This window comes from Netta rufina (assembly GCF_964035555.1).
Source record: "Netta rufina genome assembly, chromosome: 15".
Taxonomy (NCBI): domain Eukaryota; kingdom Metazoa; phylum Chordata; class Aves; order Anseriformes; family Anatidae; genus Netta; species Netta rufina.
The window spans coordinates 12254460-12360538 of NC_140138.1; the positions used below are offsets into that span (position 1 = coordinate 12254460).

Below are 106079 nucleotides of genomic sequence, written 5' to 3' on the forward strand. Positions count from 1 at the left end.
ATGCAGCAGCCTGGGGAGCTGGAGCAGTGCCCAGTGATATGTGCTTTGTTCTGCTAGAGCAGAGTGCACCCTGCCCTGGCAGGGCTCCAGTGGAACGGGTGGAGAAGATCCTGAGAAGACCTGGCCTTGTACCGCCAAAGACTTTGAGAGATTTAAGCTCAGTGATTTTTGTTCTGTCTTGTGCATTTTCTGCTCTAAAGACACAAAAATGGTTGCAAAGTACAGAAAGAGAAGGTGTAGTCAGCAGAGGGAGGTATCTCACCTTTCTGCAAACTATTGAGCCATCTACTGAGAGGTTGTGACTGGCTGAGTGTCTTACCAAATTATGTGCTAGATTTCAGGTGTTGGGATCAGCTCAACTTTGGCTACAGCATGTTAAAATTTTCACATAACTGAAGCATAGATCTTTTAAAATAAACAATCATTGCCTAAAGTCAGTGCTACATTGATGTTAGCTGATGACTTATTTGAATGTCCTGATGTTACTTTTCATTCTTCTAACTTCTCACCAATTTTGCATCCAAACAAGTACAAAGAGCCTCTTTATTTAATAGTAACATATTTATGACCCAGTGTTTCCTAGCAGGCTGAGTCATTTCTCTTGAACATGAGTAAATAAATGTTTTTGGGCTGGTTACACATTAAGTTACCCATACCCTGTTCTTCCACTTGAGCAGTTGCTGACTGCAGTATATCACAGCACCAAGCCCATTGTAGGGCTGGGGGGACCAAAGATTTAGAAAAAGTAACTGAGCCACAGATTTCACATTGACTGTATTTGCATAGGCTCCCTAAATATTTGAGCGGAAGGGCTTGTTTCAAGCCTCGACTTCTTTGCTGAAAACAGGTCCGTGACCTGTTTTTTTTTGTTTTAGCACAGTAGTCCAGTGGTTACTGGGGGCTGATGCTCTTTTGTGCGGAGAACAGGCTCAAAAGCACTTCAGACTGCCAGAGCTTTGGGCGGGGTGTGCTGTGCGAGGGCCTGGAAATCCCACCAGAAAGCGGCAAGCGAAAGGAAGACCAACCCCGAGCTGCTCGGCTGCCCGGTTAGCGGGTATTCTCCACTCGCAGCTGCCCAAGGCCTCACGTTGCTGAGGGGGACGCCGAGGCCTGGGGCCGCCCGGCGGGCAGAGCCCGGGGCAGGAGCAGCGACAGAGCCACCTCATGGGCCGCGGCGAGTGAGGGACAGGGAATCCGTGAGGCGGCGGCGGGCCGGAGCCGTTGTCCCGGTCCAAGGGCGGGCCCCTGCCGGCGGCACAGCGCGGGCGGGGCGGGCGGGGGCTCCCGGCGGCCTCGGTAAAGCGGGCGGGGCGAGGCCAATCTCTGCCGCTGCCGCGGGCTCTGCCTTTCCTTCGCTCCACCGGCACCAGGTAACGACCGGCCCCTGCCCGCGCCCCTTCGGCCGCTCCTCAGCCGCCTACCGTGGGCCTTTCGGCCGGCAGGCGGAGCCTCCCCGCGGGAAGGGAAGGGGCCTTGGGCGGGCGGGTGTCTCCCCTTCCCCTCACGGCTCTGGCCGCCTTTCCTGGGAGCAGGCGGGCTGGCGAGGAGCTCTCCGCGCCGGCGGCCGCGCTTTCCTTCCCCTCGCCCGCTGACAGGCGGTGGCAGCAACCGCCTCGGCCCGCCCTGGGCAGCCGCCCTCTGGGGAGCCCTCGGCTCGCCCTGTCGCCGCTCGCTCCCTTCCCATCGTTTTCTCCCTGGGCTCTGAGGGTGCCTGCCCCGGCCCAGCCGCTGTGGTCCCCCGGAGGCAGGTGATAGGGCGCGGGGAGGCGCAGGAAGGCGCCAGGAAGGGAGGCTGCACTCGCTGGGTCGGGTGTTGGCCTCGTCTTGGCGCCTAAAGCTGTTTGAATCAGCACTGCTGGAGCGGGAGCAGGAAATCTGCCGTAGCTAGCTGCTGCTTGGGTTCCTCTTGGCCTGGCTCTTGGTGTGTTGCTTTTTTTTTTAGAGGTAACTATAACCAAGATCTTCACACACTGATTTTTGGGAGAGTCACTATGTGTGCTGTAGCACTTGGTGTTATACAGTCACTTGGCTTTAGTGCGGAGCTGACAGGCTGTAATCAAAGCTTTGGTCCTGCCCAGGCTGTGCCCCCTCGGGCTGGTACCTCAGGCTGGCTCCTGTCTGTGTGCTGCTCCTGTAGGGAGCGCATTGTTAAAAGGTATCAGCCCTGTCTGTGGCTTTCTTACAGAATAACATCACATAGGTCAGTATTGGGTTCACTTCGAGATTGTAGAGGTGTGTTTGGCACGTGATAGCCGGGTTTGGTTACTCCCCCGTAATGATGGGGGGCTGGTGGAACATGGAACTGTTTAGATGCAGCGCCTGTTTTGTGGTGGTCTCACAAAGTTTTATGTTGGCTGAAAAGAAAGCGTTTGATTTGCCCTACTTTGTCTCCACTTATTAAAAACAAATCTACAAGTCTATCATCTGTTACAGAAAAGGACAATCTTAGATAGCAAACTCCAGGATCAGTGTTTCTGCAGTGCTTGCAATCCCTGTATCTCACTCTCTCTGTTTTTCTGATTATCATTTCACAAAACTGAACTGAAAATCTCACTTTGGCAAACTTTAAAAAATAAACAAATCTTAGTGCTTTGGAGTTGGCTGTTAGGGGTTCATGCTTCTGTTGAATTTACAAGCCAATGACTAATTTCGTTGCTCATCTGAAGGGCTTTATTCATATTGATTTTAATAACAGGAAAGTGAGCCGTGGGGCTTGTACGTTGTAAGTGATCATTTTATTGTTGAGTTTTGTCATCAAGGCTTCTTCTACTGTGATACGTCACCTACTATGGCTGCGCTGTTCCACTGACTTGCGGTTTGGTGAGTGCAAGTTGAAGATTTTTTGGGGTATGCAGGTAAAGAGTTGGGAGCCGGACACCGAGTGGGATGCTGGGTTGTATTTTTGCTATTAGACAGTTAATATTGAAGCTATTTTATTAGGTAAGCAGGGAGTGCGAGATGCTGACCACGCCGCGCTTTTCGCTGTCTGTCAGCGCGCTTCCCCTCAGCGCACGAGCACACCGCGCAACTCCGCGCTCCCGAAGAGCGCATCCCTCCTGCCCTGCTGCTCGCAGCAGCTCAGGGGTTAAGAGCAGCGAGGGCTGGCCCCAGCGGCCTCGTCCAGTGGCTTCCAAGCGCGGCTCTGAGTGGCACGGGAGGCTCGGAGCGGCCGCCCCCGACCGCCGCGGCCTGCGGGCTTTGTGGGCCCGGGCGGCCATTTTGCGACGGCGCCCGGCGCCCGCTGCCCACAGCGCTCGGCGGGGCCGGCCCGCGGGATCCCGGCACCCGGGCGGCAGAGCCCGGCTCTCCTCCGGGCTGGTACCGGGCCCTTCTCGGGTCTCTGCACCGCCTCCGTTCGCTGGGGGCAGCGGCCGGGAGAGCTGCGTGAGCGAGCGAGCGAGCTCGAGCTTCTGGAGCGGCTCTTGGAACCCGATGGAGGCAGGTCCGCGGCGGGGAGCCGAGCCGCTTCGCTAGCGGCGTCCGGCCTCGCCTTTCGGCTCTTTGTAACCGGCTGGGGGATAACGTGGAGGTCCCTGCTTTATAAAATCACCCGGTGCCTGTCTGTGAGACAGCGCGGAGGTTCCCTCCTTTGTAAAGTGACTCAGTGCCTTGCCATGCAGCGCTCCGGGTGCTGCGTGTGTGTAAACAATGAGCAGCCGTGTTTATTGCCTCGCTGTTGCTGCATGTGTGGCTGGCTTATATCAGCCTTCCCTTCAAAAGCCATTTAAAGGGGGCTTACTGTGAATATTCGCTTTTACCGCTTTGTGGAAAACCTCTTCGTTACTAGCGTTTCAGCTTGACAGCTGTGTTTGGGGATCTCTCTGATAGCACTCAACGGTAACGTGTAGTTTAAAACGTGAATTTGATTACTGTCTTGTTCGTTTGCTTCTGTTTTAAGAGTGCTGATCTTTTAAGAATGTGTATTTTTAATAAAATGTTGATTTAGCATGGAGCTCTTTGCTCTTCAGCCTGTTTAAACTTGTAGTTATTTGGATATATGGAAACATACTTCATGGGGTATAATTACTTTGCCTTTTATACAAAGAAGAAATTTCTTTGGTTATTCTGAATACTACTATAAAATTTGAAATTACAAGTAAAAATAGGTTGCTCTCAGGAACTGCTAAGGTTACATATTAGATTTCCATTGCTGTTAACAATTTTTGCCCAAAAGTCGGAGTAGTTTTTGTGGTCATAGTTGCTTAAATGAGTTATTTGCTTTAAAAGATAGGGGTAGAATAGGTTCTACTTGTAGTACTGCTGACATCTTTCTAAGGCTTTAAATACATCATTTATTACTAACCTTATAATCTATAATATAAGCTATACTTTGCAAACTTTATCATTCCTGATTTGTGACATAACTCTGTCAGTTTGCTGTAGACAGCTGATTTATTTTACTGATAAGTACTTGTGATCCCCCCCAAAAAGCTAAAGTATTGCACAAGTCCTGGCTTGCTTCCTTTGTGTCCTCTGTCACAGGGTGGTCCAGCAATTACAAAAGTTTTCTGGGCCTTGGGAAATTTGGTTTCGGTTTTCTTCTGTTTAGCAGACTTCCTGGTGGGTGTTTCTGCTCTGCCAGGGTCCCACTTGTGAAATGCCCATCTACTGCTTCCTTTGTTGCAAGGGGCGTTCGTTAGAAAGTGCCTAGAAAGTATTTTTGTCTCTGTAGCCCAAAAAAAGAGTAAGTGGAGGCTATCCTTTCCCTGGTACATATTTGTAGCGTATAATACAACATATATCTGGTGCTGCCTTCCCTCTTGTGACACTTCTGTGCTCCAAGGCCCCTGTCAAAGCATCCTATCAACAACAATAAAACCAAGGAAGCTTCCAGCAGTGCTGTTAGGGTTTTATTGAGGCAGTTTGATTCTGAAAGTGATGATCAAGCGTATAGTTCTGTTAGGTAAACAGGCTTACAAGCTGGTGTCGCTCGGACACTTCATAGTCAGCTCCTCTGGAGACAGCCAGGGAGCTTTGTTCAAAGCTCAGTTCTGCACTGATCAGAGGAATCCCAGGGCTTCCTTGTGTTCTGCCCAGCTCAGAACTTGTTTTCTCCTGCACTTCTATTCTGCTGATTTACTCGAACACTGATTCAGTTGGATAGCAAGAGAGAGAGATGATGCTTGAGATGACTTTTTGTCTGCTTCCCCTAAAAGCAGATAATCCAGCTGTCTCTGTAGGAGAGAAGCTGGTTTGTAGTGCTATGACAGGGCTATCTAGGCGCTGCTTCTGTTTCAGATTAAACGTGTGCTTCTCTTCAGTTGTGTTTAAGTTGTCTTAACATATCTAACTGCTTAAAAAAAATAGTAATAAAAATGTTTTATGGTCTTTCTAAAGAAAAAAAAAATGGTGTGGTTAAAATCTAGGCCTACTAATGCTTGCACCAAACTGGTACTCAAAACCTGCATTAATCTTGGTCCAGACAGATCTATGGTAGCCAAGTCAGAAGGCTGGTGAGCCCCTGAAAATGATGAAACTAGAAATAAGTACTGAGACTACCTCTCAGGTTCCCTGCCAGGTCTTGTAGTTTTGAAATTCCAAACTATTCTGTTAGCGTGCCTTTTTTTCTGCTCCAGTTGTATATGGAAGTTTCATAAACAGGAGGAATTACTGGGATGGGTGAACGCTGGAGTGCTGTCAAAGAAGAGTGACCAAATTAGAGGGAGTTATTGTCTTCCACCCACCACACCTGGTCTGTACTGTAGTTTAAAGTTCTGCTGTAATAAGTATGTAGAATATTTCAGAATAAAATGGGTTGATTATTTGTTTTGAGGAGGGGGCGTGGGGGGTTGTCCTAAAGAAGTGATTACCTAAAATTGGACTATTGAACTAGTAGCAAGGTTTTTTAAAAAAATAAATAAATAAATCCAGCTTCGTAATAGATTTTAGGTGCCTATTTTTGAAAGTTTTGGTTATATCTATTAAAATTTAAGTTCTGCTTAAGTCAGTTAAGGCAGTTTTGTTACTTCAAAAAATTGAGTAAATGGTTTTCCCTTTGATTCTGAATTAATTTTAGAGTATCAGACCAACAGTGAGTCAAACAAAGTCCCTAAGTTTTAAGTGCAATTTCTAGCTGTGGGATGTTTAGATGGTGAACTCCTTGTCCCTACTGGAAATCTTGGTGCTATGAAAGCCAACTATTAATAGACCTAGGCATTAATGCATGCAAGGCTTTTTAGTTAGCAATGCCATTGTCAAATACTCATTTTATGTAGCTAAATGGTATGTTTCAAACTTTATCAAATAAAATGATGGCAATTCTAGCATTTGATTTCTTCAGAAATCAACTAAAGAGAACTGGTGGGGAAGGAGAAAAGAACGGGGGAAAAAAAGCTGAGCCAAGCCAGCATGTTATTTTCTGGTCTGCCTTCGCCTTGCCTACGTGAGTAGCAGACAGGGGAGGGCTGGTAGCTATGGAAAGCTAGGCTATGCGAGCAAGTTCCCTATGTGGGAAAATATTGCTGGATGTCAGGAGCATGACATCAGTTGTTGAATTGCCAGTGTTTCATCCTAAGTCCAGTCTTCAATGTCAACATCCCTCAACTCAAAATTCACTGTGTTTCCACTTTCATTATCAGGGGGCTCGTTGCTGTCTGGTCTCAGTTTCCTAAGCTCTAAAATGAGCTCTCTTTGTTGAAGTATGGCAGTGGTTGCTGTTCATTTCAGCAGTATGTGCTGCTTATTCTAGCACAGAATTAGGCTGCTTTGCTAATGCTTCTGCACTACTGAGCCAAACTTCCTCTAAGCAAGAACAAACGTGATGCACAAGCCAGTGAAAGCATTATGGCTCTGGGACAAGTGAAGCAAATTTAGAGAAAGATGACTTAATGGAAATGCCTTTTTCTCCTAATCTTCAGGAGCTAGTGCGTAAAGAGCAGAAGCCAGAGATATTATTCCTCGTTAACACTACAAATTCATGGGAGGTGCTAGCATTGAGAAAGCTACAGTGTTTAGGCCTGTAACTTTCAATGTAAAAACAAGAGAGAAGCACTTGCCAGTAGCAGTGGAAGTACCCTCCTACCCTATTGACATAGAATTGTAGGATGGGTTGGGTTGGAAGGGATCTTAAAGATCACCTACTTCCAACGCCCTGCCATGGGCAGGGACACTTCCCACCAGACCAGGCTGCTCAAAGCCCCATCCAGCCTGCTACTAGGATTTGGGGGCTGCAGGTGGAGTGGCAAAGAGCAGTGTTTTAGTGTTACATGCAGAGATTTCCTTTTGAACTGGCATTAGTTGTACCTGTGACTCTGTTTTTTGTCCTTATTTCTTATGTGTAGGCCGCTATACAACTGAAAACTCGGTTCGGCATAGTAAACAACCCCAAAATGAGAGATTTGTTGATGTTTTGATTACAGTGTAGCTAAGGATATTTTCATTTTAGTTTAGGCATGTCAATACAGTTGTGTAGAATATCTCTTACTGCTGCTGAAACAGGAGCCATAGATAATCTGAAAATAGCCAGGATTCCACATTACTAACCATGTGATTCCAGAATAGCCTGGTCCCTACTTGTTAACTATCAGTAACCTACTATCAAAGACTATTTTCTAGAAAAGCAAAACAGCTTTCTTGTAACTAATTGAGTAGAGGTAGGATTAAGGTTTTTTGCAGATATTTTAAAAGTTCAAGTTTACATAGCACTACAAATAGTCACACAAGTTTCTTGATACATCATTTTTTTTTTCCTTCCTAAAACTGTAATATCTTTTTGAAGACCCTGTGAAAAGTTTTTGTAAGTTTTTGGGTTTGTTTTTGTTCAGTGTGTGTGTTTTCTTTAGTGGCTGGCACTCTGGAAAATTCTAGCCACGTGAGTCATTCTGCACTTGGCTCTTCAGTTAGGGCGTGTTAGTATTTCTATGACACAGGTACACAATTTAGCTGAAAATAAATACAATAATAAATACAATTTAATTTGAAACACAGGGAACCTTGCTGCTTACTGAATCATGTTCAAAGGTTACAGAATAAAATGATTTGAATATATGTAAAAACTTTCTCACGTTTCATGTACTACACTTTGTTAGTGCACGAAACAGCCCATGCTTTGCTCAATGGGCTTTTGGAGCAAAACTCGTTATGAAGAGACCTCTGAAAGCAAGGCAAAATGTTAAAATCTATGTTGTTTAGCTTTTGGGGCTGGCAGCATCACTCAGTTCATATGGAAGTGGTGTAGTTCAGTGCTGATAAAGGCTTGGCTCACGCTACAGTAATGTGCCAGAGAACTCGGAAATTGCCAAAAATAGAGTATCATAAAAAAAAAAACAAAAAACACCCAACTGCAGTCAGAAGTACACTGAGCTTCATGCAGTAATGATAAGGGCTATCTAGCACTAGCAGCAATACTGCTGAAATACTGAGAGCTCCATATTTTTGGTAACAGCTTTTATTATTTCAATACTTCATAACACAGGCTGAACAATGCAAGGGCTCTTACATTGACTATACATAGTTTTAAGTCATTGCATTGCTTTATTTTCACCTTTTACAGTATGATTTGAAACAGTCAACATGGATTTTTCACGACTTCACATGTATACTCCTCCCCAATGTGTGCCAGAGAACACTGGCTATACATATTCACTCAGGTGAGAACTCTTTTCTTCTTGTAGAGGAACTGTCTGTGCTCTGACTGTTGTTAATTCTGGAGAGTATAGCTTTCACGGTAAGTAGACAGCCTCTCTAAAGAAGCATGTTTTAACCTGTCTGTTTTGAAAATAACTGGTGTCCTAAATGGAGGAAAGGATACATGCTGAACTGATGGGACAGTGGCTGTGATATGACTCAGTGTTTATTAGTTACTATGAATAAACTAGTCTCCACCTAGTTACGATTTCTGTTCTCTCTCTAAAAGTCACCAAATTCTTAGATGTTTCTATTGCAAGTTCTGTGTGTTTGCTTTTGTGACAGCATTATTTTCCACTCTAAAATACTGATTAGTATGTCCTGATTGCTGCTAGTGTGGAATTTGTCTGGAAGTTGCGCATTGGTCACTCTTTATAATCAAAATTGCTTGTTGTGCAAATACAAAAAGCTGTATTCTAATGAACTTATTTTTTGCCTGTGTTTTTATTAATTTGACCATTAGACACTTCAGTTTTCAGAAAACAACTCTGTAGTGTGTCTACTATTTTCAGTGTTACGCTACTCAAAATAGATGCAATACCCATTTGAGTTTTTTGAATGTTAATAGAGGAGATAGTCTGCTAATTAAATCCATCTAGTTTTTCCTGTTGAATTAGTAAAGGCATTTTGAAGCAAGTATGCATGAATGGGTCTGAGTTACTGGTTTGGCTATTTTAGGATTAAAAAAAAATCATTAAGATTCTTTTTCTATTCTGTGCTTGTAAATCACTATTATGTATTTAACATGTGTTAATCTAGTATTTAGCTTTCAGGATACTTGGCTTCTTGCCATTAAACCAGGAATTGACAAAATTGTAGAATTTAATACTTTTAGAATTTAATTGTTTTTGTATACTCTAAAACCGTGTAGCTGGGGGAGTGTCGTTTTCTTAACTATAGACTGTCAGAAGCTCTTGCAAAATGGAATGTGTTGTACCAATTAAAACAAATTGCAGCTCTTCCTGGAGCTCTAGAAAACGACTGGTTAAATGTTGATTAAATACAAGTGGACGTGCTGGACAATAGAAGCTGACTTTGATTCCTTAGGTTGTTTAGATGATGATTTGATGTCTGTGTGAGCATATCTTTCTTAAACTGAGCTGTGCAATTGTCATCTAATTGGATTTCTTTTCCTGTGTTGTTACATTTGCCTGAAACAATACTACTATGTTCAACGCTACAATCTTCTCCACAGCAACTAATCTTTCTTGCAGAGGAGAGAATAAGAAGATCCTAGTACTAACTTCAGTTATCAAGATTTATTTTTTTTTTATTTACATTGTAATACTCTTTTTGAAAAGTACTAGAAATGTAGACTTCAATGGCATGCTTGTTCTAACCCCATGTTAATTTCAGTCTGAGCTAGGTTTGTCTCCTTGCTTACTATTTTGTCAGCTCTGAGTTGGTTTCTCACTGAAGCAGACAAGAATACCATACAAGCAAGATTAGCCTGCCAGGAAGGGAGGATGCAGAATGATAAGCCCTATTGTGAATTTGGAGTATAGTTCATTTTAACTTTAGTAGCTTTTGTGTGGAAAGTATGTAGAAAGTGTTTGACTTCCTATGTAAACAAAGACTGTTACATTGCAAAGCTGATAAATTGTGAAGATTCTTCATAGAAGGGGAGGGTTACACTTCTCAAAGCTTTTTGGAATCCTGTTTTTCTGTGTTAAAACAGAGCTTGCTAAGCTGAAATTTTAAAATGGCCTTAATGAAGGCAGGTATAGTTAAACTAGGTCAACATTTTCTCATTGTAACTCTTCCTTGGATCGGAAGAAAGGATTAGACAGCACTCTAAAATTTCCTCTTGAAAAAATGATATGAAGCCCAAAATCCTAAAATAATGGGGGAAAATTGCTTGGTGCAGTGCCTGCTTTCAGGGTGTTAAGAGTAAACTGCTGTCTGCATGCTGAATCTGCAGAAAGCCATGTATTACTTGTGTAATTTTTTCAGCGTTGTGACAATTAATATTGGAATAACCTGAAGAAAGGGTGAGTTAGGGGAGTTGCTCATCGGAAGTGTTTTCATGCTGAAATTAATTCCCTCCATCCCTGCCTGTGTTTGCTTTGCTTACATCTTGATAAATCTTGTTCTGCCTTTGACAATTCCATCTTTACAAAATCTGTTTGTGGGCTTCTTTAAAGAAATCTGCTTGTGTGTATAGCACTGGAAAAAAGTTTAATGAATCCAGATGCCATAAAGCTATTAATACATGTAGAGTTGGTTATAAACTATTAATAGAATTTCTATTAATACTTACAGGGATTACTGTGTATTCATAGCTGTTTGTAGTGCTTGTACTTTGTGCTTGTACTCTTTCAGCCCAGATCAGAAAAACATTAAACTGATACAGCTAAATAACCTTTTATCCTCCTCAAAATGCGAGTCAAACTTGTGAATCGCACTCACTTGTCAACATGTAATTTACGCCCCCTCTTCAGGCTGATCTCTCCTCTTGAGATCTTTTGAAACAACATCTTTTGAGATGTTTTTGTCAATTCAGGTACCTCTAACGCTTTTTCTTCCAAGCCTGAATTAAAATGATAAAATTTCAGTTTAATTTTTGTCCCAAAGCATTAAATCAGGATTCATCTTTCAGTGAAGTAATTAGGTAAATGACTATTTGTATGTGTTCTGGGACTAATCAAAGCGTAGCGCCCTTGGTCAGTTGCTGTAAGTGATGCCTTGGAGGTGTTCAGGGCCAGGTTGGACAGCACCCTGACCTAGCAGGTGGCATCCCTGCCGTGGCACGGGGTGGGCTGGGTGGTCTTTAAAGCTGCTTCAAACCCAGGCCATTCTGTGGGTGTGTGATGCCCTGGTCAGAAGGCATGTAAATGGTTGTATGCTGTTTGTATGCCTGTGTCCATGTTTTATGATGTCTCTTTACACCTAAGAGAAATGTAGCTGTAGCACTTTTCTACTGTGCTCTTAACTAATCAAGAGCATTAATGCCCGCTTTGTGCTGAGGAATGCTCACAAAATACATGATGCTGTCCTCTAGACAAAGGTACATGTGTGCTAAAATTGGCAGATGTCATTCTCATTCCGCTTGTAAAGGTACAACTTGAGAATAATCCCTCTGAATTCTAGGGCATTCTTACTCTGCAGATCTCGTGTGAAGGAGGTATCAAGGTAATAGCTAAGAAGCTGGAAATAGATGTAAGATTGGATAAGTCAGCAGGTCTGCCCGCAGCCGGGGGAGCTGCTTGTCAGGGGAAGGAACCCATCTGCACTGTCTCCTAGGTAACCTAGCAGTGTAGGCTAACTGCATCCTGCCTTTAGTGTTTTTTGGCTAGCCGTGCATACTAGGTAGAAATACCATCCATGTACAGGTTCACTTCTGTCTCCTGAAAGGAAGGACTGGTTTTTGTTTGCTGTAATGCCTCTTTTGTGGAAGGAAAAGATCTTTTTCTCAAAACGTGGGGAGTGAAATGGCAAGTTAGATCTGTAGACACCGTCCTGCCTTTGGAGACTTTATTTCAGTATGAAAAGAATCATTTTCCTGTGTAAGCAAGATAAGCTCTTTTTTGTTTAGAATAAAAGGTACAGTGACTTTTTTTTTTTTTTTTTTTTTAGGTAGTAGAGCCCACCTCCAGGCTGTGTATTGAACCCAAATTGATATAAATGCTCATTGACATCCCTAATAGCAGCAAGTGTTTGCAAACAGAAACAAATTGAGGCTGCTTACAGCTGTCGGCTTGTCCTGTGTACTTTGTGTTCTTGTGAATTGAGTGTCTGTAAGAAACGTTGGGCAAAGATGAGGCAAAGCAAATGATAGTGGCAAGTGTAAATAGCAAAACTGAGTTCTGAAACAACTGTTTAGGGAGGGACTCAACAGTTAACTATTGAGGCTGGTCACTTCAGGATGAACAACAGGAAGAGCTGTATTTAACCTGTATTCTCGCTTCACATCTGTCACAGTGCAAACTGCTTAAATGTACCATTTTTGAAAAAACTCTGTTACAGCCGTCTGTGCCTATCCAGATGAAAACTAAGTCTGTTCTCACATGAGGCCACTCCTGTCTGTTTCCTTTTCCCCTCACCCCAAACATTGGGAAGGATTAATCAGCATAATGTATAAAGTATGCCAGATTGATCTTAAGCCGTGCTTAAGACTCCTGCCTTGCCCAAGGTTGCACTGTGCATGGCAGCATTAGCAGGCAGATCAGTACAATCAGGCAGGTGGTGCCAAACACCTGCTGTCAGATCTGCCTACCTCTGGGCGATAGAAGAAGCCATTCCAGACAAACTCTGGTCTGGTTCTGTGAGCTGATTGCCTGTCTGCTGCTGGAGCACCAAACTCAGCACATTGCAGGAAAGAAACTACTTTTTTTTAGGCAAAAGAAATTCAGTTGACGTGCTCTAACTCAGTTGCACCTTGTATGCTTTATTTCACATTGTGCAGCAATCAAGAAACTTGCTTCAGAAGCACCCCCTCATCAGAATTAAGTCACTGCTGTAAGTGTAGCTAGGAGGACTCGTGATGTTAACTTATTTGTATGCCAGAGTAATGCACCACTTCCATACGATTACTTTGTAATGTTCTGTGATTTTTATTGTTTGCATCAGAAAGGTTGCTTTTGCAAAATTCCATTTTACAGCAGCTGTTTGGATGCCTTCTTAACAGGAAAGAATCCATTTTAAATTCTTACTGCACAGGAGAATATTCGCTCAGCTCTAACTTGTTTGTTCGTTCTAGGGATTTTGGTGAGGAAGCTGCTTCAATACTTCATACATTTCTCAGTTGTGTTTTTTTCCCCTCAAAAAAGAAAAACCAACCCCAGGAGTATTAAAGCACCTTCTGTTACAGCTCTGCATATTCCTGCGGCCCAGCAGGGGACAGACTCCATTGGTGCGCTGACCTAGAGCGTTTTGAGTTTAGACCCTTTGGTTCACAGTGCTGAGTGGTTCTAGGAGCTGGCCTGCTGCAGGATGCCCTGCGATGACAAGCTCTGCTCAGTTACATAACTGAATGTTTCTGTTCATTGTGAGTGCAAGTTTAGCTCAAGGCTAAGCTTCTGTTTTAGGAAACGTGTGTCTTACTGATCCTTCTGCTTAATCTATTTGTATTTGCCTTGTGTTGCTGCTTTGCTTTCATTGTGAGTTTTTAGGAGGATTCTGAGAGAATTAAAAGTGTGTATAGTGTTCCTGGGATATTGGTGTGAAGCTTGTCTGTGTGTAAATTTGCCCTTTGTGTGATGAAACACGAAACAAAAATGAAAATGAAACTACCTTGTGACTTAGTGTACTGTGATTTTTAATTTGTTGCTAGACACGATAAAGAAACTTTGTCACAAATGGCTTTGTCTCTTCAGTTGATCTCAAAAGTTCTGTGTGTGGGGGGCTGCGCTATGAATGTTTACTCTGGGTCAACTGCAAACGTGTTTTCCATGGCAGTTGTTTCTTTCTAACTGTGATTTGCTTTCCATTGTTAAACTTGTAATGGGAATTGCTTGGGAGAACCTTGAATACCTACATACTCCTAAGCTGTTTGAGTAATACAGCGTATCATGTTGGGTTTGCTCCACAGCCCTGGATAAACTACTTTTAATGGAAACAGTCTAACTTGAATGGCATGTTTGTTTCTAGGGGAATTTTCTCTTCAACTCTGGTAACTTTGCCGTTCTTATTTTGCTTTAGTTCAAGTTATTCTTCGGATGCTTTGGATTTTGAAATTGAACACAAAATAGATCCAGTATTTGATTCACCAAGAATGTCACGGCGTAGTTTACGGTTAGCTGCTGCAGGATATAATAAAACAGATGATGCCCGAAGTGATACCCTTCATGACAGCTCTTACTCTGGAAACGTGACTTTCAGAGAACAGTCTAAGTAAGCATTTTTATAATCACAATTTATTGGAGTCTTGAGACTCGCTGTTTGAACGTGATAGTACAAAAATAGTTTATTTTTATTCCTTGTTCTCAATGTTTACTATCATAATTTTGAAAAGGATATTCATTATGTGGTTTATAATGAAGTCTTTGCAGAACTGTAGATGCTTTAAAGTGATAATTTTCTTTGAAACCTGATTTGTCTAGTCACATCTGTATTGAAAAAGCTGTTTTTTTTGTTTGTTTGTTTGTTTTTTAAAAAAGAACACAACACTTTAGTGCTATGTCTCTTATCTTTGCTTTGTTCTCTAGGGTGGTAAGGCAGCGCAAAAGTACAAATAAACAATCTGGCAGTGTGAGAGACACACCAAGGAAAACCCTATTCAGCTCTCCCATTTATAGCCAAAGCAGTTTCAATAGCCATACCACTGATGCATCCATGGTGTCCACAGTATTGGATGAATCTTCGATTCGAGAGCAAACAGAAGTTGATCATTTCTGGGGTAGGTAATGATTGCTATTGGTCATCAAACTGTGAAAAACACTTATAGACATATGTTTATACACACCAAACCATGTCTTCCCCACTTGTTTTTCCACACCGCCCCGAATACCTGCACATACTTCTACTTGTGCTGTAGGTGTCTCATTGCTAAGATGTCTGCTGGAAATTTGCACTCTAGTAAAGCTGGTTGTGCTGACATATTCAACATCAGGACATACTGCACAGTGTAGCCGATATATAAACCAAAAGTATACGATTATGTGACACAACATTATAGGTGGTATAGGTTTACAGATAAGAATTTTAAGTTATATTTTTATCTCTATCACTTCAAAACGTGCATAGAGTAAACACGTAACTTGAAGTTTCTCTTGAAAAAACAAAGGACAAGAATTTTTTTGTTTGTTATAGGCAGTAGTGTGTTTGAATTTAAAATACCTTAGTCTGAAAGTTTTAACTTAGCAGTACTTTAGGATTTCCCAAGAGGTTTCTTGTTTGTGTCATTGGTTGGTTTGTTTTAGCAAGTATGTACAGGTATGCTTTTCTGGAGTCTTTTTTCATTGTAGAGGAAAATATGGGAGTTAACTATATAAAGTATTGTGCAGGAGATCAGTGTCTAATTATATCTCCCAGTTCAGATTACTTTGTTTTTAGTCAGTATGCTTGTGACCTCTCAAGAGTACTAATGTGAAAAATTGTTTCAAACTTAGTAGAATGCATGCTAAACTTTAGATTACTTGTCTCTTGAAACAGAATCTTAAAACATGGTAGTACCAAAGTGTAATTACTAAGCAACGAAAACAGCGTAAGCTTGTAATTAACAGATTTGAAGTCAAATGGGAGTTAAGGAAAAGTGTAGCTTTGTCATTCATATTTTGCTGCTTTTGTGATAGAATGCTTTTTATTAACTGTTGCCATACTACATTAATATCTGAATAAAAGACTTTGCTAATCTGAGGGACTGAAAAAAAAGTTAAATACCAATTATTTAAGACCGCAAAGAAAAGTCATTTTTAAGAATCCTAATTTAAGTTCATGTCAGATATAATAGTTGTTTGTGGGGCTTCCTGATATTTGGGAATGAACTCGTCTTTTTTTTTTTTTTCTTCTTTGAAGGTCTTGATGATGATGGCGAACCTAAGGGTAACTAAGCTTTCCTTCTGCTTTTCCATGCGTTCTATTTAATGGTAATTAGTGAAGTCAGTAATTTTTGCACTGAATTTTCTACTCTTGGTTTGCTAGGTAGTGGTACTATGCTAACACAGGGAAATGGAGATATGGCAACAGCAGAAACACAGACCACAATGATAAATGGCTACACCTGCAGTGATTGCAGCATGCTTTCTGAACGGAAGGAGGCTCTTACAGCAAAATCAGCTTCTTATGTGCCATCTTCCAGAATTTACTCTAGGGACAGGAGCCAGAAACATCCATCTAGTAAGTAACTTTCTACTGTGCTTTGTTTACATAGCAGAATGTTATATGGTTTAATTGATGCATTTTCCTCGTAGTGCTATTTAAGTACTCTTCCTCCCCTGTTTAATTATTGGTTAATATAATTCTAGAGATTGGATTGTATGAAATATTTTTGTTTCTGTATCAACTGAAACTCATGGTATCTTAAGTTATATGTCCAAAATGATATGAAACACAATGTGCTGCTGCAACCAGCATTGATATTTAAGTGTCTCTTGATTTGTTACCAGACCACATGTTTGTCAATGGATTTTCAAATTGGAACTTTTCTAATATGGTCCAATTATTTTTTTCTTAAGTGACTTGAACTTTCAAGACTGAGTAGAATTGTTACTTAGCAGTGTTTCTGTTACCCCAGAAAACCTGGAGATACATGTCTACTTCTTTGTAGTTTTTTTTTTATTTAACCTTTTAGGCTATTAGAGTTGTTTTTTAAGAGGTGAACCGCAACCACTCGAAAGATTGAACTCCAAAGGAGAAAAAACTCTTTCTAAATAGACTGTATAGCGACTATATTCTTGAAACTTGAAAACACTTGAATCTGCTGGGGGAGGGGAAGAAGAAAGGAAGACTTCTGCCTTCCCAAGGCAATCTCCATTCTCTGGATAGTGGATAGTTGGCATCAGTGTCTTGGCTTTATCTATGTATCTGTTGCATAGCATCCTGAGCTTCTTTATTGTTGGAAGTCCTCAATGATCACTAATGTGATATTTCTTCAATGGCCTTGAATTAGAAAGGAACCTCTTTTGGGATTCTGTAAATGTGTTATTCTTGAATGATGCACGTTTTCAGTAGCAATAAACCTGTTTTGGAGTGCAAGGTATGACTTCGAACACTTTTGAGACAAGTATTTCTTTTCTGAAACTGTATAGCACAGGTAGGAATTCTGTTATCTTGGCAAAATGAGCTAGTTTTTGACACTGTATGGAAGCTGTTGTGTTCCAGAGTTCGTATTCACAGAGGATAATCTTAGAAATGAATCCATCTTTATATACTCTTTTGAACTCTAACCCAGCAATTGAAGTTGTGTCGGGGGTGGGACAGCACAGAATCATGGCAGGTTTTTGGAATGTGGCTGATACTAGGAAAGCAGCACTATGGAGGACTGATTTTGTTCCTGCTGCTCGAAGGAAAGCTCTCTTCAGCACTTGAGGCAGACCTCTACAGTAACTCTCTTCCCTTAGTGTAAATGCAAGAAGAAGGTAAAAAGTCCTTTCCCTTGTAAATCCAAATTGTTTGGAGTTGTGGCTCATAAAATCATGATCGACAGCTCAAATCACTGAGAAATCGTTAGTTCTGTAAGCAAGGAATTCATCACTATTCACTGGAGTTCTTAATTCCTCGCTAAGGAAAAGTACTTGTGCTGAAGCCATCGTCTTGAAGTCGTAGTTCTTGCAAAAACATTCACCTGTAATACCAAATGCATCTAGACTTCTCAAACCATGCTTTCTTGAGTGTCATGCTCCTGGCTAAACAAAGGCTTTTGATGCTTCATCCTCACTTTTCTGCAAGTTAATGGTCATCAGAGAATAGAGGTACATCTTTATGTGAGTGAATAACTTATATTCACACTTCTTTTTTTTAATAGGGGGCACGTATTTCTTCATGAGTAAGATTCTGCGATTGGTCAAACATACTGCAACATCTTTTGCATCCCTGTTAGTGCAACTATTTCAAATGGTTTTGCTGAAGCTGAGTTATGAATTTAAAGGTACCTTTTCAGTTGTCTTCCTTGGTCTCCACAGAAAACCAGTGTGTCTTTCTTTGTGTTTTTTTCTTACAGACTTCATGTATGGCACTATGGTGTTCTTTTTTTTTATAGTCTTGGCTGGCTCTTGTCTTTCTCTCTTATTTTTTAATTCTCTCACTTGTGCTGCCCTTTTCATATTTTGCCTCTGTTCTGGAAGTATCAGGATCCAGGTATGTGAGAGACATCTGTGTTTTAGTTATGATTCCCATGTTGATTTTCTACTAGAAGATTGTAGAAGATAGAAGCTTAAGTTGTTTTTCAAAACTGTTTTGTGTGATAGTGTGGAATCTTAACTGCTCAGTGACTGCTAAGGTTTGGACTACTTTTTTGAATCTTTCAGGCCATTTTGCACTTAAACCTTAATTCAATTTGTCTTGTAAATCTAAAACTCCAGTTGTTGCTCTGTATTACAATAATACACATCTTGTTTTCCTTGAATAAGTTCAATTCTTGTTTTCCTTGAATAAGTTCAATTCTTCTTTGCCTTTTTCGTCTGTAACATATGCTCTATGAGTGAAGTTAAATCACTCTATATAGAAGGTAACTGATTTTTATGTGTGTATAAAAATTTCTTGTGTATTTTCCTGTCTTCTCTGCCTCAGTGCTCTATAGCCTGTCTTAGTGCTCTTTTCTCAGTTGCTTAAGATTTCTGATAAAACCAATATAAAGACGTGGCTCACTTGACAGATGGGAATAGTTACTCAGGATTTGATGAGTTGTAACTTGTTTTTTAAATTAACTTTGCTATCTGAAAAGAAGCAGGAAGATATTTTTTTTTTTCAACCCAGAAACCCCTTCTTATTTAAGGAAGACAAAATAGGATTGCAAAGGGTATACTTCTTCCATGATCATTTTTCAGGTTTCCTATGGGTAACGTGGCTTTTAATAGTGAACCAAGCAAATTTAGTTAAAATCAAGATATATGAAAGGCTTTGAGCTTGAGAATTGCATTCCATTTATCCTTTCTGGATATATTGCAGCTCACTCAGATTACTGTGGAAGCATGAATGTAAAGGAGTTTTACAGAGAGGATAGCCATCATGATGTGAATGAGGAATCAATATGTAAGTACAAGAATTTATTACCATTAGCCTTGGGCTGTATGCTAGGGTGTTGCTCTAATGATGGTATGGAAGCTACACAGTAAATGCTTGTTTTCTAATTTAGGTGTAGAGGGGAGAACAGTGATTACCTAGTATACTGTACCCCAGACAAGTTTTAGTATGTTGGAGTTTGCTTAATAGTTCTTGGCTTGCTAACTGATGTCATGAAGTAGACTTGTTCAAATTATCTTGTAACAATCTTGATTTGATCCTGATTTTGTCCCATTAATCACCACAACCAACAGGTGATGACTGTAAGGGGAAGAAACTTCTTGAAACATACACCACAGAGCACATGCAATCTTCAAGGGCTAAAAGGGTAGCAAGGACCATTTCGCACACCTTTTCTTATGCAGGTTGACTTGAACATTTTTTTTATTTTGCTTTTATTTTGCATCACAATGTCTCAATATTAATCATTCGTACTGTTCTGTGATTATTTTTTCTAAAATCTTCATCTATCAATGTAGACTAAAATGTAAAGTGTCTAGGAAATCAAATTGCTTAACATCTTTCAGCATCTTTCTTTTCTGATTTCTTGTGCTGATAATGGCTTTTGTACAAGCTTGGTAGCTGGCTTACCTATTTAAAAACAAGGTGTGGTGACAGCATACATCTTGTGTGTTAGACAGAAAAGTCGGATTGTTAATTTATTGCGCTTTGGGGAAGCCTGTACTCTTGATAGGGTAGAAAGCCGCTGTTAAAGCAATATGAGGTATGGGTATGCAATAATTTAAATAAAGGGTTTTTAACATTTTATTTTTTTTCTAATGATAGTCAGTTTTTACAGGAATCCTATACAGTGATAGACTCTTCCCTGTGAGATGAGTGTTCCCTAGTTTGAATGGCACAGGCATCAAGAATCGGTTGAGTGTTCTTTATTCAGCAAAGGAAAATGATTTGAGACCCTTCATTCACTTAAATGCTTTGCAGAATATTGGGTTGGTATATCTATAATCCCTCAGATTAACCTGGACATATCTGCTAATCTAAAAATGTAGGATTACTTTCTAAATGTCTCTTATGTAGTCTGTTCTGTGGAATGAACAGTCCTAGTCCTAGATACAGTAGCTGTTGGCTTCAGTAAGATTGAAGTTACAGCATTTTGTTGTAGCCTGCTGCTTTTGGCTTTTGTTTTAAGAGACTTGAAATTGACATTCTGAAGATCCCTGGGAGCATTCAATTAAATGAGAATTAATTGCTTGTAACTTTCATTAGTGTTTTTTTTTCTGTTTATCAGTATATTTGAGATGACATTAACTCTTTCACTGGGTTTTTAAATTTTGTTTCCTTTTTTTACATATGAACCTAGATAACAAACTCAATGCGTAATTCAGAACAAATACAACACTTTTAAAATGATGTGCTTAAAACATTTTACAGTATTACTTTTTTGATATTATCCATTATATTTGGCATGTTGTTCTGATAATGCCGTGATACAAAATATAAACTTTGTCTATTGAGAAGTGGTGTTCTAACTACATAGAGGTTGTTGATTGTTGTCTATTACTATACCTGAGAATTCTGCTTCTAAATTGTCTTGATTTTGCTTGGATTCATATTTATGAATGATTCACTTTGCTTTTAAATACTGAAAAGACAAGTCTGTAGGTTACTGGAAGGTGTGGTTTAAAATTAAGCAGAACAAGTAATGATCGGGGTAATTGAGTTTATTCTAGTGCATGTACTGCAAGATAACCTTAAGCTTATTACCATATAGTTAATTTGTTATAACCTAGGTTACTTTATGCTTCACGTGTTGCGAACAGTGGGAGCAACCGGATGGCTTGTGTCTCAGAAGGTGTTGTCTCTACTTTGGCTGGCCATTCTTTCTCCAGGTTACTATCCTAATTTGTGTGTGTATGTCTGTACGTTGCCTGTTTCTTCTTGGCAAAGTAGGAATCTGCAGTAGTTGGCTTACACTAATTCTGCTGTGCTTATGCTGTAACTTTGATATCTTGAAATGCACATGCTACTGTGCTTTATTGACCAAAATATGGTTAATGAGAACATGCTTCTGTTCGCAGGCATAATGGGAGACTAACCAGACTGTTTGATGAGGGACTATGTGTGTGAATAACCCAGATAAGGGGTGTCAAGAAAAATGGGGTGTGTTTTGGTTTGCTAGTCACTTCCTGTCATGGTATTCCTCTTAGCAAAAACTCGTTCTGCTAATCTGTGCGTTTCTTGAAACATACTGAGGTCCTCGGTGTGTAATAACTTGGACTCAAACTTCGCTGTTGAATTTCTGGCAAGATAGCATTGTTACAAGAGATTTGTTTCTTCTTTTTGCATGGCTATTGCTTTTGTTGAGTACCTGTTGTTATAATGCTGTCATACTGTGATACAAACCTAGATGTTAATCTGCGTGTGTTGCCTGTGCTCGTGCCTTTCTCTGCCCTGCAAAGTACTCTTGGCCACAGTTGCATGTCCCTCTCCTTGGTTTCCGTGAACATGTGCCGCAATAACTATTTTGTGTCACTGCTTTTGTCTTCTAGGGAGAGCAGCTTCTGGCGTGTTCAGGTTGCTTAGAACTGGCTGGTATCAACTTGTTACTTTGCTGTCTTTGCTCAAGGTGTTTCTTCTTAGAAGGTATGTATTCTTTCCAAATAACTTCTTGTGAGCAAATTCTTTACCCAGATATTACATAATAAATGCATTGTTTCTTTCCTGTCCTTCTCTAGATGCCTTCCAAAGATTTTCAAGCTATTACTGTTTGTCATCCCACTGCTGTTTCTATTAGGTACGTGAATTGTTTAGTTATCATACTGATTGCTTCCTACTGCTGTACCAAAATAGTACTTTTAGTTGAACGTTAGGCTTAAGGAGATAATTCAGAAGCAAAAAGACCAAGTTTCAGTTTGTGAAGCGTTTGTGAATGCTTTCAAAGTACCATAGGCTCTTTTCCTATGAAAGGAATAACTTTGGTTTAATTTCATAGAGCTCTTCAAACAGAGTAAGTATAAATGCGCTGAAGACTCTTTTCCTTACTTCCCTTTATAGGAACAGCATTGAGATCATAAAGAGTAGGCTATGTACTGATTGCTTTTGATTGCTGTCAATCTCCATAAAACTGTGTTTAAATTCTCTTAACGGTGCACGCTAAATCATTCTTTTTCTTTAAACCATACCTTAACTGCTTGAAATACTGCTACTTTAGACAGGTTAGCTGGCAATGTTCCAAGCTGGTTGTCTCTTTTGAAATAGAAGGTGTTGAGATATTTTTGAAAAGCAACTTCATGTCTTTGCATGCCCTAAAAAGCTTATATCCACTTCAGGGAGAAGATAACTTCTAAGAGACTTACAGTGGGGAGCTTTAGGGAGAATAAGAAAGGAAGAAGATACCCTGTGTAGGAAACACTATTTCTTCTCACTAAGATATTGCAGAAATAAATGTAGTCTTTGTCAATTGCTGTTTCCATGGAAGCATAAGTTTCTTCCAACTTCTGTTAGATATTATGCAATGCAGTATGAAGTAAATAGGGTGTAAGGCAAGATATTTTCCCTTAAGTTAATAGGGTGTAAAGGAAAATATTTTGCCATAAGATAAAAAGCAATATTTATACTCACCTTCAGTGAGTATGGCCTGTCCTACTCAATAAATGGGATCTATGTTCCGGGGAAGTAGTAATACAAAAGTAAGGATATATCAGGATATATAAGCAGAAGTCACCTGCCTCATAGTTGTGTAAGTGGTACTGATGGATGTTCCCTAATGCTCTTGAGTGGTTGACTTTAAAAAAACATTAAGTTGGCTCATGTAGCTAACTCCTATTCAGACTGGGGTAGTGTCTACTCTGTGTTAAAATGAAAGGTAGTTTGTGTCCTTAAATAAGAAGACAATCTGTAGATTGAACACCCTTTCTGCTTTTGCTTCTGCTCACTAAAGGTATATGGTTCTGGGGGTTTGATGGCTTCGTTTCATTATTGCCTTTGTTGAACTGGACAAGAATTGATAAAGTACAGAGGATAGATGACTCTATTTATGTTCCTGAGCCCCAGCCTGGTTCTTCTCATACTGTACAGCCTACAAAGGTAAGGCAAAACAGTCTAGGCGAGTACTTTAGTCTCTTAAGACCTCTTAACTCCCCTGTCCTCAGTATTTTGCAATAACTGCTTGACATCCAAGAGTAATGAAAATAACTTTTATATATTAAAAAAAAAATCTTTACACCTTAGGATACCATAAATATCTTTGATTCCGGTCGTATAAGTGAGCTGGAAAAGCAAATGGCCTTCGTGTCTGATAGATGCCATCACCACGATGAAGAGTACAGTAAAGTGATGCTTCTACTCCATAATCTTCAAGATCAGGTTGCCCAGATGGGTGACAGAAGTGAAATATTGAAGCTAATAGAAAATGTAATGGGTCAACATCTTAAAGAGATGAAACTGGAGGAAAAGGTAAAGATAAGTCAGTTACTGACACTTTCTGAGACTGATAATAGTATTATTTTATTAATGTGGTTTATTAGTGATCTGTCTTTACGATTCTCTTCTTGGTATGAATTAACTCTTAAGCAGTAAATATGAGGAAGTGCTCAGTAGTATTCTGTTATTGCTGACAACGAAATAATTCCGGATAGATGGTCTAAAGTAGAATCTTATGTTGCTGAGAAGCAGCTGAATTTACCTGTTTTCATACAGAAAGGAAACACTAGGAAAGACTAGTGATGAAGGGATTTTATGGTAAACTTACCTGCATATAACTCCTCCTACCGTGGAATCAAATCTTTTTATTTTCTATTACAGACTTTAATTTATTATGCTACCTGCAGGATAAATCACTTAAGCACTCTTGATATTCTTTGATCACAGAATGAAAGAAACATTGTACTTTTTATAAAGTGTCAGTTATGCTATTTGTACTCAAAGTACACGCCTTTTCCTTCCCTGTTTTTCAGACTGACTTCCTGGCTTTACATCGAGAACATGAGCTGCGCATTGTGATGCTGGAAGATCTTCTTAAAAAGCTGTCTGCTGAATCTAAGGTATTGAAAGTCAGCTTTGATAAGTAGCTATAGTGGTAACTAATAAAATAGGATAAAAGCTTTAAGTTGTGTGTTAACTATCCCAAAATCCAGTTTGCTTCATTTTAGCTTTTAATGCTTGTTTAAGTCTCAAAACTTGTGCTCTTTCTCTTCCTTCTCCATTCTTAAAGGTATTTTCAGTTTAAAGGTTAAAAATTACTCTGCCAGGGAGGTAGATGCTATTTGGAATAAAATATTATGATACAGAGGCACAAATATAAATAACGTAGGAACATACTCCTGTATAGGTGGGGCTAGAAAGTGTCACTTTTTCATTTGTGTTTATTCTTTCTGTATGTTAAACTTAACGCTTTTTGTATTTTTTTTAGGATATTCAGAAGGAGTTTGACACAGCCAAAGCAAAAACAGTAAGGTATGAGCAATTTTTAAATATTTTTTCCAGTCCTAGAGCTAACTGATGGCAATAGACATTCTTTGAAATACAATTATAATTTCCCTTGTGTCAGTTAACTGACCTTAAGAGTGTATGTCAGCAAGCACAAACTTGATTTTCTAATGCCGAACATCAGCACAAGGCCCACTTCTGATGTGAGTGATCTGCAGCTACATGTTTTACTAGAGAAATCTGCTTATGTAGCAGAGTAGAATGACTTACGTATTTATGGAAGCTTGAGAGTTTTTCCTTAAACTGCTTAGTGAAGAATACAGTAGATGACTTTGATACACTTTACATTTAACTTTTTTTTTTTTTTTGAATTTTACGATTTATAAACTTAATTTGTGTTTTTGGTTTGTCATCTATACTCACTACTAATGTACTGTGTGTAATACTAGAAAAAAAAAAACTGCAGAACTTCGTTAAGTAGTTTCCCCTTTGGGAGGAGAAAAACACTTAGTGAATTTTAATTTAAATTAGATGTAAATAGCTTCTAAATGCTGACTAATACTGTCTTTTCCAATACTGCATACCGAACACTGATCTGTAGTGGTCATGTAACCTGCTACCTATAGACACAACCAAAACCAGAATAACTTTGTAGGCAGGCAAGCGTTAACTAAGGTAACCTGAAATTCACTCTAATCAGTGGCAAACTCAGGCAAATAAAGCTCAACTGGTCTGTCCAGCCTTAAGCTACCAGAAATCTGTGTCTGAGTTACTAATTTGTCAATGTGATGATGTTCTGAAAGTCATCGCTTCTGGATTTGTTCACAAGTTTGAAATGTTTTGCTTTGAATAAATTCATTCGAAGTATGCCTTAGCACCTTCAAGGAGCTGTAAGCTCCCAATGTCCATTTCTGAATAACTGAACTACGAAAGCACTTTGTGGTAGACGAATATATTCTCATGCCTTTGGAATTTGATGGAATGATTGAAACTGCCCTTTCCTAATTATTGACTCCTTGTTTTTATCAGAGAGGATGAACATAATCAACTTTTATCCAGAGTTAAAAAGCTAGAACTAGAGTTGTCTCAGGTGAAATCGGAGCTGTTAACTGGGGAAAGTGCAAAGACGAGTTGTGAGAAAATGGATGTCATTCATGAAAAAGTAAGTTCTGTCATCATTCTTGTAAAACTTAGTAATACTAGATTTCATTCACAAACTTATTTGAAAGGCACTGCAAAAGTAACATGGTGATAGTATTCATTTTAAAGAACAGTAGTGTTTTTGGTAGTGGTACTGTGACATTTTTTTCCATTACTATGTGGCGTCTTATCAGATGAGTTTGTGGTTTGTTTTCCACAATGGCAGTTTTATTTGCATTTGAGATGATGCAATAGCAGTTGTGTGTATTGTACATTGCTGTTACAGCTGGTGCTACAGCTGGTGTATCATGTAAATATGGAAAGGAGGTCATGTAAAAGCTAGTGAGGTTTTTGATCTGAGACTTATTTAAAAAAATAAAAAAAAATCATTCTCTATTTTTTTGATGCCTTCTGTAAGGTTCAGTTTGAATATAGACAATAAAATATAGGTCTAGATTCAGGATTATCCACTTTGACTAAAATACCATATCTGAGTGTCATCACAAGATAGTCTAGCTACATGTATGTCTACAAATCAAAGTATGCCATAAGCAAGTGACTTAGTGATGTGCTTAACTAGGCCTAACAGGTACACTGCTCCCCTTAAGAGTTGAATGTTGCAATCAACTTATTTTTGTTCTGAAACAGACCCCCTAATGTAAACTGCTAGATTGTAGGGCTTTGTTAGTTGTGCGCTGTTCACCAAACCAGGTAAACATCCATTTTGTCCATGTCTTCTGCATACCTACCTTATCTGTTGTTCCACTGTAAGTCAGTTTAGTTAAAAGACATGTGAAATCTAGACCTAGCGGTACTACTGGAAATATATATGTTGATTTTTCACATGTGCCTATTATATACAGATGGTATTACTTATTGGTTTATAAAGACTAATCAGTTCTCTTGTTAATGGCTTCTACTAGGTAGATGCCCAGGTTAAAGAATCTGTCAGGATGATGTTTTTTGGTGATCAACACAAGGACTTTTCTGAATCACTTCTCCAATGGCTTACATCCAATTTTGTGACCAAAAGTGACCTGCAGACTTTGCTGCAGGATCTGGAGCTGCAGATCCTGAAGAATATTACCCAACATATGGCTATTACAAACCAAAGAGTAACATCTGAAGTAGTAACAAATGTTGTGAACAATGCAGGGATCTCTGGAATCACGGAAGCGGTGAGTAAAATTAAGTGATAAGTTCAGACAAATTGTCCTTTATAGGCATTTTGTGGAGCATGACTGTCAGTATAAATGGTAGTGATTTTTAAGAGATTCAAGAAAGAAACTGAAATGGGGAGAGCTACAGAAAATGGTTTCAGTGAATTCTTACAGCACTTACAGCCACTGTGAATGTGCTTTTTTCCCTGCAAAAGTATGTTATCTCCAAACTGGAAAAATTCCCAAAGTACAAAAAAAAAAAAAAAAGCTCAATGATTTCAGAAGGTGGGGAATGAATGCAAATTCTGAAGAAAAACATCAGTCAAGACGCAGTATCTATTTGTTTTAAGCCAATAACGAAGCATTTAAAAATAGCTTCTATGTTGACAGAGGCTTTCAAAGACTTGTGATGAAGTATAACATCTCAAACTTAAGTTTGTGACTTCACAGGTGTGTGTATATATCAATTTTTATCATTTGATATTAAAACATTTCTTTCCATTCTATTCTATGTGTCCATCTGTAGCAAGCACAGATTATTGTAAACAATGCACTGAAACTCTACTCTCAAGACAAGACCGGTATGGTGGATTTTGCCTTAGAATCTGGAGGTAAATAGTAGAGGAAATAATATAAATAACCTGAGTAGTAAAAATAGTGTTTGCTACAAATCTTAAAATGAGGGCTAAAGGGTAGAGAGCATCCTTGTGTATCACCAAATGGTCAGAGTACTGCAGTCTGTGCATATTGTTTACAGGGTCATATACCAGCCACCTACTTTATCACAGCTGAAAACAGGTGACTCCCAGTGTACGCATGGACTGGGATAGAATAACTTCTAAACATGTGTAACTGGATAATTGAGAACCATGGATCTGTATGTGTGGGATGTACACATCACTGAATTCACTATAGAAAATACATGCTCTTTCAGCCCTATAAAACTAAAAACCTCTCACATTTTCTTTAACTAACATTGTATTTGATAGAAGCACTGCACTGGAAAATGAGAAAATTGGAAAATTATTAGACCAACAATACCTTTACTAGTTTAGTTTTTTTTTTTTTTGGGGGGGGGGGAGGTGGGGGGGAAATGGTATATTCATTAAGCTACACAGACATCTCTGCCTTTACAAAATAATTCTTTACTCCTTCCTAAAGACTTATTTCTGCTAACTTGATTTTCTTTTTTGAGGTGGCAGCATTCTGAGTACTCGCTGCTCTGAAACCTATGAGACCAAAACAGCGTTAATTAGCCTCTTTGGAATTCCTTTATGGTACTTCTCTCAATCTCCCAGAGTGGTGATTCAGGTAATTAAAGGCCAAGTAAACAAATTCAGTAACATTATCTTGCATTGAGTGGTCTGAGTTGTTTTTGGATGCTGGATCTTTGTCTGTAATACACTGTGGGCAGTGGGAGACAGGGATATTTTGAACTTATTTCTTGAAGTTCAGTGGCATTGCCCATGCTCTGCTTTAGAAAAACTAAGGTTCTCATAGCAGGCTTGAGTGGTGTATCGGACTTCTGTGAAGTGTAAGCACTGGGAGGATTCCTGTAAAATAAATGAATAAATAAAAAATAAAATAATAAGCTGGCTCTTTGGTATGTTGGCAGTGGTTCAGGCAGGTATGCTGTCTTCCTAAAGAGTGCAACTAAAATTGTGCAGTCTATATCTTCCATTTTCTGTAGCGTGAAATTACACAGTCCTGCTAACACAATTAAGTGTCATCTGATGTTGTTTGTCCTTCAGAGGCAGGAGTGAATTTGTAATTAAAATCAAAGTTGTGAATATGACTTTAATTTCTACCAAATAGCAAGTGGCAGGACATAGTCTATCTTTTTAAGATTTCTCATGATTCAGAATTCATTACAAAAAATAACAAAATTCTTGTAATTGTTCTTGTCTTGTCATGTTCTGTCCCCACCCTCCTGCCTCCTTGCCTTGAAATCTGTTGTCTAGCCGGACATGTATCCAGGTAACTGCTGGGCTTTCAAGGGATCGGAGGGGTATCTTGTCATTAGACTTTCCATGAAGATCTATCCAACTGCCTTTACGATGGAACACATACCAAAAACACTTTCACCATCAGGAAATATCACCAGTGCTCCTAGGAACTTCTCAGTATATGTAAGTCTTCCTAAACTTAAGTGAAGTTTGTAAACGTAAAGAATATTTGTGATGCATGTCTTGAAAAATAAACAGCTTGAAAGAGAACAGCTAAGAAGAGAAACGGATGTTTGTCATTGCTCTTAGAATTGCTTATGTTCTTGATGAGCTTTGAGACCTAGAAGTAAGCGCTAAAACTAATTTGGGGGGAGTTGTATTTGCTTTGTCTTGCTTGTGTAACAAGTTCCTTTGGAGGGAGATGATGATTTAAATTATGTATTTAGTTGTTTCATACACCTTCATCTGTCCTCCCCTCCCCAATTTTAGCTCTTCACTTTATTTATAATGCATCTTAATTTTTTTTAAATAGATCTTTCTTAGGCTATACAACTGCAGTAATAAGAGTCATCTGCAAACATCTGATTCTTGGCTTCTGTCTTGTTTATAACCATGATGTTCTCTCATTCTTGTTTGTCCTGAACACTTTATATTTTACACTACAATAGTGGTTCTGCTGTAGAAATTAAGGGGGGTGACTAAAAACTTGAAAACATAGCACAGGTATTTGCAATGTAGGAAACTCCAATGTGCAGCCATGCCTGAACTAGCATTAAGTTGCGCAGGAAACACTCTGATCCTGGTTTGATAGACTTCTGGGTGCAGCTTGTTGATACTCAGTAATGTAGATACACTTTTAGCTTTTTTTTCCTTTAAAATCGACATTAAAACAAAATCTTCATCTTATTGTTACAGGGTTTAGATGATGAATATCAAGAAGAAGGCGTACTCCTAGGGCAGTACGTCTACGATCAAGAAGGAGAGCCACTGCAGATGTTTCCAGTGATGGTGAGTCTGGGTGATGGGATTTGAATTGTCAGGTACAGTAGTGCCAGTGAAGAAAAGGGCCTTGTTCTCTGTTGTGCATTGTAAAAACAGAGGTAGAAAGTATCTGCCTGTCTACATCAATCTGTGATCTGAGTAGATGAGAAGGGAGGAAAAGTTTGTGCCATCTGGACACAAATGGTGTGAAGATAATAAACTTACGAAGAGAAAAAAAGAAAAGATAAACTTACTTCACACTTCTAACTCGATTAATAAACAAGCAGTTGCAAGGCAAAGGAAGTTGTTTTTTAAAGTGGTATAAATTTTCCAAGGCATAATTTAATTATTAATAGAAGTTTGTAGTTGCAGGAAGCAGCTTCAGTTGTACGTGTTCATCGTAGAAACCTAACTCTGTTTTGTGTGTTTGCTTTTTCCTTCTCTAGGATAACAGTAACAATGTATTCCAAATAGTGGAACTGAGAATTCTCTCTAATTGGGGACATGCTGAATATACGTGTCTTTATCGGTTCAGAGTGCATGGGAAACCTGCCGAATAATCTACACTACAGCTTGGGCTGCTTTGTTGTACATTTTGTTCTCAATTTGTATATACCGGAAAGCCTAGAACACTGGAATCTTTAAAGGACAAGGATGCAAGATATATACTACGGAATTACCAATCCTCTGATAAAGGCAGAAGACTGTCAGCAGAAATGTATAAAATAAAATTTATTTGCTCATGCTCAGCTTGTAATAGCCAGTTAGCTTCATATTTTTGTGTCCATGCTGAGAGAAATAATGCATGCAAACTACTCTGGTTCTTAAAGCGCAGTTAGCAAACAGGTGATATACCTATTTTATTACAAATGAATGTATAGGGTTTTTAAAAAGAATAAAAACCACACTTTTCTGCAACTAGGATCTTTTTTTTTTTTTTTTTTTTTTTAATTCAGGACTCAACTGCATCTTTGTTAGCTTGGCACCATAAGACAAATAATGTAGTACACTTTGAACACCACCTGCGGCTAAAGGTGTCCTTCAGTTGACCTTTTTTGTCCTTCTGCAGGATCCAAAAGGGCTTATTCAATAAATGTTGACTACATAATAAATATTACTATCAGGGAAAGTTAACACAACCAAAACTAGTTTAAACACCAGCGACTGAGAATGCTTTACTGCAACTTGTGGCCATGAATTGTTCTAAAAGTCAGGGATAACTTAAAATTACTTTAAGGGTTTTTACCATGGCAACTTGATTAGTTTAACTGCTGTATACTGTTTACTAAGCAATTTAGGAGGCTTATCAGCTCTTGTACGAGCAGTACATCCAACAAGGCTGATTTGGAACTAAGCCTAGAGAAGAAAAATCTTAATTTGTCAAAAAATGTCTTTATAATAATTCCTTAATCTGGTTTATTTTATAGTCAGTAAATGTTGTGCTGTGATAATGCAGGATGTGGGAAATACAACTGAAGTAGAGCTCGTTATTTAACATGCACAAGACAGAGTTATGCTCAGTGCTGCTGTATTGGGATATATGGGTATTCTTGAGATCCTCCCCTGAAATTTGAAGATGAGATTGGTGTCTCAGTCTTGTGCCATTTCCATGTAGAATGTGCTGAGACTGCTTTAGGGCCGGCCTCCTTTAGGATTGCTACTTTGGAAGATCCTTTTCAGAAAAGACTCCTAAAATGCACTTGTGTGCAGAATTTTTATCTTGCTATTACAACGCATTTTATAGTTACCTGCGAACTGTTAACACACTGAACTGCTGACTGGTTTTCTGAATAGAGCTATATGTATGTTGCACAACAGTCCTCGAATGTTTAAAGTCTCTGCGTGAAGAACTTTTTTTTCACTTGAGCTAGAGACAGAACCTATGGCCTATGCAGAGGAGTTAGATTACACATGTACAGGTGTTTTCATATTCTATGTTACATATTTAAAATTAGAATTATCCTGTATAAATTGAAATTAGGTAGCTAGGGTGGGAATATTTTGGATAACACTAACTTATTTTTTAAAAAGCAAGATAGGACTTTGTGCAATGTATTTTTGTAAATGCTTTTCAAATTGTCTGTTACTTTGCTGCCTCCAAAACTGACAAGATGCTATTGAAATGTTTAAATAAAGAGTTTTAATTTTTGAAAGTGCATGTAATATTTGAAATAAGAAATAAAGATTCTTTTTCTGTATTTTCCATGACCCGTTTAAATAGCTAAGGAGGACAGATGAGACTGAGCCTTACCAGGAGGCTGAGAGACCTTTTGCCCTTCGCTGTGCGAGGCAGGGGGATACCCGGATGGCTTTAGTTTTATAATTACAATTAATGTAGGAGGGCTGTGTGATGTCAGGCAGCACGGGCACCTTAGGCTGAAGGTGTAGTTATCACTGCGGCATTCCTGGTGGGCAAGACTGGAGCGGGGAGGTTCTGGCAGCTGAAAAAAAAAGACTGAAAATGCTTTTTAGCAGGCCTGTCCCGCAGTAAATCACCTTCCCTATGCCCCCTGCCCTTCCCTCCCCGGGAGCCCAGAGTCAGCTCGTCCCCGCCCCGCCCTCTGGCGCCGCTCCGCGCAGCCGCGCCTTTTGCCCCTCGCCGGCCGCCGTCGCAGTGGGCGGAAGCCGGGCAGCGGAGTCGCGACGCCACTCCGGGCGTGCGTGCGCATGCGCCCTCCCTTCCCTTCACCCCCCCGCCTCCTCCGCGTCGATGGCGGCGGCGATTATGGCGGCGGAGCAGGAAGCCGCGAAAGGCGGCGGCAGGAACCGCGGCGGCGTGCAGCGCGTGGAGGGCAAGCTGCGCGCCAGCGTCGAGAAGGGCGACTACTACGAGGCGCACCAGATGTACCGCACGCTCTTCTTCAGGTACGGCCCGGCCCGCCCTGCCCCTCCCCCGCCCGGCCTTCCAGAGCCTTCCCACGCACCCTACCCTGCTGCCGCCCGCCGCGCCCACGCCGCCTCCGCATTGGTCGGAGCCGCTGCCTGTCTCCGCTTCCCGCCCTCTCATTGGTCCGCGGGAGGGGCGGGGCGGGGCGGGCAGCCGTGTGGCAGGTTAGGCTGAGAGGCCTGAGGGGGCCCGGCCCGCGCTGAGGGGCAGCGGCGCCGCCGGGCCGGGGGGCGCTGAGGGGGCGCTGAGGGCCTGGCCCCGGCCCCGGCCCCGGCCACGGCCACCGGGGGTGCCCCAAAACAGCCGCGGGGCACCGCCGGTCACCTCCGACAGAGCCCCGTTACAGCTCTCCCCGTCAGCGCGGTGCTCGTGCTCACGGCCGTGACGAGGGGAGCAGGCCCGGGCGCTCATCCCGCAGCCCCCCGGTGTCACGGCCCCTCACAGCGAGACGGGGACGGGCCCGTGGGTGTCCTCACAGCAGGAGCCAGCCCCTGGGGACAGAGTCCTCGGTGTGTCATCAGCAGGGCCAGAGTCCTGGCGCCCTGTCCTTGCTGCGTTGGCCACTTACGCTGCCAGCATGGGGGGGCTGCCCTGCTGCCCGCACTCAGCACCGTTAAATGAAGGCAGTCGTGTGCTGCGGCACCCTTCTGGTGGGGTCAGCGAGGGCACCGTCACAGTCTTAAGACTTAAATTGCGTTGGAGAATAAATCCGAGACAAAGCGTGGCCTGTTTCATAGGAGGGATTATGCGATGCGGTGGCTGCAGTGGGGGAGATGGCTTGGCTCAGCAGGTCACTTCTCATCCAGTGTTCTCAGTGTATTAGCTCACATGCTTTGCTTAAGCCTCACTGAATTAATTTGGAATCAAAGTTCCAGTCTTTTCCATTTTAAATGCAGGAGAAAGAAGGTGCCCAGTTAAATGGAAAGGTGGTATTTGCGTAGCTAGGAAGGCATTTCCTTCCAGGCAAAAAGATGTAATGGGACTGTGGAACTTGTTGGGAAAGTCACTGAGGCCAGGAAAGAGTCCAGATAGCCTTGTCTGGCCTCTGTAAAACGTGTTACATGTAAAGTTTTCTCGAAAGATTAGCACAGAGTGAGGCGACTGCAGCTGCGGAATTGGACTGGGGATACCCTGTGCTTGTTCACCGTAAACAAAACCAGCCGGTAAAATACCAGTCTGCTCTGTCATGAAGTGCAAGTTAAACTTGAAATCCTGACTCGGTTCCAAACGTCATAAGCCAAAATGTGTTTGAGGCTGGCAGGGTGTTACTGCTTGGTTCTAAATGACATTTAGATCAACGTAATTAATATTTATTAAAAATTCTTTGTAGTAAAAGTTCTTTCCAAAAATCCCAGCACTTTTAATAATTATATATATTTTAAAAGTTAACGTATTTTATATAGTAAAACTGTTGACAGTTTCTTTTGGTGTTGGCTGTAATAAGTCCCAGATTAGGAGCTCCTAAATTACTCTGGGAATCTAATGAAAATGAATTTGTGGAAGTGGAATCCAGTGTGAGATTTGGAGTTAAAATGTAGGAGCAAACGTGGATGTGAGGCCAGCTGTAAAGGTGCTGGAGCCGCCGAGCTGCTTGCCTGATGTGGGAAGCACTCACTGTGGTGATCACAAATCTGAACTGCTGAGGGTGCTCGCTCTGACAGCCCCACTGCCACGCCATCCGTGCTGACCGCATTGCTCACCCGTTTGGACAGACCTGGGTGGTGTGCGAGGTGGTGAGCGGGGCAGGAGGACTCTGCCTCCTCCCTCGTTCACTGTCAGATCCGATTTTACCAGTAGGACTTGTTCCCAGGAATGTCACCCTGTGACAGGAACCTCACGTGCAGCACCAGGACACTGGGGAGCTACCAAGCGCTCCGTTTCCCTGCAGGCAGTGCCCCCCTTGCCTGGCGCTGCCCTGGCCCTCGGGAGCAGGAGGGTGGAAGCAGGGGCCCAGCACAACCAGCTGTTGGCACAGAGCAAGAGCTGCAGGTGCTGAAGCCGTGCGGTAGAATCAGTGCCTTATCTTTGACCTGAGCACACTGCCCGCTGTTACTGACTAGTCAGGAAATGTGTGTTTTGAGAAGCAGCTGAGAGAAATGGGAATTGGGAGCTACGTCTGCTGCCACTCCTCAACCACTTTTATAGGAAATGCCAAATTTCTGATCTAGAGATGTGACTGTCCAAGACCTTCAGTTGCCTGTAGTGGTGACGTGCAGCATGCTGTAATCACCGTGCCGTGTTAACAGGTTCCTGTTCTTGATGTGACTGTTGGGACCAAATTCTGTCCTGCTTCATTTCTTGGTTAACTCCCAGCTGAGGAAGGCAGAAGCTGCAGCAGGTGCATCCCAAAGCATTGCATTTAAGAGAACACTGTCACATGTTGCATGGTAAATCTTGCTGGCCACTCGTCTCTTTCTAGAGACCACCAGAGGAACCGGCTTCCTTGGTTCAGCAAAGGGCCTGCGTGTGGCTGCTGTCCCCTTGCCGGCAGCAGAAGTGGCGGTCAGAGGCGTAGAAGGGCAGGAAGCAGAGCTCGGGGAGGAGGCTGGAGTCACTTTGTATTCCTTACGCTGTCACTGTGCCTGCTTTCCGTGTAGTAAAAGCTGTGCGACAGTCTGAGCTGCGCTTAACAGCTGGGGTTAATGCCTTGACATCTTTTGCTTAGGTGAACTTCTGGGATCATTTGTGCCTTGCTTCAGCCCAGATCAGTTTGGGAGCTCGGTTTTCATCCTTACGCTATTTGCTCGTATTCCATCCAGTCACAGGCAGAAACCAAATCACAGCAGCAACTAAAGGAACGTCATTATTGAAACTAATCTGATTTAAAAATGAATGTCTTGCTGCCTTTGTTTTAAATGTCACTGCTCTTTAATCCTTTAAATGCAGTTCATTTAAGCATACACCACTTTGGTGTTGTTTTCAGGTATATGTCACAAGGAAAACACCCAGAAGCGAGAGAGTTAATGTATTCAGGGGCTCTGCTGTTCTTCAGCCACAACCAGGTATGTCAGTGCTCTTGCATGGGGGTCAGGAGGGGTTATTGAAAGATTTTATAGGGTGAGCACTGAATCCTCAGTGGCAAATGTTTGGGCTAATTGCTTGGTGATCTTTTGCTTTGTCTCTTTGTTGAGCTGTTCTCCACAAAGAAGGATTATTCCAAGCTGGGACACAAAGTAGAAGTGTTTGTGAGCATCCAAACATGATCTTAACCAAGTGTTTGTTTTGCTTTCCTGAAGGCTTCTCTCAGATGCCATTGAGTTACTGTAGACTTTTGTAAGGGAGGATTGAAATTTGATATCTGCCTTAGCTGTAGCTGCTGATAACAACATTAATATGCCTCTGACAAAATTCTGTTGGAGGAACAAAACTTTTCTTGATGTTTTCTCTACTGCTATGTTCATTACTACCGGTATGCATCTATTTTGTAGCAAAACAGTGCTGCTGATCTGTCCATGCTGGTTTTGGAGTCTTTGGAGAAATCGGATGCAAAAGTAACAGACGACCTTTTAGGTAAGGTGACCTTTGATCTTGCTTTGGTGGTGTTTAGGTATGTTTTCACCTCACAGGGGCTGTTAAGTCTTGAAACCTGCAATCCTTTCTGTTTGTCGTCCCACATGGCTAAGGCATGGAGATAAACTGAGGGAAAATTTTATTAGAGGATAATGGGTTCCTGGTAACTGACAATGCCATGAGCAAGGGGACATGCTTAGAATAAACATCACTGTCTTACGGCATCCTCCGTTCTGCAATGCAAGGGTAATGTTTTGTCTGCCCAGTCACTCGTGTCTCCAGGGCTTTGGTGGATGGTACTTGCCCACCCTGGCAGTGTGGTGGTGTGCGCAGTGAATCAGCCCTTCACAAAGAAATCTTTCTGCTCTGACTCTGAGATTAGGTAAGCAGGGAGTTCAGGAAGACCCTAAAAGCTGCGTGGCCAGACAATTGCTGCTGCATGGGCAAACTGCTCCTCTTAACAACTGCGGCTGGAGACAGAAGGGACAGAGGCTGCTCTTTGCTCCCTTAGACAAACTCTAACATTTTTGTATCCCACCTTGGACTTCTGATGGTCCTTTTCCAACCTACAGACTGTCCCTCGCAGCTGCCCCATCAATGGCAAGCGCTCCTGTAACCTGAAATCCGTCGTCCCCTTTGGGACTGTGCAACACTCTGGGATCCCTGCACCAAACTGTGAAGGAGGGGAGCTGTCACCAGCTCTCTGCAAGGCCCAGCCTTTGGCAGTGGAGGGATCATTGCTGGCTAGTGGATGTGGGATTGACATGATGTATGCAATGTATTTGCTCAAGTTCAGTGTCATGGTTTTAGGTTTAACATGTTTCACAGAGACTGAGAAGGGAGCTTACAGACAAAACAGCACTGTATCTTAAGTGTTGTACATTAGGGATGCTCTAGAAGCAGCAGATCATCCATCCTATTTCTCTTAATGCTAAATATTTGTGAATGTTATTGCTTCTAGAAAACTTGGCTAAATTGTTTAGTTTAATGGATCCAAACTCTCCTGAAAGAGTGGCTTTTGTATCCAGAGCACTGAAGTGGTCTAGCGGAGGATCAGGAAAACTCGGCCATCCCAAATTACACCAGTTACTAGCAATTACCCTCTGGAAAGGTAAGCAAAATTAAACTGTTTTTTGTTTTTTTTTTTCCTGTGTTTTGTTTTGAAAACATTGAAAGTATGATATTATAGGAGACCTACTTTGGAAATAATCTACAGAAGCTGAGATGACAGTGTTCTGCTCTTACCTGATTTTTGGAATAACTTCAGTTTAATGTTACTAACAGAAAAATTAGGCCTGTGGCTCTATGTTAGTGCAGAGTCCCAAACAGCTGCTGGTAAAGCTCTCTGCCAGAGGAAGGCTGATCCTTTGGACACTGAGGTAGTTTGATTAAGAGTCATTAGAAGGAAAATTGTTGGGGAGCAAGGCTGTTGTGTTGTTTTGTTTTGAAATCCTGGATAAACCCGAGAAAGATAAAAATACAGCACACAACACAGTCCTTGGATCTGCAGTTAGGTACTTTGGAGATGTTGAACAGCAGGCATTTCAGAATGAATGCTGTTGTATTAGATTTATTTGGGATTGTGAAATGGGATGTCAAATAAGCTAACATGCACTAAATAATTATTTTAATTGTAGTTGATAGTCAGTTTTTAAAATCTTTTGTTCAATACATACAAAGGTGAATGAGAACAGTTCTATAAATGCCAGCTCTCCTCTGGTTTCCTGTGAACTAAAACCAGTGCAGGCTTACTTAATGAACTTAGTAAGTGAACTTAGTTCACTTACTTTAAATTTTCCTGTAGCTGTAATTGATGATCATGGCTTTGTGTAATAGTCCAATGGTCACCATTCCAGCTTATTGCCTTTTGGTGTGCCATATGAAACCCTGTAGCTGTTCTGGTGGGACTGATGTTGGTTTCTGATGGCTGCTGCCAGCCAGAAAGGGAAGATTTTCCTCAGTGTTAAAAGTTAAAAGCTGAGATGTGATTAGGATAAGAAACGGTTGCATCCTGAAAGTAAAAAATCCGCATTTCGTAGGTGTCTGCTTGCCATTCTTTTGAAGATCAAAGTGCACATTTTCTTAGTCTCTAGTTTTTGTGATCCATTAGAAATGCTGAGATCTTTCAAGCAAAGCTTTACATTCCAAAAAGAGAAGCTTTCCCGTTTTGATTTGTCATCACATTAGTTTTGCATGATACTTAGCTTCAAGTTAAGTTCTAACAAACCATTTCCATTTTTTGCACCTTTTTTTCTGCATAATTGCTGTTCTCTTCAGCACATGGAAGCAGTTTTAATTTTGGTAGCAAGAGTGGGCTAAGCTAAAAATAGGAGATGCCTTCTTTCTGTGCACTTCAAATGAAAGATGCTGAAGGTGCAGTCGGGCTCCGTGGTACACATGCTGTGATACAGAGTTGCTGGATTTCTTTCCTAAGTGCTGCTGACAGCACGTGAAATGTCTGCGTGCTGTTAGACAAAAGGCTGTGACCACAGCTCAAGCTGCTTGTCCCAGCGGTAGCCGTGCTTTGTGGTGGCATTGCATGAATTATACTTTAATAGCACTTACCCCAATGCATTTAGGATGGCGTATTTATTACCCCTTTTATAAGTTGTCTGTAATTTACATAGGAAAATGCTGTCTCTTTGCTAGTTGTCTTGTTTACATACCTTGTGTGTATCTCTCTTTCTAGCTGTCGTGTGCAAGCTTAACAAATGTGTTTTTGTGTTCAGCTGTGATGAACTGATTTCTTAAAAGCCATTTTCTTTTTCCTTTTGTAGAGCAAAACTATAGTGAATCTCGGTATCACTTCTTGCACTCCACAGATGGCGAAGGCTGTGCAAATATGCTAGTAGAATACTCCTCATCCAGAGGCTATCGCAGTGAGGTGGACATGTTTGTAGCACAGGCAGTCCTACAGTAGGTGTTACAATTTTTTAACTGTTTTGCTGAGATGACGCTGTGTTTGAGGCCAATCTGATTAATCACAAGAACTGTAGGATAACCATGCATCTTTTCTAAAGCAGCTGTAAAACTGGCCAGAGGTTCCAAAACTCACTTTGTGTGGTAACAATAGAAAAGCATCTTAACACTGGTGTGTTGAAGGGGTGAGAGTGGGGTAAAATGTACGAAGGTCCAAGCTTTCAGTGTAATCTGTTTGACCTTGGAAGCACAAGTCTTTCTTCTTGTTTACACTGCTTTATGCCGAGTTAGGACTTATCCTAGATGGTCTTACCAAGGCTGGCACTAAGCAGGCTCTGTATTTACATTTGGCACAGTACTTGCTCTCGGCCTCGTTGTCCTGAGATAATTAACATTGGTTAACCCTGGTTTATGAGCAGCATAAACCGATGGTTTAACAGAGTTGCTGGTGGCTTTCATTTACTTTAAGCATTTATTTTGTAGGAGGTGGGAATGCAAGCTATTACATGCCTTCGCAGAGCTCATGCACAATGAAGGCTGACAAAGCCAATTTTACCGAGTTTAATCAGTTGATGGCTTTCTTCAGTCAGGGAAAGCAGCTCACGGAGGAGTCTGAGGAGGAGGTGGGGACAGGACTGTGCAGCAGGGAGTCAGGAGAGAGTAGGTGTCGGGGGAGAGGGAGGAGGTGAGAGCAAGTCTGTCTCATTTGGCAGCCTTCAGCTGTCATGCAGATCTGTCCTGCTTTCCATAGCTGGTTGCTATAGATTGCAGCGATGTTGAGTGGCAGAAAATCCTTTATATAGGTCCACCGTATGCAGAGCTCAAACAGTTATATGGGTCTTTGTTTGGGGGGGAAGAAATTCTGGGGAGAGGTTACGGGTAAGGGATTATTTTTCCAGTGTTTAGACAGAAGCACTACTACATCCTTTACTGGTCTATATCTCAAATACCATACTAAATCCTCTTAAGTAGCAGTTTGTAGTCTAATACAAATAATTGCAGTTCCTTGCTCAGCACTAAGGCACAAGAGCCCTATGCCCTGCACATCCGAGGGTACAGATGTGGAGCCTGTGACCAAGACTGAGACTGCTCGTGGCAGCCTTCCAAGTGCTTGCTGACAACGTTTGTCCCAGATAAAGTCTCTGAGGCCTCTGGGACTTGCAGAGATTGCCAGTTAAATTAACGGACCTGAGGAAAGATCTGATCAGTCTGGGAAATCAATCTAACTCATGACAAATGGCTGAGGGAGCCAAAGTGCAGCTTTAGTATGAGACTTAGAGATGTGTATTAAACCCATCAGCATTCCTGATGCCATGTTAGTTTGAGTTGGCACTAAGGGAATGACTGAGTTATCGGACACTGACAGATAGGTAATGAAAGGAGATGTGTTTGGGAGGGGATGGGGCCAGAGGGAGGTCTTTAACTAGGTTTTTACCTCAGCATCATAAACTCTGGAACAATAAATGTGATGTCATGTTTAATTAGAATCATGCATTAGCCAGTCTTTCTCTGTTTTGATTTAATTGATGCTGTCTTTGAGACACCTGTGCTGTATAAAATCTGCTTAGATCTTGGTTAAACTCGTTCTATTAATATTTAATGTCAGTTCCCCTTGAAACCCACTTACTCCATAGTGTAATTTAGTAGAAATTTTCCCCTTACTCGGTTGATTTCCAAACAGTTGCCAAAGTTGTGCATTTGTACCAGCTGCAGTAGTTGCCATCAGTGTGAGCCTGAGAGGGCTTCAGTGCACAATTAAAGTAGAAGTTGTCGAATGCTTGGCTTTCCTTTTCTTTCTGCAGGTGAAATTTCTTTGCCTTTTATTTTTAACTTTCCCTGTTCTGTTTTCCTTTTGCAGATTTCTCTGCTTAAAAAATAAGACCAGCGCATCAGTTGTTTTTACAACATACACACAGAAACACCCTTCAATAGAAAAGGGTCCTCCCTTTGTTCAACCACTGCTAAACTTCATCTGGTTCCTGTTACTGGCCGTCGATGGGTACAGTCTGATTTTTCTCACTTTCTTCTTACTTTCCTTTTCAGTGGTTACAAAGATCACATTTTTGGTTGTTTCCTTTCTAGGGGAAAACTAACAGTATTTACAGTATTGTGTGAACAGTATCAACCGTCACTGAAAAGAGATCCCATGTATAATGAGGTGAGTTACCAGTGACTACAAGCAGGATTTAACCTACAGCATTAAGGAGCAGCTGACTGTCGCCTGCTCCGTGACTTTGCAAACCACGCAGGTCACAGCTTGCGTAATCTGAGACAGCCACCAAAGGGCACTGGCTTTAAGCATTTCCTCTAAGCAGTGAGATGCTGGTAGAAATTCATACAGTGCTTGTTTTATATTTGACAAGTGTGTTTTAGGAGTGCAAATGGAAAGCCATAAATGTGTAATGCAGGGCATTTTAATTTTCCTTGATGCCTTATTTCAGAAGTAGGGGTTTTGAATATAGCTTGTAGATAGAAGTCAGTGAGCTAGCTCATGTGGTATGCGTGCTGCCTGTGGCGTTTCCACCTGTAAATGAGGTAGCTGACTGTTCTCCACCTTGTGTCGTTTCAGTACCTAGATAGAATAGGACAGCTTTTCTTCGGTGTGCCGCCCAAGCAGACATCGTCCTACGGAGGATTACTAGGTAAGGTGTATGTCAGCAGCTGTTTATACAGACAGCCCGGCTTTTCAGAGCTGCGCCTTACATAAAACAGGTGTGCTGGAAGCAGATCATCTATTCTGATAAATTGTTTTTTTTCATAGCCTGTAGAAGCAATCACTACTATAGAATACATGATTAATTGTTGCATGTGAAATTAATTTGGTGATGCTGGTAGACTTTTCCTCTTTGAGACAGGGAGAAGCCTGCAAATGATCTTACAGTTAGTGTCTGATGCTCTGGTATAACTTCCGAATGTAAAGGAACATCTTATTTGTGTTCAAGCTTTATTTCCTCAGACTTCAGTAGCTGATTTTCCTAAAGTACAGTCTGTGGTTTTGGTAGAGCTCTAATCAGTGCTGATGTAAAACAGATGCTTCCAGAGCATTCGTTTATGAAATGCTGACACTGGTACTGGCTTTCTACAAGGAATTATAAGGAACAGAGAAAGCATACAACCTTGGGTGTTTTTTTACCAGTGTACTCTCCAAGAAGGAATACTATCAAAATACAGCTTCCCAGATCAACTAATTACTAATGGGAACTGGGTTACAATTGAAGTTTTTGAGATGAGAATATAAAACTGGCAAGGTTGAATGTCCTGTATTTTATTCTAGGAAATCTTTTAAACAGTCTGATGGGAACTGGAGAAGATGATGACACGGAAGATGGTCAGGAAGATAGCAGTCCTATCGAACTCGACTGAATATTTTTGTCATTGGGTGCCGTGTAAATCTGATGATTCGATGACTCCAAAGACAGTTTTGGAATTGAATCCTGCAGTTGTTTCTTGGTGCCTAAAAGGGCTCCTCCGGTCTTTTAGAAATGGTTGCTGAAATGTTTATAATGTTCGGTCTATATTATTTATGTAAAAAAAAAAAAAAAGAAACCAACAAAGAGTAGCCAAGAGAACCAATCGGAGCAATTGTTAGCAGGTTTCCGATACAGCAGCTGGTGACTTTGATTAAACTATAGTCTTCTACGGTTTCTGATGCAGTATTCCCTTTTGCACAATAACTCAATAAAGCAAAACTATGGGTCTTCTACTTCACGGCCTGCCCAATACCATCTCTGTTACAGGAAAGCCTCCTTGACCTCTGCCACCTCTGAGGACCATCTCGAGAGGCAGGGTGAGTTACTGAATAATTTACTTGCGAGGCTGGTGCCAAAAGTACTGCGCGATGAGCCAAGCAGTATGATACGAGCTGCACATCCAAGAGACACTGATCCCAGGAACTCGCTTCCACTGCAGCGAGTAGCAGACACGCCAGTCGTGCTGCCTTCCAGGCTGCCTAGGAGCTGGCACTGGCTGAGCCCACGCCTGGGTTTAGCTGATACTTTCTGAAAAGCACAAGATTGAATTGCTCTTGAGTAAAAGCTGATCAGTGGAAACCAGGTAGTTGGCTTCCACATGGATCTCTTGCCTAGGTATTAAAATTTGGCATCCAAAATACCTCCTCTGACTCCTGGCTCTACTCCTTTGGAACAGATTCTTTTTCAGTGTAAGTTCACCACCAAACGTAAAAGTGAATTGCCACAAACAGCGTATGCATTTAACCTGCAGCTACATGTAAAGAAAAGGGATACTGCAGAACTTTTGGTTCTTTATGATATATTTATTTTTCTTGGGTGATTGATTCATTTAACACTTCATGTAAAAAGAATAAATCAATAAATAATGGAGTAACTTCAACCCCAATGGTAGGCATAGCAATTCTACATCTCCTCCTCTTTGATGCAGCACAGCGGATGTCAGTGGTACAGCGAATGGATGAAATGGGGAAACGCTTTATTTTTTCATGATGAAAATAAGAAGGCTTAGATTAATAAACAGCAATCATGCATGGGGGAGGGAGGGATTAATACAAATTTATTGACTGTAAGGAAAAAAAAAAGGCATTGAAAGGCAGACTTTGTGTTAATTGTGAAGTCTCAAATAAACACTTTATACCAGGATCTGCGGTAGTGCTGCTTTCTGAGGGTTTTACAAGCAGAGATCTTACTTTCCTTGCTGTTTCCTCTCCCGCCCTGCATTTGACTGTGGGTCCTGTAAAGGCATAATTTTGGCAGGAACTGTCTGTGACAGGCGCAGATTGCTTTGGTTTGCAACCTTTGCTCCTGCTCAGCAGTGTCTGCACAGTCACTCTTTTGCCCTAAGCCTGGACCAAGTGTGGTGATGCCCCTGCCCTGACTGGGGAGTACTTGCCCCACACTAGGGCTGCTGCTATGGGAATGTAATAAATGCTCTCAGACAGAGCAGGCAAGAGCCCAGCAAAGCCAGGTTATTTCATTGCCGGTGTCTGGGTGCGGCTCAAGGTGTCCATGGGTGTCCAGCAGCAGTGGCCACATATGTGGCTCTAAGTGACTTTTATATATACATGTATTTTATATATATATATATATGTACATGTACATAATACACAATTTAGACAGCCTTCTGCATATGTAATTTATCATTAAATAATTGTCATAGTAATTATAATACCCAGTATATGAGTCAATTTTACACACACACACCCTTACTTATTTGTCACGCACACATGATCTTTCTAGCTCCCTAAAACCACAAACAAACAGCCTGGCCTGGCTTTTCCCTATTACTAACGTGCCTTACTTTTTACGAGAAAAAAAATTATAAATACTGTACTTTTTTGTAAACCATATATACATATACACACACAGAGTGCTATGTATGTGTGTGTACATATGTTTCTATGCATGTGTGTACATACGTTTCTATGCACTATACTTAGTTTCAATTACATAGAACAATGCATGTTTATAACTTTATAAATTTTATATATAATTATAAAACAAACACCCAGGTGCATGCTTTTCATTAAAAATTAATAAATTTAGTTATAAAAAGGCTATAGCACCAGCTATAGATGAACAGGCAATGTATGTATGTACACGTGTGAGATAGATATATATCTATTTGTAAATTAAATTAGATTTCTATAAACATATATTTTAATAGATGCATAAAGCCATGCATGCATATGTTCTTACAAACTATAATATATACACATACACACAAAAAATCTGTTTTGCACACAGCATCCTATAACATGAAATGGGGTTTATATCTGTGTGCCTGGGTAGGCTCAGTAAAATATATTTTCTGTGTGTATGCATACATCAAATAAAAATGTATCATGGCTCACTATACAGTACAGCTCTGTACGCACACAGACGCTGTGTTAGATGTGTGTTATATAACACAGTTATTTCACACATCCGCCCACCCCAGCCCACCCCCTCGGGCAGCCCCAGTGGGCCACGTGGTGCTGTGGGTGCCCAGCGCTCTACCAGCACCTTTCACACCTCGCCTCGTGGTTGGAGGCTCAGGGTTTGGTTTGAAGCCCCCATCTTACCTCTCCCGCAGAGCCAGCACGACACTGCCACCCATCTGACATCATAATTTATTGGTGCGAATGACATTTAGTACCACAGTTGTCTTACCAGTGACATAACAAACGTACACAGCCCATGAGATGGGTTCGGTTACAAACACCAACGTAAGGAACGCGTCGGACAGATCAGTGTCTCGGTCTGTTACTCAATGGATGCAGAAAAACATTTTTTCAGGTAAAAATTCAGCACGTTGTGTGCAGGTCCCAGCCCAATCGCCACGAACGCGTCGCCCCCCCACCCGCAGCAGTTACAGTGCTCAAAACATTGCTGAAATGTCACTTCAAGCAGCTTTTTTATCTTCAGGAAAAAATTAACCAAAAAAAAATAATTAAGGGATGAATTGGGGGAAAAAAAGTGCAACAACCAGTTTGCAGAAGCACCGTGTCAGCAGCCAGCAGGGCTGAAGGGAGGCGCCTGCACCCAGGCTGGGCACAACCCAGCCTAAAGCTCAACCCCAACCAACCTGGCCCCAAAAAGACAACGACAGCCCAGCTAGGGGGTGAGAAGCCTCTGTTGGAAACTAGCCCAGAGACAGCATCACCACCACTTAGGAGGCGTGACGCCCACCTACACCTGATTTATTTATAGTTTACCTCTACAGCAGCGGGAGGATCAGTCATCTAGCAACATTTACACGCCATGAGACCACGCAAGCCAAACTTGGGCTCCATTTCCACCCAAGCTGCCCAGGAGGCGCATGCCCAAGGTCCCCACGGTGCCTCCAGCCCAGACCATGTGCAGGCACGGCCCCCGCTGCCTCCCCACCGGGGCCTCCGCCCGCACGGGCACTGAGGAAGCGGCCATGGTGACAGCGGTGGTGGCTTCCAGAGGACGGGTGGGCTCAGCTGGGAAGGGCGGTGCTCCCCTGTCCCTTTCGGGGAAGCAGGAGGAGTTTCACCTTGGCACAAACTGGGATGGAAGGGTGGAAGCGGCTGGGGCACTGCATGGGAAGTACTGTCCATGGGGAGGAACACGGGGACAAACTTACTACCAGGAGTTGATTTAAGCTGCTCTGAGCTCTGGCACTTCTTCGTGTTTTAAGGGTCCGGAGGATGTGGGTGAGCAGGACACACGTCGTTGCCTTCTCACACGGTTTGGTCACCTCCAAACTCCCCTGCCAGGCAATGGCTGCAGCTTCCTACATTTAAAGACAATGTTTTCTCTCCTTCATTAGGGTCACGCTTCACATCCCGTTAGGATGTCAGCATCTCAGAGACTCACGGTGTCCCCTAGGAAATGGCTGGCTGGGAGCCAGGGCAGCAGGAGGAGCAGGCGGATGCCCCCAGCAGCAGCGGGGCCAAGGCTGACCCAGCCGAAGCCCTCTGGTGAGCCTGGGCCTTGGCTGAGCTCTGCCACCAGAGCAGGTGGCTCGGCCCTGGGGCTGCATCTCCTGCAGAACTGAAGCAGCACTGAGCCACAGGGGAAGAAAAGCAGCTTACCACCAACCCCACCACCCAGCAGCACCTCAGAGAGGGCGTTTGAGTGGGCAGGAGGGATGGAGCACATCCTCTTGTCCCCCAAAACAGTCACCACTTGCCACAGGGAACCATTTTGGGTTTTTGCACTGGCCACGGACCAAATTGTCCAGAAAAAGCCCCGTACCCATGAGATGTGCCACCAAAACTCCTCGTCACCCCATGGTGGGGCACCCCTTCCAGCCAGCACAGTCCTCGAGGCAGGTACCTACTGCAGGAGGCACCCAAATCAGCTGCACGTGGACACGAGGTGAAAGGGGGAGCCATGGAAACAAATTTCGGGTTGGATCAGCATCTGTCACATTTTGCTGCTGCCCTTCTTGGCTTCCAACGTGATCAAGTGAATGATGAAGGGAAAGGGAAGTATTATTATTATTATTACTGTTATTATTATTAATAATTATTTTTAACATTTCAAATAAAACCATGTTGTGTTGTAAACAGAAGCTCATTCCTCAGGTCTGACCAGCCAGTCCCATCTAAGGTTTATGCTTGAAATGGGCTTCCACTGAAACAAACAAAAAAAACAACAGAGAAAACAAAGTTAAAGCCAGGAGCATCAGGAGCACAACAAGCCCAGCTCTGCGGGCAGACCTCGTGCTGCTGATGCTCTTTGGGTCTGATTATCCTCATAACTGGGCGACCGATTGTGCTTACAGTACTGCGGACATCACCACAGGGTGAGGAGGAGGGAAGCAGCAGCACACCACCCTCCTCCTCCAGAGGTGAGCCTCACAGAGGCTGCTCACACCGCATGCAAGGGAGCAGCCACAGGCATCACATCCCTGACCCTTCTCCATCCATCCCTCCCTCTAACAAGTGAGAAATAAATGGGAGGAGGCTGTTCTCTAGACCTCGTGAGCACACACCTGCGTATTCCTGAGGCAGCATGGGCCTGCTTATAACCTTCTGGAAGGTGGTGATCCACTCCAGCTGGTCGTCCTCTGTCTCACAGGCAAAGAGGAATTTCCTGTCCGGGGTGACGATGGTGATGCCGTGCTGCCAGTGATTTCCCTGCGTGGATGGCGGGAGCCCTTCCAGGACTTTGTAGCTGTTTTCCTTGCTCCCAATGAACACCTCCCCTCTTGCAAAGGCATCCTAGAAGATGGGAGCAGTGAGGCAGGATACAGAAGAGCCATCTCATGGCTTGCTGTGCACGTGGCCAGAAGTGCAAAGTGCAGCAGCCAAGCACCAAAAACACCAGTGGTCCCATGGAGACCCCACCAGCAGCACCCAGGACTCAGGACCTGTCGCCGTCAGCCCAACCCCCCCAAGGAATGCATAATCCAGATGCAGAAAAATCTGCACTTGGTGAGGGTTGCTCAAGCATTCTGTTGAGGGTCAGCCTGGGCTTTACTGCAGATGATGCCCTGCAGACAGCCCAGGCTCCTTTGTCTTACCAGAGGATCTTTGAAATACATCAGCCTTCGGTCATCCATGGTGAACCACCGCTTCTTGAATCCTTCTGTTTGCTGGAGAGTCAAGAAGTGTCGGATTACACACCAAAATAAGCAGCACCTTTCTCACTGGGCACCACCCAGGGCTTTGGGGTTGTTTTGAGCAGCTTGGAGGACCCAGGCAGGCCAGGGCAATTTGGGAAAGGCAGTTTCTGGGACCAGCTGCACCCGGTGGGCTTGTAGAAATGGCCAGCAATCAGAGAAATGGGGTCGGCTGGTCTGTGATACTTTTGGATTTTTTAACCTTTGCTTCCAAACCCAAAGCTCAGGGGTGAAATGCTCATTAATGTGATTACAGCGTTACGGCTTCACCTCTCCAGTGAGGGTGACTCTGTTCCACTAGCAGACCTTTCTCCACCCAGTACAGAGAAAGCCTTGGTGTTGGGGGTATTGCAGAAACATTTATACCCTACCTTTGGCCCCGTTTTCTCCATGTATCCTTCTTTCAGGTAGTTTCTAGAAAGCTTTGGCACCAGCTGGAACAACCCAAACAGGAGAGAAAAAAAGAGCGTGGCATCAGCTGGAGGGGGTAGGGGGGAACTGGGCAGCTGTGAGGGTCCCTGGACAGGGGAAAGCCCCAGCTGAGCCCACCCAAGTGCTTTGTCACGATCTCATGGGCACCCAAACCTTCTCACTGACCACTGGACAAAGCAGTAACTCTATTAAAGCTTCTGAAGAAGGAGATGGGTTTATTTGTTGGGTTTTGTTGGCGATTCTATGCAGATGAGCCAGCCACCTGTACCACAGCAGACCAGTAAGGCTCTCTCCTTTTGGTTTTTATGATTTTCCCTGTAGAACTTTTTGTCTGAAAATGGTCCGAAGCCCCTTACACCAAAATAATGGTAATTGCACAGCACACACTGAAGGATGGAGCACTACTCCCAAGCTTTCCTCTTTTTTAACAAGATGATAAAAATGAGTAAGAAAAAAAAAACATGCAGGAAAACTCACGTCAGCGTCGCTGGCTCCAGGGAACGCCACTTGTAAGTAATGAAAACGTGCTGCCCGGATGGCATTGAACCAATCCACAATTTCCTAATAACAAGAAAGAAAAAGAACAGCGAGTCATAGTCTGCACATAACAAAATGATATGATCCTGCTGCATTTCAGCTCTCCCAGCACTTTGTCCCAAGTGACAAGAGTGCAGTTTAGTGGCAGCCCTCAAAAAAAAACCAAAAAAACCGCATAGGCTCGTGCTCTCTGCCCCATGGACAGCACGGTGAGGTTCCCAGGTTGTACACAGGATGAGGATTACGAGCCATCACCTCTGAACAAACAAACTCCAACAATGGGTATGACCCTTCACGTGCCATAGCCACTGCCCAAGCATCATTTTTCTGTAAACGATGCTTGCAGGGCTCAGAAAACTGGTAGCACTTCTCATCCCAGCTCCCCGTCTGCTTAAGTAGCGCTTGTGGGAGGGGGAAGGTCAGCAGAGGAAAACCCAGCTGGCGGCTTGAAATGATATTTCAGGTGACTCAGGAGCCATCGCTTAGGATTAGTGGAGCCCAAAGCAGTGGGGAGCTCCAGGACGAGGAGCAGCAGGACATGCAGGGGGTGCTCTATGGCCCAAACCCCTCCTCCTGGTGCACAAAGAGTTGGTGAAGCCCACCACGGATATGCTGAGCCCAGCAGCAAGCCTGATCCTGGGAACATGTTTTTTTTTTGTTTGTTTTTTTTTTTTTTTTTACCCCCATTGCACCCCTTTTGCTTGCAGGTCCAAAGCCAGCCTGACACCACCACAGCCTGTTCCCCATCACCAGTCCCATCCTTCTGAATGAGGAGCGTGTGAGGAAACTTTCAATGCCTGAATCCTCCCCAGATTCGGAGGCCATAGCAATATAGTTCTGTATTTTGCTAAAAGAGTGACCAAATATCTCTATCCTTGTATTGCAGACCACCAGCCATATCCTTGAGTCCTCTGTGGAAAAGCACAATGATGCTGAAGTCTCAGTTCAATTCCCAGATGCTGTGGCACTTCTTCCTTTCCAGGGAAAAAACCTCCTTCCATTCATTTCCCCTCCAAAATAGCTGTGGTTATGCAGGAGATGGATGCATAGGATGTTATTAACATGCATGAAGCATTCTGTGAGCCAGACATGATCCTAAGATAACCGACCTTCCAGGTGAGGTTGCTGTACTGTAGGAAATACCGTAACCAAGTAGAAGTCTGCCTTCAGTAAGATTTAAATTTTTACATACTTAAAAATGATTGAGGGAAAAAAAAAAAGGCCCTTCTTTGTAATTTTGGAGATCTCAGTTTTAGGGAACTTGAGGTATCTTAAAAATGATCTAATGTAGCAAATAGACATCCTCTAAAAGTTCTGATGTTCTGCTTTGGCTTGTTATCTATTTCAAGTTGAAAGGGGAAAAAACATAACAGGACATAAGCAAACAACGTTTTGGAAAACTTTGACCTGCTTGTCTAAGGTTCCACTTACTTATCACTTGCTTTTCTACCTTAAGCAGCTAAGCAGACCCCAGATAGCAGCACAAAGAGGATCAGCAGGAGGAACTGGCTCCTCAAGCTAATGATGACCATAACAGGTTAGAGATAATGAAAAATAAGCTGTAACGTTAACATGGTGATATTTCATACAGTCACCAGCTGGAAGGTTACTGGATGTCCTGCCTGAGGGTCACCTCCTTGACTGGGATGTGAGGCAGGGCTTCTCCCTGCAGAAAAGCAGAGGACGAAACTCTCATGGACAGCAGACAATCGATTGTTTCTTAGAGAATGAATCACCCATCGCCTCAGCACCTTTCTTTACACAGAACTGTACCTGTCTGCAAAGCCAGGAGGCTCCCTTGCTAAAGGTTTTATGCATTTATAATCATGAACACCACCACAGATTTGGTGAGGATATATCTGATCTGCAAGAACAACTTTAAACTGCTTGGTGGTTTTGGACAGGAAAGTGTTGTCTCATGAGCTCATTAGTAGAGATTTCTTTAACTGATTTATGTCTCCGAGCAAGCAGAGAAAACGAACTCCTGGCAGTACCTTTGCAGATGGCTCTTGCAGGCTCTCAGCTTCTTCCTGATTTGCTGGCAGTGCCACCACAGACCCAACTTCACATGCCTGATAGTGCCTCTAGCCTCTGTCCTGAACCTGAGCTACCTGCACTGCCAATGCGATCTCAGACTGGATAAAAATACAAATTCTTCTCATCATTCCTCCTGCTCATCAATCTCTGGAGCTCAAGCAACAAACTCCTGCTGTTGCTGAGTGATCCCTCATGCCACCTCTGCCCGTCCTGAAGGCTCCTGGTGCGGCTCTTTGGCATTGGGGAAGAGCACTCAGCTAATTTGTCCAGCAAAGATTCAAAGATAATGGTTTTTACCCCGAAGGGTGGCCTTTCCTGGAGATCCAGCCCACCTCTAAGGATGCTAAGGATGACGATAACGTCAGGGATGGCTGCAGCACACGGCAGCTTTGAGCTGTTCCTGTGTTGGCTTCCAGGTGTCCTGCAGAGGGAGCTTCAGCCCCAGCCAGGAGCTCAGTGCGGTGGGAAATCAGCTTCTGCAGCTTTTCTACGAGCCACGGCGCGCCTGGAGCCCTGCCAGCCTGCCTGCCTTCAACCATCAGAGCAGGTCCTGATGGTACAGTGTATGAGACCTGTAATGCAAACCCCGCTGCTCTCCTCTCCTGCACCTCCCTGCCTCCAGCTCAGGCCATCAAAAGGTCTAGTGGCCTTTAACAAACTAACCCTTCTCCTGGCAAAACAGGCAGAGCTCTGCTAAGGCCTTGTTTGCACTGGAAAATGGTGCCAGGTAGAACCCCTGGACCATTTTTAGTTTAACGGACATGGGGTGTGATGCACACAGCCTTCAGCTGTGCTGCTCTGGCCTAAAGCTTCAGCTGTTGTTGTGGCCTAAAGTGAAAGAGCGAGCTCCTCTGCTCCTCCCGCTCACACGCAGGGTGTGCTGCTCTTCATTTCATTTCCAGCACAGCCACTGTCCATCCCTAGCAGGTGCCTCAGGCTCACCTCAGCTGGCTTGGTCCATGTGGTGGTGGGTAGGTGCTAAGGAAGCCCCCAGCTGCATGGAGCTGCCCCAGCCCCCGGAGCTTTGGGGCAGCAGCAGGGTGACACAGGCTGGCCCTCCGGCCTTGATGCTCTTGGGTGCCTCACTCCAGTGAGTTTTTGAGGTTATTACCACAGGGTGTTTGACCTTCTTGCACTCCTCAACCAGCCAAAAGGACAAAGAAATTTCAAGGAAGTCGAGAGAAATTCAGCTTAGGCGTTATCAGATGGCACCAGTGAGCTTCCTGCCCACACACCCCAACGGAGGCAGGAGCAACCGCGTTCAACCCGTGGGAGCAGAAATTCAGACCAGGCAGTCCTGGCTCCAGCAGTGGCCTCAACGTCACAAAACACTCCTTCGAAGAGGGGCCTCGGCTGAAAAATCGTCTTTTTCAATCCAAGATAATTAACAGCAAAATCCCAGCTCTACTGAGCAGACTGCCAGCACCACAGACAGGGGCACAATGGTGGGATTCAGCTTTCACAGAAAAGAGCTCCTTCCTTTCCTTTTATTTCTTGTGCTCGTTCTCAAATCAGGAGCACCTTGGTTTTTGGTGGCACAGCTGGACTGTGGTCTGGAGACAAGTGGCTCTGCTGTGAGCACGGACTGCTTATTGCTAGCAAAGCCAGCTGGCTCCCCCCACCTGGGTGAATGGAGAAGGGGCTGTGCATCCAGACAATTCCACGAATCCTGGGGGACCTGCCGTGCTGGTCCACATGGGATTGCCACCAGAACAGGGTTGTAAACGCCGCATGAACATGATAGCTTTAGGTTTGGGTTTATTGGCCACTCCAGGGCTGCTATTTTTTGGGGAACCCCAAATATTTGGTGGAGGAAAGAGATGAAGATATGCCTGCCAGATGGCATCACAGCAAACTCACCTGGTTCTGCTCTCGGAATGCACACCAGTGCGTGGAGACAAAACCCCAGCCTGCACTGCTGAGTCCAATGGGGCAGTGTGGTGACTCTCAGGTTCTTCTTGGTTGCCCCATGGACAGGTCCCCTCCGACACTCTCCAGGAGGGCTGTGATCCTCCTCTCACTGCCCTGACCTCTGTGTCCCACTGTCCTCCTTGTGCAAAGAAATGCCCCAGGCCCCTGAGCCCTCTTCTCCACAGATTTCCATTTTAGAAAGCCCCAAATGCCTCCCACATCCCCCAGCAACTCCCAGCTGGGTTAGAGGCAGGTGTGACCCAGGCTGGCTCTGCACAGCACCAATCCCTCAGGACCTCGAACAAGCCCCCGTTACCTCCATGCTCTCACCTTGCCATCTTCGTGATAAACAAAGATGTTCCTTGTGCTATTGTCCTTCAAGTAAGTGATCTGCAGTCCGTGTGGGTTCCCGATTTTTGCAGGCTGGAAAGTTGCATTTAAATGTTCAATCTTCATAATTGCTTTGGGTTCTTTTGCCTGAAAAACACAGCTGAGTGAGCAAACACCTGAAAATTGGCTTTCAAACCAGAAAGCAGTTCACTGTGTCAGAAACAAACTCCTGATTGAGGCCATTAGCTACAACACAACGCCCAGCACACAAAACTGCCTGGCGATAATACATCCAAGGCTTTGCTCAGGCAGCGACGAGTGCTTTCTGCCAGCATGGGAAAATGCTCTGCTGTTCTGTGAAATTCCTTAAAGTTCAAGGGGAGAAAGATTTCAGCCCAGAAGCAAAATACACAGGTCAGGTCTCAAGATAGGATGTTGTGCTATGAAAGACAAGCAACTTCATGCCTCTTCTCCCTGCTTCTAATTCCATTGTCTCCTGACTCATAGATTTCCTCCAGCCTCTTTACATGATGATAAATGACCAGCATTTACACCTGGATGAGCACTATTAAAGAAGAAAGAAAACCACTCAGCCAGACAAAAAAAAAAAAAAAAAAAAAAAAAAAAAAAGCACAGACTGCTAACTACCAGGCCAGAATGCTTTCTGCATCTCAAGCACCCCCAGCCAGTTCATCCTTGCCCAAGAGGGACGGAGGATTATCCCCTTGCAAACATCAGACCTGACTGCCAGGGTCACCATGCTCACATCCTCACTGGTCCCATCCTTCCACATGAGCCACTGGCTTCTGACTCTGCTCCTCCATTTGACCTCTAAACTGGGTATTTTCTTTCCAGAGGATCAAATGCATATTTCACAACCACCTCTGGGATGGATTAGCCCAGCAATGACTCTGCATCAGGCCCTTCCCAAGCACCAACCCCATCCTCCCCCCCTGTGGCAGGTCACCTGTATTCTGTAGCAGTGTCTTCTTACAAACCAGCGCTAGAAGTGTACCACCCTTTTAGAACTAAATGAATACAATAAAGAAATGAAACATTCTGAGAAATAAAGATTATGCTCTTTGTAACACCAGCTTTAGGCCGTGCTAAGTCTCTTGAGTTACAGCTGCAATTAGCTAAAGGAGAAACCCCCCAGAGCCAATTCCCACTCCATGGGATGTGACGCAACCCATGCATGAAGACGTGAGTGCCTCCAGACAGCAGCACTGGGACACACGGATGAGAGAGGCTCCATCTCCCTGGAAGCTAGATGGCACTTGGCCAAGCTGGTATCGCTTTATTCTGCTGCAATGGGGACAAAACCAGAAGGATTTTTCAGAAGGAGATGAACAGCTTTGTGGGTGGTGACTAATTTCAACCCAATGCTCCCACTGCCTGAAGCATCACGGTGTGACAGGACTTGAAACCTCAAGAAGCTGAAGAAAACTCCTTGGTGGCATTTTGCTGCTCATTTCTGCACCCCAGGACAAGGATGGGGGCAGAGAGAGGTGGCTGACACAGCCTGGGACACATCCAGGGGACAGAAGGCCACGCAGTGGAGCCATGGTCCCCCCTCCAGTGCCACAGGGAAGTCCCTGCATGGGAGGAGATGCCAGCACTGCTTCGGGAACTTGGGGACTTGCCGTGGAAGCCAACCTGCTGTGGGTGACCACAGGAGGGAAATCCCAGCAGAGAGGATGCGCCGAGGCAGTGCCGTTCCCACCATGGCTATATGGTCACCAGTGAATTGAAAAAAAAGCCTTAAACCACCATAGCAGTTAATAGCAACTGAATCGGGGCCGGATTTGGGACTTTCACTTCTCCCTCACTTATGACTGGCCGTCTCCTGTCAGGATGCATAATTGCACCACCCCACGCAAAGCTGAAAAAGAAGACAGCGCTATCTAAGCTGCCCCCTGGGCATGGAGAAGCATGGCTGGATGGTCCCCCCCTCTGCACGAATGGCCAACAATGTCCCCATCACAACGCAGCACTTGCACCAGATATTTTTAGAGTCTTGCTGATGGCTCTGGATGGCTGTTGGTGTTTTACTGGAGCTTGATGCACGGCTGTGATGGAAGCATTACCCTCTCTGAAGGTGATCAAGACACATTGAAGGTTTCAGGGGAGACTAAGAGATCAGAGGAAAACACCTCAGCTCCCTCCATTATGTGGTACAGAGTAGTAGAGTGCCTGTCCATTCATCACCCATCCAATTTTCATGGTAATAGCTCTGTATCTCACTTACAATAAATGAAATCTGCTCTGGGGGAAAAGACAAATGCTTCTACCGCTTGACACTGCAAGAGAAAAACCCGAGGACTTTCCCTCAGGATTGCTTGCCATGTCACTTAAAGGAGGTTTCAGACCCCAGTGACCCCTGTCAGGTGGCGTTACCTTTGCCACTAGCTAGCCACAGACAGAAAATCCATCTCAGCTGGATCATACACAGCCAGAGCTGAGAAAAACTCCTTCATTAGTGGTTTAAGGAAAATCTTACAGACTTTAAAACACAGCAGGAGGATGTAAAATGGTCAGTTAGGGTGTCTCACCGTGACTGTGGTGGTGGACTAAGAGCATACCCTACAATGAGGCTGGCAAGCTGGTGCCCTTGTCCTGTGCTGATCGGTGACCAACAACGCTATGAAAACTCTGTAACCCTATAAATTAAACAGTGGCCTGGAAATTATTTGTTCACAGATGCTCTTACTGTTGTGCTCCCCCATCAACAAAGAGCAGCCCCAGAAACTCACGTCATTTTTGTTGAAGTACTTCAGTGCACCTTCCCTCTCCGATAACACAAATTTTCGGCTTAGGAATTGCCCGTTGTCACGTCCTCTCTTCCACAGAAATCCTTCTCGGTACCCTGCAGCAGAAAGCAATTGCTGAGAACCAGGAATAAAACATATTGCTGAAAAAAGAGATAGGATAAAGAATAGGAGAAGAACTTTGACATCAAAACCAAGTAGATCAAATGTGTGGCTGGATTACACAAGACAGAAGAAACTGGTTTTTCATTCGGATTTGCCTTTCTCACTCTGATGCTCTTTCCCAACCTCCCATACTTCAGAGATCCCCATGCTCTGATACAGCGACGTGCCAGGTAAAGGGGGATTTGCACCGTGCATCACACGCTGCGGTATGGGCAAAGACTTCAGCCCTTGTTCCCAAGGGACAACCCCGCCACAGCTCCTGGTACCTCCTCTCACAGCTTATGGAAATAGCACTTCTGGAGCAAGAGGAAGGCAGGCAAGACAGGGCCTCCTGCCCTGATAAAAAAAAAAAAAAAAAAAAAAAAAAAAAAAAAAAAACAGGAACCCCCAAGAACTGTCCAATAAAAGCTTTATGATATAAATTTAAGATATAATTATTTAAAAGTCCCACTGAAAAAAGTGTTCCCCTTTCACTTAATTTCAATCCTTTCAGATTTCCAGTTTTGGCTCTCAGAAGGTAGGATTTTAAAGTTAAAAACTGCACATTTTATAACAACTTGCAACTATTTTTTGTTTTAGTAAGTGGAAGTGGCTATGGAATCATTAAGCAGCCTGTCCTTCATCTGAGTGCTATGAATGGTGGTGTAGAGAAAACCCTTATTCAACCTGCTTTTCAGACAGTTGTTCATGTCACCCAGTGTCATGTAGGATTTATTTAACACACAGATGAAAAGATGCACAAAAACCACTCATCCGACTCCTCAACACTCGCTCTACAGGTACAAATGATATAAAATGGTTCCATGCCATAAGAAACCTAGAAGGAAAAAAAAGTCCACACACATACACATACATTTAACAATCAGAAATGACAGAAAGAAAAGAGTAACACAGACAAGGGCTAAAGATGCTAACTGAAGAGAAATTGCCCATCTAGCTAAACGTGCCTTTGCTGCTAAGTCAAGATACCAATTTATTCTGCCTGGACTGATGAAACCCCAAGCCAAATACTTTTTCCAGCTCCTCAGAGAGACCTTTGCTGACTGTGAGGCAAAGCTGTCAACATCTGGCGTAAATAAGTGCAATGGCAAAGGCCGTGCCGTCGGTAATGCTGAATGCTAACTACAGTGTCATAAATCCGAGCTCACATCAGCTGCTGGCATGCAGGACTGCAAGTGGGCTGATAACGTGCTGCAGATGTAAGGGGTGGAAATACTTACAGCTGTCTGCGGCCTCTCCTTTGTTTCTGTATTTTATTCGGGTCATGTGTTGCAGCAGGGCTTTCTTTTAAAACGTGATGTCACGCTGCTGCCCTCCCATCCCTCCAGCCCAGGACAAATGCTCCGCATGGGCACAGCACCGAGACCCACTCGCAGCAGCACACGTACACCAGCCCGGGAACCAAAGCACCGACACCAGAGACATCAGGAGAATTACAGGGGCAAAGCTCTTACTGTGCTCCAGCCGTCTGTCCTTCGGGCTTGGGGTGCATCCTCCCCAAAGGCTGGCGGATTCAGTCTAACAATTCGATCCCATCCCAACTCCAGCTGGGACTTTTCTACCAAAAAGCCATGCCCAATCCCTCGGAGGGCACTTGCAGCGTTAGAAAGAAGCACCCACTGACAGCTAAGACCCAATGTCTAAGCAAGGGGAAGCCAGCCAAGAAAGCCACCAGAAGAGCCCAGGGCAGCAACATCCACGCGAGGCACAGGCTGAGCTGCTCTCATCACCGCTGCAGCACAAATTAATTCCCAGCTTTGCAGGGAAGGCCACTACCTGCCAGGGTTGTATCAGCAAAACCGCTACGTGCCCGATAGCGCCTGAACGAGACGGAGTTGGACAGGGATCCCAGCCCTCACAACGCGGGGCTGACAGGAGACAGACAGGCAGCAGGTTCTGCCCGGCTGATAAGTCGTAAAAACGTGAGATTTGCTTCACACGAGGCAGAGATGCTGCCGGGGCTCTGACGGCAGGCAGCTGCCCTCTGGAACGGCAAGTGGCTAAGTGGTGGGGATGGTTTCAGAGCCTCGCTGACACGGGGGAAACACCGCCAGCTCATCGGGGGCTGGAGAGCTGGGTCTGGAGGAAAGGACCCCGGTGTCAAAGAAGAGAGAGAGAAGATGGCACATGGAAGATGGTGACAAATGCAAAATACAAGGTGATGCAGGAGGAAACATAATCTTGTAGTTCAGAAACACCCACCTGGGTTTGCCCAGCTCAGCAGAGCGCGCTGGGCATGGAGCTCAGCCCTCAGCAGCACAACCTCAGAGCAGCTCCACACGTTTTGGCTGCAGGTTGCATTCCCTCACTGCTCTGGAGTATTTTGTTACAAACATCCGAATGGCACAGGGTGGAAGGGTGCTGCAGGCATTCCCTGTTAAACTTGCTCTCCTCCACAATTTTTTTTTTTGGTGTAATTTCTCTTAACACTTCAGGAACAGGGAATAAAAACTCTCTGCATTTCCCCAAAGAGGATCTCAAATTCAAATAATTGGAAATTTGTAATGCCCACATAACACTTGCCCCAGCACAGGCATCCTAACGGTTTTATACAAAGAGGTGGAAGCACACAGAGGTTTGGTGAGCTGCCCAGGACAATACTGTGAGCCAGTGCCAAGGCCAGGCTGGAAGCCTAGGTTTTCATGCCCTCATGTGTATGGACATTTTCATCATTTTGATTTCCCTTTTTCCAGCCCTTTGTGGCAAAACACAGTTATCTGAATTCCACTCCAAGGGAGAAAAAAATAAATAAATTTAAAAAATAACAATAATCAAACAAACAAAAAAAACATAATAGCAAATGCAATCCCTTTCCATAGTTCATATGCCAGCTCTTTCCAGAACCATTGCCTCTGCAAAAGAGCTCCTGGCTGCTCTGACAAAGCCAGCTGCTAATTTTGCTGTACTTTGGCACAGATTTTCTTAAATCCTTTGCTTGCTTCTTTTCTTTCTTTCTTCCTCCAGGGCTGTGTCCTCGGGAGCTGTTCCTCTGCTCTGTCCAAACGTGCTGCCTGCACCCCTGTCAGCGCTGATTAAATGCAAAACACAAGGAACTGGACGTGAACTGAACATGAACTCATCCAGCTTCCCTGGGCAAACAGTATGTCAGCAAGACGTGTCCTCAGCAGCCCGATCTAAAAGACTGCAAAAACAGCTGGAGAAAGAGCTGCAGGAGGCTGGAGAGGGGAGCAGATCTCAGAGCTGAGGTACCAGAGTCCCTCCTCGCCTCCACACTACCTTACCAACAGCTTCCAGAGTAAAGGTACCTGGTCACATTCAGACCTTCGTGAAGGTTGTTCTGCTTGTTCTGAAGCAAAACAACCCCCAGCCCTGCCACACTTGCCAATTCCTAGCACTAGGGCACGTTTGTATCCTCTCCCAAAGGACGTGGCCACCTGTCGACGCAGTGCTTGATCACCAGCACCCAGCCATAGCTGCAGAAAGAACTACCTGACGGAGACCTGCTGGCCAGCACCCTTTAGAAATAACACTCTCTCACTTCAACCACCTGCCAAAATGAAAAACCAAACTGTCAGCTCTGCCACAAAACGGGGGCACTTGTAAAAAAGCCGCCAAACGGTTGTGACAAAGTTGGCCAACAAACAGCACGCACGTTACCTGAAATGGCACGGCCCTTGGGGTGCTCCAGCCCAACCCAGCTTTCTCACCATCCAAGGGGCTACAGAGGAAGCACGGGAGAGGATTTGCTCTCAAGACAGTCTAACACAGATACCATCTTTCCATCTGACTTCCTCCAGCAATTTGTCCAAGTTCCCTATTTTTAAGAAGAGGGATATTGCTACTTCCCCAGCTCAGAGCGCCGTTATGGTGTGTGCTTATTGATGGGGCTTTTGGCATGTCTGAGCATGCGGATTATAGGAAGTACCCAAAATGACTCTTTCAGTTTCAGCCTTTGTTCTCAGAAAACAAAGAAATTCATCCCAAGAGAAGGACAATCACATGCACTGCATTGGGAAAAAAAAAAACAAAAAACACCAGGCATGGATTTTGCTTTCTCTCACCCTATGTAAAACACGATAAACTTGTACTTGAACCACATCTGCTCTTCAGTTTCTTTGGTGCTCTACTTTGCAATTTCAGCTGGGAACGGAACTTTTTGTTTCCAGGACATTTCTAGGCCAGTGGTAAAACCAGAAACATGCTTCTATATCCAAACCAAGCACACTGATAAAGCCAATACTGTGCCCAAGAACAAGTGCATTACTGTGTTGTTTTTTTTCCTGGTCTCACTGCAAGACAAAGCATGGAAGGCTGAAAAAGAGGAAAAAATTTACTCGTGTGCGCAATCCAAGAACAATTGCATTTTCCTAGAGATTGGGCAGGGCCCCTCCACCTACTGAAGTCGGTTTTTGTTTCTCTAGGCAGTCAGACAAGGTGCTCTGACCCGGATTCAGAGCTTTGCAGATGAAGAGGAAGATATAAACACAACTACATCACTTTGCTGCTAAAATTACCAGGTACATATCACCGCTTCTGTATGTCAGAAGCTGAGTAGCCTGCTACACTCCCGCTGTAAGATGTTAATTAAACCAGAATGGTGGATGGGTACTCACTGGAGATGATGTGCCTGCTTTTTCTGCGAGGTTAAGGAATTGCATAATTACTTGGAGCAGCTGAGTGGAGAATCCCTACCATCCTTTACCACCACTGACACTGATGTCACAGCCTCCTTTTAGCACGAAGAGTCTGAAGGATATTTCCTCAAAAATAAACCATAATCAGAGAGCTGGATTTAGAAGGTGGCGTATCCTAAGGTTTCCCAAGGGACTGGACTTCAAATAGTGTTGCAAAAAGAACTGCACACCTCCTCTTTGGCTGCATCAGTGTAAATCGTCTGATTCGATTGCTGTAAGTTGTAATATTTCTTTGTTGTGGTTCATTGACTTCAATGTGAATTTTTTAAGCATTCCAATAAAAATTATTTTTAAAAAAGCCAAATTTTCTTGTGGAGTGAAAACACTGCTCTTTGTTTGGAGACAAATTTGTCCTCCCCACACAGAAAGCGTCCCCTCTAAGCGTTGTCAAGGGCAGTCAGCCAACTGAGAGCTTGCAGCCAAGGCTTCGACTGCTCCTCTGGTCCACCGCACGGCACCAGCAGCTTTTTTTCCCTGTCTGCAGCTGTGCTGAGTAGCTTATAACTTCCCTGAAAATAATTCTGCAGTCATCTCCAGATAAATACACTTCCTGCTGGTTACATGTTCAGCAGTGCAGACAGAGGTGTACTGGAGCTGTCGGCATCCACACGTGCAGGAGGCAGACGGGGCCCCGGAGGCTGGGGGATGCGGTGGGATCCTCTCCTTTCCCCCAGGCATTGCTGGCATGGGCCATGTGCGGAGCCACCAGGAGCTGTTCCCGTTCAGGCACAGTTCAGTGCTTTGGAAATGAGAGGCTCAGCAAGGAGTGAATATGTGTTGAGTGGTCCTGCAGACCAAATAGTTTCCTTGCCCCTGGAAGGACACCTGGGAGGTAAGCTCTAGGTGCACCTCGTGTGGGGATGGGTGTCTGGAGCATCTTGTGTCATACCGAGTGGGATTTCGTGGTGCTGGCTGTGATCTCCTTCATCCCACCATCAAGACAACATCTCCTCAACCCACCCCCAGGACAACACACCTTTACCACGCCACGCTCAGACAAGCAAATGAGCCCAGGATCTACCATCCACAACACCAGCCATTTTCTCATGCACACGCATTTTAGAGGGGAGAATTTCCCAGCTCTTAATCAATCAGGCCTCTCCTAATGAACACTTAGCATGCAAATTACCTTTCCTAAAGGCCATTTTGCAGAGAAAGGTTTCTTGTTGCCATCCAGTCTGCCTCTGCTGCCTTCCAGGAGCTCATAAAACAATTATTGTCCTGCTGCATTGTAGCGCCTCAGCTATGGATGCAAGCAGCTGATTAGATCGATTGCTTCCACAATACCCAATTAACCCACTCACTCTGCAAATGATTGACTTAATCAAAGGCAATTAGTACTTGAATGGCTGCATCACACACAAAGCTAGGATTCAGTAGATGATTGAGAAAGTGCTACAGACATCTCCTTGGTCTTCTAGGGGAAAACATCATTATTAATGTTCAACTCTGCTCTAGAAGCACCCGAAACCTTAGGTTGGTGGTTCTAGGTGGCACAAAAACCCACAAGGAGCAGGAACACATGTATTTCCCTTTACTGATAAGGGAAACAATGCCACATGCTACTCCTGAGGAGAACTTGACAAATGTCTATGTTCCCCTTTTCCCCCTCTTCTTGTTCATGCCAGACTAAGAGCACCAACCAGCTGAAGAGACCTCAGTGACCACCGGTCTTGAACTGGGGACTTCTGTCCCTGACAGCTTTACACAGATTTGATCCACAAATGCCTGACGCACAAGGTTGCCTCCTGTTACCATTTCTCCCAGCAAAGTCAAAAGAGTTTTACAAAACCCTCTTCGATGTTGAGATCTTGCAGGGCGTCTTCTCCCATGATGTACAAAAGCCACCCAGAGAAACTGGATTTGGAGGCAGTGACTGCTTTCCCTCCAGCCAAGTCACCCAAAACTGGCACAGCTAACCCACTCCCCCCAAAACAAAGGATAGAGACCAGTTTAGATCATGCCTACAAGAAGTTTGAGGTTGAAGCCAAGGATGGAAAACAAACTCTAGAGATCACTGCACAAAGAAATCGTCATCTTGCTTCATCGTGAGCAACAAAGCCTTTGAAATGGAAAAAGTTGCTTGTTCAGCTACCCATCTGCTGGAGATCAGCACGTGAAATGGAGCCAAACACATCGCCCCTATGGAAACAACATGGGGCTGGGCTTAACAGAGCATCGAGGTCTTGACCATGATGGAAAGAAGATGAGGTCTGTCCCCATGCATAGGCACATGGCATTTAAATGCCAGGTCAGTCCCTGGGTTTCCAGTCCCTTTTAATGTCACCCTGAGTACACGTACACTGCTGGCTCACAGCTGAAAATCCAAATTGCTTCTAAGCAAAGCCCCAGTAATAAAGCTGAAATCCATTAAGCTTGTGATGTTTGCCACCATTTAGAAACGATTAAAATTGTTCATGACACCACTAAGCCCAGCACTCAGAGAACGCTCTTGTTGATTCCGATGTCTCCCAGTGTAATCCAGACACCTTTCTTTCACTGGGCTGTCAGATAAAAGGAACCATAGTAAGAGATCAGGTACCTAATCCAGCTTCCTAAACTGTTTCTAACTGGCTTCTTTAATCACATATTATCATGCCCCACAGAGTAGCTCTCAGGTGACAAAGACATTAATACAGACATTAATACTCCCAGAAGGTATCTCGGATGGGATCTTATTGCCCCTTGTGCTGGCTGAATGCAGCAGAACCAAGGCATGGGAGGTGCCTCCACGGAGCCATCCATGGGATGAAAGGTGGGGACACAAGGCAGCAGGATGTGGCAATCTCTGGGTGAGTACAAGGTAAGGTGGTGCAAAGGACATTCACCAGAGAAAAACTTCAATTTTGAATAGATTCATTCCTGGAAAAGCTGATCTCCCAGAGAGCACTCACCTCCCCTGAAAAAGCTATGCAAGCATGAATATCGGGAGAATATATTGAAACACAACATTCCCAAGTCTTTACCTGACCATTATAGGCATATCAGATTTGGTGTGCTCTGTAGAAAACACAGCCGCAGCCCCCTTTTTATCAGTTTATCTTATAATTGGCCATCGATACAGTACTACTTCCATGGTAACTTAATTACCGAGCAAGTGTTTACATATTGAAGATAAGGCAATAGTTAGCTGCTGCAGTGCAATTAGATTGTATCTGCTGGGAGAGGTTAAAACCCTCTTCTACAGAAAACATCTTTACTGGAAGTCTTGTGCTTGTGTTACTGAGAATTGAATGTGGAATCTAATTTTACTTGGAAATCAAATGCTTCCTCCTTGAGTGGCATCCCTGCATGGCCACCTGGGAGCTGCTGGCTGCTCGGAGAAAAATTCCAGTTACAGGTAAATAACCTTCAGGTTTTGATCTTGTGAATCCGGTCTTTCATTATAAAAAGGCAGATGAAAGCTGAGAGGTTCGCAATGCGATGTTCATCCCCCTTACCAGCACCGAATGCATCTGGGGTCTGACCTAGCTGGGAAGCTGGGAGAGAAGACATCTAAGGACAGGCACGCAGCACTGAGTCACAGCAGTATCTCCACAGCAGCAGCATTACCCTGCTGAAACCACTCCCAAAACAGAGACTGGGGCAAGACACAGATACCCCAAAAGTCCTCACTGCAGTCCCTGTGCGGCTACATGCACAAAAGCTGCCCAGAAAGCTGCACTGGTGAGAAGGAAACGGGCACAGGGATTGCCCACCACCACCCTGCAGGAGGCTTTGTGTGAAATTTTAAATGCTTGAAGCCCTAAGGAGCCAGCAGCACAGATGGATCCTCACCCTGCTCTTAAAGGATAAACTCAAGGTTTGTGCTTGGCAGAGCTCCGTGCAAGTCTCCCACGTGCTCCCCCTCGCCACTCTCACTCAGCACGGCCATCAGCAGAGGCTTCGTGATGAAGACACGTGGCCAAAATAGCGAGTTGTATGCAGCAGGCTCTCTCCCTGCAAATGGGTGAGACCCTTAAAAAAAAAAAAGGCTTGAGGATGAGGAGCCTTTCCACCCTCAACATGCACCCCAGATGGGCTACGCCAAGCCACATGCTACTGAGGGTTTGGCTCGAAATGACTGCAGAGCTCTGGGAAACACCTGAAGGGCTGCATTTCACGCGGGCATTGTGCAGAGCCTCAAACCACAGCTATGGGAGCAGGCCAAAATATCCTCCCAGCCCCGAACAGTTTTAGATGGACTGTCTGACACCCCTAACAGTAAATAAAATCTCAGCCTGGGCAGCTGCTCCCATAGATCAATCCATGCGAGGATTAAATGAACTTAACCATCGACCAGAGCCTGAGTGAAGTCAGCAGAGAAGTTCACCACTGACTTCAAACGGGTTTAGGACCCTCTCTCCAGGGCGTCCTGAAATAAAGTATTCCCCCCACGTAGGCAGCGCTGCTGCACGATCGTAAATCAGGGAAATCCATCCCCACACGCACACCACATTCCTCTTTGTTTGCTTTGAAGAGAAATCCAAATGGCTCTGAGCACATCTGCTGCGGTGCTAACGGCTCCTGATCATCTATTATTGAGGGTTCGACACATTTACAGGCGAAGCTATTGCTTTATGTGGGGAATGGAGAATTTTTTCATTTAGGACTCATTCCTCTCCCAGCTGCCAGTTTTTCAGCTGTCCCAGCAATCGGCTCCTTTGGATGCTCCAGGGGCTGTGGGATTGAGGGAGGTGCACTCAGCGGTGCAGCCACAGCCTCCCAGTTGCACGAGGATATTTGCACACGTTTGGATGTTTGCTTTTCTAAACCTATCACCCCCCGTCCCTGGAGCAGGGCGATCCCACTTTGTGAACTCCTGTAATTATATAAACCAGGGCTAAATCCTGGCCTAAATAAATCACTGGCCAAAACTCCACTAACTTTACTATGCTAAAATTTCTTCTTCCAGCCTCTGCAATGCGTGCAAGTTTGAAATTCACTCCCTGCTGAGCAGCTTTCTTGCCTTTCAGATATTTTGGGGATGTGCTGGTTGTTAGCCATGTGCCACATAATCACGTCCCTCAAGGGCTGTTCTCACAGAGCTGGTTATGAAAATGAACCTGGCTCATCTCCGTAGCTGCTGTGTGTGCACCTCAACTGCAGCATTTTATTTTTTTTTATACAGGCATACTGAGACAGCTGGGGAGGCATCTTCAGTCCAATTTCTCTGCAAGCATTCAAGAGGTAAGGGGAGGGGTGTGGGCAACTCCTCTGCTGCAGGCTTATCTGCTGCATCCAAGGCATCAGGATAAAATCTCAAGCAAGCTCACTACAGGATATGGTCCCATATCCTCCCCTTACCTCCCTTCAGAGCTCAGTGGACACATCCAGATAGCGCTCGCTGCTGGATCACTCGCGTCTGCAGCAAGGGCACTCATGCAGAGCTTCCCTGCATCAGATGCCAAATCTTCCCCATCCCTCCACAGCTTTACAGATTTGCAGCGTTTTATTTTTGGAGCACAGAATTATGAAATCAGTGATGGAGATGGGCTGGTGCCGAGCAGAAAGAGGCATCAACAAATGCTCACACTCCTTGGTCAAGTTTCATCTAAGGCTCAGCAATGTCTTCAGCAAACTCCAGAACAAAAGACATGACCTCACTCCGGAAACACGTCCTTCATCTGGTGAGACAGAAACTGCCTGGCCCAGCACAGGTCTCCAACATAAAATGGATTGTTCTTTAATAGCAATTTAATTAAGCTAGGACAAGTTGCCATGAAATCAGCCTTTCCCATGTACTTGGTTACAGCGTTACTTCCCAGTCACTCCCTCCCCATCACCAGAAGATGCTGCACCAGCCTTTTGGCCCCGTGTCACTACACTGTGAAAACACCATAGAGATCAGGACACCAAGAACTCCCTTCACAAACCATCAGAAATAGAAAGGGCTAGTTCCTTTATTCTTGCTCTAAAAGTTATCAAAAACCATGGAGAACCAGCCTGATTTCTTTCTTTATCTCCTTTCCATTCGAATGGATTCGTTTATTGACTGCAGAAACCCAAGGTTACAGGAACAAACAGCACAAGAGATGCCAAATGCAGTATTTCGAGCTGATTGACCCTAGACAGGGAAAGCTATTGAGGACTGACTCCTGTCAATGATAATTGGGGTGTTTCAAACACCTTATTGATCTTACAGCTTACACTTACCATGTGTCCCAGGGGCACAGCAGCTCGGAGGGCTGCCAGGAACCACCCAGAGCTCACCCCAAAACACAGTGGATGCCTTCAGCCGCTGAATGTAAGGGCAAGAAGGTGCTGAGCATCTCTCCCATGAGAACCCCGACCAGCTCAGCTCACGTACCTGATGCTGAGTTGACCACAAATGAAACTTTTTTTTGACTTGAGTTTACAAACGCAAACGTTTCTGTTACGCATGATGCAAAATGAAACAGTGCTTCTTACTCGTTCTTTTTTGAGGGGAAAAAAACAAAAAACTGACCAAACATTTTGCACAAAGCACTTAGATGGAGAGGAAAAAAAGACCAAACCACAACTATTTAAAATTTTATCAGCCAGCCCTTTCCACTTGCAGTAAGGCTTGCTCTCTCGCTGTTCTGCTTCCCCTGCCACAAGCAACACTGCTGCTTTAATTTTTGTGAGAAAGCTGCTGCTGCTGCCGGGCTAATTATAGAATTTGGGATCAGAACTGTGTTGAAGGCAGCTTGACAGAACCAGCTGTTAAAATTACAGCTGGATCCTAACCTCACTGTGAACATCCAGCTTCAGCTGGCGGTGGTGCTGCAGCCCCCCCACAGCCAGCGGTGCCAACACGTCACTCGGCCGACTCCATCCCTCCCACGTGGGCCCACGTGTCCTCGCCTGTGATTCTGGCTGCCTACGTGCTTTAGGGGAGCTGAAGCCACCAGCACGTTGCTCGTTGCTCCTTGATTTTCCTTGCACACCACCTATCTGTAAGAGGAACGTCGATTTTCCTCCATCCCCACACGCCAGCACTGGGTCACTGCAGCGCTCGCGGATTTCCTGGAGAGCGCAGCAGCAGTCCTTGGCCTCTAACCATGACCCAGAGGGGGCTGTGTGCCTGTACAAAAGGCAGAAAAAGTAAAAATGCACCAAAGTTATTTCTAAACAAAAAGCTTTTGCATTTGCTGCCTTTTCTATTGTTTCCTGGTGCTGGTAGTGCATGCTCTCCTTTTAGCAACGTGAGGAAGTGGCACAGCACCTTCCTTGGGTTGTAATGGAGCCTCATTAGGTGACATCCCTATCTCAGAGGGGCTGCCCTGTGTGAGAATCAGCACTTTAAAATGTTGCTGGAAAGCACTGAAAGGCTGCTTCAGTCCCTGGGTGCACACCACCACCCTGCCGAGACCCAGCACATCCCACTTGTCACAGGGACATGCAGCGTGGGCACATCCCTGTCACCTGGGAAAAAAAATAAAAAATAACAAGACAACAACCATGCTGTGATCTCCCCTCACATCTTTCCTCCTGGTTTTGTTAGCTAAATAGCTCTTTGATGTGCCTTGTCTGTGCAGCAGCACGGTCCGTGCTTGATGCTTACACCGCCTGCACCGCAAAGCAGGCTGCTCTCAGAGCCAGGGCTGCGTGACACTCTCCAAAAGCACCGGGTCTGCCACTGCTGATGCCTGCAGTGGGTGTCGTTGATCTGGCAGGGAAGTACATGGGAGGTTATTTTATTTATTTTTTTTGGTTTTGTTTTTCCTAATGGACACCTTTCCTTCCCTCCCCCTGTGAGTGCTGCTGTGGGGTTTTTGCTCTTGGCTCGGGATGAGGCTGCAGAGCCAGGCGAGGTGAGCTGTCCCGCAGCATGCCCAACGCCTGCTGAGGAAGGGGAAGCAGCAGCCCTTTGTTTGAAAGTGGCGGCTGCATTTCCCTCAAACCACAAAGACGGTGGGGAAAGGTTTCCTGAACCAAGTCCTGACGGGGAGTTGTGTCACATTAAATACAGGGTTAAACCAGGAAGACATAAAAAGGTGACTGAGCATGGGCAAGTGGTGATGCAGGTGCTTTTCTCCCAAACCACCAAACACCGTGTCTGGGCTGCAAGAAAACCAAACCTGTGGAAATCCCAGCTTGCCAGCCACCAGCTCTGAAGGCTGCCAGGCCAGCAGGAGGAGCCCAGGGGGAAGGACGCTGACCAAAGCTGCTCACCAACGCTCCTTCCACCAACTTTTTGTGCCTGCCTGACAGCCTGGGCATGGTCCAGCCAGCCACAGAGGAGCACAAGGGCTTTGAGCGGGTGCTGTGCCACATCCAGCATCTCTCTCCTGGGTGCTGCAGTGCCCGCGGAGCCTGGCTCCCAGCGTGCGTCACCTCCCGGCCACCCGCGGGTGATGTCAGTGCCAGAGAACAGAAGCCCTGTCTGTGCCTGCATGAGAAGGAGGTTTCACTGCAGGCTCCTCACTGGAGGGATGCCTGTGCTTTAACCCCCTCCTGGCCACCAGACTGCAGTAACCTCGATGTGCAGCTTTAGAAACTAATCACATCTCTGGAGTAGCAGCGTGTTGGCGGGCATTCAGGTTTTAGTGTCAATGCAGACACCCACACGCCCACCCCTGCTAAAGGCTCTTTGATTATAATCTCGCTGGACCAGGGCTGCTTTTTGCATCTGCACACCAGGGTACGTCCGTACAGCATCTGGAGCACAGACCCAACCCGCTCGTAATGCTCTCGTGTGCCCTTGAAACGCAAGGAGTGACATCGTCTGCGTCATTTTGGGGAGGGCTTTGTCCCTTTGCTTACCCCCCCAGGTTTGTGCAAGCCACCGTCCCCACGGCACCAGGCACACTTGCTACTCTTTTCCTACCAGGCACCAACCACAGCTCACGTGCTCAGTTCTGCCAGAGAGGAGCAGCATCTCTGCTGCCCATCTTTGGAGGGCAGCCCTCACCTCCCTCAGGGCACAGAACCAGCTTGCAAGGGTATAGCAATGCCAAAGGGGAATCGCTCCTGGATTCAGCTGGGGATGGTAGAAATGGAGCCAGAGCTCGGGACGGACTAGCCGAGATCTCACAGATAAGAGAAAGGCTGAGCACGGCTTCGTAACAACATTTTGCAGAACTCAGTAACAGCTAAACCTGGCACTTCAGTTCAGCCAGACACCGGAAGCAGCTGCTGGGAATTTACTGGAAACCATGACTTAACAGAAGGCACCAGTGATGCAATCACAGTACGCACACCGAGCACCAGCAGGCATCGCACTGTCATGACTTCCTCCCACAAAGCATCTTCTCTGATGTCTAAATCTCAGCCGTGCAGGACTCTGCATGAAGCTTCAGCAAAATAGCAGGCTGCCCTTAGCTCCCCTGCTTTTTAGCAGCTCTCCTCTTTTATTTCAATCTCCAGGTCCATGAAGGCTCTGCTTACAGGGATGGGGAGAGAAGGGCTGTACCAAAAGCACCAGACTGTGATGGATGCTCTGCAGGTCACTGAGCACGCCTCACCTTCCCGATGCACGCTGCAGCCCTGCCTCAGTCAGCACGACGCAAACAAGCGCTGCCCATCAAAGAGAGGCACCAGCGGAAAGCGCTGGAGCTGCGCTCAAAGCCCAGCTCTAATTCTCAAGCCTTTCAAGCATAAGAAGAGACTTTCATCCATTTTGCAGCTATCATCAGATAACAGTGGCATTAGAAATCATCCAGAGCAAAGCGGCACTCCTCTTTGAGGCTATGCCGGAGAAATAAATTAACTGATTTCTTTGTATTGAAAATTCCTCTCTGTGGGCTAAGGTCAAGGCTTGCTAAAGCTTTTGACAGCTCTGTTGGCCAATCAGTCATGGGTGCACTGAGGTTAAGTAAAGATTTACATTCACGGAAACTGCTGAAAAAAAATCAGATCTTTGGGTGGAGATTACAGATGAAACCAGTATCTTCAGAAGCTCAACTCACAAAATGGTAGAAGAGCCCTTTATAAGCAGCCTTTTCCTAAATTTCCATACATGGTGTAAATCAAGAGTCACGTCACTGGCATTATGGGAAACTTGCCAGCATAAAAACAGAAGGGGAGGAAAATAAACTCTCTATTTGCGTGGTTCTATTCACTTTACAGACACACGACGCAGGCTGCGCTTTAAAGACTACTTATAGCTTTGCATCAGCCATGTGGATCTTAAGACCTTTGTGGTATTCAGAGTCTAATGTAACTCAGTGTTTATAAAGTGACACTTCACATCTCGCTGCTGTCAACAGAAATATCGCTAGGATTTGGGGGAGGACTTGGGGCTTCATGAACACAAACCACTGCAACTGCTTCGCAGCTATTTCTCTGCTGCTTGGAAGACCAAACAGGTAGCAGTGCTTATAAACTCGTTTTTACTGATGCTTACAGCCTGATTAAGAAGGGCTCTGAGTTGCAAAGCCAGTCCCACCGATCACCAGATCAGCTGCAGGACTTCGCATTCACGAGCTCCCTGTGCTCACGCTGCAGCCCTGCAAGAAGCAGGCAGAGCTGCCGCGGCCCCGCTCAGCCTGGCACAGCCGCCTGCTGGCACCGAGGGCTGCTTTGTCACAAGGAGATGTTGTAAACTTGGGGGGGAGGGAGAGAAGGAGCACTGGGAAAAAAGTGCTGAAGTATTTATATCCCTAGCCAGGTCACACAAGAGAGCGGCAGCCCGCGTATGGCTGCAGCAATGCCAGGTACACCTGCCTCGCACCACAGCCACGCTGCTGATCAGGCAGCTCACTGCAGACACAGCAAAACCAAATCCTGCCCCGAAAGGATTTGCACCACAACACTCTCCTATAGCAGGCACTGGTGGCCTGTTCATCGGATTGGGTGAGCTACTGATAAAAATGATAAGCATTTCCTAGCTTATCTTCATCATATATAATTATAAAATATTTATATAATTATATAATTATTGTTATATAAAATAAAAAAACTTATCACGTGGCTTCTCTTATCGTTCCCGTAAGCTTGGTGTCCTAAGGAACCAAAGCTTATGCAAGCATTGCCTGCTCATCTTCCCCTCTGGCTTTTCAGTGCCTTGGACAATCCCAGCCAGATGCAGCTATCTGTGATTGCTAAATGCTCCACTTCTCCTTGCTTATAAAACAACAGGATAATTCACATGCTTGCAAAAGAAACAACAAAGCTGACTCTTTTAGAGCCACTCTTGCAGTGGGGCAATGCCTCTTTTTTTTTTTTTCCGAGGGAATGCCGCCTGCCTGCTCTCACCTTACACCCAACTGCGCTGCAGTCCCGCTCTGCGGTCGTGCAGAGCTTGTCACCACAGCGCCATCGTCACCTGGGGAAAGTGAGAAGAGCTTCACTGGACTTGGTGGAAACGTGAACAGGAACATCAGCCAAGGATTTGTCCACATCGGGTTGCGTGTGGTTGCAAAAATACGGCAATGAAATAATCTTAATGTCAGGCTGCATGAGAGAAGCTGAGATGGTATCTGGCTACCGTTCTGAGCACATCAGCTGGCTCAAGCCTTCCTAGCACTAAAAGCAGCTCCTCATTCAGCTGGTAACACCTTCGCAAGAATAGAGTTTCGATTAGACCTTTTTGCTTAATGAATGTGCTCACCAGCACGTACAGGATGCTACAGGAATCACCTGCGACAGTGCTGCCTGCCTAGGAGGAGATGGTTTCACACAACAGATTTCCATCTGTATCAGGTTGTTCCCACAGTACCATTTCATCAGGTGTCGGGAGGGGATCTCATTACCCACAGCATCCTGATGCTCTGAGCACAGACCAGGTCTGACGTGAAGGCATTCAGAGAGCAGAACCCAACGCAAGCTTCAACAGAGCAACACACATTCACACCAGCCAAGGATGCAGCCCTCACCTGCAAGTAGACAGCCCTCAGAGAGGTAGGACAGGGCCAAATGGCCACGCTCACCAGCCCTGATGACAAACACAAGCAGCCACCAGCCTAAAACCTTGGCTGCAACCCAGGGAGCTTCACCCTGAGGCCATGAGCTCCCCTTCCCACCCACACTGACCCCTCAAGGTACCAAGAGCTGGGGCCCGGCCCCTGCCACCCAACAGCACGCAGACCCCCAGGGCCCTCCATGCACCCACCTGTGAAATGGGGCTCAGCACCCAGCATTACGCTGCATTCCCTCACTGAAAGCATTTACATCAGAAAAGCCATCTTTGCAGAAGTCGAGGATGCACGTTGTTCAGACAATGCGGCAGGAGGGTACAGAAACCAGAGCATGCATTACTGGCACAGCCACATACGTGTACAAAGAGAAGGATGCTGGCAAAAACGCCTCTGCTTTGAGCAGCACCAGAGCAGGCTGCAGCACGGACACACCATCCCTGTCCTCCCTGGCTCCTCAGGACACAAACCTCCCCCCACAAAAGCCCTCTCTCTCCTCTCTCCAGCACCCAAGACCCTCAGGCTGTGCTCTGCCAATTAACCAGGAGGAGGAAGAAATGCATCAGCCTCCCAGAAGCTCTCAGCTTACCACGATTCAGAACTCATCCTATCAGACTGGACACTTCTGGCAGCAGCGATTTGACCTTCTGAAATTGCCTGTGATGCTTTTTCTCCCCCACCCAAAAAGGAAAGGTGGGCAAATGAGACATTTGATAATTCTCTAACTGCATTTTGAAGCTGTGAATTCAGCAAAGCTGCCCACTTCCTGCTAGCATCTGACAATGAAAGGCAAAAAACGTTTCACAGGGAAAGTCCGACCACCTTTCCTTTGCTGCAGCTGTGAAAAGCTGCGTCACCTCCACCTCACTCCCATCACCTCCACCATCGGGCCAAGCCAAGGGGATGGTGCCGGTTCACGCAGCACATCCAGCTCCCTCCTGCACAAGCATTTCCTTAAGGACTGTGTGCATTAACATCTTAACAAACGGCATCAGCAGCCCTCTAGCTGGTGCTTTATTTCTGTGCTCTGCTTGCTTCTGAGGCTGAGAAAAACACCGGGCTGAAGCACGGCATTGCTGTGTCACTGCAGGCTCGCTCACCGAAACAGGAAAGTGACAGCAGAGGATGAGGTCTGTCACTTAAAATAATTGGGTTTAAACTGCAACACTGCTCACTGCTTTGTCTGATCACGCCCAAAATAAACCGCATTACATCACTGCAGGTCAGGCTGAACTAATACGGGTATCTTCCTCGCAGTGAGAAGGAACATATTCACATCCCGTGTGTTTGCTCTCGTCCTTCGCAGCCTTCCAACTGTGCAAGTGCAGGGAAAAATTAATTCAGATTGTTTCCCGTGTTATGCAAGAGCCACATGGAATAGAAAGTGCACAGATTTTACGATTTTAGGGTGTTGTTTCACGTCTCATAATTTACTTTGCTACCCTATTTGCAGACAAATACAAACTAACACATAAGCAAAGTCATCTCTAGGGTGTTGAGAGAACACAGGGCAAGCGAATGGACACCTTCAGCCAAATGCCCCCCTTCGGAGCTACCTGTGCAGAGCTCGCCCTTCTCAGCCCTCAGTAATGGCAACGAGATCTAGTCCACGCTGCAAATACAAGGGATAGAAACCAACAGAGGCTAAAGCCGTCTAAGGCTGCAGCGCCACTGTATTATCTCACGCTGCGGAGCAAGAGGCCGCCACCCTCGGACATACAACCACCAATCAAACAATCAAGGCCTTTTCCGACTTCCATCCCAAAGGGCAGGGTTTAAATCTTCAGCCTGTGTAAATCTCAATTCCTTCACCATTTTTATGGGACCTAGGACAATTTGCATCAGCTGAGGAGCTGCAGCCTCCCATGACTGAAGAATGAAAGCAATGATGCTCGCTGGCATTTACATCCTCCCTCCTTGCAAAGGATACATTCCCATCCCAAACACCTTTGCAAAATGTCTCAGTGTGAAAGATCCCCAGCAGTATGTGCTGTGAGGACGGGAGGACTGCAGATCCCCTGTCCCACTAAAACAGAATGGTTTTGGCATGCAGATTTGGTAGCAGCATGTTTGATCTGCGAATCTTCTCCCTTTATTGACTGCTCTTCCACGACCTGATAAATTAACAGCACTAGGACGTGCCGGCCTATTTATAGAAAATACAAGAAAGCAGCATTTGCAGCAAAGTTGCAGCAAGCTGTGTCTGGTGAAGCTGTTGCTTGCACGAAGTTCACCCCGTGCTCGCCATCTGTTCACACTGTGCTGGAAAGCACCTCCACCCTGGTCTGAGTGCCTGTAAATCACTGCTGAACCATCTCAGTGACCCTATTAAATAACAATACATGGCATAAATAATCTCTTAATGTCTTGTATGTCTGCACCTCACTGGTGAGCCTTTGCTCTCCTGGGCTTGGACTCTTTAAGAAGAGCAGTGAGTCAGGATCTCTCTCTCCCCTCATAGAGATGCCCCTGCCTTTGCTTTAGTGTAAATAACATCAAGTATTTGGTCAAAAGATTATTCATATGGCCTTGGCCACTACTATAGTTGGTAGTATTTAAGCCAAAACCCAATCCCTTGTTGTTCCTTGTATCCATGGTGCTCCTCTGGCTCTCTGAGAGCACCCCAATCTCTGCAGACCAGAGAGTTTCACAACTGGCTTTGGAAGGAGGGAAGTGCTAACTGCATCCTTGCTGGGAACAAGGGGATCAGCTCAGGGAGCAGACCAGCAGAGAACAGTCTGCTCGGATGTGTGTGGCTGTAGCAAGGCCAGGGGAACACCACGCGTAGGTTCAGGATTGCCTTGTTTGAACTCTGTACAATCAATTTGGTTTTAGGAAGCAGAATTCCTACCGCCTTCCAGTTTGCTGTAACGTACCCTGCCTGAGAGACACCTGAGACGAGCTGCTTGCTCTCTGCAACTCGGTGTCTTCCACACAGCAGCACCCTGGGGAATCTGCAGCATCTCCCCCTCCCAGCAATGGTGAGACAAAATGCACCCACCAAGCAGCAACCAGCTGGAGCTCGAAGAAAAGCTTTGGCACCGGACCAGCTCATTGCATCACGAGACAGGATTCGCCTCCCCATCCAGGCGAGGGTCATTTCAAACCTTTACATCTTCCAACAGCTACTGACTGCCAGTTCTCACATCCCCTCCAGCAGAACATCTCTGTGCTGGGTCCTGCATGGAAACTACAGTTGGAAAGATGGTGTAGGAGGCAAAGAGAGAGGGGAAAAACATTCTTCCCAATGACAAGGAGCAGTAAAGCAATGGCAGAAGGGAACTCAGTCGGTTTCACACTGATTTATTTGTAGAATACTTTTCAGATGCATCCTATTTGCCTACCATCAATTGTGCAGATATTAGTCAAAAAAGGTGAGACCTCTGTTGTGGTGAGCTTTGTCTGCACGGACTGCACAAGCACCCAGGGCTCACCCACAATGAGCACCAGATAACAGGCAGACACAGTCAGTGTTCCCAGGAAAAAGGTGTCACCTCCTCTTACACAGACATCTCTGTTCGTTGCCCATTAGCTCTGACTGCGCTTCCCATGCTCAGCCCATGGGTAAGCGCTGTCACGATCCAAACTGTAAAGTTACACCATATCTTCCTGACAAGCATTAAGAGATTTAACACCAGGTAAAGCAGTTTCATTTGCTAATGTTAACGCGAAGAATCCAAAGATCTCCCTGCACCTTGGTGGTAGTGAGATGGGTCCATCAGAAGCCAAAGGCAGGCTTACAGGAGCTGACGCCTCCCTTTTGCTTTCTCTTGGCCACATGCATATCCCCTTCGCTTGTCTGTGGCCTGAGATACATTAGAGCAGCTGCACCTTTACCAATTTATATTATTATAATGCTCCAGCTCTGAAAACACTGTTCTGCTCCCTCCACACCTTCCTTGGCTAAAATAAATCCATTTGATAAAGAGTAATCAAAAACACCCAAACGAACTAATTTTCAGCACAACATTTGGAAGGCATTGCCGTAACTGCTGCCAGTCAACAGCAGGGGAAGACATCCAAGCTTTTAAAGGACAATCACACAAACCTTTCAACTGCCTCGAGTTCCAGATTGGAACTTGACGGCAATTAATACCACCCTTCACTTCCAGAAGTCGGTGCCTGCGCCCCATTAAACTCCTCGAGAGGGGACAATTAGCTGGAGACTGACAGTAATTGAGTCAGTTCATTTATCAGAAGGGATAAAACGACCCTCAAATGCATTAATGTGGGGGTCTTAAAATCGGTATTACTCTATGCCACTGTGCAACAAAAGTATCAGTAGCACGAGGAACACAACCATGACATTAATCAGGATTACCGGGGTGTAAATAATGTTTTGCCTCATGAAGTCTGTCTAGGATGATCAGATTATTTAGCTTTAATACTGCAGTCGAATTAAGAGCTCAAACGTATAAAAGGGTGTATCTAAGAATCGATAGTGGATCACCGAAGCATTTAATCACTGTTTTACTAATCTTCCTGCACTACCCGAACTCAAACTGACTCCTTGCACTAAAATCAATGGTGCTAACATATTCATTAATGACGGCTCATTCAGAGGAATGAAACCATCAGAGTTTGAAGAACTATCCCACGGCACAGGAGCTGGAAGCTGCAGCTGTCAGTGGCGCATGGGCTAAAGCCCAAAGGCTTCCTGTGGGAGCAAGAAACTCCCTAAAATTTCCGTGGAAGTTCCTATAAGGAATCTTGTACCGAGGGAAAATGGCCACAACTGCAGGTGTAACAGCGTGCCCCAGAGAGGGGACATCTGAAGACTGTGGATCTGCAGCCAGGGCTCCTCCCTGGGGTGAGGTTTGAGGTCCTGCTTGAACACCCAGCGTTGCCCACACCAGGGATTTCTGTTCACACAAGGTATGTCTGTTTCCCAACTCCATTTCTGCTACCTTACATTGCTTCCCATCACAGAGGGCAGTTTCCCATCGGTCAGGGGGCTATGCAAAGCCTTTTGGAGCAGCTGGGTAAGACCCAGCCATTGCCTCTGCATCCCACACTCGTGTCTCTTGTTTATACTTCTTACCAGCAGCCAACGAGTCTGCCGCATCCCCCTGCCAGGCTCCCCTATGTGACTATCTCAGCGCTGACCTGCACGTCTGACACTCCTGTCCTGAGACTCATTTCTCCAAGGGCTGTCAGTTCAGCTGCGATAGCTTCTGCTTGGCATCTACAGGCTCCAGGCAGTCTCTCCCCAAAGGATTTTCTGAAAGCGAGAACTCTGAATTTCTGACTCAGGTTTCACCAGGCTGCCTGGAAAAGGATGCTACTCAAAACTGCTCAAAGATAGCATTTTCTTATTTTTATGCAATTGTTGAGCAAATATCAGAATGCAAAACTGCCCTTGGGATTGTAAAATGGAATTAAATCTTCCAAGAAACAACAGAAAATGGATACCGACATCTCTATTAGCAACAAAATGTTTCATGCTTAGAAACTGGTAATCTAACACCCCTCTGGGGAATTCAGAATGGTGAGAAAAAACGGTCTAAGGCAACGCTGGAGAGAAAGAGAGATATACATAAATTTAAATGGGACACAAACTGCGTGGGGGGTGGGCAAGAAGGCCTCCTTGTATCAGTCCCACCCTAGTGCATCCCCATTCAGGAGGTCATGAATGGAAAGCAATTGCCCAGACGCTCTGCAGCCCCCAGCAGCGCTGAACCCAGCACGAGCAGGCCACGAGCATTGCTCCACACAGGGTGCATCCTCAAGGCTGCTAAGCTGGACCAACCCCTGCAAGCAGTGATAAGGGCAGAGCAGGGACAAGTAATGTGGCTGAGCTTCTTCTGCAAGTGCCAAACTCCAGCCTGCCTTGGATGGCATAGCTCAGACCAGCTCATTGATGGCACTGATTCACACCAGCTTGGCAACCTGGTGATCCAGCACCAATACACAACACAAGCCACAGCCCTGGGAAACAACTGATCCCAGTGTAACAGCCAGAGAACTGAAAACAGTGTCCCCAACATCGTCACGCTGTCCAGCAGAAGCAGCATGGTTTGGCACAGGCTGAAGCACAGGTTTGCAACCAGATCTCGGGAGCTGTTATGGTGAAACAGAAAGGATAAGTCGGTGCTGGAAGTTTGGTCCCCACCTCCCTGCTTTGTTCAGAAGAATGAACAGATGACATCCTGGTTAGCATCGCCCAGGTAATTTACACAGCTCCCATGCTGGATTTTGATGGTGATACAATTCTCAGAGAAAATACATAAAACCAAAAAAATGGTACACAACCTACAAGGTGCCCATCAACCTGCCTTCCTTTCCTCTCCTTCTCCCACAAGTGCTGTTCATTTAAAATGGCTTGCCATGTTCTCTTTTATGTTCTGCAGTTAATGGTGTTTGAACTTCAAAGAGGAGAGAAAACCCTACCCCTTCCCTTCACCATGCAGTTAAATATTATGCAACAGCATTACTGAAAAGCAGCTACAAAATACATTGCTAAAATAAACTTCTGTTCGAGCTCTTCCTACAGTATTTTTCAGAAAGGTCAGAACACACTGCCCTTCTGCCTGAACAACACTGGAACAAATACTTCTTTCTAACCAGGTACACCCTCTTCTTGGAGTCACAAGGAGTAATTGTGCTTAAAACGATGAGGTTGCCTGAAGTACCCCGTTGAATCTGGGCTTTTATATTTAAAAGCTGCACGGTATGAAATGGCAACATTATTCCTGGGTGAACATTATACACATATTGGCAGATAAATTCCAAATCTGTCTAGGAAATCAACTATTTATCATTAATATAACACGTCCAACTCCAGCAGACTGTTTGGAAAACCTAAAATAAAATGTGCAGTGTACTATACATGAATATGGATTACACACACACACATGCACGCACATTATGTGCAGGTTTCATATATAGAAAAAAGCAGAGCAGAAAGACTCTAAACATAAATTGAGACTATATGAGATCAGATTTTAATTGAAGTTTTAATAGCAGCAAACTGCTGGAGCTACCTGCTTGTTATTAGTCTTGAAAAGCAGAACGAAAATAAAATTTTAACCTTTCATCTGCAACATGGTTCTTGGTAATAAAATTATCCCGGAGTCACGCATGCACATAGCCGGTGTCAGCTCCTTAATATGCACAATAAATTAAAGGCTACTTACATATAGCAAAAAAGTATCCAGTTAATTTCATGCGCTTTCGTGCCAGTCCTTATGCTGGTGCAGCTGCACAACAAACCTGGCCAAGCCCTGCACCTCCTCCTTAAACTCTGCCCTTCTTTAAGAAAACTGACTTATTCTCTGAACCTGGCCCTTACTGACCATTAACCAGACTGTCGTTAATCTGATTTCATCTTTTCACAGCAAAAGTCACCTCCATAAGATAAACACCCTTACCTCCATTTTAACGTGCATTTATGTCTCCAGCTATCAGAAACAAATTCGCTGGTACTTTACTGATCATGAGTCAACAGAATGACTCCTGATAACTCATTACTTTCCATCAGGCACTGACATTCCCAATATTCCCACTCAAATACACGGAACACCAGGACAAATCTTGTCCAAAAGATCATGCTTTCTCTTCCTCTTTAGTGACATACAAGCAATAATCAATATAAAGAAAATATAAACAGAGACAAGAAAAATGGAAGGTGCCGAACATCAAAAAATTGATCTGCCAAAAGTTTCTTTCACTACCTGCAGAATAAGGCTCCTGCTTCTCACTGTGAATGAATTCTTTCCTTTCATATTTGGCTCTGATCCACTGTTCCCGCAGCAGTCTGGAAAAAAGAAAAAAGAAAGAAGTAGACATGGTAGACATGGTCCAAGATAAACTAAAGAAGAATCCATAATCATTAACTCTGCAATCAAAATATTACTGTGATTTAAAAGTCTTCCAAAAATTAAATTAACACACCCAAGGGCTTCTTCCATTGTGTTAAGAGAGCAAATCAATTGTTTTATTTTATTGGAAATTTACTAAGATCTACAGATTTAGTGAAATAGCCCATTTCCACCCACCCAATCAGCCTCTGCACATAATTCCAACAGTATATGAACAATCTTAAACATAAGCTCCTCGGACTGGATTCTTTAGTAAATGGGATCGTTGAATGAAAAAAAAAAAAAAAAACAAAACACAACACAAAGCAAAACAACAAAAAAGCAATAAACATAAAAGACAAATAAATCTTTGCCCTAAAACTGTTGATATGAAAACCCGGACTTGGTACATTCAAACTTAGAGCCTGGACTGCTTACCCTAAGAAAGAAATCTATGACACATGGTGGAAAACATGTCTATTATGTCTAGTCTTCTGGTCTTCATGCTGAAAATGATACCAAGACTTCCAGAAAGGAATAAACAACCCAGACATTATAAATACATTTTGTTATTTTATTTTAGGGTGAGTACTGGAATTAATGAAGGACGTAAGTAGTTTAAATCTAGAATAAGATAGCGATTGCTTCAAACAGCTCTAACTGTGCTTTGTTAATTGCAAGGGAACCTTAAATAGCCCAAGCAGGCAGAAACACATGGAAATAATGGCATGTGTCATCCCAGCTTCACAGCAGACATTTAGAAGTGGCCTACACTGATGACAGTGAAAGATCCCCCGGCATCAGGCGTGTTCTGTAAAACCCATCACACTTCAACACATCAACACCCCGCTAACGAAAACTGTTGATATGCTTTAACCATCTCTTTTTTTTTTTCTTTTTTTTTTTTGCTGACCGCACAAATTTAACACTAGCTTCCCAGCAAGACACATTCCAGAAATGTTCAAAGCAGATAAGCATACTACTAGTGCTTGTGAAAATTCATCTAGGGGCTACAGCAAACAAATAGATCACATTTGCAAGATATTATTCAAACAGAACCATGGCTGTAATAGGTTTCCTGGAAGTAAAGGAGGAAATAATCACATCTATTTTATCCCACCCATTGTTTCATCTCCCTGCCCTTCTCCCACAAGCCTCAGGGAGCACCACAGCTTTGCTGCATCCAAAACTCAACTGTGAGCCTCTGCTGTAGCAGAAATAATGCACTGAGAATCTGCCTTTCCCCCTTCTGTTCCTGTTTTCAGGACCGATCTTTAGTTGCTACACACATCTGCAAGTTTGACTGTGAACTCGAAAGGCAAACACCCATCTCCCCTTCTGCTGTCACCCTGTGCCACGCTCTAGTCTGAGGATAACCCATCCCCAGATCTTCACAGTGGGGTTCAGATGGGGTTCATAGAAGTGTGCAGGTTGCTCTTGTGGGCTGAGCAGGATGCTCTTTCTTGATCCAATACCTACAACACAGTAGCCTGCAAATAGAGAATGTTGTTGACCCAGAAGGAAGAATTTAACTGCCTGTTTCTATACTTCTGCTGCTCATCAAGAAAGCTACAGAAACTTAATCAAAAAAAAAATCAACATTAGTACTTAAATTTGTTTCTGTTCGTGCAATTTTTCAGCCTGGCTGCTGCAGACAGCTTGCTGTCACCGTAGCCAAACTTGGACCTTTTCAACAAGACAATTAGGAATTTAACGATAAGGAAGAGAATTCACACCACCCTCAGCTCCAGCTGACTTCTGTGGGTTCAGCAGGAGCTGCAGCTGTTCAGAGCCTCTGAAAGTCAGCCTTCCAATGCAAATGTTTAAATAAGGTTCATGCACAGCAATGGGAAAACACTCTTGCTCTATAATGCAAATACTACAACTGATACACTCTGCTGGTCCTTACGCCTTAGGGAACAGTGCTCTGCAATGACTTATTTCCCGTGACGCTGTCAGTGACAGTGGTTCAGTATCTCCACAGCTGTTTCGCAAGAGAGCACAGATTTATCAGCCGTGAAGTACCTAGCCCAAATGTATGTCCCGAGAAGTTGCAAAAAACTCTCGGTAACCTCTCCCAGCACTTGGGCCAGGCCACAAGTGGCTCCAGTGGCAAGTCCTATGGCAGATAAGACTCAGTCATGCTGTGTTCCCAGCTCACACAAATTCCCACCACCTCACACATTCTTTCTTCCTTCCTCATAATCACAAACCCGGGTTCTTTCAGCAACGATTTCCCGAAAATCAAGATGCACCAAGAGCAGCCCGCAGTTAGGACAACCAGATGCAAGGCCAGCAGCTGCAGCTTCTGCTCCAGATGTTATTTATAGAAAGCAGAACAGCTCTAGCAAAAGAAACTGAAACAAAAACCCAAGGAGGATGGCGAGGAGTCCAGCATCTCCCTATGGACTGAGAGGCTGAGCAGGGACTTGACCATACTCAGTACCATTGACTGGAGGCAATGCTGCCACAAAAAAATAAAAAATAAAAAAGCTTTTGAGTCTGGAGTTAAACCCTAGTGTCACTGGCAGTCCTTGCGTGAATCTAAACAGGAATTTGTCTCAGTATCTACAGGATCTGAAAGCAATCAGAGTTCAGGGCCAAGCCAAAGGTCCCTAAGCCATATAGTCCCTCTACTGTTTCCATTAGACTTCAGAACTGATCTCCATTTTATTTTAAGTATGCCTTTGGGGGGCCTTTAGGCGTTTGCTGCTGACAGAGTTCTCTGTTTTAGTTGAAGTGTATTTTTCTTGAGGTTAATTTGTTTGTAAATAACCCAGGGCAGATATCACATGCCTAATACACGACACTACATCCAAAGCCCCCTTTGATTCCAACACTCTGTGACCAGAACTGATTGCAGCAGTAGCCTTATGTTATTTTATTGCATTTCTGGTGATGGGATGTGCAGCAAACAGGCAGTTTGTGTTTGTTAGAAAAATATAACCATCATTCCTGAACTGCGGAGACGCACAGCTTTCAGGATCAAGTCCAAAAGCTTTAACAGCCCACCTAAAGTCTGGCAGGCTGCTGCTTACAGGGAATGTGTCATGGTTTTGGCAATTAAAACAAAGCTCTTTGTAATTATCAGGATAAAAACCTGGGAGCAAAGGAAAAAAAATAAGGAAAGACTACGTTTCCAACAGAATAGCAGCTGCCCACTGAATAGAGCAGGACTGCGTGGCACCAAGGAGGCTGTGGATCTGGAGACCAACAATGCATTGCCAACACCAACACCTCCAAATCTCATCGTAGGTACTTGTTGGCTTGCCTGGCCACCCACACGAAAGCATGTGGCCCCTGCCAAAGGATCAGCAAGAAACGATTTAAAAGAAGTCAGTGGAGCAGCTTTATCTTGGTCCCACATACTCAAAGCCTTTGTTGCAGAGCACAAAACAGCACAGGAAAAGCTGTGCTTGTGTTCCAATGGTTGTTATCAAATTGTGGCTGCATGGCCTCACTGTGCTCCGCACAGGAGTGCTGGTCAGCCAAGTCTACAGTCTTCAATTTATCGCTAAACAAGACCTTCAGCAGGGCTGGCTTTCCTAGGATGCTCTATGGTGCACCCACCACAGGGGCTGCTGAGCTTTTTGGACACATAGGCCAGTCAAGAAGCCCCAGCCAGAGCTGTAAGTGGCCCAAAATCCATTGAAGAGCAAGCATCAGTCTCCTGGTGACATCCTTGTGAGCCACCAAACCAGACAAAGACTAAGGAACGTCATCCAGGACCGTCTTTTCCGAAACCCAAACGGAGCTTTTCCGAAACCCAAGCATCTGGAGCTTGTCAGAGGTTTGTCCAGGAAAAAATTAAAAATGCTTTTTCAGATGCAATTCTGTGGGCACAGCTATGCCAAGTTTCTGTCAAAACTCAGTTTTAATGAAATTTTAACTCTGAGTCCAAATTTTTGCTCATACAGTGCAAGGGCAGCCACTGCAGTGTAGACTAAAAGCCCTTCCAGCTTCACCTCCTGCTCCAACCCCTTCTCCTATGCAGCAAGAAGAGAATTTTCACTACTTCTGAGCCTTACCAGCGCAAGGGGAGTTGAGCGTGATTCAAGCCATCACAGGAGGCTCCAGCACTCGGGAACTGATGAGCAGCCCGTCGTTGATAGGCTGTGTTGCAATACCACAAGAGCTTTATACCCAAGATATCAAGGCACTGTTGAAAGCCATGGATATAAGATCTGAAGAATCTGACTAATACGTAGGAGCTGGAGCAAAATGCTCAACCTTAATGCTTAAGCCTTACTGGGATACATCCTCTCTCTGACTGATGCCTCACCTCATTCCAGATGAGGCAACTACCCAGCACAACCCATACTGCCCCATTTTTCCTACCAAGGCACTTAAGCGCACTGTACAGTCAGTACATTTAAGTGTTTTGCATAAAGACCAAACGTATGATGCTCTGCGTCACTGAATCAAGCAACAAAGCGACATGAACCACTGTTAAGTATTGGGCAGGGACACGAACGTACTTCCAGCATCGCAAAAGCCCAGTAGGAGCTTCTCTCTTCATCTTCTAAGAGTTTTCTGTCAAGCATATGGCTGAAGAAGGCCTTTTTCCTTCACTTTTACCCTGTGCTTGCACTGTATCCACCCCAGGAATTGCTACTGGTACAGCTCTCAATCTGCTGCCAGCGCACAGAGCTGGAACAAGATCACTCATGACCATCCAAGGAGAGATTTTGTGGTTTAAGTTCCTCACCCAACACTCTGGGTCAGTGCTGTGCTGGTGCAGGAGCAGGGTCTGGTATTCTTTTCAGCCTCAGGGACTCCCCAGATTTACAAAACTTGGCTGCTCTGCTCACTGCTCCCACTGCATGGGCCAAGCTGTTGGCAGATGGAAGATGAAAGGAGAGGGCAGAATGGATTTTTTGTTGTTTGGTCTGTGTTGGTTTTTTTTCTTCCTGTGCACAGCTGGTAAAATTTCCCTGGGCAATTCCAGAGCATCCCTCCACTTCTGTAACCACTGCCAAGTTTCTGACAGAGCCAGAAAGCCACAATGGGATTTCCGGAGGATGCAGAAGCCAGATGCAGCAGGCAAACACCACGTAATTTCCAAGGAACGAAGCAACATCACAGGCAAGAAGAAAAAAGGACAAGCTAGCTCCAGAGCACTTCTTCCCTCGTTTTGAGCTTCGCAGTTCTTCAAGCAACCAAGGCAGAGGGATTCCCAAAGAAAAGACTAAAAGGAGTGAACAGCCTGTCCTTATTATGGCTCAGATGTCAGCATCCTGATGCGCTGAGTTTGAGAGCAGCTTCCACAAAGCATGCCCAGCCACCGCAGCCATCCAACATGGGGTGTTGTAATTAGAAGCACCAAAACCTCCAGATGCTGCAGAACGCAGGTCGGCACACAACAGCGTGCTGTTAGTGGTGGCTGGAGATGTTAGCCATGGCCATGCCACCCAGCGCTGTGAGCTGGGAACAGCTCACGCTGCTGCAGTGACGGGGATGCAGCAAGGCAGGGAGATCGCTAAATGTACACTCCTTTACGAAGCAGAGCTCCCCTGATCTTTGCTAGTATTTATCTACTGAAAGGCAGAGGGAGCCTCTGACCAGAGAAAGAAAAATACAACCTTGCACATTGCCCTCAAAACATCCCCAACACACGATGTACCCACAGCTGCTTGCATAGCAGCACAGTGCGTGAACAGGACCTGCTGCTGCGAGGGATCACATTCATGTTGCAGAGAGCACCCACACAAGCAGAGCTTCAGGCTCAGCTCTGAAACTCGGGCACGCAGGCTGAAAATTGTCCCTATGCAAAATATCTGCAAGTTACAAGCACAGAGCAGACAAACCGTCCCAGAAGCAGCAACTTACAGGAGGACTAGCCTTGCTTCATCCTCCTAACTAAGAGCAAAATGAAAAGCTTTAAATAAAGAAACAAACAAAAAAAAAACGTAACCCCCTTATAACTCACAGGTTATAAGCCTGGCCACATACATCTCTACCAGGCATCCGGGAAGGGCTGCAGATTGAGCAGCTGCCCCAGCAGGGTCAACGTGATCTCGGAGACTGCTTTTACGGGGCTGTGGTTGGAGCTCAGCCACCGCTCCCCAGAGCGCAACACCACCACAGGATGAAAGAAAAATAAAGCAGAAGCAAAGCCCATGCTGCATTATCAAAGGAAGCCAAACTAAGTGAGCTCAGAACGAGCCACAGACATTTCTGCCAGCCCAGCAGCAGAAGGGATGAAAACGCTTGTGGTCTGAAAGCTGGCTGAGCAGCAGGGCCAGCTTCCGCGTGCTTGCAGCCTGACCGCTGCGAGGGGAGCTGGGCGCAGTTCACAGCCACCTCACAACATGCAGCACAGGTCGGATGGCCCCAAAAGGACACGACAGCAGCTGGGGTTGGCACGCATCACCTAATTGAATTTAACCGAGACGTGAGATGGAACAAAAACCCTTCGGTATGGGTTGCACGCTTATTTCACTCCCATTATGCTCAGTGCAGTTATTTTGCAGCTTGTCAGTTGAAGGAGGTTAAAATCTGGTCGTACCCCTGAGTTTAGCATCAGGAGCTGCAGTCAGCTAGGAGCAGTTGGGCAGGAGCCTCTGCCATTTCTGGCTCTTTACTGTTCAGTAGCTGCCCTCCAGTGCAGGAGGGCACAGCTGCCTCCGAGATGTGCTGACCTCCAGCACTGCCCAACGCCCACAGCATCCAGTAAAGGCAGTGGGGTGCATCTCCCTCTAAATCTACAGCTTGCTGATTGCTTTGAGATGCATGGAGACAAACTCCCTCAGCGCTGTCACTGCTAGGAGAAGCACAACAACTACATGAAGACCATCCTTAATAACCCACGTACAAGCAAGTTTCAAAACAGCACAACCAACTGCTGGGATTTTGGATCTCAGCGACACAAATGTGGTACTGGATCCTCTCAGGACTGCAGCACTTCATGAGCTGTCTGGTTATCAAGGACAGCATCCAGGTCACAGCTGCTGCTGGCATAGCTAGCAACTCCTCCTGCCATTCGGGTAACACACTGAGCTTGTAGCACACTTTTTCTTCTTTACATCAAGGAGACACTAAGAAGACAAGGGAAACAAGCATGAATAATGCTCTGCCAAGAGACTGTAGATTTTTGGTTTAAACCCAACTCCAAGGAGAAGCAAACGAGAGAAACAAGCAGCAATTTTCCTTTTGTTGGTGCACCATCTTAGGAAGTGCAATCTATTTACGCAGCAAGATCATGAAGCAGTGGATGCACAGGATTGGCAAGGATGCTAGAAGCATCTGAAAGGGTCACCACAGCCCCCACGGGGACGTTGAGACAGGCATTGTAAGAAACTTGTGGCCACCAGGCCCTGCAGCAATGGGATACATCTGCCCTGGGGAGCCAGAGGCAGGCTTTTGTGCACGGAGCTGGGTGGGTCAATGGCATGCCAGAGCCTGTAGGAAAGCAGGCAGCCTGGTCAGGAAGGGTCTTCTCATCCCCCCAGCTGGGTGGGGAGGCCAGTGCTGGGCAGAAGAGCAGCAATCCTGTCACCTGAGCACAGACAGGCAGAAGGCAGGTCTTGTCCTTAACTGTCACAAGGCAAGTCCCCTCCATCTCCTCCAGCTACCCAGTTTGAGGCATCTTTTTTCCATCACGAGCCCTTACAAAGTCACAGCCCTGACCTTTCAGGTCCTCACCCACACAAGCACTTCTGAATCCCCAAGAAACCCCACTTATTCTAGTGGTGAACCATCTTCCCCCACCCTCCTCAAGTCAGGACCCAGGAGCATCCATTCAAGGTATGAACAGAAAGGTCCCAACCTCCCCACATGGTCAAACAAACGTGGGCCTTTTCCTTTCTGCTTCTTGGGAGAGGCAGAGTTAGAAAAAGAAAGAGAAGTCACTTTTGCTGAAGCTATTTTTTCTTCCAAAATAGAGAAAAAAATAAACAATGGCGCTGCCACGCTGAGCTGAATTTGCATTGTCTGCTCCCCAGGATGAACACTACACACCACAGAGACTGCGGGACCGCTCTGGCTGGGAGCTCCTTCCTGGCAGCTCCTCCTTGGGCTCTCTCCCACAAAGCACAGGTGTTGGAGCAAGTGGAGAGGTAAGGCAATGAGACGTTTTTCTTAAGAAAAATAATCCTGGCAAGAGAACCACATCACGCTCAGAGCACGCTTCTCCACAACACACAGTGGCTTGGCCAACCCTCAAATCAGTCCTGCAGTTGCAGGCACCGCAGAATTTGTTGCCAGAAGACATTTTAAGATCAAAACCGAGACCTGCCAACTGTGCACAAATGAATGATTTCTTTTATTGTAAGGCCAGGTAGTGCTGTTCACACCTGGGTCTTCCCAGATTTTGCATTTGGGCATTGTTGAATTGTGGGTAACGGGTGCACCACCAATATACAACACAGGGACAACGGGAGCCCTCTTCTTTCTTCTCCACAAAGGCTTTTTGCATGATGTAGGAAGACAAATATAGGATTGAGAATATAAAGTCACCCTGAAAATGAATGAAGATGCTTGTGAAACCCTTTGGTGTGATTTCAGACTCGGGGAACACAGCAGAGCCTTCCTACTCACAGGCTCGCATCTCACAGGGAGAGTCTTAACAAATGCTTCCAATATTTCAATTTTAGGCACCTCTTCATGTCTGAATGCATTTCAGAGCCTCACATACAGACCGGGCATTTCCATAACACGGTGCTGAACAAAACCTCCTGTCCACTGCTGACAGCAGTTCAAGCAGCAATCTCAGGGCTACTACTCCCCAGCTTGCTCATACTAAAATACTGGCTCTGGAAATTAAGCCCTCCAGAGAAGGTTCTGCGAAGACCGTTTTCACAAACATTTTAAACTCCCTTGGTACACGGTAGGATCAGGCCCTAGAAAACAATCCCGTGGAACAAACACCACCCGTTCATCCTCCCCTTGCTCTCTGGCCAGTACAGCACATTCTGTCTGCTCAGCTGCCATGGTCTGTAAAGCCTGCCCCAGCTTACAAGGGAGGTTTACACTACACAGTAAGGGATACAATATCTTTTTGCTTGTCCTCGTGGAGGAGATTATTTGTCATGTCAAGAGGAAAAAAAAGAGGGAGAAAAAAGGCAAATCCTCCATTTTGGCACTAAAACCCAGCATTTTTGTATTACAAGTAACCTAGCCTCTCATATATCAGATAAGCGAGCTATGTTTTGATGTAGGAGGGCTATTTGAAAAGGCAGAAATCAATGGGTAGAAATTGGCATTTTTGTAGCCTTAGGAACCTGGGAGAGTCTGGGGAACAGACAAACTATTGACTTCTCTGCATCGTCTCAACCGGACTTATTAAATAAGATCCCACGCGTGGTATAAACTCTACCATATGCGCTCAGAAGAACAAAGATTTTCAGGGCCTTCTATAAATGAAACTCCCCTCTGCAGAGGAAAAAAATGTATCATGCTAAAACTAAAACATCACGGAGGCTGCAGCTGCACAAACAAATAAATGTTGTTTACCAGCAAAGGTATTTACTTACTGACAGTCAAGAAATGTTGGCTTGTAATAAAATGGTGGCATTTTTGATTCATATTTTGCTTTTGCTACATTGTTTCCATTTGCGGCCATAAACTGTAAAAGAGAAGAGGAAAAAAAAGAAAAAATTAAGAAATTTTTAATGCTATTTCCTCTCGTCCTCCTTTGTTTCTACAGAGTAATAAACTAAGTGGGATGGGGCCTGCGTTCATTTATTAAAAGGCTTCTCTGTGTGCAGAAGGGATGCTGTAAAGGCTGTGCCTGCAAACCAAGCCTCAGAAATTAGCCCTGGAGACCCGTCGACACTCTGGCTATACAGATATTACATCTCTGATCCAGCCTGGCATTTCAGAGACAGGGCACAGAGGTAAAAAAGGAGCTAGAACTGTTGGTGCTCAATATCCCACAGCAGTCTACTTAATACTATCAGGGTGGGTTTTTTTGCTACAGACATGTTGTAGGATAGGAAATCCCATCAGATCATTTCAATCATTTGGGCTGCTATCCCTCCTAGGAGCCAGGCCACCCAACTGGACAGAGACTGCCCTGAAAATTATCACACCCCACTCCCTGAGGGCATCTGCTTAATGCAGTGCTGAGGGTGGGTGCGCATCCCATGCACAATTCCCACTGATCCCCATGACAGCAGAAGGCAGCACACGGTGGCATGTCCCACCTGCAGGCACAGGAATGTGATGGCTCCCAGAGATGGCTCCAGCAAGGCAATAACCTGACAACATGACCTATGCTGTTTGCTTTGGTGAGGAACACATCACTTGGAAAAGGATAATTTTATTTTTGCAAAGCCATGCCAACAACCTCAAAAAGGAGCTTGAAGTATATTAAAAAAAATAAATAAAATTATCTGCCCTGACAGCCCTCATTTCCTCCTTTTTTTTTTTTTTTTATAAAAATGGCTAGCTGAACACACTGCAAACAAAACCACATCTTTTCCTATTCATAGATTTTATTTAATGAAAGTCACTTTACAAGCCTAAGAAAAACATCCCCTCCCATGCAGCCCATGCTAAATATGTTTTGCCTTGTATCAAATGCCAAGCACACAAGCAGAACAAGCAGCTAAGCTTTTATTTTATTATTTATTTCTAAGCTTTTTTTTTTTTTTTTTATTATTACTTTCATGTTTTGGAGGACCTTGAGTTTACATATGCAGCCTACTCAAAAAAAAAAAAATCAGGGAAGGGAAAGCCCATGCAAAACAAAAGCCTATTTTCCTCACAAAACACATGACTGAGAGCTGTGGCTTTCAGAAAAACCTCAAATCTACAAAATAAGATAAAAATCAATGAGTGTTAGCATTCTCTATGCCTTTAAAGATAATGACAGTCAAAGCATATAGGTTTCCTGGTTGGTTTTAGCAGCATCATCCAAATCTATTCAGGTGTGTTGTATAAATACAGAGAATTTATGTTGCAGGGGTTCAATTCTTCAGGACACTGTGTTTAATAGCTTTCAGTGCTAAGTGGAAGAGAGTCAGAAACAGCTGAGCTGGGCAGGGATGCTAGACTACAGCTGGAGGTAACGTGAGAAAATGAAGAGGGTCCATTTAGAATTAATAATTTCTACACACACTATTTTAATGATATTTTATAGGGGTAAGGGAAATCCTCCCAATTTCTTCATGAAATGGTTATTCAATTTTTCAACCAGATCTCATAAGTATAGCACCACAGATCTCATTCCCGCATTTTGGAATTTAGTTTCCTGGGATCACATTTGCTGTAGTATCTTTAGAGAGGACTTGGTTTTACAGTTTTGCTGGCGAGGAAGCCAGAGGGTAGGTGGCATTTAGATCAGTGATGTAAAACAACGACCCAAGCTCACTGGCATTTCAAGCCCGAGATGCACGTACCTCCACTTGAGCATCATCCCAGTCATCCAGACGGACAGACTTCACTTTGCTGACTTGTGGAATGTTGCGATGGATTCCTGAACAATTCAAACAAATGAAGATCCCTAGGCTATGGGACGCCCAGTCTGGATCTGAAAGAAAAACAGAAAGAAAATTGCACTTGGCTGGTCTACTAAATTCAGCACAAGAGGCAGGAGAGGTGGTCAGGACAGGGGATGGCAGAGGAGGTCAGGAGTCACCAGGGCTGAGTTCCAATTCTAAAGGCATCAAATAAACATACAAGGAGAAGGTCTATGTTAGTTTAAATTAACAGTTATACCAGTTACACTAATAATTAACAGAACTGCAACCTCAGGAGCAGCAGTTATTCACAGAAACCCAATACACACACAACTGCATGTGCCCAAGAACTCCAAAAGTCAATCCACACTCACACGAAGAACAAAATGTCTCCCTTCACCAGCAAATCCCACCCAACGAGGCCTGTGTGGACCAAAACTGCCCTATAAAACAAGCAGCTTGGTGAAACCCTTATACTGCTTCTCTGCTTTGACAGTTCTTACTTTATTTATTGTTGTTTTTTTTTACAGTGGAAATGCAGCATACAGACTTTCCTCCCACAGTTGTGGCTGCACAGCAGAAAAGGCCTCTGAGCCAGGAGGGTTTCCAGCCCTCGCCTTAATGGAAAAAGGCTGCTGGTGGCGGCTCTGTGCTTTCTCTGAGCTGTTTACAGCCCTGAGCTGACGTCTCACACAAAGCACTTGAAACACACGTCCCTCGTCTCCAAATTCCTCCTCAGGAGAGCTGCTGCCAGCCTCCAGAGGCAGTGCCCAAAACGTAGACATGAAGCGGCGGAGGGCAGGACGCATCCAGCGTCGTCCCTCAGCACCAATAAGGCCAATACAGGCCTCTTTGTCTGAACCCCGACCGGCAAATGTCAGCGCCTGCCACTCCAGCTGCACCCCAGAAGAAAAAGCTCCCTGACAAGTCGCCAAGCGAGCCACAAATCCATCACACAACCGCTGCTGGCTCCTCCGCCTCCTCCCTGTGGAGATCTGCTCCCAGCGCGGGCCGCTCGCCTCAGCCTCCCCACAGCAGCAGGGGCCTGGGGGCCGCCCAGGCCTAGGCCGCCCCCGAGCAACGAGGGCAGGCCTTGCTGCCTCACAAACCACCAGCAGTCGTTTATTTCCCCACAGTAATTCGCTGAACATTTGCTCCTCACGGAGCAGCAGTTATGTATAACAGCAGGGGGATGGCACGTTCTCTTCACACATGGGTACGGCCTGGCCGTGTCAGTGCAGCAGGGACAGGGATTGGGGTGGCACGGGGCACCACAGCTCTCCTGGGTGGGCAGCCCCTGCCTGTGGGGACGGCCACCAGACCCCAGCACACCACGGAGGGGACAAATCCAGTTCCCTGGTCATGTTTAGCTATAAAATCATGAGCTAAGTGAGCAGCCCCACAGAACGCAGCTGGGTGTCCACCCTGGAGAGGAGACCAAATTCCCAAGTTGCTGCAAGTCCCACAGAGCCAGCAGCCACATCACAGGGGACTAGTGGCCAGATATAAAGGTGCTTTTTAGTATTTCATGTGGCCTCCCATCCTCGTGCAAGACTCCAAACACTACAGCTGAAGCGTGGCAAATAAAAAAAACGTGCAAGTCAACCTCAGCATACAGCAGCAGGAACCAAGTGCTACCAGCATCCAGCAATAGCAGCGAGGGCAGAGGGTGCTGTGTGCCATCAGCCCAGACCCCTGGATGCTCACCTGGGGCTGACTCTCATCACAAAAGAAGCACTCAGGAGACATCCACCCCAATTACAAAGGTTGCTGCCAGTTACAGAATTACAGGGTTGCAACAAGAATCTTATACACTGCTGCACCACTGTCCCATGGCAGTCCAGGAGCTGCTTTACAAACCCAAAAGCTGGTTCAGTTGTAAGAAGAAACAAAGAAATAGGCAAAAAAGGAGCACATCGAGCTCATCACAATGTCCCCATCTCTAGCCATGAGTTATAGTTCTATCTTCAAACATAGTCCTACCCAAAGCCTGCTGAAGTCATGCTGCAGCAAGCGGAGAGGGTCAAAATGGCCATGGGAAAGGTCTGATAGCAGCAGAGAGGGATCAGGCATGAGGGATGGCGAGAGGGTCTGTGGGATGGGGTGACCACGGAGCAGCAAATGACAGCAGCAGTGAGGAAGAGGAGGTGGCAGTAGCCAAGTCTGTGAGTCAGGAGCTAACGCCGTCAGCAGTACCATGTGCTCAGCCACGCTGCTACACAATAATCACACTTCAAGCCTTCCCAGAGCACTGATACCTGATTGCAGCAGCACCTGTCTGAGGGAAACGTGTATCAAAGCATGCATTGGCTTCTGTGGGATTTAATCAGGAGCTTCAACACTTGTTTTACGTTAACAGTTTTATCTTCGGCACGTAGGTAGATTTCTTTATACTGTCTGCAGCTTCATGTTTCCAAGTCCTCTCAAAGAAGTAAGCCCTCCACCACCTGCACTGATGCGTGCTACGGGACTAGGAGACATCACATATTCCTCAAGACAGGGCGTGAGAATCTGTTTGGGTGAAGGAACACCCTGTAAAAATATCCCTGGGCTCAGACAGAGGTGATGTCAGGTCTGAAGGACGCTGAGCCAACTTGTACCCAAGCCACATCTTCTCAACATGGCCAAACAGCACCTTAAGCAGTGAGTTTCATCCACAAATGGGGCTGTGCAGCATTTTCCTAATACCAACAGTATTTTCTTTAGGCCAGAATCTTGAACTTATATCCATGCAATATCAAGCTGTGTTTAATTAAGAAAGCAAGAGCTGGGCTATACACAGGAGCACATATGCATGTTCAGAAAACAGACGGAGACCACAGGACCAGTGGTGTCAAGACCCAACTCTTAGAAGGGATAATCTCAGCTCATTCGATAAAACCACACCTTCCTCCTGGTCACCTTTCTTACAACATTTCTTCTCTTACCGAGCTCCGTTTCCACCAAACGGCAGCATCACTAACAGTGCACATAGGGGAGCACCACAGAAGAGCTGCACATTTAACTGCACTTACCGAACCTGACACCGGGCAGTTTGTGCTGCTGCTGTACACTAATAGCAACTTCCTGTTTGTTGTTCTATGTGCTGTAACAATATATAACTCTTCAATCCAAATATAACTCTTCAATCCAAAAATCATGCAGCAAGGGGATGTGGGGTGGGGGAGATGTAAGAGTTGTACACACTTGGCTGTTTGTGGCTTGCTTTGAAAAGCCTCCGGTATTAAGTTAGACCCCTTGAAAAAAAAAAAAAAACACTAAGTAGTGAAGTCCCCAAATCAACTGATCTACCAAGGGAAATCTCTCCAAAGTGTCACTGGTAAAATAATTTCTTAGCAAATTTCTAGCTGTCTGAAGAAGCCAGGGGATTATGGCTCACACAAGCCCCCAGGCTGGTGCATCCCTGTGACTCTGCATCACTGTGCTGCCCCTAAGGCAGGAAGGAGGCTGGAGGATTCCCTTTTCTCCATCTTCCAGAGGTCTCTGCCAAGGCCACTTCCCCCTCGCACTCATGCCCCACAGCCTGTCCCGCGTGCTTGTGACACAGTTTTCAGAGAAATCCAGCTACAAAGCCACTGCACCCACAGATCTGCAGAAGCTGATGGTAGAGCCCCAGGCAGCTGGCCAGGGTGCGTGCCCAGGTCTGCAGGGATGCTTCTTTAAAGTCCTTTGTAAAGCACGCAGCAGCTACAGCCTTCCCCAAAGCACATCACTGCCTGTCTGCCTTTGTTTCTGCTCTCCAGCACCAAAGACATGAAAAAACCCTCAGCTTATGGCAGATAATGACAGAGATCTCTAACTTTTGAATATTTGCAGGCTTCAACCCTTAAAAGTGACTTTTAAGTAGACTCTGAGACAACATTTTATCAAGCATCTGACTAAATCCATGTCTTTATACAACTGGGAAAGGAAGTTTGGGGGAAAAACTGTTGGCACCTTTTAGGTTAAGGGAACTGACTTTCCCTGCAGCATGGCCAGTGGAGAGATGCTTCTGCAGAGCAGTGACCATCAGCAGATGTAGTGTGAGCAGTGGAGTCTTTGCAGCCACCTGAAGATCACCTTGCTGCTAGACACCTCGATAGCTGGAGCACCCTGGACACCCGGGGATTTCAGTAACTTTATTTAAGCCACTTTTTTTGTTTTGATCCAGAAAATGCAGCCACTGCCACGCACTCCTCACTCTTCCAGATTATGATATATTGCCATTTTGGTGCACTAGTCACCGCTTGGGCCCTACCCAAAAAAGATGATTTTTTCTAAGCCTCCAGAGTGTCAAGCAAACAGCAGCGAAGCCTAATGAAAACTCTCTGGCATTCCTAAGTTCCACACAAATGACTTTATTCCATTATGCCAAGCCAAAAGGAATAAAGACTAACAAGGAGCAAAGGGAACATTAAACCAAATGAAGTCTTTTAAGTGCAGAAAGTCTTTTATCCCTCAGCATCATTGCTCCAGAATGACCAATGCTTGCTCTAGAAAGCTTTCGCTGCACAAAGCGGTAGAGATTTTTGGTCACTTGTAAATCCATTATAATGACTTTAAAAATAAAAACGTGATACAACTTCATTTAAAAACAATAAATAGATAAAGCTAAACTAAAGTCACAATAAGGACATTGGGGTGACATTTTTATATCTTGTTCATCTGAAAGGGAAGGCACAGGCAGAGATTAGAGAAGCATCCAAAGCAAAACTGAAACACTTGGGCAATGCAGCTAAATTCAGAAATTAACTTCCCCAACCAGCCTCCTGGGGCCACCACAGGCCCCAGGAAAAACCAGCATACAGCAAATGAACTCTGCAGCTTCAACTCAACGTTACTAAGTGTAAGAATGACCCACAGAGGAAAAAACTAGGGCTGAACCCCCAAAATAATAAACGAGAACCAAGATAAGATAATTTATGCAAACCAAAAGGAGAGTAGAGAAGACAGGAGGTGGGATGGCAGTGGCATATATTTTTTTCAATCAAACTTTCCAGTACCCTGGCTATAAAAACAAGGTTCCAGTTTGAAAAGCCCTAAATGCCATCAACCTGAGTAAAAGCCACATGAAGTAGAGAAGTAATAGGCCCAAAATAACCATGAGGCAAGAACAAGAACTGACTCACAAAATTCACCCACATGTCCCCTCTCCACTTTTTGTCTGAAGCCAGTTATTGCACCAGCACTGACCAAGACAAACATCCGCAAGAACGTGGCCAACGCACTGCAGCGCCCCAGAAACTCATCCTCTAGCTCACACCACTGGCTGCAGCACGCGAATGGTGCCTTGGGCCAAAAGCTGTGGGGCTGCATCCCAGCTACACCAGCTGAGATGGAGCCAGTCTGTTACTGGGATGGAGCTTCCACACGTATTTCTGACCTCCTTCCCCTGTTTGAGGTGATAAAGACTCACCAAAGGGAAAAGAGAACCCATGCAGGTAGGCAAAACCTCGTTTCACCCTGCACAAGAAAGGTAACTCGTGTCCTATAAGGGAAGATGTAATCACTGGGGTTTTAGTGCAGTCAATGCAAGCGAAGCCCTTTCTGCTTGCCACTCGGCTGCTGCTGATTTGCTAAACACCAGGAGAAGCCCACGTTCAGCACTGAAGTTCTGTTGCTATTTACTTTGGGAAAGGATTAGGAGGTTAATAAACAGACCCTGGTCATGCATGTTTAAAAATAACAATAAAAGACATTAAAACTGAAGCCAAACAGCCTCCCACCAACACTCCCCGTTAAGTAGGAACATTTTTCAGTGAAGGCACTAAAGTTGCCAAGGTCTTTCGATTCAGCTGTCAGGTCTCAGCAGCCCCCTCTGCTTGCTGCCTGCAACCCACAGCACTGCTGCAAGCCTGGGCATCGGGAAAGGACAGACAGCACCATCACGTTACACATCCTTTGTCTGAAAACGTTCTCTTTCCCTGCAGAACGTGGCTAAATACAATGACCACAGGATTTTTTTTCCCCCCCTTCTTTCCCTCCACTCTGTTTATGCCAAGGGAGAAGAGCTGCTAAATTCTTGGGAAGAGAAAGAACTCTTTAAGTTGAAGGACAATGGAGGTGCGGGAACAAGTTTCCACTTTTAGCTTGAAAATGAAAAGACCGTTTCACGCCATTAGAGCAGCAAAGCTCTGGAACAGCTTTCCAGTGGGAGGTGGTGGGGGCAAAAAGAGAGAACGAGCTCCACAGCAGAGCCCCATCACTCCACGGAGGGATGAGATGTCACTGAGGATGACAGTACGAGACAGGACCCGATGACTCAGTCACCTGCCTTCCAGATCTGTGTTCTTAGGACTGGGGAGCGGATACAGGATGGAGAGGTTCGAGATCAAATCTTCTCAGTGCCCTCCTTAACCCAGGAGGGATCACGCCATGCCTGGCACTCGTGGGTTTTCCTCAAATCACCGCCCTTATTTCATGAAAGCAAGGGATTGGAAAAGCTTCACCTGGTTTAGAAACAAAATGATGCTGGGGCTGCAGGAAGGTGTTTATAAACCCTCAGCTGCACACCACCCACCCTCAGGCTTTTATATATACCACTACACCAAAATACCAAATCCACTGTGTTTTGCAGCACAAAAGCCCTCTGATATAAGGCTCGCTTCTATCACTCACCCTCTGTTCCTTCTCGGTTTCACCTCACCTAAGCCCCATGCACCGAAAAGCTGATGTTTCCCTTACTCCTTCCAGGGTCCATGTCCCCAGTAATTCATCCCAAATAAGAAAGATGAAAATAATAATTAAAGAGAAAAAAAAAAAAAGCCACGTAAACTGCTGGAGGGGTTTAAACTGCAGGATTAGTTTGATGGGATTTCCACTTCTGTCATCAGAGCCTCACTGTCCCCCACAACGTAAAATGATTCTCGCTTAGTGGAAACACAACCGTAAGTTAGAGAAAAATGGAGTAAAGGGAGAAATACTTAAGGTCTTGTTATGCCCTGAGATAACCATCGCTCTCGTGACGTGTGGAAAGATTGCCTGAGACAAAGAATCATTTAGGGGGGAAAAAAAGCACCGAACTGCCACATTAGTCTTGAAGAAAAAAAGATTATTCTAATACATCGAGAGCCATTACACACCAGCAATTCAGGGCGATCACTCAGTTTGCACTTAAGGCTGCATTTCCCATGCTGTCTGCACGGTGGAAGCATGTCTTGGAACCCACCAAAACAAACACGGCACAAAACGACATCTGGGACCCTGACTTCAGGGGAGTGTAAGGGCAGGGCACCCCACACCCCATAACCCTACTGCTGTGGCTCCTGCCCCACAGTTCAGTTTCAAAGATGTAGCTAATGCAATCTCATTACTCCTTACGGATGGATGACATTTCTGCAACTGATTTTTTTTTATTCAGAAACACCTTTCACTGAAAATTAAGGTTCTGCAAAGCAGCAATTAATAAAAAACTAAGAACCCTTAAAATAAAACAAGAACTGCAAGCATGAAATGTAGCCACAGTGATTTTTTTTTCTTTTTTGCCGTGCTCATTATCAGTCTCTGCTTCAGCATCCTCACAGCATTCCCAGCTGTCACGGCCAGAGCACTGTAAGCCTGTTCCCCCTACCTGAGACATGCCCTCAAAATCTCATCTGGGAGAACGCCTCGGAAGCTCTGCTTTTGCACAACAGATTTTCCTGCCGGCCCACATGCTGGTCCGGGGAAAGACAGAGAGCATGGATCCGACCTTCCCGAGCATCAGACTCAATGCCACTCGAGACTTGCCACACAAGTAGCCTTGGTTCTAGGACTTGGCCACTTAAATCATCCTCAGCTGGAATAACCTAAGTGGCAAATGCTGGCCCAGAGCCAGGCAATCGTGAGACTTTGCCTGGAGCTCACCAACAATCCAGCTAGGTGACGACCTGCAGAGGACAAAGCTCCTTCCACAGCCTAGGAGAAAAGGTGCTGCCTCCCTGACATTCCCTGTACGTCCTGGGGGTTGATTTTTTGCATGGTCACAGCTTAGTCACAACAGTGCCCAGCTGCAATCTCTTCTGCATCAGGAACTCGCGGTTTTGTTATGTGAGCCTACAGTGCCTGGGACAAGCCCTCACTCCAGGGCTGTGGCTACTGTTTTGGCACCTGGGTGAGGCTCAGGAACAAAAGACAAACCTTTTTTTAACAGCAGGGAGGGAAAAACTTCCACTGACTGGCAGATTTCTGAAACAAACATTTCCAAGAGCAAAAGAAAACCCAGCTAGTTTCCAAATACATGAATTAAACTAACAAAGAATTTTCACCTGGTTTATTTCTAACCCATCCTATCCTTTGTTATCTGTATCCCTGAGCTAAATGGCTACCTCTCATCATGGCTCCTGAAGCACCTCAGGATTTCAGGGAAGGCACACACCCACCTGGAAGCAATCATGATTAACCAGGGATCCTGACCTTTCGCTTCCCCGCAGGTGCACCACATCAGCAGTATGACGACATGTAGGAGCACAGGAGTACTACATGCTTCTGCATCTCCTGTTCATTCTCCACCCTCCTCTTCTTTCATTCTCACTTTATTTCCTCTGCTTTGGTACTTTTCTCTCTCCAGCTGTCCATCCAGTACCAGCTCTCACCTTTTTCTCTCTGTGTGTCCCACCTCTCAGTGAAGGCCACGCTTACACCCCATTCTGGAGGCTCTCCAGACACCTGTCCCACATCACCTCCTACCCAGACTCAGAAAGCCCTGGCCTGCCTCACCTGCCCAGGACAAGCAACTGGCCCCAGCCTGAATATTTTATATATTACCTACAGACACAAGTTATGCATCTGACATTAAATAACCCAGGGCATCTCGTATTTATTGTCCCTCCTGGGCAGACGAGCACATTACAGCACCACTGCTAGCTCTTATTTGCCAAAGGTACCGAAGCACAGCGATAATTAAAGAAATTGGGTTTCAGAACAGAGGTCCAGTCCCAGGGAAGTAATGCTGCCACAGTTCAAAGAGGCTGAATGCTATTAATGTAGCACACCTCGTGTTACAAAAGACTCTGGCCCACATTCTCCTCTCCAAGTTTCACCAAGGTATCTCTGCACACAGGTGTCCCCAAAAGCAAAACACAGCTTTGTTGTTTCACCAGCCCATTTAGTCTTTTAACAACCACACTTCCCCAGCATGAGCTATCTCACTGACCTACAGCTTCATCCCTATTCTGCTGATGCTGAGGAACTTCCCATTTTGCAGAGAGGCTTCATATCACACAGGACAGGGAAGAATTATCCCATCGAGCCCAAGTGTCCTCCAGGAAGGGACAATTTAGGGAGCCACTTATGTGGCGAGCCCAAGCTGTGCTCAGCACGACACCCAAGAGGGGGGCTGCTACAGCCGATGGGTGGGAGCAGAGCAGGCGGCGCAGCACTGCAAAGCAGTTCACACCATGCAGAAAGTTCTTTGTCCTCTCCAGCCACAACGCGTCTGAAAGTGTGCTGCAGCTTCCTGAGATGCAGGCTGGGGACCTGAAACCGCTGGTGACAGTGGGAGCTGGATGGTGGGCTCCAAGTGAGCTTGGAAACCCATAGAAATCTGTATCAGTAATTTGGCTGAAGCAGGATTTATTATTTTTTTTGCCTATGGAGTGATGGAGGTTGAAAAGGACATCCCATCCCTACACCTTTCAGAGCCACCCTGCCCAACCTAACGCACGTTTAGCTGTTACCATGCGGCGACTAAAATACATAACGATATATAAAAAAAAGAAAAAAGAAAAAAAAAAAAAAAACAGGCCGGGGAAGGAGAATTCACCTGCTCCGCGATTTCCAAGCCCCTTCTCCCGGGCAGGTCCCGCAGCCCCCAGCTTTACCGAGCCCAGCGGCGGGGGGGGGCACTGCGGGCAAAGGCTGCTGCTGTGCGGGAGCGGCGATGTCTCTGCTCCCCCCGCTACGGGTGCGTGTGTAGGGCTGGCTGCGGGTCTGCAGGACCCCGGAGCAGGGGCTCGGAGCCCCCCAGACGTCCCCACGCCCCCCCGGTGCCCTTACCGGGTGCGGTGCAGTCGGCGCACGCCGCGTTGCCCGGCCGCTGGAGCAGCTCGCCCAGCGCCTTCCTGCTCCTCTCCTTCGCCATGGGGGGGCTGCGGAGGGTGGAGGGGAGGGGAAGGCTCCGCCGAGGCTTCTTTTAGGCGAGCTTCATGGCGAGGGGCTGCCGGGGCTGCTGCTGCTGCTCCATGCGGCCCCGAGCGAGGGGCAGGCCGGCGGCTCCCAGCCCCCGGGAGGCTCCAGCCTCCCCGCCCCGCAGCCTCCGCGCCCGGCTCGGTAGCCGGATCCGCCTCTCGCCTCTCCCCCCTTCTCCGAGCCGCTCGCCCGCGACCTCCAGCGGTCGCTCGCCGTCGGGGCTCCGCGCCCCAACCCCACCCGAACCCCTCCGACTTCCCCCTCGTGTCCCCATCTCGGCCGCCCTCCGCCTCCGGAGGAATTTTTGGGTGTCCCCCTCCCACCTCACCGCCTGGGGGTTCCCGGAGTCCTGCCCTTCGCTGCTTGAGCGCAGCTGGGGTTCCCCTGGCTGTGCTGCACTCCAAAAGGACATCACCGCCTTTTTCCTCTCCGTGTATCTCAGGACCATGCTCCAAGAGTCCCCCAACACCTTGCACCCCAATCCTTGGTGCCCAGGGAGCACTGGGGTGAGGGCACCCTGACACCACCTGGGGCAGGGGCACCACAGCTGTGTTGGGACCGAGGACTGCCACCTCTGCTGCTCCTCACCTGGCCTACGGGCAAATGTTCCTGGCCCCCATTTTGCCCCTAAGGGTAACTCAAGGTGGTGATGTGGGAAATCTGCCAAGAGGAGGGGGTCAGGGCTGTGTCTGGAGAAAGACCCCTGCAGAATCCGTCCTCTCAAACACAGGCTGCAGGTATCTGTTATGCTGCTTCGACTTATTCATGGTAAATGCAGCTCTGGTTATACAAATGGTTTGGGTCTTGTGGAGCGAGCCCCCCATTCAAACTGTCCACCTCTGCTTCCTCAAGAAGAGCAGGGCACCTCTTGCACAGCACCAGTCTTGCTGCCTACAGGGCCAAAGGCACAAGGGCCAGTAGGAGGCGGCTCCCTGCAGCTCCTGGAACCCTTCCACTCCCGAACCACCACCGATCCTGCCAACATACGCGGATGTGAGCAGGGCCGCAGGTTCCCAAGAACACTTTGTGCAAAGAAACCAGCATACACCCTTACACAGGGGCAAAACCACGGCCTGATACATTTACAATGCCCCCGTTGTCTGGAATACGTTTTCCTAAGTGACCTTTGCATTTGTGCCATCAGGCGAGCGGCCGTAACCGAGTTAATTTCTGATTGTTCCACGCTGACGTCAGGCTGCTCCTCGCCGGCTGTGTGGCGCTCTGCGCTGCGCTGCCGCTTGCTGCCTGTACACGTGTAGGCTGATGACATCTGGAAACTCGTTCCCATGCTAACCAAAGGCGTAATCCCACTCTGAGTCCTTTTGTTGAGGTTTTCAGCCGCAGCAACCAGCTGGTGTGCCCAGAGGCGACCTTGCCTTCACCCTCCCTGCCCATAATACCTGGAGCAGCACTGCCACTAACACCTGCCGGGGACTTACACCAGTCCAACTGGCTCCAGCACAGAATCACAGCCCTAATCCTCCAAAACCCCGTTATATTCAAATTTGTGGGACTACTGCCTGGTGTAAATGCTTACAGGAGCAGAGCTCTACCTAAATCCAAGCCAGGAGGTGAGGTTTTCATTTGCACTTCAGCCCCATTCCTCTGGCGTTTCCAGCACAGGCACTTGCTGAATCCCTCGTGCAGCAGCTGGGATGCTGCAAGTCATTATGAACTTACCAGGGGCAGGGGCTGGGAGGGAGATTGGTTTTAAAGTCTCTGTTTAGCTTTCCATTAAGTCTTATTGATTCTCTTAATTTTTTGTTCTCCTGGTTGCTAGGCAATCCCTCTCTGCGTGCTGGAAACCAGGGCTGCAGACAGAAATTTATATCTTGTAATAAAATCAAACATAACAGAGCCTGTTGTCAGCGATGAGAAGGGAGCGGTTCATAAAGGACGGGCTGAGCAGTGGCAGTGCAGAGTGGGGCCAGCACAGATCAAGCCATGGTCATCCACAGCTCCAAGGCCCCAAATGATTCCCAGTTCCCCTGGCACAAACACAACGGTGAGAATCCTACTCCAGACTTGCAGCTGGGAACCAAACAGCACAGGTGGGTGGAGGGGGCACGGAGAGGGAGAAAAGCTGGAACAGGACCAAACCAGCCAGGATGGAGGAGAAACTTCTGTTTAGTTGGAAATCAAGGGCTCGATTCAATCTCACATACCAGTGCATTTCCAGAGCTCTGTGGTGGTGCTGGCAGGCTCCTGGGAGGCTGGTGGCACCTCAGCTCAGGCAGGTCCACGGCAGACTGCTCCCTGTAGGATCCAACACCTCATCCGAGCTTTTCCCCATGACTTCCCTGTGGGTACAGCTTGTCAGGGAGTGCTTAATGAATTTTCTCCCAGTTCTTACACAGCCCCTGGCCATACCCTCCAGAGACCAATTGTCACTGCCAGTGTATCATCCTCGTTCAGATGGTTTCTGACTCTCCACTGCTGAGTGACTTCTTAAGTCTGACATCATTTTTATAGCTATACACACATATACGTATATTTACACATAAATACATGCACATTTGTGTGTAAAATGTCTGTTTATAAACACCCACACTTTTAGCTGGGCTTTTCTAAGTTGCAAGGTTGTTGTCTTAGAAACAGACGTTATTAATGGCATCTCTCCAGGTGCTGAGCACGGTGGCAGCCAGGGCAGCCTCTACAAATGCTGAACTGTGAGGGCAGGGGAAGAGATGCTCAAGAATTCCTGGAAACCTTTTCATCATCTTTGTGGTGACACCCTGAAAATTCACTAACAATCCCCAAATTACCTTCTCTTTGCCCCTCTGTATCAGCTCCTTTCACCCCGGGATTGCCCTGCGTTGTTACCAGAGGGCTGTTTACACTGGCATTCAGTTAATTTTGCAGCCCCAGCCCTGAAACTGCGAAATCAATGCCACAATCACTCGAACACAAGGATATTAAACTCAGTCCCTTACATGACCTGGGAGTGCATTCACAGCGCAATGTGGGGAAACATTAAAAATTCTTGTGCGAACAGCAAACCCTAACAGAAATATCAATAATTCATGCCACTGTAACCGCATTCAAGCAAAACTCTGGAGCAGCAGAAACACCAGCCCGGGTCCCTCACGCTTCCTTGACACTACAGCAGCGGTTGTAGCAGTATCTGCTCTTGCAGCTGGGGGTTGTGTGAACAAGCCATAGCACTGACCACTCCCACAGTAAAGCAACTAGTTTCAGTTGTGCTATGGTTTTCTGTTCAAAAGAAAAAAGGAGAAAAAAAAAAAAGTAATTCTAGATTTATTTTTTTTTAATAATATTGAGTTAAATCAAGAGTGGCTACACCTGGGAGGGAGGAATGCCATGCAGTACTGAGCTTAGACCACAGCAATTAAAAATCCTTGAACTGAAAATCTGATAGCAACACCAGCTTGCTCTAATTTTGACCAAATTGCTTTATGGTTCCTGTGGTCTTTTCTCCTTGTGTAGGACAGGGAAAAGCATGCTCCCTCTTTCAGATGTGTTGATCACACAGATGTGTTAATTCCACAGAAGAGGAGAATGTAAAGGAAAATTATGTGAGGCTGCCCAAATACAAGACCTAAGCCCTACATCTGCAGAGCTGCTCTGCACCTGCACCAGCCCCAAAGAGGAAAAGGCGTCCTGCAGCTCTAAATGTGCCTCGCTGTGGAGTGATTTGCAGATCAGGGTTTCACCACATTTGCATAGTGGCCAACTCTGTTGCAAAGCCCAGCGGTACTGACATGAAAAGAAGCCTGCTACTCCCATCATTTACTGGCTGTGCATGCCAGACCACTGAGCTCCTCGTCAAGGGAGAAAAAACAAGGAAAGAGGACAGGAAGGAGTTGCAGAGCAACATTTGTCTGTTGATTTACTTAGACGCCATTTTTCAGGCTTCTGTGAGAGCCACTGAT

At 45.3% G+C, this 106079-nt stretch overlaps 3 protein-coding genes across 9 annotated transcripts; 2 read left to right on the forward strand and 1 right to left on the reverse strand.

The window, feature by feature from the left end:
• Positions 1–1309: 1309 nt before the first annotated feature.
• SUN1 (Sad1 and UNC84 domain containing 1) lies at positions 1310–32097 on the forward strand. 7 transcript variants are annotated; one of them, XM_084295909.1, is made up of 23 exons: positions 1310–1370; positions 8492–8588; positions 14266–14457; positions 14772–14962; positions 16081–16107; positions 16207–16401; positions 18029–18151; positions 19171–19254; positions 19539–19649; positions 21036–21134; positions 21795–21888; positions 21981–22039; positions 23186–23331; positions 23476–23700; positions 24201–24287; positions 24656–24699; positions 25702–25834; positions 26736–26990; positions 27499–27583; positions 28168–28283; positions 28934–29101; positions 29834–29926; positions 30346–32097. In XM_084295909.1, the coding sequence occupies exons 2-23, from the start codon at positions 8512–8514 to the stop codon at positions 30457–30459; spliced, it is 2718 nt and encodes a 905-aa protein (XP_084152035.1). In that variant the 5' UTR covers positions 1310–1370; positions 8492–8511; the 3' UTR covers positions 30460–32097. The 7 variants fall into 7 exon arrangements, with proteins under 7 accessions (XP_084152035.1, XP_084152036.1, XP_084152034.1 ...); XM_084295910.1 differs by lacking the exon at positions 1310–1370 and adding an exon at positions 3225–3442; XM_084295908.1 differs by lacking the exon at positions 1310–1370 and adding an exon at positions 3225–3438.
• A 491-nt stretch (positions 32098–32588) lies between these two features.
• On the forward strand, positions 32589–43828 carry GET4 (guided entry of tail-anchored proteins factor 4). Its single transcript, XM_084296364.1, has 9 exons — positions 32589–32764; positions 35710–35788; positions 36215–36296; positions 37258–37407; positions 39074–39212; positions 41074–41214; positions 41298–41373; positions 41785–41857; positions 42490–43828. Exons 1-9 carry the CDS (start codon positions 32610–32612, stop codon positions 42576–42578), a joined length of 984 nt encoding a protein of 327 aa, XP_084152490.1. The 5' UTR covers positions 32589–32609; the 3' UTR covers positions 42579–43828.
• A 3367-nt stretch (positions 43829–47195) lies between these two features.
• On the reverse strand, positions 47196–102139 carry ADAP1 (ArfGAP with dual PH domains 1; the record flags this gene model as incomplete). The annotated part of the gene is made up of 11 exons (XM_084295990.1): positions 47196–47272; positions 47634–47862; positions 48165–48236; positions 48635–48697; positions 49173–49256; positions 53511–53657; positions 56264–56376; positions 80573–80655; positions 90172–90263; positions 92041–92171; positions 102055–102139. 11 exons carry the CDS (start codon positions 102137–102139, stop codon positions 47244–47246), a joined length of 1128 nt encoding a protein of 375 aa, XP_084152116.1. The 3' UTR covers positions 47196–47243.
• Between the last annotated feature and the right edge of the window lie 3940 nt (positions 102140–106079).

Coding starts and splice junctions, on each gene's coding strand:
- SUN1 (XM_084295909.1), top strand. CDS start 8,512: ATGGATTTTTCACGACTTCACATGTATACTCCTCCCCAATGTGTGCCA. Junction 27,584..28,167: donor TTTTGCCTTAGAATCTGGAG/GTAAATAGTAGA, acceptor TTCTTTTTTGAG/GTGGCAGCATTCTGAGTACT. Junction 29,102..29,833: donor CTAGGAACTTCTCAGTATAT/GTAAGTCTTCCT, acceptor TTATTGTTACAG/GGTTTAGATGATGAATATCA.
- GET4 (XM_084296364.1), top strand. CDS start 32,610: ATGGCGGCGGCGATTATGGCGGCGGAGCAGGAAGCCGCGAAAGGCGGC. Junction 35,789..36,214: donor TGTTCTTCAGCCACAACCAG/GTATGTCAGTGC, acceptor TCTATTTTGTAG/CAAAACAGTGCTGCTGATCT. Junction 39,213..41,073: donor GTAGCACAGGCAGTCCTACA/GTAGGTGTTACA, acceptor TTCCTTTTGCAG/ATTTCTCTGCTTAAAAAATA.